This window comes from Mytilus galloprovincialis, chromosome 2, assembly GCF_965363235.1.
Source record: "Mytilus galloprovincialis chromosome 2, xbMytGall1.hap1.1, whole genome shotgun sequence".
NCBI lineage: Eukaryota > Metazoa > Mollusca > Bivalvia > Mytilida > Mytilidae > Mytilus > Mytilus galloprovincialis.
This window is the reverse complement of record NC_134839.1, coordinates 61,461,806-61,605,984: the sequence shown is the minus strand read 5'-3', so window position 1 is coordinate 61,605,984 and position 144,179 is coordinate 61,461,806. Positions and strand designations below refer to the sequence as shown.

Below are 144,179 nucleotides of genomic sequence, written 5' to 3'. Positions count from 1 at the left end.
TGTCATATTCTTGACTTGATACAATCATTTCCTCATGTAAAATATGTTGTATGAAACCTGGTTGTATAGCTAGCTAAACCTCTCAGATGTATGACAATCACATACAATTCAATTTGTAATATTGATAAATATGTGAGAAAAGTCGAAGATCTTGTGTCACGTGAAACAGATATTACACAAGGGTTAATCGAATCATGTTGGCGTTCGTAGTGTGTGTTTTTTCTAAAAGATGAGTCCACCTTTACCATTTAAAAACCCTCTACTAAATAGTATGTTTCTCTTATTTGTGTTAATTTTTTTTTCAATGGGATAGATATTTACAAAATTTGGAATTATTCTGGTAGAGGAGACTTCTTTATAGTAGAAAGTGAATCGAAAGAAATCACTTAATAAATTTCAAGTGTCCTCAGAACTAGTCTAGATGAATTATCAGACGAAGTGCTTCCATACTATATTATTTTGTCGAAGCCAAAGTATGAAATTTGCCTCGAACAAACAAATACACGATCCGAGTACAGATTAGCACAGTTGAATCTTAAGGATATGCTGAAAATTTGATTGAGATCAATCTCTCAATTTGATATCGGAAATGTCAAACTGAGATTGACTTATCAAAAGAGTGAAAATGGCAAACGCATTTTTCTACATTTAATGCTTGTGACAAGACAGGAATATGAGGTTTTTTTTTTCCTTTTGCCTGATGTGTTTGATTTTTGCTATTGCTATTTAACTTTCTACTATGAAACAAAGCAAAATAAAAATTATATAGTCTCTTGTATTCACCTCTGTAGGCTTAACGTTGTCCTTTGATTTTTCAATAACAAGTCTTGCTGTATTGTCTTTAAATCAATATCGACCTGAAATTACCATTTTGATTTAGTTAGATCTGAAGGGAAGCTTCAATTGAAACACATATCATTAGTTCATCGACTTTAAGTTCATTGTTGTTGACCGTCCACATCTTAATGAACTGACGAATCGTCATTTTCATGTACCACTTGTTTTTACTAAATCGACCTCTCCCGAGAGGTCAGGTAGCTACATATAAATATTATTTGTAAACATGTTCATCGATATAATGGTTTTCAAATTGCATACATGTACAACAACAATTGACATGCCTAAAATTGTACCTCAGACGAAAAAAAAATTTATGTATTTTTTGTTCATGAAAATGTATTTCAAGTGACAATTTTAATAAACCACAGCCTTTTACATTCTAATTTTTAAATGACCGCCAAAGTAGACAAAAATACAAACTTAAAAGACTTCTTCGTTCCTCACATGATAAGACAGATATTGTTTTTCTTATGAAATTTTATGTTTGATTCTGTCGAATGTGTTTCTTTGGGATTGTTGAGTACTTTGTCATTTTTTCTTCTGTTCTCAAGTTTGAAAAAGGGATACTCGTATCGTTTGACTGCACTTTCATTACAGATGTTTCTTTTCTGTGATAGATTACTGTTCATCTTAAAATTGTTTCCCTGGTTTATTTTTGTATTGTTGTGGTATCTTGTATTATTCCCTGATAACTTTTACTCATATTTAATGCACTACATTCTTTTATAACGGATTGTTTTAAATTCCCTCTTGATTAAAATAAGGAGATGTTGTATGATTGCCATAGCACAACTATCCAACACAGTTCAATGAAGAGGATGAAACCAATTATAGACACCTTATAATTAATCTGTTTCATAGAAATAGACACGGCAATCACCTTTTGTCGATCTCTGTAGATTTTTTTATTTCTTTTAATTCACACTCTTTTTTTTTATACTTTTGCAATCCATTTCAATATGTGTGCATCGACTTTTTCGGCCAGAATTTCTTTATGTGTAGTTTGTGATTGATTTTTGGTTATTTCTTGTTCTCAGTTTTAACCGTTACGTTTCCATGTTCATTTTCTCCAATATCTAATGTTTTCCCCCACTATCATCTTGTTTTATTTCTATATTTTTAATTTAATTATAATAGCTCATAAAAATTTAATAACTTTTATTTACTAAAACGAATTGCTACAAATAGTTTAGCTCTAATTGTTTAATTATAGAATGATTGGTCGTTTCTTTTAATAGGTGTTTATAACTAAAATTTGAAAATAGCCTATTTGTTTCTAAATAGGGGGTTAATAAAAGGTAATGGTATTAACCTTCAAATGTCGTCTGAGACACAAAACAAGTTTTACATATGTATGTTCAGATGCATATTGCTGCCTGAATGTTCAAGAAAAACAAAAATATTTGATCCTACATGTCAATCACCTTCTGGTAAATGCGTTTTATTCGAATATCATAAAATTTGATTTTGATTGGAAAAATATAGTCATTAATATTACCGCAAGACATATGTTTTATTTCAATAATGACAGTGCAAAAGTTGTAAGTTTTGCAGTAAAGTGCAATTATTTATTTATCAGCTGTACGTCTTAACGTTGGTATTTTATGACTGTGAAATAACATGAAATAGTACGTAAAATTGCTTTTATTCGTAAAAGACGTTACGGTAGTTGATCTCGTGTCTCTCATTGATTAAATGGCGCTGATGGACATGAAGGCGTTTCATTGCTGCAGTGTTGTTTTTTTTTTTTTCAATGCCGCCTTATATTGTCTTTAAAATCGTCCAAATGTACAAATTGCTGATAAACTATGATAATATAGATTGCAGACAACATATTGGTCTAAAACGTTTTGTAGAAAAAGTACATCGTTATCATAAAGCCAAGGTATAGTAAATTTGTTTTTGCTGTTTGTTCCTTTATTCTAGTCTTCAATATCTTTGCTTCACAAGGCTGTTCCTGTAAGATCGCTCTGTAATATAACCAAATAAAAGTTTCAAAAAGTAATCATAAATCAATTGATATTAAACGTGTTAACCTATTTATCGATAGCCAGGACTTCTCAAGTTTTGACAGAGGGTTTTGCTATTTGTCGTGTAGTAATTTCACCTCATGACTTTGTGTCGCGAACACATTAATGTGACTTTTACCTTTCAACTTATTACACACTGTAAAGTAACATGATCATTTCCGGGTCGTAAATTTTATCTTTTTACAAAAGTTTTTATTTTTTTGGCACGTGAGTACATCACCAAACACTATATGCCGTGACACATTGAACGTGACCTATGGTCGCAAAATAGAATTGTAATAACTAATTCTTCGTTAAAGCTATAAACAATTTTAATTTGTTAAGAAACGCACCAATTAACATCCAATGAAAAGAAGATCATTCAATTCAGTGTGTACTCTTGTTACTCGGCTAGTGCTTTCTTGATTAAAACATTAAGTTGCTTATCGTCGCTGGGCTTCCGAAATGTCGTATTTTACTTTTTTTGGCTAAAACTAGTTATGCACACAAATCGTCTTGGCGAAAGCCAATCTTTGATACTCCAAAATGCCATACCGTTAGACCAATCAAAACATTTGAAAAAAAATTGTGACAGAATAGACAATATCAATTGCTTGTAAAGTTGCATCCAAAATGTTGTATGTGAACTTGAAAAGTGTTGTATAATGGTTTTGGGAATTTAATTACTTGTACATTTCTTTATTTCTGTTGAAATAACTTAAAGTTTTAATGTAAACCACAAACGTCGTAGTTTTTATTTAACTGACATTTACAAAGATATTCAGGTTCACTTACGACATTTTAAAAGCATGCATTTCAACCAAATTTTCAAAGCCTGTTTGTGAGATAGTTATTGTTTGGAAAAATTTGAAATCTACAACATTTTGGAAGCCGAGCGACGCTATATTTCTGTAGTCTTATCTAATCGATGCATTTTATGCTTATCTGGTGTTAATGCCGATTTTTTAAAATTTGATTTGGGCTGACAATTGATCACATTTTTAAATGAAAGCATGTATCTCTGAGTAAACCAGATATTAAATAGAGTGCAATAGTGATAAAAACATATTTGGTTATAGTCACAGAAAGACATCACTATTACAATTTTATATATATGCATATCGACTCTGCGTTTAGTGTCTTTAGCTACGGATTTTGCAAAATTGCATAATTGTGCATGTTTATATGACCTGAACATTTGAATTAAAAAAAAAAACTATTTATAACTACTGAATCCCTATAAATCAATGACATTGCTTTTGCCTTTAAATGTCGTTGGAGGGACTTATTTGTTTTTAATAATGTTTTGATTTATTAGATGCGTTTTGTTTGAAATGAACTTATAACTTGATTAATTTATTTATATATGATACATATGTAACTACCCTCTTCCGTCCGCTAGCGTGACCTTTTCTGATTGGGGGCGTACATATGTATATGTGACATAATTTATCGAAAGAAAGGTTAAAAACGCCATTATCATTATTTGTGTTATTGTGAAATATTCATATACTGTCATTCTGAGAAATGATTAATCCAAAGAAAAGATTCGTCTCTTCCTAAAACAAAATATTTCCATATGCATTTGCCTTTCTTTTTAATAAAAGTGAATTGAACTATATTTTTTTTTAAAGTTTTGAATAGAGAATATCTATGTAAAAATTGTGTATATGTTTTAATAATATTCCACGCAGAGAGGGATTTCGACTTTATGTACTCCCATATATATTAGGATTATGAAGAATCCTCACTTTATCCAGATTACCTCTACCATAGAAAGTCCCATGGTAGTTAACAAATATTTTTTTATTTCTTTTGTCATAGATGTAACAGATTTGAAAAGCGGTTTGTGAAAAACTTTGCACAAGCTATAGTCTTTAGTTTCACTCAAGAAATTTAAGTTTGTTTAAAATAACATTGACCTATATATGTTTTGAAACCGGTCTTTTAAGTTTAAATTCTACAGGAACGTAAAACTCCAATATAATTGTTCCAGGTGTCGTTTAAGTATTTTCTTTTTAATTGCTTGAATATCTATTCGAGTTGTCAATGTTTTTTTCCTTCGTCTAACAACTTGTTAAAGCGCTTATAACCTTTAATATAATGCATGCTTTAAATTTGACTAAATCTTCTTTTTTGACAATTCTAATCTCAAATGCAAAGATTGTTACCATTATACGTCATAACTTACATCAATTTGATTATTTTTCGTCTATGGAAATATTATATAACTTTGAATATTTACAAAGAGATATCCACCTTTCTTAAAGTTGACAACTTAAATGATATACTCCCTGAATGAGTTTACAATTTGAATCGATCAAGTACATTTATGTGTATCTCATTTCTTTCTTTGCAATTGTTCTTCTCTCGTCGTGCTTCAGGGTTAGGTTTGTAGTATAACAATTCAATGTTTGGTGTAACGCGTCTTCTGATTAGCTGAAAGCATGTTGTCATTCAGGTGTGACTACGTCGTCATCAACGTTTTTTTTTTTTTGATGATTTATGCCGGTTTTAAATGAAAATTAGAATTAAATAATCAGGGAAGACTCTAATATTGTTTCTGTCTAGTCGAAATAACATAACACATCTAGTGCACACTTTGAAATATTAACTGTGCACTTAATTTTTTATGTTATTTCTTCGTAGACAGAAAAAATATAACTATCATTCCTTAAAGAGAGATTGTTGTAAAGCAGATTCAATATCCCGAATTAACTTTTTCCAATGATTTCATGACATTTCTTTAAGTTTTGCGAATGGATAATTTGATACGCCAGACGCGTGTTTTTTTTTCTACATATTCCTTGTTTGTTGCGATAGAAACAAAGCAGTTGGAAAGTCATATAAAATACAATTGAAGAGTATTAAATCCGAACATTCAAAGAAAAGTTAACCCAAATACGGGTAGGGCAATGTATGCCTTGGGAATAAACATCTGAGTGTACCAGTACTTCAACTATTTTATCAACAGTGAATATAACAGATCATTTGTTATAACCAAAACACTGATGATGACAAAATGATAAGGTATAAGAGAGTACTGCAACATTGAGCTTTCTAAGTTATTATTTACGATAAATTTAGCCCACATCAGTTAACATATTAGATTAAAAAAAACTATGTTTTACATAAAAAATTAAATGAAACAAAATACAAAATCTGAACTTTTCATACAGATATCTGTTAACATAGTTCTTAGGAACTTTAAATACGAAAAATTACACTATAAACAATCTATCTGAAATACTAGTAACATATATTCGGAGCACACAATATTAACCGGCTTGCAGGTTAAAGGTTAAGGTTCTAATTTTAATCACTAATCTAAAAGTAACGGCATATCATGAATTTGTTTACTTCGAATATTTTAACTTAAAATAACGTTGTATGACATTATCTTTCGTTTTTTTAGATTTTTAATAATTCAGTGTAAATAAATCAGACGGACAAAAAGTATATTTGACACATTAACAAAATGTAAAATAGATCCGAACGATAACATTTCGCATTAAAACACATAAGTCAAAAAATAAACTGAAAACGCCATGACTAAATTAAAACAACAGTGGTATACCGCTATTAAAGTCACCAATCGATTAAGCGTAAACAAATCCGGGACACAAACCATAATTGAAGGATGTAATGACTAGCCAAACCTTCCCCTTATAAAGATATGTTAAAATTTCCACTAATATGACAACATTACGTTACAGGAATATAGTATAAATAAACAAGAACACTCAGGACAGAAAAATATATAAATAAATAATATAATAGTACATTACAACATGTAAACCACAGAATAACGAAAAAAATCAATTTCATTTGCAACAATACACCAATAAATCACAACAGAATTATGAACTCTGCGTCACACGAATTTATCAACGCCACAAAACGTTGACGTCACAAGTAAATTTCTAAATAGAATATAACATTTGTATAGCAAAAAAAGTCTTATTTAATGTATGTTCTAACCATTGCAAGAATATTAATATAGAATTGTGTTAGTAAAGGTGTGATTATATCTATTTTCTAACGATGTTATTCTGAATTAAAACAGTGTAAAACAAATAAATCCTGTACATGCATATAGTTGCTGTAAACTAAAAATCATACAAATCAACTAGCTGATTAATTGTCCTAATGTTTACATACAAATAGAAAACAAATCTTACCACAAACGATAAGACATAACACAGAATTCATCCAGACTAACAATAGAAGCATCATATCTGATACATGAATGTTAGATGTATAAATACAGAGAAATAAAAATGAAAAAAAAATCCTGATAAACAAGAATACACAAAACACAACATATAAAACTAAGGACAAATCAACAAAGGTGATTTCTTGGAGGGTAGGCAGATTGTGCTGCACATTTGACACTCGTCATTTTGCTCATGTAAGAACAAAGCCTGTGATAAGTCAATTTCGAAAGGTCAAATTCGGAGAAAAGGGACGGGATTGTTGTAACGAAAAGTGTAACAGATATACCATAACGGTCAACCAAACAATGTCGAATACAATATGAAGAAGGGATGATTTCAAACTCACCACTTTAAATTATTGATGTGATAGCTTCCTTATGAGCAGCATCCCTATCAGATAATCGAATATAGCAAATCAATTGAATCTGTTTGGTTGAAAGTGACAGAAACTTTTACTATATACTAGTTTTTTAATGTGTATATGTTCTACCTTATGTAAGTGTCCCTTTGACATGTACACAGCTTTAATATATTTACCCTTTATTATGTCAGAATAGGAACGATTCCTGCAAAAGTTCCTTCAGGGTAATATTTTGTCATTTGGAACTTAAATTATAAATGAACTTATATTTCATGACATTGTGGTCGACTTGAACTCGTCTGACTCGACTTAAAAACAGATGTAGCAGTATATTACAAATTCTTAATTGTAAATTACATAACATATTGGCTACACTAGTTTATCGATGTTCAAATCTCATCAATCAACTGCGGATCGTATAAACTCAAATGGAGTGAGAATAAAGATGGTATATATCGAAATATTAATTTCGAATTCAAAAATTCTAAATCAATCATCCCACAGGTTTCTCAACTTTTTATCAAGTATTTGTTGTATTGTTTAATACTATGTTGTTTGACCTCTGTGCAAAAAAAAGCTTTTCGTGATTCAACTCATTAAGTTTTTACATTGGGAATACAGGGCGATGAACAGAAGTTCAATAATCTGAAGTTTTGTTATTTATAATTAACAGGGAAACATCAAAGAACATCATGATATCTAACAAATGCATACATATTAATTATCAGTGAACTGTGTACATAGTTCAAAATGTTATAGTTTTCTTATACCTTAATTGTACAAATACTTAGATCTCTTTGAGATATAACGATTGTTAGACCAATTCATACATCTGCAACCTGCATATTTAAAATGAGGCTATACATGCCAATGCATTTTTTAACATCACAATAATATGGTTAAAAAGCTGTTTTTAAACGTATGACATCAAATATGAGTGCAAATCAAAAAGTTCGATAAACCTTTTCTAACCTATTTGCCCTACCAATAGTCAGTTTCAAGGTGTTGAGAAAATAGAGGCATTTTACATTTAACGAGATTCCATGGCAACAGAGAAAATGAGAATGGAAAATGGCATAAATTCAGCAGTTTTCTTCGTTTTCATGGATAGGTATATGATACTGACGTCATAAGATAAAACATCTTGTCTAATTCATTTAAGATTCTTTATATTATTCACTTCCAAAGAGTGTGTGCTAATAAATAATTGTTCTCAATATAACTTTATTTTCTTGGGCATCTGCAAAAGAAATATAACATCAGCTATGTCTTTTGATAAAAACTCGCAATTTCTGATTATATCTAGAAATACGGAATCAGTTGTCCACAACTAGTTTAATACTATTAATCCAGAAATCATTACCTGCATTTATTATTGCGATTTTGTCATTTTAGACCTAAATCCGATTTTAATTTTTACAATATTGAGAAAAATCCTGTTTAATTCATATAAAATATTTTAAAATGCGAGTTTAAATTATTGCGTTTACAACTCTGTCGAATTTGTCGCAATAATAAAAACCTCGCAATATTTTCTGAAGTTACAGTCTCTAACTGTTGGATTAGATCGATGATTTGTAATTCATATATAAATTAAAAACCAATTGTTCAGAGAACAATTGAAGGTCTTTCCACCACTAACAATATATTTTGATATGAAAACATTTATATTCAGTTAAAAAGTCAATTCCTATGGCTTTATGATGTAAAAATATGAATTTAGGGCAAAGGTCAAAATATAGAACGTATAATTTGATTATGACCTTGACCTCAATTTCAAGGTCGTAAACCAAGGTCCTCAAATCAAAAGACCCAGGTCTGTAATATGTATGGATAATGATTTACATCACTATACGAATTATTCTAAATATAAAAGTGGAGAAAAATCCCATTTACGGTCAACGTACCTTCGCAATCAATTTTTTTGTGTTACGACATGTCGCAACTAACAATTTGATAAAAATAATTTGTCGATATCTTTTAAGATTTTTGAAAAGAAGTGAAAATAAAGCTGAAATCAAAATTTAGAATATGACCTTGACCTTTGACCTTGACCAAATTTTCATTTTTTTGGACCAAGGATCTCAAATTAAAAGACCCTAGGTCTTTATCACTTATGGTTTACCAGTTAGAAACGCATATCACCTATATCAAATACATAAGGGGGAATAACTCTCATATGGAGTCTCTGGATAGCTTCGGTCAAAATTAAAATCCTAATCCTGAAGATGTAACGAGCAATTTGGTAAAAATAATTTTGTCGTAATCTTTTACGGTTGCAAAGGAGTAGTGGCCACAAGAAAAACAGTGTTTGGGGAGATAACTCTTACAACGTAAAGTATTTGGTTACGCTGTTGTCAATTTTTAAAGCGTATTAACTATAAGATATCATATTCCAAATATCTAAGCGACAACTTTTGAAACAGCCTATCCCCAAAACAGGGACTTCGATACTGGTTTTCCTTAGTCCACGGCCGACACTCGGCCAACCGAGAGATTGGTCTGTTCATCTATATTGAGTATGCGGCTATATCGGCGGTTGGTCTGTTAATCGGGTTGGCTTATGTCAGGTGTTATCGAGAACACCATTGAAGGTTCAGCATGTTTCATTGTATAACTTTTTAAATATATTTTTATCCTAAAAATTATTCATGTCTAACAAAACTATTCAATATTCTGAATCCAGTGGTGTAATTATTATTTTTCTAGCTACGATCTATAAAACGAAAAGGCGGGTTACTCATCAATAAATTTATACACATTTTACACACACAAAATGTACACAAAATGACACGTTGGTTGAATTTACTTGCATGCAATATTTTGAACATCGAAAAAAGACAGGCATAATGTTTGTTACCCATATTGATATCACTGTGTGAAAAATCTACACTAAAATCCGTATTTTGGTGACATAAATCAATCTTTATTTAAAACCTGGTCTGTTAATGGGTCGGATATATAACACCCGGTCTGTTAATTGGTCTGTTAAGAGATATGAATGGCAATACAAGTATAATTTTATTGCTTTATGGGGTGTTATCGGATCAAATGGGTAGGCTCAAGACAAGCGGCTAAAATATACGGAAACAACACATGAGCAATGAAACATAAAATATACGAAAACAACACATGAACAATGAACAATTTAGACAATGGAAATTGAAAATTGATAAAAATGGTTTCAAAAAGTGTAATTAAAGTAATATTAATTTCATCCAAGAATGGTCTCATATATCATGTGGATTCTGTTTAATTGTCATGAATGACACCCATTTGTCATCTACATTGGTAACTAGTATATAAATCAGAGACAAACGTCGTAATGTAACTAAACATCAGTAAGTAAAATATATTGGGATAGAGAAAGAATAGTGAGTAAGATAAATAAAATGTAGAGAAAAGTGACATAACAATTTAAAGAATACAGAAATAAACAACACCCCCAATCCAGACCCTCATGGTATACAGAATATAGAATAATAGATAAGGACAGTAGAGAGTGATTCATTGCTAAAAAAGAGGGACAAAATGATAATTGTTTAAGAATACAGACATGAAACACCCCTGGGTGTTGAAACAGTAACGGATTGCGATGTACTCATATTGGTGACAAATGCTAGAAGTTTACATGCGGACAACTGCAGTTCTCCTCTGCACTAATGTAGAAAGGAACCAAATGGAATAAAAAGAATTAAAACTTAAGATAACCAAATGTAGCTGCATTCGCTCCTTTCTATTTACTTCTTTGGAATGATTTGTAAACAACATATGATTAAGTAATAGAAGAAAAAAAAAAACAATTTGATGATGCTGACAAATAAGGGTTTAACGTCCAGTGACAAATATCATGTTCATATGAGAACGACAACACGTTATATGTGCCCTGTGTTGTATAAGAAAGACACTTTCAGTTGGATTTGAGAACGTGCTACTTTGAACAGACACAAAAATTAAGGCTGATTGAAAACGTTAATAATAAATTCATGCATATTCCAGCGGCCAATCCATATCACGTTATATTGAAGTGACACATCCTTCAATAAAATGCAAAGCAAGTCAAAATAAAAATTACTAGAAGGATACTGTTGTACCGTATTGTATTTTTTTTTTACCCAAGAACATCTCATTCTTAACTTTTTCAATGGGAAAAATATATAAAAGTAGCAAAACTATTGTCTTGGCTAAATAACTCTTAACTGACACAATTTCAATTGTCCAACCCATTAACAGACTTTATTCCAATAATTTTCACTAAAACATGGTATTATTCACATTTTATTACAGTTATGAAATATTTACTAATGTAAATTTATTTTTTAGAACCAAAGTACTACTTTGTGTCCTTTAAATGATATCTAAAATTGTTTGTTTCGCCTTTTATTAAAAATATTGCTATGCGTATAAGCATAAATACTATATACTTGCGCGACGCTTTTTTGTTTTACGGAAAACTGCCCAGACTAAGAAATGTTTTTACAGGTGGAAAATGTTCTATGATAGATAACATTTTGTCAGACATTTTTCTTTTTTTGATTTGGTTCTTATAATATGCCAAAAATCTGTATATTTAATAGAGTTTAACATTGAATTGTGCGTTTTACTCTTAACAGACGTATAACCAACCCGATTAACAGACCAATCGTCCATATAACCTCATACTAAATATAGATTAACCGGCCAATCTCTCGGTTAGCCGAGTGTCGGCCGTGTAGTCAGGTCTGTACTTTCAGGAATTTATGAAAACTTGATTTCACTGCTGGTGTTCTATTGACTAAATGTATTTACAATTTTTTTTACATATTATCTTCATCGTGTTAAAGTAGGCCATATGAAAAACAATATTTAAGTAGCATTTGCATCACGATCAAATATAGACATCATATACTTCAAGCATAGCACTTTCCTAACAGGTTTCACCAGTACGAGACATTCTTAATCGTATGATCAGGGTTTATACAGGGCTAACACCACTGTTAACCAACAATGTTGAAGCTGCGACTTAATTTGTCTCCGCTCAACGATTTCAACCCATGCTTCTATAACAGTGTGGCAACCTCGTTTGCACAATTGAAAGTGACCAAGTTCCTTCGGCCAAAGTTTTATTAAAGATACAGGTAAATACGAAAAAGAAAAGAAAAAAAAAGAAAATTAACATCTTCATTTAGAAATGTAATTATTGATGTTACAAATCTTGCAAAATTGTTCATTACAATTATAGTAATTCATCAGTCTAGGAAAGGAAAAGGAACTATTTCAAATACGTTCTACGATTTAATAGGTCATCGAATGGCTTTCAATAATTGGGAAATACAATACATTTCCATATGTTAATTATCATACTATAAATACATGATATATGTCAAAGTTACAATGAATAGTTATGTATGCCGATATCTGAAATAACCCTAGAAAACCTACATTTGAAAACTTAATATAAAGTTGATGTAACGAAAATATAACTGTTTAGATATGACTTTTGATTTTTTTTTTAAAGTGAGCTGATTATAATCGAATGGTTGAAAATATATATAAATATCTTGTCGACAAAATTTGTCAAAAATAAATGACAGTAAACATAATTTGTGGTTTAGATTGACAGCATGATGAAATTTTTATCTTTAAAAAAAACTAAATAAAATCAAAATTCAAATTAACTACTTAAATTTTTCTTTTATGATATAGAATAAATTACGGTTACTAGTAATTGATAAACGCATGAATTTCACCTTGATCTGTCGAGAGCAAAAAGTCAAATAAAATCTTGTTATATTTTCTTAACTTTATATTTTGTAATGCTTTTTACTGCGAAAGTAGGGTCATATACCTGGATTGTACTTTTTTTCAAATACTGTACATGTTTAGAGGTCATTTTCATTATCATGTTTATATCAAAATAACACATAAAATTTCAAATATGTAATGTTATTTTGTAAATATTTACTATTGTTGTTTTCTTTAACGTCTAATAGCAAATATTTCGTGTATATCGAGAACAAAATAAACGATAAATAGAAAAAAGTAATCTTCTACATAGGTAGAAATATATGGAATAAGGAATAGATGAGCAGGTAAAATACATGTTGATAAAACTAGCCGTATGTCATACATTTAAAAAAACGAAAGCAACATTTATATTTGTATAAAAAAGGATATCATTAATATAGGTAACTGGTTCAAAATAACCAATACTAGTATTTAACACTTCATCTTAATGACCACGCTCAGGTGTGTTGGCCGGATGATTATGTATGATCATTTGATCAAATAAGAAAACTTTTATTTGAAACGAAATTGTGTGATAGAGATTCCAATACTCATAAATGTCGACAGTGTTGAAAGGGTCATTAAAAGCACTATATTATTAACATCAAAAGAGTGTTTTTTTTTGCACTCCAAAAATGATTAATACCATTATTAGAAAAAAACGTTACCAATTTATCTGCAATAGATATGCATGTCGACGATAAATATCTCTTAGGGCTTATAAACCAAAAAAAGTCCAAACTGTATAGCGAAAGCCGTGCAAGGAATCAAAGCTTCAGATGAGGGAAACATATGCCTAAATTTTCAATAAAGTTCTAAATTATTTTACAATAATTTTTAGGTTTTCCATGACAATACCTGCTTTTTAATAGTGACATTCATGACAGTCTTTATAAGTAATCAGGAAACTGGTTAAAATGGGAAAAAAATGAGTTTGGAACACTTACTACACGCCGGAATGAAACGATAGTTGATGTATTGTTTTTTTATATTTTGTAGCCAATTGATAGAAAATTCTTTCAACTGATCAGGGGTGGCACTAAGCTGAGATATACAAAAGAAATCATTGTTTACTGTTTAACTCACTGTGAAGCGTACTTTTGGTCTTGAATATAAAAGAATTAATTCCAATTTAATTCTCAAAACCTTCAGTGTAGTATGTATTTAAATAAACTCATCATAGATACCAGTATTAAATTTTGTATTTACGCCAGGCGAGCGTTTCGTCTACAAAAGAATCGTCATTGAGGATCGAATCCAAAAAAGTTAAAAAGGCCAAATAAAGTACGAAGTTAAAGAACATTGAGAACCAAAATTGCTTAAAGTTTTGCCAAATACAGCTAAGGTTGTCTATACCCGAGGTAGAAAAGCCTTAGTATATCAAAAATTCAAAAGTTTTGTAAACAGTAAATTTATAAATATGATCATATCAATATTAATTCATGTCAGTACAGAAGTGCTGACTACTGGAATGGTGATACCCCCAGGGAATTGAAACTCCACCCGCAATGGCATCGACCAAGTGGTTGTAAATAAACTCATTATAGATACCGGGATTAAATTTTGTATTTATGCCAGACACTATATCATATCACAACCATTGTGTTGTCTGCTTTTAGCAAAAACCACGTTCTTAGTACCCTAATTACCTTCCGATTTTAATTTTCCTCGGAGTTTGGTACTTTTGTTTTATTTTGTTTCTTTATAAAGAAACATTGACGTATCATCAACCTGCTTCATTTCTAAACAATTCCTTTATTGAACTAAGAATAAGGAAAGTTTTTATCTAATATCTCCTGTTTAAACATTATTTTACGATAGGATGAATAACTATTTGTTATCCCACTGGCGTATTATCCGAATTAATTTTAAATGATTGGGGACATCAATCCTTTTCTTTATAAAGAAAGCATTTTCGTAAGCTGGCCAATAAATAACGTGTAGAAAATGTGAAACAATTTTACATATAAATGAAAATGACTTTTTGAACATTTTTGTATTCACTGCATCATAAAGAGTGTAAACTTACAAGTGTCGTATGTGTATAAAGATAGCAGAAAAGTAAACGGTCATTTTACACATTTTCATTTAATTGTGAATATCAAAATGTAAGTACATGTACTTCAGTTAAGTGTGTATGTAGGTTCTGGTTCTCTGTTAGAAAGAGCCCATCATTATCCCTATGGCGCAGGCAATATTACCGTTCTACTTATATGTCGCCGATTCAAGGACAAAATATGTTATATTCGTATGAGTAGGTCTAGTGTGTCAGATATAAACTCTACTGCATTTTTTAATACAAAATTATATAAATAAATCGTTTTCATCGTATACAGACCGTAATAATTAATAATTCAAACTTTGAATATATCTTCATGCAAAGAAGTCATTTTTATTGGACAATATATGTATGTCATTTCAAATATGGGGAAATAGGGAAACAACATTTCCTGATGCTTTTTGGGAGGTAAATTATCTCAAGAAGGATTCCATGCCTAATTTTGTTTGTATTTCTTTGAAGATAAAAACCAAATCTTCAGATTAAGAAAGCAAATTAGGATGAATACTTAAAAACACATTATGTATAAGTAATGACAGTTAAAGATTTCAAATAATATCTGATGTAAAAGATTGAAAATAATTTTAATAACTTTATTACTATAAGCTTTTGGTTGAATTTAAAGTTAAATGTTAGTATGTTTCTCATTTGTGACCTTATTTTCAGATACAAAAGTACCACTTTGTTAGGTAATTTTGAAAATTCGTTTATTTTCTAAGGTTTATTGCTGTGCGGGTTTGTATAAATACAGAATCAGTCACATGTGGGCTAAAAAATAAGACCACTTGTTGACGGAAACTGACAATTATTCTGGACTGTAAACCATTATTGTAACTATTCTTTAAGAGTTCTTTATTTGGTCTGCTACAGGGACAATTTCTACTCTTATTAAATAAAGGCAACTGTAGTATACCGCTTCTCAAAAGTCATAAATCTATAATACTAAAATTACGAGGTCCAATTTATCAGTCGGCATCAGGTAAAAACGACATATCAATGAATTCAATTTTATATATAGCTAATATAGGACAATTGTGTAGATTAAAAATTACACCACTCCAGACCCTTTTGTTTTCCACATAATTAATATTGCCAATAATTAACCAGTTCCGGGTCGAATCCGGTACCGATACCAATAGTATATTCACCTGTTACCTATTACCTTATCTGTACGTTCCGCATCTAACAGGCACACCACCAAATGGTGTATTTGATTTTACTATATACACGGGTCATAATCACAAAGTCGACACAACTAAATTCAATCATTGTCAAATTGTTCCATATATTCACCTGTTACCTATTACCTTATCTGTACGTTCCGCATCTAACAGGCGCACCACCAAATGATGTATTTGATTTTACTATATACACGGGTCATAATCACAAAGTCGACACAACTAAATTCAATCATTGTCAAATTGTTCCCTATTGTATTTTTTTAATTAGTAAGACTTTCTAAGATAACAATACAAATACTAAAAATTTGGACTAAGGCGTATAGGATACAGTTTTCAATTTGCTAGCGGGCATGACGTAAAACAGCGAATCAAAGATTTGAACTTTATTGGACAATGCTGTTGATTAAAAAATACTCAATTCCAGGACCTGAATATTACCAATAATTGAAAAGTTCCAGGTCGACGGGTTCAAAAAGAAAGATTTGAAAGCAGAGAAAACTGTGTATCTTATAATCGGCACGACTTTATCAGATGACAATACCAATACTAAAATAAGGCTTACGCATAGTTATATACTTTAATTCAGTTACGGACCCGCGATATCACGGGTGTGTTCTAGTAGATTGAAAGAAAACACATCCAGGTTAAAAACTAAAACCGAGGGAAACACATAAACTATACACTCGTTTTATGGCTAGCACAAATTTCCTGTCCTTTTTCGTTAACAATAAGTGTGCAATATACTGGTAACTTTTATTTTTGAGATGATTATAACTGTTTCTCCTTGACAACATCTCTGTACGTTTCTGCAATCATTTGCTTTGACAAGTAATTGATATTCTTATGGGTACTAGGTGTGTCCCTTTATTTGCACATGCGTAGTATCAGTCAGGACTTACAGTTTATGGTTTAACTCGTTGATAATCAGTCTAAGTTATCATCGTTCTTGTAAATTACACTAGAAAGGTTTACTGGGATTACCAATAATTACGTGTGTCTCTCATTTATACAAGAACATCGCCAAAGGAAGGGTGTCGTCCGTCATGCTTCGACGTTGCATTAATATGCAGTCGCGTTAAAACCTGACATAGTCACTTTTCTTGTTGCAAAATAAAGTTCAAACTGTTCATTCCGTTTTTTATAGACTTATATATATATATATTCGAGAAAAATGTGTACGTATCAAATAACAGGTAAAGTTACATTTTAGGTTAAAATGCATATATCGTCAATCAAGCCAGAATACAATACTCTACAGAACAAATGAGATTAGTTAATTAGGAAATAATTGAAATTTTACCAATAAAAACCACCTCAGTAATAAATGGGAAAAAACAACAACAAAAAGCAGTGTTTCAGCGGGACCACAACAGATGTGTTCAAGACTCGAACGGTATATAGTTTTATGAACGTCGAGGTTGCTAATTTATTGGTTTGAGGTCGTATGGTAACCTCTGAAAGTCCTTTTTGGTTAAGTTGATGTTTTTTTGTCATTAGCTTTTACCCCTCAATACTATTTATTCCTATGCTAGTTTGGTCTTTTTTTAATTTGCGGTCTACATTATATTTTTCCAGATATTTTAAAAGTAAAATGCTGCAATCGGAGATGAAGATGGGAGTAAATTGGTTATCAAAGGTACCAGGATTATAATTTAATACGCCAGACGCGCGTCTCGTCTACATAAGACTCATCAGTGACGCTCAGATCAAAATAGATATATTAGAGTAAAAGGAAATAATATCGGCGATTGGAAAATAAAATATTATATTTACCTTCTTTTTGTGTTATTTTACTTTTAAAGTGCTCTGTATATTCTTCTTAAAACGCTCGTATTCAAATATTTTATTTTAACTGTAGTGTCTTGCTATTTTAGCACTTGTTCGCTTATGCATATTGAAAACATTTTATTTGCATTGTTCTTGTGTCTGTAAAACAATCGCGAACATTTTTGCCATAAAAAATTCTGGTTCCTTCAAACATCGCCTACAAATAATACAAAAAAAATATGTTCTTAAAATGCAGTATGTGTAAATCTCACTTTTGTGTGGGTAATTTATGTTATAAAATGTTGATATTTACGTTTCAGTACATTAGAAGATATGATAAGTCCTCTTATTTGCCTCATGAGTTCTAAAGTCGAAATATTCTATAAATTTTCCTAATAAAATCCTTTGGATGTTCATTAGACATATTTCTGTCAGATATCAATATTCATGCTTTTGATTTTTGTCTCATGCTTGCATTAAGGTTTACAATTATTACCAAAAAATGCTTAAACTGTCAGACTTTGAGAGTTAATATTATGATATCACCCAATGCAAGAAGCATGAAAAACAGAAAAGCAAAAAAAGATGTTTTGCTTCAACATAACTTATTCAAAGATGTGAATCTATGTATGATATCGATTTGGGTGTGGCTTCGGTTCATATTTAGTTTGCATGACAACTATTTTAAAATGAACATTTTAGGGCAATAATGTCAACTTCCATAGCATCAAACTTTACATCGCTGCGCTTATTAAGAGAGCAGATTTTACCGTCATAATCATTTATCAATTGAATTTTCAAAATTTCGAAAGGCTTGAAGAACTAAAAAAAAAAAATTTAGGGAATATGTTATGGCTTTTATCATACCTCCTCTTAAAATTTCGCTTCAAGCCATTGCTAAAATATAAATAATGAATTTTGCTATAGACTTAGTGCAGACTTTCAAACACGTCATCAAAGATTTCATTTCTTTTTTTTTAATCGTTGCATGTACCCCACGAAGAAAATTATTAATATCGATTCTTGACTTTGACTAAACGATTCTTTTTTCTTCAAAGGTTTTATAATTATAATTTCTGATTATTTAATTTCAGTTACGAAGTGAGCTTATGATAGAAAGTGTAACAATGTCTACTGGACTCGTTTTAAAATATTTGTTTTTTTTTATATCCTATATTATAGATTAACTTCCCGATATGGAACTTGTACTTAAAAGTTTATAATATGATATCATCCAATGCAAGGAGCAGGAGAAGTGCCAAAAAAAGATGTTTTGTAACAAGATCATATCTTATTCAAAGATGTAAATGTATGTAAGATATCGATTTGGATGAGACTTTGGCTCATATCAAGTTTGTACGAAAAGTATGTTAAAATTTTAGGGCAATTATGTCAACTTCATTGGCATCAATCTTTAAATATGTGCTGTTATTAAGAGAGCACGTTTTACCGTCATAATCATTTATCAATTGAATTGTCAACATTTTTGAAAGGCTTGAAGAACTAAAAAAAAACAATTTTAGGGAACATGTTATGGTTTTTATCACACCTCCTCTTAAAATTTCGCTTCCAGCCATTGCTAAAATATAAATCATGAATTTTGCTATAGACTTAGTAAAGTCTTTCAAACACGCCATCGGAGATTTCATTTCTTTTTAATCGTAGCATGTACCCCACGAAGAAAATCAATAATATCAATTCTTGACTTTGAATAGACGATTAATGTTTTTACAGGTTTTATAATTATAATTCCTGATTATTTAATTTCATTTACGAAAGTGAACTTATGATAGAAAGTGCTACAATGTCTACTGGACTCGTTTTAAAATATTTTTTTGTCTCCTTTATTGTAGATTAACTCCCCGATAAGGAATTTGTAAAATAAATATTATAGTTATCATTAACGAATTAGAAAAAAAAACCGCTTAGGAACCAAATAGTAATTTAATATTTAGAAAAGTTCAAAACTAGTAATAACAAACTTTTTAAACTTTTATAGGACATAATTATTATCGCTTATGTAAAATGTCGTACTAAAATTATAACAGAGATTGTCAATTTCTTAATTTCATAATCGCTACTATAAGTTAGATACATTTTATCGGTTTCAATAACGTAATATTATAAAAATATGTGTTCGGTGTTACTCTTAGAAAATTCTCCATCAAATAAAATTGTACTTAAGTGTCCACTAACGTACAATATATAAATAATCTTCATGTAAGTATGGAAAGGATTTTGGTATAAAATCGTGATTCAGCACTTATATAATATTTTTAAAAAATCAAAAGTATTCGATAAAAGATAAGCCGACAACGGACTACTAACAGAATTTTCGGGTAGCAATTGTGAAATTATATTTTTTCTGGTCATGAGTAACAAAGTTTAAACATAAGGTATATTGTATAATACCACTATTTTTTCGATACACGGAAGTCGATATCAATTCCAAATTAACTTGCATTTATAAATTAAAACTTTTGATAGGTTCTTAATTATCAATTTCAGACTAAAAGCATTACTATACCATTGATAGTGTACATTGAATTTATACATTATTTCTATAGAGGGGGAAGGGGTGGCAATTTAGAGCTTTGTTATTGAATATACATCTGTCTATTCATAAAAACCGGTTTTTTTTTAGTTATATGTATGTTGTGTACAAGTTGTAATGTTGTACTAATGATACAAATGATAATTTGAACAGATTTTTTTGTACCAGGTATCAGTGTGTTATGAACTGCTTAACACAAATAGTTGATGCAGCATTCAGTCTTTTGTTTCGCATATTTCTGTCATAATTTCACAACTACATGACACAGACTAATACTGAGCATGGCTACAAAAACATTATAAGACCACAAAAAGACTTTTGATGGATATTGATATTGTATAAGGAGAAAAATAAAATTATAATTTAAACCATTTAGATATCCCCATTTCCAGTTTTAGGACAAGGGGAAAAGCAGTAAATGATAGGATGAAGTATATAAATTGAAATTTAAAGCATTAAACAGGTACATTTAAGAAGATAAATCTGTATCTTCTGGTGCAAGAAGGTGTGTGTCAAAAATCTTATAACTTGTACAAAAAACCTGTACAAATTATAATGTGTACAAACTTACATCTTGTACACAACATATATAACAAATGTCTTTTCAATATTATTTAAAAGCCAGGAGATGTGGTATGATTGCCAATGAGACAAAAAATATCCGCTACAGTTCAAATGAAGTGGATGTAAGCAATTAAAGATAATCGTGTGGCCTTCGACAATGAAAAAACCCATGACGTAAAGACGGTTATCAAAGGCACTGACATGAAAAATATGAAACAATTCAATTGAGAAGGCTAACTTATCACTAAACTATTTACGACTATCGCGAAACTACAGGCTTCTTATTTCGGACATGCACATATAGAATGTAGCGAGGATAAACTAGTTTGCTGGCGCTTAACCCTCTCCATAACCTGGGACAGTGATGAACCAGGACAAGAAAGGCACAAACCATAAAATCAGTTGCAAAGGGATAAACTCTTCAGATCGATACAAAGCAGAAAAAATAATTACTGTAAATTCAGAAATTATTGCGAGCGCGAGTAGAGTAATAATAAGAATCCTCATTATGATATCGGAAGCAGATTTTCCTGCAATTGCAATAAATAATCTCGCATTTTTTCTTTTTTTTTTAAATCGCAGAAAAAAGAAGTATGTTTGCTGTCTCATTGTGGTATAGTTACCCCTACATAACCTTCTATTGGTAAAAGCTGCATGTATATAAATGTGATTTATCTGAATGCGGAAATCCTTAAATATTACACATTATTTTAAAAAGTACATCTGTCCCATTTTTACAGGAAATTATAATTTTAAAAAAATGCATCAATTTTTAATTATGAAAATTATCATTATTTTATTAGTCAATTACACCTGGTTGTGATACTTGCAGGTGGTTTTAAAAAATTAATGTGCATTTATAAATATAATTTTAGTAAGATTTTCACATAAATTATGGAACCTTTAAATTGACTCAAAATTATATCTTCAGCGTAATGCACGATTCAAATTTAAATTATTGACACTAAAATATCGATGATAAATTAAAAAAAAATATATAAATTTTCATTATACATGATACTTAATAATCGTATCGTTCAACATAAATAACTTAAGGTGGTACCCAACACTTGAACTAAAATTAATTTGGCTCGTTTAATTTTCTTAAAATTTTGACAAAGTATTTACCTTGACCCTTGACAAAAATATAAAAAAATTTGAACCAACCGTTTAATCAGAAAAATTACACTGGTTGTATAGCAGTTTGACAAAAACTTATTTTGATCATTGAGAAGCTTAATAATCCCTTAACAACACAACGTCATTAAAACGTTCTGCTGATTTTACAGAGTTATCTCCCTGTAGTGTTAGGTACCACCTTAAATAAATGTTACCAGAAAGCTCTTTTACTGAAATATGAATATTTCGTTTCGAAATTCATTTCTTTATATAATGTATTAATTGGTGTGTGTTTTTTTTTTATATATATATCCGTTTTTGTACATCTCGATTATTTAAAAGTATGAATACGTTCATGGCTTTCAAATGTTTGGTTTTGAGTGAAGGTAAATAAAAAAAGCGCTTCGTACCAATTTTAATAAAGTGTAATATTTTGCGGATGGAATATTCGTTTTCAACTGGCCATTTATTTCGGGGCAATGCCTCTCAAAAAAATATTTTAATTTTTTAGCACAACATTTTCATGCATTGTACTGTATTTTGTTGGACATAATATTCCTTTTCATCATGTCTTCGGAAGAGTTATTTGTTCCTTCTAATACAATGCTATAAGCAGGCCAGAATATTCATTTCCAAATTGAAAACTGTAAATTGTAGATTTTATATAATTTTTCTCCATGTTTATACATGAAATATTTGTCACTGGACGTTTTATTTAAAGAAAAGTCGTTAGCAGTTAATTAATTCAATTTTGTGATAAGTTTTTAGTACAGAAAAAAATCTGAAATAAAAATAAGTTTTGTTTTAAAATGAAAAGAAGCGAATCTACTTAAATCCAAAAATACAAGTTTTTATTATGATGAAATAATATATTATCCAAAACGAAAGTGTGTAGGACAATTTTTTTACACCAACGGATAAATTAAATATGAATCTATTGCGTCTCAAATGGACTTGCCAAATCATGTAGTATGGCTAATATTTTGTATTTTTAATAAGATGATTTTAAGACAATTGAAGAAGGTAAAATAATGAAATAGGAGAGTTCATCAATTTTCTATAGCTGTTTTATCTATTTTCGGTTATTTCAAAATATAAGAATAGATTTTTGTCACACTGAACTGACAATGAACTTAAAGATTGTAAAAAATGTACCGATTTCCCTTCCTAGTATTAAGACTTATACACTTACTTGACTTTAAATCTAATGACATTTACAACGTTAAAACAAATAATGAGAATCTACTTAGCTAAACGATTTAAAACTTTTATACGGATAGTCGTTATGCAATCGATCGAAAAAGTGTTTTGCCAAAATTTGAAGATTATAAGCAGATTATAAGCAGGAGCTTGTACTAATATTATCTATGATAAAGTTTTAAATCATTACAAGTTTGGACGTCTCACCTACACATGCTGTCAACACTCATCAAAGTTAACAAAACATAAGACGCACGTTTAGTGCACACCAGACTCATCAGTGCTGCTCGTTTCAAAAATCGAATGAAGTTTAGCAACTTCTAAAAAATTTTAAATAACGAGATGTGTTATGATTACCAGGGATGCAATTATTAATTAGAAATCAGGACATATTTCACTTTAAGTGCTTATGATAGATCCTTGATATTTGTTTACTTTTAAACAGCGGTAAAATACTGTTGCCTTTTTATAATTCTATTCTCCATGATTACATATGCAATTTTTGTCAATGGATGTTGTATTAAAAAGAAAGTCGTCAACAGTTAATCAAAGTCAATTTGTGATTAGACTTTTCACTCAGAAAAGAATCTGAATAGAAATGTAGTTTCTTTTTAAAATGAAAAGAAGCGAATCTTCTGTAATAAAAATAAAAAGTTTTAAGTAAATGAACTATTTTATTATACAAAACGAAAGTGTGTATGACAATTCTTATACAGCAACAGACAAAGTAAATATGTAATTGTTGCTATTTGAGAGACGTCTTTAATGCAAGCATTTTGTCTCTGTCCGTGACTGCAACGTTTGAAACATAATGCAGCACCAAACAGTAAATACTTTAAAGCTACATCAGCATCATGCATACAATTTTGTAAGGTTATGTTCCCGCTGCTATGTTCCAGTGAATTTACTGATTAAAGGTCTTCACAATTGACCTCTGATAAAGTATTACGTTTTAAAGCTTAGGCAAATGTGATACAGGCCTTTCGAAAGTTTGATATTTTACATTGTTCCGAGGTTAGCTTTTCTAAATTGAGAAGGAGGGCTCATGAATGAGATTATATATAGTAAGCCAATGATCTATCATGGTTTGCTGCTACACATGAAAAGAATAGAAGACTCTTACTATTAAGTCTTTTTGATTTTTGAAATCTTTCAACGTTTAGTTTTCCGGTAAGGCGAGTTTATTAATTTTTATAAAATCATGTTATACCCTTGATATTCGTTATGTTTTGCCAGCATCTTGTTGCTTCATTTTAATCAGAAAAAACGGTTAATTCCTAAGTTTCATGCAATGAAATATGTATTTTACTGTACTTAGTTTCTAATTAAGTGTATTTATAGAGAAGCATTCATAACTTGTTTGGATTCGAGCGTCACTGATGAGTCTTTTGTAGACGAAACGGGAGTCGGCGTATATACTAAATTTAGTCCTGGTATCTATGATGAGTTTATTCATACTAGTGCAATGACATATCGTATGTTGAAACCATTTTATTTATTTTTTAGATATTTTAGAATTATTCTACATTTATTTCTGATATTATAATTTATCTAATAACATGTATTTTCATCTATTAATGTAGAGATGAGAGATCTATTTGATAAAGACAGTTTTAAAATGACATTGTCTTGAATTTGTTTTAACAACTTTGTAGTGTCTTGGGGGAATTTTGAATCGGAAAATTTATAGTTCCAAGTTGTTTGAAAACTACAAATATAAAAATATACAAAGTTTATTGACAAGTAAAAGTAAACACCTATAACAAAGAATGGGGATTCTTTTGTCTGTTTGCTTGTTAAAAAAAAACAAATATCACACAAGGAAGATCCGTTTTCCCAATACAAACTACGAAATGGGTCTGGTTTACAAGCCACCTTGGTTTTAATATCTTGCTATATGAATAAGATGATTGTTCTTTTTGTAGGTAAAGTATTTTCATTGAAAATAATAGAATCACACAACGAACTTCGGACTTTATTGTTTGAATGTACATGGGTGTGTAGATTTATGAGAAAACAAATATTTCTTTTACTGATTTTCGCATTTTTGAAACATTTTATTAGTGTTTAACCAATTTATTGGGATTAAGCCAAGTTTTATTGCTTTTCTTCCATGTATTTTGTTTTTTTAAAAATAAACGAGTTAAAAATGAAAATTGAGTTTATTTTGCAATATTCCAAATAAAAATTATTTATTATACTCAGAACTCTAAGCTTTGGTAGGATTTGAACCCCCTTGATTAACCCGCATACATGTATAACACAATTACCACAATAGTGGTTGTTGAAAAAGAATATGGTCACTTTTTGTCGCCCTTCAAACGACAGTTAAATCCTTTGCTAATTTGGATCACCGTTTGACTGTGAGCGATGTACAATAAATACGCAGTCATGTCCCGTCAGAATGGTGACGTTAAATCAGAAGCCTCCTAAAAGACCTTGCAACAACTCTTTGGGGGTTGGTAGGTGGTCAGTTGCAATGCAAAATACATGTCCTTATCCAATAGACCCCGCCCTTTGTCTGGTCGTTGTCAGCCGAGTTGCATTTGTTAATAAAACTTAGTAATCTTTTAACTGGATAATTTTGTGGAAGCAATAAGATTTTTGAACATTCAGTTCAAATGCAGATAAGGAATCAATAGTGAAACTAAAAGGATTAATAAAAAGTCACAATTAGAATAGAAAGCATATCCGTATCAGAAATAGATGTCCACCTAATTAAAGGCGTATAAGCTATCAAGAGAAGTATACGTTCTGCCGGAACAACTATGATAAAGTATTATAGACTGTTTAATGTACACCTTATTCGTTCAGCCTAATCAGCAATTGAATTGAAATCACATACACATTTAAAATATTAACCACTTCCTTAGATATAAATGACTTGGAATATCAAACAGCCAATAGTTATTGGGAATAAGTTTACGCATGCTGGCCTTTTGAAAACTTCACATCTTTATCAAAAGATCATTCAAGGAAAGGCAAAACCAATTTTTTTCCTACTTTTCCGGCTTAGAAAAATAATTTGTCAGATTAGATTATTAAAATTTAATGTAATCTCGCCACTGGCATATGGAAAAATACAAAGTAACTACATAGTTATAAAATTATAATAGTCGCTGTTTTAGTGTCCCGGGGCAAAAAGAAAAGTCGGGATACTTTATCAGTTCGTCCGTTCAAGTACCCGGCAAAACGTTTATATGTCCGACTTATTTTTATCGATTCAAAGGTAAACAACGTTTCTATATGTAGATCAGTTGTTTATATAGCTGCTGAAGATGCTTGATGTTTTGACTTTCTTCATTTTCTAAAAAAAATACTGGTTCTTGAACACATATTTTGTTGTTGTAAGTTTTGCTTATAAACACAGTGTTTGTCTGACAAAAACTTCTCTAAAAAGTAAAATCACAAAAAATACTGAACTTAGAGGAAAATCAATTCGGAAAGTCCATAATCACATGGCAAAATCAAATAACAAAACGCATCAAAAACGAATGGACAGTTAGAACTGTCATATAACACTTTAATACATTTTTTGTAGAATACTTGTACATATATAGTGTTCTGGAGATGGATATATGTTAAGATCATGATTCTAATAAGTTGAGCACTTCTTGAACTGAGTCATATTTTTGAAGAAAGGAGAAAGTTAAGATTTGAGCAAATGATTTGACCTCCGAAAGTTCAAGGAACAAGAAGGGCCATTTGTTGGTCCCCACTTCAAATGAATTGAAGCATTAAAGATAATACAAATACAGTAGAGTTTTTAAGTTTGCCTCAAATGGTCTTATGAACATATTTATTTGAGGTGATTTTGTTCTTCTTAGAAACAAAAAATAAATTATACCTGTGTGTTAATTCACTAAATATGATGCAACTTGTGACTACAACCAAGTTTTGTTAATCGAATTAATGCATTCAAAGTCTGATCAAAATTGCACCTTTTCAAAATTGTATGGAGGAACATCACACGAAGGTACCAAGATCTAATTCTCAAAGAGTTGCACATTGTAAGATGATGTAGATAGTATTCCTAAATCGGTCAATTATCTTTTATTTTTGTAAATATTGTATCCTTATTCATTATGAATTAATTAATACTCTTGTTTTCGTTTTATTACTTATTTCGGTTTTCCTTGAAATGCTTTTAAATATTAATATCCGATATTTGAGGTTGTGTATTCTCGCTTTTAAAGTGAGTCTTTTTTTTTCAAAATGTTTACTATATTTTACGATCAGCAACAAAAACTGTTTTTTTTTTTTTTTAGATTTCGTCTATATTAGATTTGAATGAAGACCTTGAGGATTTATTTGTTTGTGGATTTTATCATTTAATCTAGTTATGTTATACATCCATGATGTATTTGACTGCTGGATCCCAATTATTGTCACGTTAGCCGTAATGTCGGTACGGTTTGCTTATACTATTTTTTCAATATAACGGAACTATGGTTTGAACATCTTTAAATTCATCATCCACATGCAGGGTTTATAGTTAGATAATAATAGAATCTTTTTTACTTGATAACCTTTTTTTTTATTATAGTTAACAAACTAGGAAGTGTTTAGAACAAAGAAATCCATATTAAGAACTTTTTCAAAAGCAATCCATTTATTTACCAAGAAATTCTTTTGACGCGGACATGCAGACTCTGTTTTAATGTATAAGCACTTTTTCAACTCTCGAATATTTAAACCTCAACAGGACATTGAACCTGAAACACAAGTAGAGTGATATAAACTGATGAAAGGTATCGAAATTATATTTAAGGTCAAGGTACAGTACATGAGTTGTGTCACAAAGTTTAGTAAAAGATGACATACGGCAAGGAAACGTTGGACCTGAACCTGAACATCTAAAACATAATGCATTTATCTCCTTTTTTTACTGAAATTATTGAATGTATGACTTTTGAACACAAGTATACTACTGTTGCCTTATTTATTTTCAAAACAGTTATTTTTGTATAGAAAACTCATAAGATCGTCAAAAAGGTTGCTAAATTTATCTTATACACATAAACTTATTGATACATAGGTTTAAAAGGAGCCTAGCAATAACTTTTATTTCGCAATCCTCAGTTTTTTTGTTTTAGTTTTAGTTTCTATCAAATTTGACAACAGATGAGCTCATTGCTTTCTTTGCTGATCGTCTTTTCACCCGTCCATTAAACATTTCATGAAAATGGGGTTCGTCTTTTATCAAGATCAGTTCCGAAAATGCCTATACCATGAGTCCCAGATATTTTCTATCCGTTTCATTGGTTGATCCTCTTGAGTGTTAGATTTTGTCAAGTTTTATGAGCTTCCCCCTTTTGAATTTACCTTGGAATTTACATTGAGGTCTATTTTTATTGATAACTTTTTTTAATCTAGTCGTCAGGAATTCAGGTCATGGCATTTTTATCTGAAACTTTAAGTAGCATACGCGATAATACTAACTACTTCTATTAAATCTGTTCTTTAATACCGCAGTCCCACTGCGCTACGATCTCACAGAGATGTTATAACGACCTCACTACGACCATCACGTTCTCACTGCAACCCAACTACGCTTTTACCACGACTATATCACGTTTATACCACGCTGTTCAAAATCACAGTACGATTCTAGCACGCCCATGCCGTCCTCGTCACGCTCTTCTTACGACCTGGCTTCGTTCATACTACGACCATCATGCTCTTCATCATTGTCACATAAAATGTATAAAACTCTCCAGGTTTTGTTTGTTTGTATGTAATTTGAACCTCTTGTCCCTTTTCTCTAACGGCTCGACCTAAGGCCGTTAGTTTTTTTCTCGTTTGAATTGTTTTAAATTGTCATTTCGGGGCCTTTTATTGCTGACTATGCAGTATGGGCTATGTTCATTGTTGAAGGCCATACGGTGACCTATAGTTGTTAATTTCTGTGTCATTTTTGGTCTCTTGTGGGTAGTTGTCTCCTTAGCAATCATACCACATCTTCTTTTTTATATTGACACATTTGTGTCATCCCTGATATCGTTCACTTACACATCGTCATTTGAGCATGATGGACCAGCAATAGGTTTGCGATTCAGGTTGGATTGGTCGGTCCGACATCTCTGCTGGATCAGGATTCATTACTATCAAAGCTCCCTCTGTCTCTACCACCCTACCACCACTCCCAAGTGTTCTTTTATATTTTGGTGGCAAGACATGTCGTTTCCGAGAAATCTACGTATTAATCAGAAATAGAAAGAATGGAATAGTGTTGATATGGAACACGATGTTGACGCTATTGATGTGAACGTAGTAAGATTGCAGTGAAGTAGTGTAATCGTGGACAGAATGTGCTATAATCGCAGTAGAAGCGTGGTAAGATCGTGTTGCAATTTGATAGTTCGTGGTATGGTCGTAGTGAAAACGTGATGAGCGTAGAAAGATCTTGATAAGCGTAGTGAGGTCGCATAATAAGCGCGATGAGAACGTGGTATAATCGTTGCGGGGTCGTTGTAGAAGCGTAATGAGGACGTAGTAGCATCGTGGAGGCAACGAAAATATACATTTTCATGCCGCTTATACCGCGACCTCACCACGATCTGCATTTATTTTAGATCGTGGTGAGCTTGGTGCGATCGTGGTCTAGAGGGACTGGGGCTTACTTCGATGATCTTGCAATTTTAAATTCTTACTGGGGCCTAGCAAATTCTGTCGATTGCAGTTAAATTCTACGAAAAGACTTAAAATTGTGTTCTTTCAGCTGCGCTATCTCAACGACAACCCTATCACCTTCCTGTAAAAACGAGCTCAATTTGTAACTGTGTCTTTCATTTCTTTGTTCATGTTAGCGGTTCAATGTCATCATGTTGGTAGTTGAACAGTGTAGACTTCATATTGTGTATTTTACTTTTACATATGGTCTACATAGGTAAAACCTTATTAAAATACCAGCTTATAATTTTGTATGCTAGATTTGCGTTTCAGCTACAAACTAGTCATCATTGACGTTTGAATGAAAACAGTTAAAGGATTTTCGTATGTATTAAACTGGTTTCTACCCCACAAGGTGTGCCTTTATAGCACCAAGCTTTCTGGACAATGTATTACTACACTGTAGCAATTGTATGAGTTTGTCATTGTATGTGCGTCAATTTTCTTCAAGTAGGATGTGGGGATTGTTGTGGTTGTGTTTTATACTGTCCATTTAAACACGGTTTCCTTTTTGTTCATTAACCAAAAATATTTTCATACACATGCTATATTTTCTTTTTTGAAATCTTAAATTTACAAAATAAAAAAAATAACACATATTTGATGATCCACAAGCAAAAACAATTAAAAACATGTTACTTTTGATCTTAATTAATTTTGAAATTCCATTTCAATATATTTAAACACAGATTCTGAACAGATTGAGTTTATGATAAATCCAATGAGTGGTCGTATCGGGGATATTTCAGTCAGAGTATTTTTAACTTCAAATTGAATGCAGTGGCTTTTTTCACAACAACAAAAAAAGAGCAAAAATACTCGTACACATTTCATGAGCATACAATTTACATGGATGTCAACCTGAAACTGCATAAATTATTTTACTTGTGACTTTGATTGATAAAGCCGTCACATAACTTCAAAATGTTCAGATGTTTTTGCAGTTTTCCATTGGTTGGATTCCAAAAACATCATAAAACATACCTGTTGCATAGTTAGGAGAAACTTATAATGATTTGGCTATTTCTAAAACTTTTAAAATTATTGCCACGACACCGAATTTTTAGTATTATAGTTTATTTCTGTCTAGGGTATTCTGGTACTGATGCTCCCCTAAATCTTGATGTATTTGCCTTTCCCAGCATTTGATCTTCTACCATCTGAAGGTTCGTACATTGTTTGTTTTTGTTGATGGAGTATTATTTGCCGAAAGAACATCTTCCCTGTCCCTTCAGTATTTGAAATATTTAAAATGATATGTACATACTGTATATTTTAGTTATTGAATTAAAGAATGGTACTTAAACTAAAGTAGGAACTCAATTGGTTATGGACTTTGATTCAACAAGGCTGCAAGCATTTTGTGGATTTTTAAAGCAAATATATACTATTCTGTACAAATATAAAAAAGAAGATGTGATATGATTGCCAATGAGACAACTATCCACAAAAGACCAAAATGACACAGACATTAACAACTATAGGTCACCTTCAACAATGAGCAAAGCCCATACCGCATAGTGAGCTATAAAAAGCCCCATAAGACAATGTAAACAATTCAAACGAGAAAACTAACGGCCTTATTTATGTAAAAAAAATGAACAAAAAAACAAATATTTAACAAATAAACAAACGACAACCACTGAATTACAGGCTCCTGACTTGGGACAGGCACATACATAAATAATGTGGCGGGGTTAAACATGTTAGCGGGATCCCAACCCTCCCCCTAACCTGGGACAGTGGTATAACAGTACAACACAAGAACGAACTATAAAAATCAGTTGAAAAATGCTTAAATCATCAGATGGACAAAAATACAAGTTGACGTGGCCCGGTACTTATACATCCCGACACAAAAAAAAACCCTTTTTTTTCATAAATTCACATGTAGGTACAGGCATCTCAATCTGTGATCATTAGATCAACCTTCTCTTACATGTAGCTTCTGTTTTTGTCTTCTCTATGGTCGGGTTGCTGTCTCTTTGACACATTCCCCATTTCCATTTAACAATTTTATTATGTATTGAAATATAACAGAGTATATATATTAACTGACAGTGCTTCGTAAGCTTTTGAAGACTGGCTGATTTACTTTGTATTAATGTATGTAAAAAATGTTATATCAGGTTGCACTATAAAAAAATATATATAGTTGTAGAGTTGTCACTGACTCAGACGTACTTATAAGTATAATTATTTTCTGTGACTGTATCTTGCATGAATTTGTAGGATCCTTTACTATAGACAATTGAGCTGATCTGTAACAATAACATCTCTATGCCTTATATATCATGTACTGTAGTACGACGCTAGATTACAACTGACGAGGAAAGGTAAAACACGACCACCGAAAGCTTTATTTTTGTGAAGCCAATGTGGTCGTGTGGTCTAGCGGGACGGCTGCAGTGCAGGCGATTAGGTGTCACGATATCTCAGTAGCATGGGTTCGAATCCCGGCGAGGGAAGAACAAAAATTTGCGAAATAAATTTACAGATCTAACATTGTTGGGTTGAAGTTTAGACGAGTTGTATATATATATGTGTATTTCACAAATATGATTCATAATTTAAATAATATCAATCTATGTATCTGTACATTTGATTTTTAAAATTTGTTCTTGTTATGATATTACTTACAGATATAGATCGAAGGTTATAGTTTTCGTTATGTTAATCATGTAACGTCTCGACAAGTATAAAAATCTTGTTTTACAACAAATGTACAAGATCGTGATTTTTTTTCATTTCACATCAATTTTATACTTGTAAACTACTTTCTAAGAAATAATCAAACTTAAAACAAAAAATGTTCATGATGACACATGATATGTAACTAAAATAAGAAATGATAATTATATTCCCCTCATAAGTTCAGTTGTCTTATTAATCACCAATAACTTTTTCATCAAGAGACCTAAATTATAAAACTAGGTTTTTCGGTAATTATATTTTTGTTTTATATGTTTGAGATTTTTATTTTGAATTTTTGTTAAGGGGCTTTCCGTCATGAAATTTTTTTTTTGTGTTTTTGTTATTTTAGGTTTTGCACTGCGACATAAATAATGGTAAAATTATTCCGTGAATTCATTCCAGTAGTTTCATGATTGCGATGGATAAAACTAATGCTTTCAACTATTTACGTCATCGCTGGCGTAGTCATGACCATCGCCAGCAAACGATACCGATACCTCATGGTGTTTCGGCTCCTTAGCTGTGATGCATTCTTCAAGAACATCCGAGTTCATATTTGTTGTTGTTTTTCTGCTGCTTTTAAATTTCAAGTTTCCTGTCTAATGTTTAATGGATTCGTCTTTGACTTTGTCTTCGTTTTGATATATGAGTTTTGATTTGTCTGTGATATCCTTCTCTTTTATATACCATAAATGGAATCCAAGCAATGTACGATAAGAAATTGGTAAAACATATTTGCTCTGTTTTCAGTTTTCTATACAGTGTTTTGTGGACCCGATCATTGTTGTCGTTTTTCGTGTGTGACTTATTTTGCTATGGGGTTATCAGTTTTTCTTCTTCTAGTGAATATTGGTATCGTCGGCCATTTTTTTTAAATACACATACTGCATATTCAAAACGTAGGTGAAATAAATTTAGAACTCATTTAAGTTATTTTTCTCTTGAAATTATAGGGTCATTCTATTATCGTATTGCACTTTTAACAGGTAATCGTAATCAAATTTAAAAATATTACGTGCAAAATATAACGCTGTAGAAAACGTTTCTGCAAAACGGGTCTTCTTTTTATTAGCTTACCTGGCCCAAAGGGCCAAGTGAGCTTTTCTCATCACTTGTCGTCAGTCGTCCGTCGTCGTCGTCGTCGTCTTTCGGCGTTAACTTTTACAAAAATCTTCTCCTCTGAAACTTCTGGGCCAAATTTAACCAAACTTGGCCACAATCATCGTTGGGGTATCTACTTTTATAAATGTGTGTGGTGACCCAGCCAGCCAACCAAGATGGCCGCCATGGCTAAAAATAGAACATATGGATAAAATGTAGATTTTGGCTTATAACTCTGAAACCAAAGCATTTAGAGCAAATCTGACTAGATTAAATTGTTTATCAAGTCAAGATCTATCTGCCCTGACATTTTCAGATGAATTGGACAACGGTTGTTGGGTTATTGCCCCTTAATTTGTAATTTTTAAGGACATTTTGCCGTTTTTGGTTATTATCTTGAATATTATTATAGATAGAGATAAAATGTAAACATCAACAATGTTCAGCAAAGTAAGATCTACAAAAAGGTCAACATGACCAAAATGGTCAGTTGACTCCTTAAGGAGTTATTGCCCTTTATAGTCAATTTTTAACAATTTTCATAAATTGTGTAAATTATTGTAAATTTTAACAAAATATTTTCCCCTGTAACTAATGGGCCAAGTTCATTATAGATAGAGAATCAGATAATTGTAAGTAGTAAGAATGTTCAAATCATACAGATACATGTATTACATCGTAGTGACTAAGCTATTTTAAACAATCGACTTCCGGTAGGAAAACTGCCATACCTCGTGCGGGGTTCAACTCACAACTCGGTGTGACATGATAGTAAAACAGTAGATCGATCCTATAAAGATTGAACATAAGAAAACTTTCTACCAGAGACCAAATAATGTTAAAGTAAACATCTATAGGTCGTTGTACGGCCTTCATAAATGAGCAAAACCCATACTGTATAGCAAGCTATAAATTTTTGTTGACGAAATTGTAAGATAATAATGTAATTGTTTATCACTGCAGTGTCAGACAAACAGAAACACATCCCTAAATTAAAATATCTTTCATTCAGCTACATCTGGCTTCGCTTAGCACACTCTATGAAAGTTGCAAGATGTGCAGGAACGGTTTACCCTTCCGGAGAACCTGAGTTCATCCTCTGTTTGTTTTTGTGGGGTTCGTGTTGCTCAGTCTTTAGTTTTCCATGCAGTTTTTTGTTGACTTTTTCATTTTTCATCATTTGTGGGTATTTTTGTCATTGTTTTTTAGTTCGACTTATGAATGTCCCCTTGGTATCGTCTACCTCTTTATAACTGCATATGGAACAGATTTTAAACTAAGTGTAATAAACTAAGAATTTGTTTTGTTTCTATCTTAAACTGCTACAAGACAGATTGTAGAAGCAAGAAGTACATGTATTGTAATTAAAATCTGATTACTTTGTCATTGAATGTTTGAAAACTCATCACATTCATCATGTGTTTAAATCAAAATCACGTGACGATTTAAATTTTAAAAAAAAAGGAGTTGCGTCATTCGGTGTCTTCCTCAAATGCCAACATTTTATATGTTATCTATTCCTGGAACGCCAAAGTTACAGCAAAAAATGATTTTCAACAACTTTACAAACATGAATGTGATTTAGCTACCTGGAATATACCTTTCTGTTTAATTAGTATAATTGTTTTGATAAGCATGCACTTTTGTTGTGATAACTACTTGCACCTATTCCTCGAACGCCAACATAATTTTACAGGTAAATTGTCGGTAGATCAAAGGATGTTGGCATTCAAGGAATAAACCCGTCATTCTTATAATCGTACTGCACTTTAAACAGGTTTGTCGTCGTAAGCGAAGAGTCAATCAAATTCAAAAATATTACTTGCAATGTATAATGCTTTGAAACATATCTGCATTGTTATATATGTTGCATGGGAAGTATAAAAGTTCTGAGACTTTCCAGAGAGACGCACTTTATTTTCTGTCAACTGGTACGCGTGTTTAAATTAAAAGTATTGCATTAATCATACATGTATGTTGTTATATTTTTTTTATGTCGTACATCTTATATTTTCTTAATTAATCATAAACTTATTAAAGGTGACCGAACACATCATGTTGTTGTTTACTACATGTAATGATACATGTGAGTGTGCTGCTAATGGATTTTGATTGGGTGGTGAGGTAATGATAGTACTATTATCAGATATAAGCCATCTTTACTCGTCGATTGGAGGAATTATGACTTCAGTACAGTTTATTCATTATAATAGTATATTGTTATAAATGTTTAACTTGAGTGTTGTAAAATATTAGACCATAGGCTACAAAAGACTCATCATCAGTGACGGTCGAATCTAAAAGAGTTAAAAAGACCAAATATTAAAAGGAATGTATGAAGTTGAGAAGCGTTGAGGACCAAAAATTCCTAAAAGTTTTTCCAAATAAAAATGTTTCTTATCTTTAGGTAGATTCGTTTCAGTTTTCAGTTTTCAACAAATAAGAACATTTTAATTGATATTTTATAGTGTGCCTTACTATGTTGTGATGTTACACTATTGTTTCAAATAAGGGTACCATTAAAACGTTTAAACCCGCTGCAGTTGTTTGCACCTGTCCTAAGTCAGGTATCTGATGTTCAGTAGTTGTCGTTTGTTGATGTGGTTTATAAGTGTTTTTCGTTTTTCGTTTCTTATTTTATATATAATATATATATATAACTCGTCTAAACATCAACCCAACAATGTTAGATCTGTTAATTTTCTTTCGCAATTTTTTTTTCTTCCCTCTGATTCGAACCCATGCTAATAAGATATCGTGACACCAAATCGCCTTCACTGTAGCCGGCGCGTTAGACCTCACGACCACCCTGGGCTTCAAAATGAAGCTTTCGGTGGCCGGGTGTTACCTTTCCACGTCAGTTTTAATCTAGCGTCGTACTACAGTACATGATATATAAGGCATGCAGATGTTATTTTTACAGATCAGCTAAATTATCTATAGTAAAGGATATATATATATATATAGACTATATACTGACTCAGACGTACTTATAAATATAATTATTTTCTGTGACTGTATCTTACATTAATTTGTAGGATCCTTTACTATAGATAATTTAGCTGATCTGTAACAATAACATCTTCATGCCTTATATATCATGTACTGCAGTACGCCGCTAGATTAAAACTGACGTGGAAAGGTAACACACGGCCAGCGAGCCCAGGTGGTCGTGTGGTCTAGCGGGACGGCTGCAGTGCAGGCGATTTGGTGTCAAGATATCACAGTAGCATGGGTTCGAATCCCGGCGAGGGAAGAACCAAAAAATTTGCGAAAGCAAATTTACAGATCTAACATTGTTGGGTTGATGTTTAGACGAGTTATATATAAAGATATATATATTATGGATGGATGGATGGATGTTCTGTGTTGTAGACCGTATTTTGACCTAATGGTTTTCTTTTATAAATTGAGACTTGGACAGAGAGTTGTCTCATTGGCACTCATACCACATCTTCTAATATCCATAATTTGGTTGATTGGTTGATTTTGGCTGCTTTTTACAATGACAAATATGTCATGTATACCGGTATTCATAACAAGAACAAATAAACAGTAAAATGAATAAATACAATAGGCTGGTTCTGTAGTAAAGGCATTATGAGATAACTAGATGAAGGTTTCGGAAAATTTCTACTGTCAATGGAAACTGAGTTATAAATTTCATAGGGACAGAAAAATTGACTTGCAACATTCCACATACGGACCCCTCAATGAGTTGTTACAAGGGTTCTTAATTTGCAGAGAGCGTTGCACACTTTCTTAATTCGACATCGAATTTACATGTAATATACTCATTCTAACCCGACGTGGCTGCGTACTCGTACATCCCGCACAGTTAAACTAACACCCCACTTTGGCAAGAATTTCACAGACATGTAGTATACATAATTCTGCTCCCTTGTCATCCTTAGGGATTAAATAATTTAAAAGAGGCTACCTATCGCAAAACTAAGAATAATGAAGTTTTGATGAAAACAAGTCGTGTTGTTTTGAACTTTTACATACACAAAAGTTCAATGTTTCTTATACCAATTCGTTTTCTTGTATTACATACGATTGCAAAAATAATTATGAATATGGATGTTTTATTTATGTCAAATTTATATTATTTATGACTATTTTTGGGAACTTTTAAACTGCTATAAAAATGGCCATATAAAAAAAATATGTTCATGGCCATACGTACAGTTGCGAATAACATGCGAATGCCTACGATATATGTATTAATTCGACCTTGAATGAGGGGGGGGGGGGGCAATTGGGGGTTTGTTAACATGTTAACAAAACCTCAATTTTGGCAAAAACAGTTAGCAACAAATGCAAAAATGCTGATAACAGTTAACACAGTCGGTTGGAAATAGTTAACAGTTTAAATGTATTTCAGATAACAGTTAACAACACCTTGAAAAAGGCAAAAAACATGTTAACATAAAAAGGTAATGCCGCCCCCTCTTAAATCATTTCTATGTAATACAGAAAGGTTGGGTCTCTTCGTTTGTGCATGTCCAATATGCTCAATAAAATTAACCTGCTATATATGCTACTAAAAGAATGTAAAGTTCTCTTTCTGATAAGTGATATACCTTCTAAATACATATTACATAACAAAAATTAAAACATGTGGTATGTGCCTATGACACAACTCTAAACAAGAGACCAAATAACACAGAAATTAACAACTATAGGTAACCGTACGGTCTTCAGCATTAAACAAAGCCCCTTCCGCATTGTCAGCTTTATAAGGTCCTGAAATGATAAATGTAAAACAAATATGTAACAGCAACAAACGTCAACCACTGAATTACAGGCTCTTTAGGACAGGCACATACATATAGAATGTGCCGGAATAAAACATGTTACCGGGATTCAAAACCTCCCTTACCCGGGACAGTGATGTTACACTACAGCATAAGAACGAACTATACATATCAGTTGAAAAAAGGTTAGTCCAGCCCTGGCCTCAGTGACTCTTTTTTTTTTTTTTTTTTTTTTTTTGTTGTCACTGAGGCCAGGGCTGGACTAGAAAAAAGGTATACTCATCTAACGAATACACAGAGTGGACGTGGCCGGGTACTTGTACATCCCAACAATTCGGACATAAGTAGAGAAACGGGAGTACTCGCAGTTACTGACATCTATTCAAAATATATTTACAATTGCTTTCTACTAAATACCTATGTTTTCGTCCTTAAACTTGAAAAAGCGCATGTCGTTGCAGTTAGGGAATCTATGCAGTCACGTTTCGCAGACTTTGTGTCGTTAGGTACATGTATAACAAAGGTTTGTTTAACTATTACTCAACCTTGGGTTGTATCTCTAACATCACAACAGAGACATATGATATTCTGATCACAACATTTCTATAACTTGAATGCTTAGTGTTACTTTTTATATATATATATATACACATCCAATTTCTTGTATCAAAATTGCATTGACATCTAGATTATGAGTCATTTTAAATTCTATAGAATATATAATTAGAACACGAATGGCCATGGATAAAATGCGGCAATGAACCAGTAACCAACAAAAATAACAAAAATGCATCTAGGCATTGAGATCTAAAAAATATAACATGTTTAACCCCTCCACATGTTTGCGCCTGTCCCAAGTCAGGAGCCTCTGGCCTTTGCTAGTCTTGGATGATTTTTAATTTTAGTTTCTTGTGTATAATTTGGAATTAAGTATGACGTCCATTATCACTGAACTAGTATATATATTTGTTTAGGGGACAACCGAAAGACGCCTCCGGATGCGGGAGTTTCTCGTTGCATTGAAGATCCATTTGTGGCTTTCGGCGGTTGTCTGCTCTATGGTCGGGTTGTTGACTTTTTGACACATTCCCCATTTCCATTCTCAATTTTATCCCTTATACAGTAGTGAAAAAATGCATCTTTATACTTAAACTTTAATACTAACTAAGAGAATTCTGTATAATATGCTCATTTGTTTTTATTAGTTATTAGAAGATGTGGTATGTGTGCCAATAAGTCAACGATCCATCCAATACATAAGCAATAATAGGTCGTCGTACGGTCTTCTACAATGAGAAAACCCCATACTGATTAGCTGGCTATATGTGAATTGAATACGTAGAAACTCTTCATACACGAAACTAGGAAGTTTGAAAATCTATAATACATTACATTGATTAAATTTAAGTACTGTTTTAAATGTATGCACTACATGCATGTATTTATGCTATTTGTTTTATACTTTTATGACAATTTATACCTTGAATTTGAAATCCATAAAATCTTTAACATTGACTTTGCACTGCATAACTTTATTTCTTCATTTCAACGTAGGTGGATGATTGACTATTACTGACATCTGTTTTTTCAAGTTTAACGAATTCAGAGAAATGTATGATGTTTCATCTTATAGTCTTCCTGGTTCATAAGTTTAAAATACCGAAAGAAACTAATAATCTGCTTATACGGTCGTTAGAAGAAAATAAAAAAAAATCGCCATTTAAGCAAATTTAAAAATTACATACAAACACACCTGTTCAAAAATTATCAAAATATAATATCATCACTTTAAAAGTCTAAATTATTCAATAAGTTTTCTTTAAAATACTGGCCATGAAATTACCAGAATTGGGATTTTTAATATGATCTAATGTTTTTAAAAAATTATAAACCTGAAACCGTAATTTTGGACCGAGCGCACCTTGCGTACTTGTGTTATATATTAACAACGTTGTCCGTCTCGGAGAATATTTTTCTTTTCAACATTGACATAAAGCTAAAATACAAGTAACTGGCTTTTATCTTGAAAAAAATTCATATACATGCCATGGATTGATAAATCTGATAAGAGTAAAACTCTTTAGAATTTATACCATTGTAAACTTTCCATTTCTATCAAAAAGTCAACATAAAATAACCAACACAGTAAGACACAAACTTTAAACATCAACAATATCCATAATAATTTTTATATAGTTGAAACCATTAATCGACTCTTTTTGCTCACTTGCAAAGATGTTTTTTTTTCAAATTTTAGCGTTTTAGCATACTAATATTATCTTAAATTAGATATTGGAAGAATTGGTATGAGTGCCAATGAGACAACTCTCCATCCAAGTAACAATTTTTAAAAGTTAATCATTATAGGTCAAGGTACGGCCTTCAAGGTACGGCCTTCAGCACGGAGCTTTGGCTCACACCGAACAGCAAGCTATAAAGAGTCCCACAAATTACTAGTGTAAAACCATTCAAACGGGAAAACCATATAAAAACGATATACGAGAAACACTTATGAACCACAAAAACAGACGACAACCAATGAACATCAGATTCCTGACTTAGATTTGCAGCTGGCGGGATTAAACGTTTTAATGGTATCAAACCTTCTCCCTTTTCTGAAACAATAGTTAAAATCACAACATAGAAAGACACACTATAAGATATCAATTGGAATGACTTAACTCAATCGAAAAACGTAGTAACACAAATACAAACAATGAAAGAACAAATACATAGTTAATAAAAATAAGGGATGATTAAAGTAAAAGTATAAAACCGCTGTGAAATTTTAAACAATTTTATAAAAACATCAATAGACGTTTCTTTTGTTAGCTATTCTGACATCGGACCCGGACTTATTTTGAACTGAGTTTTACTGTGCGTATTGGAGTGTGTTTGTTTTTCTACATTAGCTAGAGATATAGGAGGAGCGGTTGAGATCGTAAAAAAACATGTTTAACCCCGCCGCATTTCTGCGCCTGTCCCAAGTTAAGAGTCTCTGGCCTTTGTTAGTCTTGTATGATTTAAAATTTTAGTTTTCTTGTGTGTATTTCGGAGTTTAGTATGACGTCCATTGAAGACCAATTGGTGGCCTTCTGCGTTTGTCTGCTCTTTGGTCGGTTTGTTATTTCTTTGACTTATTTCCCATTTCCATTCTTAATTTTATAGAAAAACAATAACCAGCAACTCTATAAACAGAAATATAAGGCTTACAAACGTTCCAATTATGACTGAAACCACTTAATGACTTTGTATGGGTGTGAGTTTCCCTGTATTATCTTGAATACAATGATAGCCATGATAGACACTGGCAGAAACTATGGACAGCAAAAGATCAACACAGCAATACAAAATCTCTTTTAAAAGTGTTGACGTGACTTAACAAGCCTCTCATCGGTAAAATTAGTTGTATTTCTTTATTCTTATTCGATTCCGGTACAAAAAAATGCATAACCATTATGAATTAAGTTTACCTTAAATACATAAACAGATTAGTTTTAATCTTTAAATTCTTAATTTTAATTTTTACAAATTTTTAAGTAAGAATAACCTTTAGCTAAATTTGCTCTGGATTCGGGATGGTTGATTCTTTAGCAGATTAGAGAATGTCTTCAATTGGCTCTTGCATTTCCCGTCATGTTATTATCTAATTTTCTATATTTCCGTTTAGCTCGTTTAGGATGTCCATGAAATTTGTTTTTTACGAATAGGCGTAAACTATGTCAACATATACTTGAAAATGATCAAAATATTAGATAAGATCTACAATCCGTATATGTTAGTATCCTGAATTTAAAGGTTTACTAGTAAATTAATATATAATAATTTGCTATTTAATATCAAAATGGTTTAATCCGCTCTTCACAAGTCTCAAAAACCTGCAACTGAACATGACCATGGAAAGTATTTAGGAATAAATCTAGTTAGCTTGCTTTGACCTAATCTTGACCTAACTTGAAAGCACCAGTAAAATGTATTGCGTCATTTGTAGTGTGTGGTACCATGATTGTTTTGCCGAAAATATTTAGTGTTTTTTAATATCTTAAAAATTCTTCAATCAGAAATTTTTCTTTGACGTGCAAACTCAATAATTTTGCCTTGATTGATGATCGATTTCTGTTCCAAGCAAACAACAAAGAAAATTGTCTGGGTCCTCTTTCGTTCACAACAATCAGAGGCAAAATTGAATGTACCATTGTGAGATCGATACATAGCGCTGTGCAAGCAAAGGGGCTTAAAAGGGCAACTAAAATATTATCAGATGCTCAAAATATTTGAAAAGCACAAAAACACAAAACTTCGCAATTGTCCTTTTAAAATGAAGAAGGATTATACCGGCTAACGCCTTCCAACGAAATAGCATATCTTGTGAGCTAGCATATTTGTCGCTGGACGATAAGAAACCATTCTTATTTTATTGATATATTCGGGAAAATGCAAAACCGTTACATAAGTTTTTAACCACGAAGGAACGCTGATTAGAACAATATCAATGAGGCCCCTCATGGGGGGGTCCTAGTAATCACATAATCACCATTTTTTTGCCAATATAATCACATAATCATTAAATATTTGCTTATCTTTAGTAATCAAATAATCATAAACTAAAAATACAGTCCTAGGTAATCAAATAATCATGAAATATTTGGCTTAATAATCAAATAATCATTAAAAAAACGGCCAAGTAATCACATAATCAAAAACCCCATGAGGGCCCTCATCAATTCAATATAATCCATGAGCCCTTTAAGTGAAGGAATAGTTTTGAAATGTATAAGAAATTAAACTACATATTAGAACACTTTAGTCTTTCCATGTACCATTTATTAAGTTAAATTCCTTCACAAGGAAAGGTTGAATTTCATATTTGCTTATATGCTATTAATATTTTTCTAAATACGATATATTGGTAGACGATTAGATATGCAAAGCCCAACAAAAAAGTTATCCTTTCTTATGTCGGGTGCCTATTAGATAGATGGTAGGACATAAAAGTTAAATATCCCCAATTTCAACACTGCAATTGAAGAACTTATTACAATTTTCTTATGGATTTATAATTAAACGTAGTAAATTGAAAATGAAATTCAAACTACAAAAATAATCTGTTATTTATTTATTATCAACAAATATCCAATCAGAATCGTTAATATTCAACGGATGAAAAATGTTTCCTCTTCAACATTATACAGTAAATTGCCATTATAACTATCTACAAGTCATAAACATAGTCATTAACTAAGTTTTACCTTTGTTCACCTTTTACAGGTAAAATTATTTCCGTAGTATACGATCCCTGTCAATACTTATGTCACTTTAATCAAGATGGAGTCGAACCCGGATTCATGGAGATAGAAACATTCCCGATTCCGGAACCTAATTATGCGCTGCAGAACAAAGGCATTGCAGAGTTTAAAAATCATTTAAAAATAACATCTCTAACTGACGTCGGTTAAAAATAAGGAAACACAGAAGAAGGCTGACAGGTAAGTCTACATGACATTGTTTAATTAATTAATAGATAGTAATACATGTATAATTAACTCAGTATGTTCACTTTTTTGAAATTTTAATGAAATTATTTATAACAAGGGAAAAGGCAATATATATACATGTAGACGCAACATATTTGTAAATTTGTAAACGGTTCAGAATGTTATAGTTTTATGAAATTGATTCAGCCTTGCAACCTTAGTTACATGTTATTCAAGCGATTGTTTACCTTCGATATTCTCTTATAAGATGTTCATATCACTAAAATAAGCAAATGATTATTTCAATTTTCGCTCAAGTGGGTAATCTTGCGCTAAAATGGGTATTACTTAGGCGCTAAAACGTCCGATTTGTTTCGCTAAAATGTCCTTTCAATACGCTTAAATGTCCTCCGCCAGTTCATATAATTTATTCTTCATTATTTTGTTGTTATAAATACCTTATGTGGTGGTAACTACACGAAATACACTCTATAGTTTGATATATGATAATAAATCCATTTTTGTGTGTTGTTTTCACCGTTATATCACATATTTAACTGAACTTTATGTAATTAGGTTGGCGCATATTTTTTTTTTAACTATTTTAGGTTTCCAAATTAATGCTTTTAAGTTTTTTTTCATATGCCAAAATTTCACCGTGATTGAAATCATGTTTCGTTCGTCATAAACGTAATATATTACATGTAACACCATGTTAATATGATAGCTCAAGATTTAAGGTTAATGTATCCCTCTCATAACGCACATACAATTTTATTAAGTACTTAAATATCAAAATACAGTCAAACGCCGGAAAATAAAACTTCTGCAATGTTTGAGAAATCATTCACAAAAAATATAAAAAAGGCTATTGATGGTCACTCATCTGTTTAATAAGTAAATAAATAGAAACAATGACCATGTACTGGACATTGGCCTTGGGTGACAATGATAATGTCATATAATATAGTAATAATGTAGTCATTATAATACTTTACTGTAACAAATTGTACTTGGCATTCACAAAACATCGCTATTAATAAATCATTTATTTAGAAAAAAAGGTGAGAAAAACTTCACTTTGAACATTTTTTCAACCTTAATATTCCTTGTTAATTGTTTGTAAAACTGACGGATCTACCATGTATTTGGAAGAGAAAGTGCAGAAAGTAATAAATGCATTGTTTGCAAAACATTATAGAAAACTGTTTTCCGATTCTTCTCAATTTTCACAAAAAACTCGGAAAGAGTTCGATTTGCAAAATATGAAATGTTTCCGAAATATTCACATATTTATTTAATCCAATATCAAATGGCAAAAGGTGCAAATCCCGTCAAACTGCTATTATAATTGTTTGGTCACTATCATAACTTGTAGGATAGGGGAAATTTCGATTGAAAACGAGTATCTTGCATTTTTATTATGTTTTTTTAACATGCACGCCTTTTCAGGTTTCAATACTTCATCTACTACTATTTTTCAAATGTAAGGTCAAGTTACGATTTTACTCTAATAAAAAATATAAATCATTGTATTAAATTTCAAAAGAAGACATTATTTATTGTATCATATGGACGATTGGCTGAGGTGTACATGTATAGATCATGCATTTGTATAATCTTTCAAGGCAAATTTAAGCTTTTTATTCTTACAAATTAATCTCCAACTTTTGGATGATATCAACAACCGTCGTTTACATATTAAATAAAAAATTATAGCTTTCATCAACTATTGATTTTAAGATTACCAAAAGACGGGTATCAGTTCCGTTTTGTTTTCATTACTGTATTTATTTATTTCGTTTTAAAGATCTAGCTATTTCTCACTCGAATGAACTTTTAATTCAAATTGACATATTATATCTAAACCAATATAAATGCTTGGTTATGATTTGGACCATTTTCATTGGACGCTTAAAAAGTTATGATAAGAGTAAAATAAATATTAATTCGAAAAATTAGACAAAAGCATGTCTCGAATCGAAAACGATCTTTTTCAATGTTAACAATTAAGGGTATATAGGTTATGCCCGTACACTCTTACACGGAAAAGATAGATCATCATTCTTGTTTTCTTGGTTTTCTTGTGGATGTCAAAAACTAAATAAACAATAAAGCACAACACAACACAACACAACATTGACGTAACCAACACATATTTTAACAACAATAGTAATATAAATATTTATTCATAAAAACAGAAAAGGATTGGCTTTACAATGTTTTAGATAAGATGATGTTCAACTATGAAGAAGACTTGTCATATATATTATTTTTTTAACATGCCTCAATACCTGGTCTCAAGCCATTTGAAGTAACACGGATCTACTGTTTTCAGTTTCAATTTGTCTATTGTGACATTCAATTCCATATTCCGATTTTAATTCGTAAATCACTAATTCATGTCAATTTTAAGGGCTCTTTATATTCATGTTAGATTGTAGACAGACACATTTTTATTGTAGTCAACTTGTAGTTACAACTTATAACACATTAAAACTTGAACTTGAACATATACTAGATAAAATACAGATAAATTAGAAAAAAAAAAGAATCACTAAATGGAAAGATGTTAGAGAGACGTATAACTTATCAAGATTTCTCTCATTTGTAATTTGGTGGCGTTAAGGTTTGCGTCATACGTACGTATGAATAAAAGAAGTGGGGTTAAATGTCAATGAGACAACAACGAAACAAAACAAATGAAAAAACTCAGAAACATTAGCTTTGTCTTAAATTTATATTTATATACAATTTATTATGGAATAAAGGGTTCTTAACAATAAACGTAACGTGTATGATATAGTTGTTAAATTAAACATGTAGTAATGTATTTATGGAGTCAACTTTGTATTAAAAATATCCTAATGACACTAAAAAATAAAATAAATGAACGATTTATGATTGAGCGTGACGACATATACATATGGTTTGTATTTTCGGCTATGTTTTTTGTAATTTCTTCTGTATTAACTGTCGCATCTAAATTCAAAGTTTAGGAAGTATGTAAGTTCATTTTATTACAAGTTGGGCATGATACGTACAAATTAACACAGTAAACATTAGCTCTGTAGAAGTAGATTAATATTTTTAACATCAAAGATTAATTTACTAAATTTTAAGATTGATTTTTTAGTGTTTACTTGCTAAATTGTAGTACTCATCTTCGTCGTAACATATTTTCAGTTATGATCTACTTTATAGTACTCATTAATTGAAAATGAACAGTTTAGTGTGACGTATATTTTCACTGTATATATATATTTTAGTACACGTCTCCGGATGCGGGATTTTTCGCTGTGTTGAAGACCCATTGTTGACTGTTCTCTGCTCTTTGGTCGGGTTGCAGTCTCTTACACAGTCCCGATTTTCATTCCTAAGATTATTGATTGAAAATTTTGGATGAACATTATAAAAGCATATACCATCAATCATATAAGTACATATGTACACTTAGTATATATATCTTTAAAAATTAACCAGTCCATGTCAGAATTTCCATCATAAAAACTGTCTGTATACTCAGATTTGATTTTTGAGTCACCTCTGAAAAGACGAAGCATGTTATTTCGACTCAGGTGGACAGTGGTCTCATTGGCCACTATCTCTCCTTATCTTAATTCAGTGAAACTACGTACTTTTGACCACAAATGTTTTGACTTGAAATGAGGTGGTGTGATCTTTGACATGAATTTAGCAACGATTGGGTGTTCGTTGGAAACAGGTTCAATGTTTGGTACCATTAAAACGTTTAAACCCGCTTCAATTGTTTGCACAATAGTTGTCGTTTGTTGATGTGTTTCATAATTGTTTCTCGCTTCCCGTTTTGTATATAGATTAGACCGTTGGTTTTCCCGTTTGGTTGTTCACTTGTAATTTTTGGGAGCCTTTCATAGCTTGCTGTTCGATGTGAGCCAAGGCTCCGTGTTGAAGACTGTACTTTAACCTATAATGGTTTACTTTTATAAATTGTGACTTGGATGGAGAGTTGTCTCATTTGCACTCATACAACATCTTCTTTTATCTATCAGTTGAATTTGGAGTGGGGGAGGGGACAAAAGAACCCGACTCTATTATAAGTGCAAAAATACAAAAGCAAACTTGTTTAACGTTTTTAATAACTCTAAAGATCGTTTGATATTATAGCAAATGATTTTATTTACATTTTCATGTAGTTCAATTGTTAAAGAAATCAGTTTATTTCCAATTAATTAAGATTATGAATTACCATATACACTAAAAATAATAGAGATCAATAGAGATTTTGATCACGGATCTTCTTGGTTTTTTTTTATATGCCAAGTGAATCACGTTCACCATAAGTCATGACACCATTTGACCCCTTTGATCTATCTAACAAGTTCATTTACAACCTTCATATGATTTTTATGACAAATTACTTATATGAAAGACAGCTGATTATATTGTTTTCAATTAAGGGGCTATGTGAGGGTAAGCATGGAAAGGTCATGGTCATGATCGTTGCTGTGTGTATATCTTTTATTTATTTTCCGAAAACAAAGCAAAGATTTGTCTTTGTTTGATATTTGAGTTTTGCAAATCAGTCAAGTTTTATGTACGTAACTAAAAGAAAAAGGGGGTCTAGGTTTCTTTGTTATGGTTGTTTTCAACTATATATTTTGTTGACTATTTCATTACCTCGTTTCCAGTTTCGTGCATCTTTAAATTTAAATTTATCAAAATCTTTCAATAAGATTATAACACATTATAAACATATTCTACACACATTTTTAACATTTCTACCGCATACTACATGATTTTCCATATCTAAATTGACAGGCGTGTTAACCACTTATTGTAAATTAATTGCTGAGAGTAATTAATTCCTTTGATAGATTGGTCGATCCAAAAAAAGAGGCGGTTAACCAGCCTTTTTTTTTTTATCGCGCTTTGAAAAAAAAAATAAAACACAGATTTAAAAAATGCAATTATCTTAACAAATTAGGTCATGAATACTGACGGAGAGTAATCTGGCCTTTTTGAAAACTTTTAAACATGCCTTTATGAGAGTTTTATTTCAAGTTATCTTATCGAATTATATTTTTTGATAATATATCCTTTTAATAATTTATTTGTCCAAGATTAAAGCGACATTATCTAAGATCTTGCCAGTTTTAATTGGGAAAAATGTACAGTGTTTGGATTTCAACGATTCACACGTACAACTTTTTAATCATTCCTTATAGACCGTCAGTTTGGTTCAATTATGTCCAAATAGCCCTTTGAACTACGCTGATACATTATTGTCTTGCAATATATTAATTCAGCCTCATTTGAATCAGTAAACATGCGATCTAAAAGGAAACATCTGTGATGCGGAGCAGGATCTGTTTACCCTTCTGGAATCATCCCCAGTTTTTTGTGGGGTTCGTGTTGCTTAATCTTTAATTTTCTATGTTGTGTTTTGTTTACTATTGTTTGTCTGTTGGTCTTTTTCTTTTAGCCATGCCGTTGTCAGTTTAATTTTGACTTATGAGTTTGAATGTCCCTCTGGTATCTTTCGCATCTCTTTTACTGAAATAGTTTTTCTGCATCTAAATGTTAAAGCAAATTGTAGCCTTTTTACGACTTAAAACTATGAGGGAGCACTTTAATTCAGATTTTTTCCATATCTCTATCGATGATCAATACATTTCTGATATTTTGTCATCACGCGGAAAACCACATTCAAACTGAATGAGCTGACACATAGTGATAGAACCCATTTGGTACTTTAGTGCAAATATAAAATATGAGTAACTAAAAATCTTAATCAAATAAATTATAATTATCTGCAAATAAAATGGAATGGGTTTACCGATGGAATTTTAAATATCTAGCACTGAATCGTATTAACCTATAATTATAAAATTAATGATAATTAGAATGTTCAATTATTCGAAACACAGATTTTCTATAAGTTTCAGAACAGTTTGTCATATTTGTAATGCCAGAATTAATTAAAATCAAACGTCTGGTGACTTTTTGTATATGTAATCGATCTTATCGATCTAGTAGTTCGGGTTATGAAGTATAAATAATTCAAAATACATGTTTACTCTGTACAAGAAGCACTCTTATTAGAACGCTTTGAACTCATCAGAATACTGTCATTTTCTGACATAACATATAAAAGCCATGCACCAAATTGCTTATGCAAGATACCGAACGTGCGAGGACTTTATAGCCAGTCAAGGTCGTTAAAAACTCCCATCACCTTTATCAGTGCTTGTCTAATATTAGTCCACATTTTTCACATTTTCAGCAACATGCGCATGTCTTTCCAGTGCCACTCGGCATCAGCTCCCGCGTTCGTGCGATTTGAATTGCTTCAAGATTTTTAATCATGATATGTATCATTTGTTGTGTTAAATCGAGTTCATGAGTGATCACAACTAGCTCAATTTAGAACTCAGCTGACGATATATTGAATTCCTCTTGAAACACTTTATCCGCATCTTCCATTGATACCTAAACTTCATAAGTGTCCTTACAAACATCGGTTCTGATATTGCTGCATGGGTCTTCAAAGTGACACACGAAACCTCTTCCTAAATTATTAGCATCAAAGCCGGGCTTTAAAGTTATTGTGGAACTACCTATTCTAGAGGTTACGTGAATCAGATCTGGATAATAAAAAAAATCCAAAGGTCTTTTAGAGTACACCCAATATCAGAATCTTTCATCTTGTAATATAGTATTAAAATATTTGACTTTTCTACACTATACGCAAGTAATCCCAATTCCAAACTGAAAGACAAACGGAAAGAGTTTGTCCTGATTTGTTTCATAATTTTAAGTAAGAATTTCCAACGTAGATACAAGTATCTTGTCTAAGATTATAAATATCGCTTTGCGATAAAAAACCGCCAAAAAACACCGATTCAAATAAAAAATTAAAAAATTCTCTGAAAATGACAATATCAAGATGCTTGATTTTTTTTATTGACAACATATTTGTTACGGTTGGAGGAAGTGTTTTTCAACAAACAATCGACATTCTTGTCCATTTGTTCCTCTATTCACACGAGACTGACTTCATACAGGAAATTATTAAGACAAATGAAAAGATGTTAGCAGTATCCTTTACTTTCCGCTATATAGATGATGTTCTCTCACTGAATAATTCACAATTTGAGGACTATGTAGAAAACATCTATCCAATCGAACGTGAGATAAAGGATACATTAGATACAGTTAAGTCTGCATCATATCTTGATTTACATCTATAAACTGACAATGAGATTCGCTTGAACACAAATCTTTGACAAAAGAGATGATTTAAGCTTCCCAATTGTGAACTTTCCAGTTCTATGTAGCAACATACCAGCTGCACCTGCATACGTTATATATCTGCATATCTCCCAGTCGAAACGATATTACAAAACTTGCATTTCCTAGATAGACAGATGTTGCTTACCAGGAAGCTATTAAACCGTGAATGATTATTCTAACATTCAAATTATTGCAGTTATACTTATTAATTTGTTCTTCAAACCGTCGGCTCAAAGGCCAAAAAAATATGACAAGCTGTTGTATGACACATTACATGTATTTCAAACAGACACCTTCCGTTCTGTTTTTTTTTATTATTGATTCAGACACCTTCCGTTCCTTTTTGGTTCTCGTTGCTCTTTTTGATCTGCGACAAAAACACCAATTAGTCTGTATTTTAAACGGAAACTGTAAACGTATCGATATACACACATACTTAAGTAATTACATTTATGTTTTAAATAATACCACCAATTATAGTTAACTTGCGATCACTTTTGAAATGATAACTTAACAAAATTATATCTGCACAATGTTTTAACAATAAGCTATGACCGTGACCTACATATGTTTGCGAAGCAGCACTTAAACCTTTCAGCAGGTGCTCAATTATTGACAAAAGTAGCAACAATACACTCAGACGTCACTACATGGTCACAGTTGTTAGTAATCCAAAGGTTGGTACCACTCCCATACTTCGTCTCTATCCACAAGTATAGAAGACTCAATAAATTGTATGAATAACAAAGACGTTCACTTGGTACATGTAAAACGGACTTTCATGTTATTTGTGTCCAGACCCTGTTATCCGAGCCAGTTGAGGAAGTTGATTAGCTGTTTTTCATTTAAAAAAAAAACAGAAATAAAATACAAAGTTAAAACAGGAAGATGAATACAATAATACACTTTCAAAGATAAATAAACATGAGAAATAATTTCTACTTTTCCAAAAAAAAAAAAAGATTTAATGCTAAAGTCGGACCGCTCGAAAGATATTCGTCTTGGTCCTCTCCCTCAAGGGATGTCCGTTTTGTGATATAAATACGCAGCCATATCGGTTGGAATGAGTACATCGAATCTGATGTCTCATATATGCCATTTCCTCTGCACTTTGAAGAACTATGACACCATTTTTTAATGGCGATTAAGTGGTTTGCTGTAAGACGGATAAAATATTCTGTCTCGATAAAAAAAAAAAAAAAAAAAAAATCCCATTGCAGTCAAAGTTTCTGTCCCCTTCCTCCCAGTCGACCACTAAGTTGCAGAACGGGTCTATCGAATTTATTGTTATTTTTCTCGTCCTGAATACGCAAACATCAATTGATCTATAAATCTGTAGGAAAAGATGTAAACACATTCTTATAACACATAGTAAAAAAAGGTATAAAGATTTAAGATATTAAGATTTAAAAGTTTCTTTCTGAGAGATTATAACTATACTGATATATATGATAGTACATGATAAATGTTATAAAATTATTATTATTAAAGTATTCATTTTTATAACAGGCGATATAAAGTGGTATAAGTAACTACTTCTAAATTGAGTCAGGTGGGACATAAGATGAAGTATTGTTTACCTAGACTATTGGCACTATTGTCCTTATACTGGGGTAAGTGTATAAACTATACGTAGGTTTGAAAGATTAAACGGAATGTACTTTTTTTTAAAGTTTGATTGAAAGTAAATTTTAAAAAAATGAAGTTTTGAAATAATTTTCAAGTAAATATATTACTTTATAAGAACCACATCTATCTGTTTTACGACATATGCTGAATAATGAAGATTTATTGTCATTTGTTTTAGATATGAATTACCCATAGTTTTTGCTACTTGTTATAAAGCAGATAGACATATAGTGCATATGTCTCGTTTTTGTATGTACATTTTTTTTGTAAATTGCAGTAAATTGTGAAGATTCCTCAATTCAAAGATTTGATGGTTGGTATAACAATCTAGCATTCCCAAGGTGGGGAACGGCAGGTATGTAATTATAGTGTATACTTTGTTGATTGTCATTGTTAGTTCGTCTAAACATCAACCCAACAATGTTAGATCTGTTGCTTTCGTTGCTTTCGCAAATGTTTTGTCCTTCCCTCGCCGGTATTCGAACTCATGCTACTGAGATATCGTGTCACAAAATCGCATGCACTGTATCCGACGCGATAGACAACTCGACCACCTTGGCTTCATATATTATATATAACTACAAATGGAAGTTTTTAACGACCTTGACTGGCTATACAGCCCTTGCACGGTCGGCTATTTTAGTGTATTTTATTTTTATTTTAGTACAGTAGTGTTATATTGGGATACGATTGAACTAGAATGATGTAAATATTTTCAATTAATTCCCAAGTATAAAATATTGTATCGAAGTTATGAATAAAGATTGAATGTTTTCCGTAACGTTAGCATATATTTTGAGGTGTGTAAACCAATCTATAATTTTTAAAATTGATAAATACGTAGAAGGTTATCAGTTTAGAGGAACATACCAGACTGATAACATTGCATCCGTGTTTTTGTATTTTGCTGACATCATAGAAATTTTTTGAGTGTCTGTTTTCAAAATTATTTTTACGTGCACTTACTGGTACACCTACATGTAAATAAAGTTCTTGACTTCAAATTATCTCAAAAAGACAGCTAAACATGGGCTGTCACGTAATTTGAACTTTCCAGAGATATTTCATCGCAAATCACCACTTGTATAGTGCACTTCAAGTACTTTACATATAATCATAACGGTATCCCCATAGTACTTAATTCTCTTTGAACAAAGGGTCAACTACGAGGTCATTTATAAAGGGGTGGTAGTTATACACAAAGGTATGACTAAGCTGTATCTCTCCGTGCAAAATATTTTAAGTGTTCATTAAGTTCGTTGACTTTAAGAGCATGTTCTTTAAAGTGGGAAATCCCTGCAAAAGTACTAGAATAATTACGCTACTGTATCAATTTCAAAGGTTTTTGGTACGGAAATGAACTAGATAGAGAGAAAAATAAACACCGTTCACACGTTCCTGTGTACTAACAAAAATAATCGTCATGCTAAGAAAGATAACTCTAACTCTTTATATTTCAAAGGCAGAGTGTAAATACATGTAAATAGAAAAACAATTTGACAGAATCTTTTTAAATGTTTAAAAAAATTGATAGAATCATAACAACTTATATAATTATAAATATATATGCGTGTGGAATACATGTATTATTGATACTCCTACAATTTCTAAATTCAATCATTGTTTAACCTATGATTAATACAAAACCACAAAAGAAGACATTACTTACAGTTGCAAAACTTGTGTCTGATGCATTTGTCATTCTGAATAATAACATAATAATATTAAAACTAAAACCACAATATGATGAAGTAATTGTAAATAAGACTATATTTAACCAATCAACACAAGTTTAACCAAATAAACATCAATAAGATGGAGATCATGAACTCTTATAGTTATTCTGTTTATAGTTACGCTATTACATTAGTAAAGAATATGATCGAATATGTTAGCTGTATAACATCAGCCTATCGTGTAAATGAGAAGCGATAGGCAAATTGGACAGGGCAGAATAAGCTCTTAGAAAAGTTACGTTTTTCATTAGAAAGTCGTTTTACTTGCTCAACAAGGCTTTTAACATGTTTCATTTATAATTATGATTGATTATTTTATTGTTTACCGTCTTGTTCTTTAGTTCTGTATTGGCCTTTTCCCTGAAAAGAATAGGATGTTCTGCTAACGCCATTTTCATTTCAATTTTAAATAATTACATTTAATGTATGTTTCATTAGAATCCACAATTTTGATTGGCTGCCAACAACGGATCATACTTTAACAAGGCTATGACTGCACGTGCTATCCGTGAAAATGTGCAAAAGGTGTATTTAAAAAAAAAACTGTAACGAAAAGGCTAAATATTACTCCTTCATTTCATGGTTGTAGCTTTAAAATGAAACAATAATAAGTAACTGATTCTTTTTATGATTTTTATAGCTTTGAATGAAATTATTAGATTTAAATGATTCTTATTCATAATGTAACAAAATTGTAAAAGGGTTGAAGGCGCGCACATCTTTAATATGAATCACTTTACCGTTTAATTTACAAAATGTGCTTTTGTCAACGCTTTTGAAATCCAACAAAATAACAAAAAGAAGCATTCAATTTTAACACTTTTTGTCTGAGACGATCTGAGAGAACACAGATTAAAATTTAATTTGAACTTGAACTTGGCATACATCAAACATATTTTAATAAAATAAAATACACAATGTATATCAAACTTTGATTTAATTAACTACAACATTAATTGCTTATCTTTCGTTCTTTTGTGGTCGGTTCAATTAGAAAAAAATATCTTACATTTAAAAAAAAGACTACAGAAATATTCGTGCGATACTAAACAATTTCAAGTGACAATCTGTATAATAAAGTATCATAAAAGGTTATTTAACTGACGGAAGTTGTGCATAATTATCCAGAAAGACTTAGTTTCATATGACCTCGTGCACGTGTATTTCAATATGTATAGATTCAGAATGTCAAACTCCCATAATGGGTGGTACATTTTATGGATCGTATACAGTATGTGCATCAAATGTGTCTTTACGTACTAGTAGGTGGACGTTAAAATTGTGTCCTGCCTCCACTTACACAAAAGTATTCTTTTTGTAAAGGAAGTCCATTCTGCGAAAATATTCTCATTAGTGGCTGATCAACGGGGTTTGAGTCCGGTTGCAACCCGCCTTTTGAGTGGGTTTATACTGTTGGAACCCGTCCCCTTTATCCTTTGTTGAAACCCTCCTTTTAAAAATGACTCGATCTGCTTCTGCTCATTATGAATATAAAGATGACATATAGCTCTTTGACTGTCTCGGTTCTGGTACATCATTGTCTTTCAAATGCTCGACTTTATGCATTCCTGTTGCATGAATGTAAATTCAGAAGAGCTATTGGATGCATGAAATTTAGAGGACTTGATTTGTTTTCATTAGAAGTCTTTGTGTGTGTTTTATGTAGTGTGTTGATGTTAACATTGTGTTAGATATTGTCAGATGAAAATACATAATTAAGAGGGTGTGTCAATTTCCCATTAAGATTTCTTACTCACAAAAGGTTCTCCAAATCTGGTATTTAAATATTTCAAAACGGAGTAACGTTGTTGAAAGTGATAACACAATCAAAAGGTTTCTCTGACGGTGCGACATTTTGAAGACAATATTACAGGTTTCTCTGACGGTGCGACATTTTGAAGACAATATTACAAGTTTTTAGAGACTTCATACAGATAATACCTTTAACCGAGATGAAGTAATCAACATATAAATTCCAACGAAAGCAGTGGCGTAGCCAGGGTTGAAATGATGTGGATGTTTCGCCGAGCGGAGCGAGGCGAAAATTTTTTTGGACCTTTTTATGCAGAAATTTTTTTTTTATTTAGGCACATGTACTCCCTCATGCAAAATCCGACATTAGTTAGATTTTTGTTTAAATTCAAAATACCCACCAATTCATATATTTATATTTTTAACCAAATTTTATTGTTTCCTCGAAACTACCATCATTCAATTCATAAATATTTGAAGTAAAGTTTCCGCACCCAATCATATATTTGACATATCAAAAACGGACCCCATTACAGCGGCACTTCTGTATAATTTAGGAACTTCGGAATATAGGAACTGAAGTGACTTCTCTTTCCAGGAATTTCAGTCTACAACCTTGGGTTTTTGATTTTTGATTACTGAGCTAAACGCGTTGCAGGAGACATAAAAATACCAGGCGTCCGATCGTCTGGTCTTGTTAGCACTTTCATGTGTACAATCCTTGTTAGATTAAGTGAAACTCATATCTTAAGCAATGTCTTTGACAATTTAGAAAATAAGTCGTAATCAAATATTTTTAACCAGTTATGACCCTTTGAAATATAAATTGTAATGGAAAGCTTTTATTTCTCTTAAGATATTGAAAAGAAAAAAGAAAAAGAAAAAAAGTGCTTTTTTAGTTATGCCTTGTTCCTTGCCCTTTGATAGATAAAATATGACATATAATGTGCATTGAAAATAAAATTAGTATTTGAACCTAGATAGAAACTGGAATTCATAAGCATCGGACTTATCACGATCTATTACAAATTGATTTTATTTGTATCACGTCGTTTACCATGTCGCAAGAAACGATATCATGATATGGTGTTTTATTTGTTAGTTGCTTTAGTCAAATTAGAAGCCATCACTCCACTAGGTTCATGATTTTAGATGAAACATGTCCACGGGTCTGCGTATCAGTCCTTTCCGCTTGCCTTAGCCGATGACGTAGACCTTTCTACGAACAAAAGTTAACTTGGAACACTATTCTGCGATTCAACTATCTTGTTTACATAAACTAAATGATCCTAAATGAAAGACCAGGCATACTGCTTCGAAAATGACTGGACGTTATCCTCATATCCTCAGACTTGTTACATTTGGATACTTCCGAGTTAAACTGCTGCTATTTTTATTTTATTTTTGTCAAAATGATGTGGATGCTTGAGCATCCGAGCATACATGCAAGCTACGCCACTGGAAAGATTATTTCTATGTAGGAATTTTGATATTTTGATAAATGTTAAGCCTGGTACATTTATAATTTTTCAACCAGCCACTGGGTTGGTACCACATCTGATGGTTGTTTCGTTCCATATTATTTCATCAGCCAAGCAGTCAGCATATTCAGACGAGTAATGACATGATATAGAATGAAATTCAAAACAGTGTGGCTGTGGCCATTGATTGACACATTAAATTCATCCATTGACTGGGACAATTTACGTGAACGTTTGTCTGTAACGACCACTGTTCACGACGTACCTACGATAGACATTTAAACTGTGGGGTCACCAAGGTTTCTTAACGCCTTTAATTATAAAATAATTCGAAAAATTAATCAGGAATAACCTTTATGTTTTGATTTATATAATTTATATAAATCAAAACATCGTGTTATTTCTGATTATTTTTTTCGAATTACTTTATTAAGGTGTTGAGAACCTTTGGTGACCCCATAGTGTAAGTGTCTTTAAAAAGTACACAGTGAGCAATGGTCGTTACATACAAACGTTCACTTAAATTGTCCCAGTCAATGGATGAATTTAATGTGTCAATCAATAGCCACAGCCACACTGTTTTGAATTTCATTCTATCGTTGACGTTCAGTTATTTCCTTTTTTTTGCTTAAAAATGTTGAAATGTTCATTCGAAACTTATCTTATTTCGTGTTTTTCATTTCAGGTGAAAAATTGGTTCATAACATATCTTCTGTTTATGAAGATTATACATATCAACCGACTGGTTCCGGACGACCTAGTGCCAGACTAGTGAGTAATGCACTGTTCAGACAGAACACAAGTATAGATTCAGGAGGATCATATAACAACAGGACAGCGTTATTTGCTTTCTTTGGTAGGTTTGAACTAAAACATACGACCAGATTAACTTTGAAACTCACAATATGTAAATTATTTGAGAATTAATATAGGATTGATTATGTTGCACAAATAAATTAATTTCAGTAGGATGACGGGGTTTAGTTTAGTATTCAGAAATGTAAAATGCATATTAAATAAAAGGCAAATGCTATGAAAATTTAAATGCAAGTATTTCATGTTTTACTTAATATTTTATTTATGATGGGTGGTTCTTGTCTGCATATGCCTTTGTCTTAATCGTCTCTTCTCTTTCTGTTCATATGTTTTAAAGACGATATTAGCATGCATAAAAATGAAGAGAAAGCAGTTAATCATTAATTGATAGTCTATATTGAACATTAAGCCTATAAATCACAAGCATATCTTTGCTTACAAATTTATAAATATACTTGACCTTCATTTTAACGGAATTAAATTAATTTATAGTTGGTGTTCGTTTTTGGCACCTGACAATTTCTCATAAATGTTTATGAGTTGCCTGAAACCAAAAGGTTAGTGTAAGCTAAAAGTATAAAACGAAAATATATTTACTAATAGTATCTTCTTCGTTTTAAGAAATACTTTGAAAATGTATTTGAAGATTACATAGTTTCGCCATCTCAAAAATCTTCCCCATTACATCGTGCACATCGTCATTGTACATAATACAAACGTTATACCCTTCCGGGCACCTGAGATCACCCCTAGTTTTTGGTGGGGTTCGTGTTGCTTATTCTGTAGTTTTCTATGTTGTGTCATGTGTACTTTTGTTTGTCTGTTTGTCTTTTTCATTTTTAGTCATGGAGTTGTTAATTTTTTTTACAAAAAATGAGTACACAGAAAATGTTTGTTTTGACGTTCAATATGTTTTGGCTTTACAAACTATAATATTGCTAAGAAAAAAGCAGATTAATGTTTTTTCTTTCTTCGAAGCAAGTGTTATGCGGAAATTAGTATCATACACCAATCTTTCAATCAGTTTTCGAGCTGGATAATCTTTTAAAACATTACCATATATAAACGCGTTCTATATAGTTTCAAAAAATCTAGCATGGAAATTAAAGAGGAGTTTTAATATTACACAAGAAGAACCTATATTATCCCAACCTGTCTGCATTGTTTCCAGACTAAACAAACAAAAACCAGAAACCCCCGTTTGATAGAATCAAATACTAATAGTCATACTTTACATAAATATATGCCAGGATCACAAAGATAAAAAAGAAAAGTAAACACCTCACGGGAAATATTTTGAACTTTATATAAAGCACTCCTAAAAATTCGGATGAAGCAAGAGACATTCATCCTTATAGTTTCATGATATATACGTGCAGTCATTGTATTGCTTTATGTAAATTTTTCAAGTCACGTCTACTTATATACCATCGAAATATTTATACAGTTTTGACATTGATTGTTTTTCGAGTGTTTTTGCATGAAATGTATGTTGTCAAAAAAGTATTAATTATACCTAAATGTTGAAAAAACTGCATACGAAAATGGAATGATGAGTAAATTCCTTGCATTAAAAATGAATATAATTATGCAATAAATCATAATTGCCCTAGCTATCATATCAATCAGAATAGTAATTTTGATTGTGTATTTTGTACATGTAATGACCTCACAAAATAGTTTGTAGGTTGCGATTATATAATTTTCTTTGACAAATAGTTAAGAAGCATATAAATGATGGTAAATGTATCAAAAAGAAATTGTTGCATTCAAAATCTGCTATTGATCGTATTTGTTTAAGTAACGTGAAGATGGAACTGTTCTACTAATATTCTAAATGAGAAACAACTAAATAAAGTAAAAAAAACTCTGCCAAAAAGGTGGTTAGGTCAACCAAGATAGAACGGAGGGAGGGAAACTAAGACGGCCAATGATATCAATTACAAGTACACAGGCAAAATTTGCTCACACGAATTTCACATGAATCTCACATGAAATTCACATGAAAAATTTCACATGAGATTCACCTCAATCGAGCTTATACATGAAACTCACGTGAAAATTTTCATGTGAATTTCACGTAAATTGAGATTCACATGAATCTGATGTGAAATTTTTCACATGAATTTCACGTGAAATTTACAACAGTTTTTCAGTTTAATATTTTTCATGATTTTGATTAAATTTGAAAATTTAGATGTTATTTGAAATACTCTTATTTTAAAAATTAATGTGAATTTCACATGAAAAAAAATTACTTGATTTTCATGTGAAATTCACATGATTTTCACATGAGATTCACATGAAACTCACAAAAACTGATTTCACGTGAGTTTCACGGTATAAGCTCGTTTGAGGTGAAAATTCACGTGAAATTGATGTGAGTGAAATTTGCCTGTGTAGAGTCAAGGAATTTGCTTCACTTATGAACTCCTCTTTGGAGTAGAGAGATAGGAACAGATTTGATGATTCGACAGAGCACTGCGTATTTATGATCTATCGCGCACAGCCGAACGGAAAGCAACGCAGTATAAGGCTTACTGTCGATTAATGAAACGCCACTTAACCATGTTAACTATATTCCAATTGACTATGTCTTCCTTGGCACTGCTACAATAGTTTATTGGTATATGAACAACGATCCTGATTTGATTTTAATATTTTCAACAACAAAAAAATGTTTATGCATTAAGCATGTGAAGATCGCAAGGAATGTCAACGGATTCATAAATTGGTTAATAAAAAAGGCGTATAAGATTATCATATATGTATATCGTTCATACAATTATTAAAGTACATTACCAGCAGTATATATATATATAGTCGTATTGTCTAGCCTATACATTATTCTTACACAATATACATAAGCCATCAATTTTCCTAGATTTTAAAACAGATGTACTTGATACAGAAAACTATAGATTATCAACCGTTTATAAAATTTCATAAAGTAATACATCAGTGTCCTTATTAACTCACAAGCAAACGATTTAACTTTTCCGCCATATTTCATTAATGATATATATGTATTTTCTGGAACAAGCATGAAGTATTTGCTACTGGACGTTGAGCAAACAAAAATAATTGAATTCCGCTCTTGGTAAATGCTTTTATCAGTATTACCAGACGTATTAACGGTGGGAGGAAACTAAGACTGCAAAGGATGTCGTTTACAAGTAAAGAGTCAAGGAATTTGCTCCACTTATGAACTCCTCTTTGGAGTAGAGAGATAGGGACAGATTTGATGATTCGACAGAGCACTGCGTACAAATGTATTTATGACGCACATCCAAACTGAAAGCAACGCAGTTAGTATAAGGCTTACTGTCGGTTGATGAAAAGCCAGTTAACTATATTTCTATTGACACACGTCTTCCTTGGCGCTGCTACAATAAATCAGTGTCCTGATTAACCTCAAAAGCAAAAGATTTAACTTTTCCTCCATATTACATTAATATATATATGTATTTTCTGAAACACGCATGTAATATTTGCTACTGGACGTTAAGCAAACAACAATAATTTAATTCCGCTCTTGAATTGGTAAATGCTGTTGAGAGTATTACCAGACGTATCAAAGCTTCAGTGGACTAAAATACTGACAATTGCATTGATTTTGGCATAGAAACATGTCAAGCACTATATATATATATATATAATATGTCTTTTCCGTTTCAAAGTTCACGTGTTGAAATGCTTCCTTCGTGTCTAACTTATCCCTTGATAAAAAACAGATAGCACCTGATATATTAAATATTGTTTAAATATAAAATGAATATTGCAGCTATGAATTATTTTCAGGACAACTTGTATCGTTCGAAGTTTCCGATACAGACGACACAACATGTCCTATTGAACTGCTGGAAATACCAGTCCCTAAATGTGATCCAGATTTTGATGCCCAATGTACTGGTACGAGAAAGATGCCATATGAGAGAATAAAGTATGACAAACACACAGGACAATCTCCTAACACGCCACGACAGCAGGTTAGTTTAAAACATGATCTATCCAAACGTTCCTCTAAATGAAAATCTTGAGTTTACGTGCGGTTGTTTTTTGTTGCACTTCAGTGTTGCACCTGTCCGAATTTAGGAGCCTCTGACCTTTGTTAGTCTTGTATTATTTTTAATTTTAGTTTCTTGTGTATATATAATTTTGGAGTTTAGTGAGGCGTTCATGATCACTGAACTAGTATATATATTTGTGTAGGGGCCAGCTGAAGGACGCCTCCGGGTGCGGGAATTTCTCGCTTCATTGAAGACCTATAATTGTTGACCTTTTGTTGTTGTCTGCTCTATGGTCGGGTTGTTGTCCCTTTGACACATTCCCCATTTTCATTCTCAATCTTATTTTTTGTTTCGTTGTTTTCCTTTTATAGACTAGTTATATGTTTCTTCGCTTTTAGTTTGTAACACAGGCACTTTTTTTTAGACAAGTGCCTGTGGTTTGTTACCAGGATTTATTTTCTCTCAATCGATTTGTGACTTTCGAAAAGCGGTATACTACTGTTGCCTTTATCTATACATATATATTAGTAATACCTTTCACAGACAAGCGCAAAATTCCGAAGTAAAATTGAATTCTATTTTTGTTTTGGACACAAATTATGCAGATGAATGTAAGTAGCTGATAATCATGCAATGAAAACTCACCAAAGAAACCTGGCTTCAAATTTGGTGCGCCAAACGCGTGTTTTGTCTAAATTGGACTGGTTAATACATGTAGCTCATGATAATGGTAAGAAAATCAAATCAACACGAAATGAAAGAGCATTCCATGAATGCCTTGGGTAGAAAACCCAAAGTATTTCGAATAATTATAAATTAATGTATTAACGTTTTTTGTATTAACTGCAACATATACATATAAACCATATAATTGTATTAAAGATATATAAAGATATAAAAGATATAATATGTATAGATTATTACATGGCATTTTTCATATCAGACACTTTATCGGCCCAAGGTTATGATATCAGCCCAAGAGCCGCAGGCTCGAGGGCTAATATCATGAACGAGGGCCGATAAAGGGTCTGATATGAAAAATGACATGTAATTATCTTTTTATCATATACTTCAGCAGAAGAAATACAGACAAGAACTATTAAAATTTTATTTTGTTTGTCTTTGCGCTTTCAGATAATATTTACAGCCGACAACCAAAAAAAATCTTATCTTTAATTTTTTTATTGATATTACAAGCATTTTATTTATCTTGTCACAACAACTATCATGTTCTTCAATAATATTGTTACCTCATTTATGTCTTTCAAAACATTTTTAACTTAATTTATTTTTGCTCCTCAACCATTTTGTGAAAAGTCTTATCACTTGCCGTTTTCCGCGTTCTGTTGTCGTTTCAAACAAATTTCCGGAAATGCACGAAGTTGCATGTGATAAACGTCACGGAAATTAACGGAAAGGCATGTGATAACATTCCGGAAGCAGTCAATAAAGGTACCTTTATCAGCCCGCTATGGAGTTTCTTAAGAATCTGAACAATAAACCTAGTAATCCTTTCATAGCCTTTTGATATTTTCAAATGTTATTGAACTGTAAAATTTTAGTAATATTTTATACAAGTATATGATAAATATATGTCTCTGACTGCACCTTTAGGTTATTCACATCAATCCGAGTTGAATGCATACTAGTATTATTAATGACTACCTATATTTCAAAGCTTACTAATGATGAAGTATGTTTAAAAATAACGCAAGTCAAAACAGTTGACATAAAATAGATATCATTCACAAAAGTTTTTTAATCTTTTTGTTTGCATACGTAAATACATGCACATACGGTGTAACATCTTATCTTTTTAATATAATATATATATATATAAATTATAAATAATTGAAAACATTTTCGCGTTTAAGAACCTTTTACTGTTTTTTGTCTCTGGTAAACAGTTGTCTCTTTGACATTCAAGATACCAGATGTCCTTGTTTTTATACCAAGTAAAGGAAATGACACGCTTTTGGGATGTGTGATATGGATAGCTAAAAAGTGGGAATATTGTTTTAAAGTAAGTGGGATCTGGGGGAAAGAAGGGGGAAAAGTGGACAGTATGGGTAAAACGGGTTTTGGAAAATGAGCACCAACGCACCCCTTAAGTGTTATGGTAATTGTTGTGTTAGACGTAGGGGAATGTTTTGAAGTCGTTGAATACTTGACTCATACTTGAATAATCTGGAATTTGCAATCCGAGTATCAACTAGCACTAGCTACTCTGTTATAACATTATAAATAGCGAAGAAAAATTAGAGGAAAGTAAACTAAATCAGAAATTAAGGTCAAACTCATACTATCGTTATCTTTTCCATTTATTGGATATTTTAATAAAGGCAGTGGCTATTTGACCGGCACCGGCAAAATAGCAAATTTGCTATTTAGCCGGCACTGATTAAATTGTATCTCAATAATCTCACTGGCATTAAAATGTAAGAATAATAATTAAATATCATTTTTTTTATTCAAAACCTTTTGTTAATGTTGCTCATATAAACACTTAAACTTCTTATCTAAAAATAAAAAAAAAAACTATGTTGCATACACATGGAAAATTTGAAAAAAAATAAACATATGGTGAATCTTTTAAGAATAGGAGTGAAGTAATAAGATAAATTTAAAAGCAAAAAATACAAATATGATAATAGTCACTTTGTAGCTACACTATATTCTGGAAACTAGTATACTCTTTTCATTTACGGAAACAGCATTGTGATTGTGTTGCCGATGCAATGGCAGAACGGTCTTAGTCCCCAGTACCATAAGAAGACATGAGAAATACAATTATAATCAAGCGATTATCTGGCTTGGTCATTTGAACATAAACCGTGAAAAAATAAAAATTTCATCAGACACATTTTTTTTTTTTTCAGATAAGAAAGGAAAGGAAATGGTCCTTGATTTTTATAATTATATTTGAGAATTAAAAGTTGAAAAAAAAAGATTAAAACATAAAAATGTAATTGTATTTATTTTTGTATTTTCTCATTTAAAAAATACCATGTACGTTACCGTGACAGACGCTGTTCCTTATTAATCTAGGTCAACCCAATACACATTAGAAATTTTTTTTTCTCTAATTATTTTTTCTTCAAATTTATTTATCATATATTGAGTTTCAAAAGTTGATTTTTAACTACTGAAAATATGATTTTTGTGAGGTCATGTAGAGCCCATGAAATTGTGAAAATGCAATATTTTTCACGATTAACACCAAGCAAGCAACTATTAATATTGTCTTTCATGTCTGTTTTATGATGTATTTTTGCACAACACTATTTTATCACTGGCAGGATATTTAAACCATAGATTTTACACAGATTTGAAAATCAACTTTTTTATAAATATTTTAGAAAAAAAACATATTTAATAATGTATTTACAAATGTGTTTTCATGCTTTTAATTGATATTATAAAGTTATAAATTATTTATTTATGAAAATCTTTTATTTTTGATTGTACTGTACTTTTATTAATGCTTGATATTGTGATAAAATTATTTTAAATTATTATTAAGCTGTTTTATACTCTACTAATCACATCAATGAACAGTTTTATTCAGTGCCGGATAAATAGCAAATTTGCTATTTTGCCGGTGCCGGTCAAATAGCAAATTTGCTATTTTGCCGGTGCCGGTCAAATAGCCACTGCCTTTAATAAAATCCTAGATAGTGTAATTAATCTGGGAAACTAACGGTACATATATTATGTACCAGATATAATGAACCTTCAGCCATTCTAAAATAAAATTTAGTAAAATATTGATTTTTTTTTTCATTTCCTTTCTACCTTTTCTATTCTGTTATATTTAATCATCTGTATGCATTGCTTATTTTGGACGTTTTAAAATTTACATGGTTCTGTCTCCGGTTTCTAACTTTGTTGTATGATGTTGTTTGGCTTTCCGTCTAATGAACCGCGTGCTCTAGCTTACACAAGTTCTTCTACTTAAATCACCGTTTTGGAATTTAGAACAGCTATTAATTTTCTATGTATAAATCGGAATTTTGATATATATATATATATATATAAGACATATAACAAAAGACGCACACGATATTAGATTTGTTTACACTATCTTCTTTCGTTTTGTGGTCATTAGCCATATTCGTTTCCGTTCAATCCAACTCTTATCCGGTATTTATAGCATACTTTAACGCGGGAAACTGTATATTTAAAAAAAAATGACAAGGCTTCCACCACTTGCGTATTGGAATATCAACAGTTCGTTTTGTATGTCTTATTATGTGTTGGTGATCGTATAAAATCTTTTTGAGTGACTATTGGTCCATATACCTACATAATTTAAATTATTGTGTGACATGCAACTTCACAAGCACAGAAACTGTCCGACGAAAAATCACTTTAGTCTTTAGTACCAGAGTGTGGAACTCCCATTAACAGAAACAAGTGCCTGTGTCACAAGTTCACAACCCCCTTTTTTATTCTTGTGTATGTGTAGTCCAAATACTTATGAGGTCTTGGACATGTTGGAAGGCTATTTTAAAAATTGTTTGGACTCCTTCCTGCGATGTAAGGTGTCAAAGAAAAAATATGATAGCCTTTCAAGACGTCATAATTATTTGGACTAGTATCTGTGTATATTTGCTGTACTTAAGCTTTATATTACAAAAAAAAACAAAGCCAATCTACTACAATACTAGATCCACTGTATTGATTCCTTCAGACAAATTCAATGTAATGAAGACCACTATGACTTTTCATTCTATGTCAAACCATTAAAAAATGAAACAAATTACCCTCTGACATTACTTTACTTAAAGGCACAGGCTGCGATTACGTTGAATGTTACAATGATAAAATAAATGCAGTACTAGTAATTGTTACATTAATTGGACACTAATTTGCTGCAATGCTACATGTAGGTTGGTATAAGAACCGATCAATTACAAACTCAACAATAATATTTAGGTCTACTGTGACTTCATGTAATTATTGTTCATGCTGTTAGGCCAACTAAAATTAATTAGTAGATTTTCATCCAAATTTTTTTTTTAAATGGGGCGGGTGGGAGGATTTTATTTTTTAAATTTTATTTCATATGAAACCTTCTTGTCACGTGTTATTCATATATGCAAGTGTAATAATAAGCTTATATCATGAAAATACATCCATAAGGTATCGTGTGTAAGACAATAACAATCAAAACCAATGAGTAACCAAAGACTCATGAAACCAAAAGACATTTACATCAACAGTTACAAATAATAAGTAGGAAACAACAACTCCATTAAAAACCAGGTGTGAAATCAGGTGCTCTGGAAGGGTAAGCATTTCCTGCACTGTATACGGCACCCATCATGTTATTTCTTTGTTCAGTTCGGTAATGATGGAAGGTTGTTATGAATGAGGAAGAATATCACTGAGATATGATTTCTGACACACTTTTGTAATGATGGCCAATCAGCTCATGATGGCGACCATAAAATTGCTTGGCGATGACCTTAATTTGATTGATTCTTAGTCCTATCTTATCAACTTTTGAGAAAGCAGTATCCCTCGTTCGACAAAATCAATGTACGTTGAGCTTAAGCTCTAAAGTAATGTATCAATTGAGACACATATACTCCATATGCTGGTGCCGCTTTTTCAAATTCGTAAATATATCTCTCTGATTTATAGCAACCACTATTCTACATGTAATTGCCGCTTTAGAAACCTATTTTATAGTAAACATCAGAAATGTGGAGAAATGCTCTTTTCAGTTGGACTACCTACATCAAATGTATTTTGCTTTCTAAGCAATGTTTTGTTGTCCTTATAAAATGAAGCAAGTGCTTTGGTATGCAACACGAGTACGATAAGTACAGAATAAAATGAAAACTCAAACAGTGTTGAAATAATAGGGTTGGTCCTTTTAAATATGCAAGATGCAAATATAATTAATACAATGTAGAACATAAAGTTGTTTAATGACTCTATCGTGGGTATTGGCACAGAGGATGTTTGCTGTTTTTCTACAAAATAATCGAAAGGCATGGCTAAAGTTAAATCTAAGAGTTTGCTAGAAATTAATAACTTAAAAATGCGTATGTTTGTTGATTTTCTGAACTCAATATACGGTCTGACACCAATCTAAAAAGTTCATGCTTATGTCAAATTCTTTATTCCAGTCAAATGTGTTCCACGATTTTTACGCTTTTGGGTTTCATTCACAGTCCAAATTTCTTGACACAAAGTCATTGCATAAATAAAACAAATCCAAGGTGTTTTACTCACAAACATTTGTGTTATTTCTGACATACGGCGATTTGCGTTCTTGGACACAGCGTATTACTCGTAACCCGAATATTTCACGCCCTTCTCGAAATCAATCTCTATTCTCGGTAAATGATGTTGTCATCATAGATCAGCAGAATATATCGACTTAATCATTCAGTAAGAATACTCTAAGAAATACCATAACCGAAATTTGAAACAGGAAGTTTTACATGAAACGAAATTATTGACGGTTACCGGTAACGGAAATGAACGAAATCCGGAAATCGTAATTTTTTCAAAAATAAAAAAAATCGGGGCGGGAAGATTTCAGAGGGGCGGGCGGGGATGAAAATCTATCAATTAATTTTAATTGGCCTTACGATATATAACTTTTATCATTTTAAAACTATTTGTTAGTCTTCATGTTTATTGTTATTGTTACGATATATAACTTTTATCGTTTTAAAACTATTTGTTAGTCTTCATGTTTATTGTTATTGTTACGATATATAACTTTTATCGTTTTAAAACTATTTGTTAGTCTTCATGTTTATTGTTATTGTTACGATATATAACTTTTATCATTTTAAAACTATTTCTTGGTCTGCATACACATAATTTGATTGTATTAAAAATGCTAGGAGTGTTGATTATAAAACTTCTTCACATATACAGGTTAATAGTGCTACTAGTTTTATCGATGGAAGTTTTGTCTATGGGCCAAGTATTGTGCGGACCAATTTTCTGCGACAAGATAGGACTGGACACTTGGCATCTGGAGATAGTTGGGGAAAATATCCAGAGCCAAATGTTGATAGACTACCATACATGATGTATCCCAGTATTGATGGGAAAATGAGTAATGTTGATAAACTGTGGAGTAAGTATACACCTTATTGCTATATATTTGTGCCATTACTGGACATCACATAGGTTCCTGTAATATTTTGACGTCATAATACAAAATATTTGGCGCAACAATGGAAAAGTGATTGTTGTATGACGTCTATAGTTCAAGCGGTACAGATTCTCGGGTCAGCGGGGATTAGAAATAAGGTGTATTGTGCATACTAATTCTGGTATACAGGAATTTTATGTTTAAATTGAATATCTGTTCCCCTAAAGCAACAGAAAGACCAAAGAATCAAGGAAAAATCAATTGCACAAATTGTGATTAGTATTATTACTTCTGTCCAGGCTGTCTATCCATACAGTCAGGGGTACTACTTGTACAAGTGTATTTTATTTACTTGAAGAAGTAAAAAAAAATATACACATATAAGTAAATAAATATTGTTTGAATAATCTCCCCTTAATTTTCTAAAAAATTTACTTGTGTAGGTAAATTTTTCTTACAATTCCACAAAAATCCTCAAGTTTTGAGATGTAAAATCATGCCTTTAATGATTGTTCCCAGGTTTGCTCAAATTTTTTCATTAAAATTCAATGTTTCATCTCATTAATTCATCAAAGAAACTGATTGAACAAAGATCTTGTATATTTGCACAAGGCAATCAAAAATTGCTCCTTTGGGGCTTGTAAATGAGCAGTGTTATGAAGATAACAGACAAATTGGGATTTTCATTGTCCATGAAATTACACTTAAATGAATAGTAAAGACATTTGTAAAGGGTAAACAATTTAAAATTCTATTAGAGCAAAGAAATCTGAAGAATTCAAGAAAAGAAGAAAGGATGATTTTTTTACTTATACAAGTAAAAAATTCTGAATGCCTAAGGGACATAACTAAGCCAATTTTTTTTTTACCTATACAAGTAAATAAAATTCACTTGTATAAGTATCCTACAAATTTACTTATATGTGTATATTTTTTTTTACTTCTTCAAGTAAATAAAATACACTTGTACAAGTCGTACCCCTGACTGCCATATATACAAAGGTATACTGTACTATTTTTGCACGTTTTGTTGCCAATGCACATATTGAGTTGATACTAACATAGAGAGTTTATATGATGATAGATATTAGAATATTGGGAAAATTGTTTTAGTGCTAGTGTTGAGGGTCTGGTATAATTCAAAATGGCATTGTACAAGTCATGTTTTATGGGATATGACATTAAAATTAAGTAGCTTATACTCATGGCATTTTTGAAGTGTGACTTAAAAATAAACAAGTTATATTTGTGAGACTTATGAAATTGTTTATGATCTGGCAATAAAAGTAAGCAAGTTTTACTCATGATACTCAAGGTATTGCTGTTTTGAGTTGGACATGAATTCTCATAATCTCATGGCATTGTCGACATTAAAATTTATTTTAAGTACATTCAGAGAATTGTTTTCAATGTTACGTCTTCAGTTCCCTCTATGATAATTATATAATGAATATGTTTTTACTCATGATTGTTTATAAAATTAACAGTTCATATATATATGTGAATTTTAGAGATGGGAGACAACCATGTCCATGAGAATCCAGCTATATTGTCATTAGGAATCCTGTTCTTCAGATATCACAATTATCTTGCCACCAAGCTGCACCGAGAGCATACAAACTGGCATTACAGAAAGGTTTTCTACAATACAAGGAGGAAAGTCATTGCTTCACTACAGGTATCTTAGAAATTCATAGGTGAAGAGATAGTTATCCAGCAATTTCATTAAGATTCATTCCTGAATTCATTCCTGAATTATATATATAAAAATTGTAAAATTTTATGCTAATTTTCCATTAATATAAATTCGCACAATGACTTGAAAGATATATATCCTCACCAGTAAATTTGATCCTATAGGAATATTGGAAACAACAAGGCCAAAAAAAAATATGTCTGTTTCCTGCTGCCAAGGCAAAAAAATCAGGGTCGGTAGGTCAGGATTTTTTTTTTAATTATTTTTGCACTCCCTGTCAGATTTGCAAATGGTTAAATGTCATGTTTGGTTAGGGTCCTGTACCCTAAAATCATTTAATCTCTTTAAAGAAGCTTTAATTGAATAATCCTCCCAGTGCCAACATTTTTTAAACCTTTTAAAATTGTAGCACATTTGTGCTGGGAGCAGCCATTTTGATTGTTTGGGTATAGTAAAATACGGATCTGGATCGTACCGGAAACAATTTTTTCTGGACCGGAAATGATTTTTTTCCGGAATTGAATAAAAAGATCTAGGGTCGGGGGCTTTGAATCAGGGTCGGTCGGGAAACAGGAAACAGACATATATTTTTTTTTGGCCTAATCAGAAACATACTGTGATATTATACATAGTGCATTACATCACTTACATCATGTACATGCTTGCTTGTGAATATTTGAGATGAGATTTGATTTAAAAAATCTAATACATGTAGTAGGGAAAATATCTAAACAAAATTATCAAGATTGTTTAACAATGGACAACAAGCTTAAGGCAATAAGTTACTGTAGTGTGATTTCAGGAAATGTTGCAGTTAGCACACCAATAATGTTTTTAAACTTTAAAATGCAAGTTTTATTAATTTCATGCTGTTATGGAAACCTATTCTGTCACAATTTTTCCAAAAGCAATTGTATTATTTTATTCCTTTTCCAGAAAATAATAATGTATGATTGGCTTCCTGATCTTCTTGGAGTAGGTATCAAGCCATACACAGGTAAGTTTTAATTCAGAGATATTATCTTAGTTGAAATTAAATGTTAAATAAGAAAGTCAAATACTTCTCTGACCTAATATATAGTATTAGCAATTTTAAATTACATTAAATATATGTAAAAGATTCCAACTTTTATATTGATAGTCAACGCTCACATGATGTTTAGAAATGTTGTTTTATTTTCAAATGCTATACAAAATGACTGTACAAAATCTCTATAGTGGGTCTCATTGGGGTCTAAGCGTGACACGTGAAAGTCAAATTATTGTGTCATGAAAACGGAAAATGAGGTCTTGCGGGACCCGGGAAATGACCAAAAAAATGAGAATTGCTAACGTACATGTGTAAGCGGGATACGGGAATCTGACAAAACAGTAAGTGGGATCAGGGATCGGAACCCCCAATGAGACCCCCTCTATAGCTATGACAACTTTACAATGATGCATATATATATTTCAAATGAAAACAAAAACCTTCATCAAAAATTTAATATTGTTTTTTTTTGTGCTTCCATGCTTCATTCAAAATATGTCACTTCAAAGGTTTTACATCCCAATGAAACAGCAAAAAGAAGCATCAAGTTCTGTGATATAATTTTTATCTCTGAAACATATATATATGTGTGTTGCATTGTCTTCCCTTAAAAACCAATATAGCATCCTCAACTGAATATATTTTAAAAACACAAGAGGAAAATTGAATCAGATAAAATGATAGAGTAAATTAATCTTGTAAAAAAACCTGCAGATTTTCATTTATCAGGTAAAATGAAATGTAGCATCATGACAACTAGATACTTTAGAAGTTTGAACATTTATATAAGGTGTGATAGTGTTGGTCAATCCAGTGTTAAATTATGAGTTAGTTAATTTAGACTCTTATCTATCATTTATTTGATTATTTTCAGGATACAGGTCCTCTTTAGAGCCAGGAATATCATCAGTTTTTGATGCAGCAGCTATAAAGTATATTATGACTTTGGTACCATCAGCTATCACCAGGAGGTAACTTTATTTTTAATATCAAGGCCTAAATTAAAATTTCATTTGTTTGGAATTGCCGCCAAAATAATTTTATTTCCGTTTCTGAATTATTAAAAAAAATCAAACTTTTGCCAGAATTGGATCGTATCCACAAAGTCTGTTCCTGGCTTTAATTATTTAAAGTCTATCTTAAAAGTGCCTGCTGTACACAGTATGAGAAGCAAACTTTTAGATAACAGCCTAGAAAAAAGTCTGCCAAAGAAATGACAGAGAGGCCTGCAGTGGGAAGGATCTCCCTATGCTACAATGCATTTGATTAAGGGAGATTAAGATAAATGAAATTTGCAGCTATCCTTTGAAAGAAGCATTCTAAAAGACCTTTTGGATGACTTGAATTTGATCTTCATTGACCAGACACAGTTAATGTCTGAGAGATTCTGCATATCACTAATGACTTGATTTTAATTTTGATTTTAATGTCCCCTGCGTTATGTGTTGTAAGGAGTATTAAAATACCGGACATACTTGTGTCTGTCTGTCCTTTGGGTCTTGTAAGAGCTCTCATCAGTACAATTCTTGTCAGATTTTTATAAAACAAATATATTATAGATCAAAATCAGCGATAGCTCGGAATAGTTCTGTAATGGTTACTGAACAACTGCAACTGTTTAGGTAATATATAAAGATTGCATGAAATACAATCAAAACCCTATGACTTGATATCTATATCTTGCAAGGTTTATCACTACCTATGATATACACAAAATATAGTGCATGGAATTTATATTCTCACATTCCATACTTTTTATCAATGAACATTTTCCAGAAATTTGTCAATGAAATATATGATCAGATATTCATGTTACAAAATGACGTAATACTTGGCACAAAATTATATAATTTGTACAAGGTGCAGGAATCTAATCTATAATACTAAAATTACGAGGTCCAATTTGTCAGCAGTCATCACGTAAAAACGACGAATCAAAGAATTCAACATTATATACAACTAATATAGTACAAAGGTGTAGATTAAAAATTACACCACTCCAGGCCCTTTTGTTTTCCACGTAATTAATATTGCCAATAATTAGGAAGTTCCGGGTCGAGTCCGATACCGATACCAATAGTATAATCACCTGTCACCTATTACCTTATCTGTACGTTCCGCATCTGACAGGCGCACCACCAAACGGTGTATTCAGGATTAATATGCTATATACACGGGTCATAATCACAGGTTTGACACTACAAAATTGTCAAATTGTTACCTATTGTAGAATTTTAATCCATAAGACTTTCTAAGATAACAATACGAATACTAAAAATCTGGACTAAAAATAAGTTTCAATTTGTTAGCGGGCATGATGTAAAACAGCGAATCAAAGAATTCAACTTTATTTATAACTAATATAGGACAATGCTGTTGATTAAAAAATACTCCATTCCAGGACCTTTTGTTTTCCAAATAATTAATATTACCAATAATTGATAAGTTCCAGTTCGACGGGTTCAAACAGAAAGATTTGAAAGCAGAGAAAATTGTGTATCTTATAATCGGCATGACTTTATCAGATGACAGTACTAATACTAAGATAAGGCTTGCGCATAGTTATATACTTTAATTCAGTCACGGACTCGCGATATCACGGGTGTGTTCTAGTACTTTTCTAAAAATATCAATAATGTCTTAAATTGTTAAAGTTATCTTTAAAATTGGAGTTATCTTCCTTTGTCTATAATGGTAGTTTATCAACTACAAACAAAGCTTTATGGAAAGCAATATTAATTTGACTTCCCATTGATGAATTAAAGCAATCTTCACCCCTTCATTGCTTATAAGCACTTTGATTTATAAAGAGTTTTGTCCCTTGGAAATATTAAATTTATGGAAAATGGGAAATATAAAGTGTGCGCAACTCTGTTTTTTTATTTTTTTTTAGAATATCAACAATTTTTTATTTATTTTTAAGATTAACAATTCTTTTTGTATGTTAAGATTTAAAGTGTAAACGTTGAAAGTTTATGCAGTTATTACAATTAGAATGAGAATGATCATGTTGCACGTTTTACTTGTCGACTATAGGCTGTTTTGTTTGTTAGACAGTTTGTTACGACTAGCTAATGAACTAAATGTGCAACCATGAAATATAAAAACCTGGAAATATGATTAAAAGAAAGATTTGATTAAATATATGGAGCTGTATAAAAAAAATTTATATATTTATATTTCAGAAATAATAATTGTAAATCGATTAGTTGGGACAATCATAAAGCAACAAGGCTGTGTAATTCTTATTTCAATTCACAGGTAAGTCTATAATGAAAATAGTTTGTTCTTTAGCATTAACATGTTTTACATTAAGGTGTATTGTAACGTTCCGGGGTTTTCTTGTCAGGATATACACCCGTAGTTACTTTTGTGGGCCTCCGGTGAAGGAAGTAATAATAAAAATCATAATGGAAGTTCATAAATGGTATTATTTCTATTTAAACGATACTTCAAATACAGTGGTTCATGAAACAAAATACGTTAATAATATAATAAGCAATACAGCAAGGTGCGTTCATTACACCAAGTTTAATAAAACAATTGCTCGGTGCAAGAAGATCTACTTGGTGCACGGCATTCAAATACTCAGTGTACTCGGTGCAGCAAATTTACTTGGTGCACTGCATTCAACTTGAATACTCAGCGTACTCGGTGCATGCAAATCTACTTGGTGCACTGCATCTAAAAACTCTCACCAAGCAACTTTACTTGGTGCTGAAAATCTACTTGGTGCACTGCATTATCACCAAGTGCTCTTACTTGGTGCAGCAAATTCTAGAGAGACTGCTAACTACATGGAGGTTTTTGGAGAGAAGCTCAATGTAGGAACATGCGTTCCATATTTTATACAACGTGTGACGTAATACAAAAGTTATTCATAAACAAGAACAAGTAACGTTACATTTGGCGCTTATACTGAAACTAAGTGTAAACAAATACAAAATGAACAGTTACACATGTAAATAAAGTAGATATATAGATTTAAAGAAGTCAGTATATAATATAAGGTCAAAGTTAGCTATTTCTTTTGTAAAATACGAATCCGAACACAACAACGGACATCTGCGTGTATCGATCAAGTGTGGAACGGAGACAACAGTAAAAATATCAGCTTTCAAATCACCAGGGCGTAACACTACCCACCTACATTATAGAAAAAGGATTTGTTCTCAAATATGAGAGTATGTATGTCATGCAGATGTCATTTCATAATGTAGTATAAAACAAACACAAAAAGTCTCACTTCGTAAGTCTCATGGTGCATGTAAGATAAAACAATAATGTTTAATAAGAAACACTTCATAGAAATATAACAATCCATCATTCCATCATTCAGATATTTCCACTCTTCAGACCGTCTTCCTCTTCCTGTGCATCGTCTTCTGTAAAATGTTGATATGATTCGATAACATATATCCCTCTTGTGGTGAGATAAAAAGTTCTTTGTTGATATCAAAGTTCAATAAAATATTAAAACTGTACAAGTATCTTTAGTGATATTCATTACATGGTTGACTCGCCGCTTCAGGTCTAGTTAAAATCAGTTGATATGTACAATTATTGTTATGGTTTGCACTTAAACAAAATATATACTTAAATCAAGTCGCTGATATTACAATTTGGTATCCAAATAAACAACAGTATTCCACAGACAATATACCAGTCACAGGACTATACTGAAAAATCACCAATACTCCACAGATTTCCTCATCACAGGACGTACGGGTAACACCCTTAAAATATATAAGTCTTCCACAGACATTCTTTAGTCACAGGAACTGACTTCAAAAACAACATTAGCAACAGCATTTCACAGACAATATACCAGTCACAGGACCATACTGCTTCTAAAATATATGGTATATCACAGATACTCGATCACAGAAAATACACATACACAATCACCGGTACTCCACAGGTATTCATCGCAGGATGTACAAGTAAAACCCTTAAAATATATAAGTCTTCCACAGACATTCTTTCGTCACAGGAACCGACTTCAAAAACAACATTAACAACAGCATTTCACAGACATTTTCCGTCACAGGATAACTTACAAAATACAACAGCAAACCATTCTACTTATTCATGATAACATGAATATATCATCGACAAGAATTACTAACAAACCATTCATTGACTTGTATTTACTCCATGTAACTTACATCCGATACAATAGCATACAATTTGTCTGGTTCCATTGCCTCATTTTTTACTCATGGAGCTTGACTTATGCTATTATTTCCGCATCGGGTATAATTACACAGACATTTAATTATTTCTGCATACAGTGTGTTTTTATTGTATAGTGGTAGTTTGGACCACTACTAGTTCTTGCAAATTTTATTTCAACAGCATTACATCAACGAAAGGGAGACAACAACATTCAGCAAGCTTTTGTTTCTACTTTTCAGCATATTTCGGCATTACATTCGAGAATCAGATATTTAAAACATTTTAAAACATAAATATTAAAACACATTATACGAAAACAATATTTATAACTTTATAAGTTATTCTCTATAAGGACAAGTTTTTCTGACATGTCCCTTTTCACCAGAGCGAAAACATTTATTCTTTGACTCGACAGACATTCCAGCGACAGCATTATTTAAGCTATGATACCTTATTCTATCTGCTTGGTGAAAAGTATCAAATCTAATAGCTAAAATTTCAGCTTCATTTATATTTTTGGGCCTTGCTTCTCTTGTTCTAAGACGCATTTCAGGGTCATGTAATGCATCTATAAACCGGTCCAAAGCCAGTTTATCTGTTACAGAGGAAGGGGCACCAGGATAAGCACAGCGAGTCATTTTTTTAATATCTTGACTGAGGGCAGATAGAGATTCATTATCTTTTCTTACTCTAGTTTTTAACTGAGCTCGGAATATCTCAGACCTATGAACTGAACCAAATCTATTATGAAGGGCATCAACTAGGCTATCAAAATCTCGCCTTTTAAACTCGTTTAATTCCTTTAAAATAGCTCTAGCACCACCTTTCAAACTGCTAGCTAGACAAAGTGACATTGCACTATAGTCCCAACCATTAACTTCAGCTAAAATTTGAAATTGACTGAGATATTCTTCTATATCATCAGTACCATCATAAGGTTGTGGTTTCATATTTACTTTGTGTTTTTGTGTAACACCAGCATGATATAAACTAGGATGAGATTGCATACCCCTTGTATTTTGACTATTATTGTAATTTATATAACTGCATGTTTCAGAAATTGAAGGCATACAGCTTGTATTTTGGAGCAGTTTATGTTCTTGTACTGCATGTGTTTTCAAAATTTTTGCTTCTGGAACAATAATTTCTGATCTTTCAGATTGAATTTGATCAGATTTAGACTTTTGTTTATTAAACTCTTTTCTTAAATGAAATATTTCTTCTTTCAACTGTGTGATTTGATTTTGAAATCTGTCTTCCAACATAGAAAGATTTGCTGCATTTTGTTGTGTCACCATATAAAATGTATCACTGATTTGATTTGTGAGTAATTCAAATATGTCTCCTACTGGAGGTGAAATAGCTGGTAAACTATTAGATAGATTGTCCGCTTGAATTGATTCATAAGAACTCTGCGAATTTGTTCTCTCTGCATGATGTGTAATATTCTCCACTGTATCATCACTAGCAATTGATGATCTATCAGTTGGATTAAATTGAATAATATCAGACTGCAAGGAATCATCCATTTTAAAATGATTTTATTTTTCAAACTTCACCAGATAATTTTTTTTTTATAATTAAAAATTTAAGATCCCACTTCTGACACCAATGTAACGTTCTGGGGTTTTCTTGTCAGGATATACACCCGTAGTTACTTTTGTGGGCCTCCGGTGAAGGAAGTAATAATAAAAATCATACTGGAAGTTCATAAATGGTATTATTTCTATTTAAACGATACTTCAAATACAGTGGTTCATGAAACAAAATACGTTAATAATATAATAAGCAATACGGCAAGGTGCGTTCATTACACCAAGTTTAATAAAACAATTGCTCGGTGCAAGAAGATCTACTTGGTGCACGGCATTCAAATACTCAGCGTACTCGGTGCAGCAAATTTACTTGGTGCACTGCATTCAACTTGAATACTCAGCATACTCGGTGCATGCAAATCTACTTGGTGCACTGCATCTAAAAACTCTCACCAAGCAACTTTACTTGGTGCTGCAAATCTACTTGGTTCACTGCATTATCACCAAGTGCTCTTACTTGGTGCAGCAAATTCTAGAGAGACTGCTAACTACATGGAGGTTTTTGGAGAGAAGCTCAATGTAGGAACATGCGTTCCGTATTTTATACAACGTGTGACGTAATACAAAAGTTATTCATAAACAAGAACAAGTAACGTTACATTTGGCGCTTATACTGAAACTAAGTATAAACAAATACAAAATGAACAGTTACACATATAAATAAAGTAGATATATAGATTTAAAGAAGTCAGTATATAATATAAGGTCAAAGTTAACTATTTCTTTTGTAAAATACGAATCCGAACACAACAACGGACATCTGCTTGTATCGATCAAGTGTGGAACGGAGACAACAGTAAAAATATCAGCTTTCAAATCACCGGGGCGTAACAGTATTCCCAGCCCAGAATTATACTAAAGTACATATATTAATTTGTTTATTTCCTGTAGATCTAAATGTATGCATATTGATCATCTTAACTGCCAAAAATACACTTTTGTGTCACCAACTATATCAGCATAGAATATAGATTGGAAACAGGGAATGGGTCAAAGAAACAACAACCTTACCAAAGAATAGAAAACAGATCAAGGACAACCATTGGTCTTTAACACAGCCAGAAACACAGCTCATAGAGACAGGCTTCAGCTATACTTGTTCAGCGGAAATAGACATCTTCATACAGCATGTGAACGGGTTCCAGGCTTTGTCATGAAAACATATATATGTATGGCACCAAAGGCCATGTTGAAACTTTAGGAAATGGCTATGGAAACAATACTAAAGTTTCTCTAATATTTTCATTGTACAAAAAAATATTTGACACCCTACTATAGTAGTGATTTTCTAGTGCTTTTCCTGTTGGTCCTATATATGTTTCTTTTAATGAGGATTGGAAATTTAACTAAAACACTTAACTCTAAACATTCTAAAAAGATAAATGTTTTTCTTGTTTTCTTCCTAGTCACAAAGTTTCAGTACTAATATTTAACAAGGTATCCATAAGTATTATTGTTTTTACTTGTAGAACATATTGCTAAGTAGAGAGGATGGAGTGGAAGAAATAATAATGGGAATGGTATCAGAGTCAGCAGAGAAAGAAGATTTAAACATAGTTGAAGATATACAGAGTATGTATATTAGTTGGTGGCTTGACATGGGAAAGGCCTAAATACAATGAGAAAAAAATAGTCCTTTCGTGCCACTTAAACCTCATACCCTTCACCTACCTATACAATATTTATCTAGATCTGCAATAATCATTTCAGCAAACACAAATATCTGCATTTAAAAGTTCAGACGAGCTCTTAATGAATATAAATGCCAAAATACAATTTGATTATTGCTTGTTTAATGTCCAGTGGCAAATATTTCATGCATACTCAGGATAAAAACAATCTTAAAACAATTATTTCAATAAATATATTCAAAAAGGTAGTTCAAATGGAATGAAAAGCAGAATGTTTGGACTCACCAATCGAAAAAAAAGGCATTTAATAGGGGCAGTTTTTTGCCATGTTGCAAGGGTGCTTTAAGGTACAGAGAGCAAGGGGCATGGTATTTAAAGTCAGTTTTCCTCATTTTTACTGGACATAGCCACAAGATAATACATCCAATACAGCCATGTGGACACCCCACTTAGCAAAGGTTTAACTGCCAGGGATGACCATATTTCTATACCCTAATCAATCTAAGGAGTCTGAATGAAAGCAGAATATAAAACATTTTGTCACACACATTCACAATTACTGACTAACTGAGGTTTATAACAAAATATATCATGTATGTTAATTGTTTTCCTTATTTTTATAGGTAAATTTTATGGTCCACTTCACTTCTCACGACATGACTTTGTAGCCCAAACAATAATGAGAGGACGTGATTATGGTCTTCCAGACTACAATTCTGTAAGAAAGGCTGTAGGATTGAAACCTGTGTCAACCTGGGCAGAAATCAATGTAGAATTGAATAAAACCAATCCTGAGGTAAGACTGACATATTGATACATGAAAAAGTTTTGAAAAAATAGTTTGTATTGATATCAAAATGTAAAATTTTGCTAACTTAAAATTGACAATTTGAACACATAATGTTAATAAAAGATTACTAAAATCTGGAGTGCAGCATTCTATCCTGAGCAAGTGTTTAAACAATATGTGAGTTCAACATGTGACAATAATTGTGCTAGCTAAGGTAAATAAGATGAGAAAACATAGAAAGTGCACCTCCCATTATGAGGTCGTTAAAACAGTTTTTCCAAGTTCTTAATCTTTTAACTAATTTCCAAAATCTATTTACTGTGTTCATTAAGGATCATTGTTTGTTGTTAGGGTAACATTTTGCAAAACCCTGATTTTTGTATCCATTTCTGGTTTATTGGTGAATATTGATTAGTCACTGATCCAGTTCCTCTCTTGCTTGCCTAGAATTATGTAGCCTTGGTATTTTGCAGCACACCAGGCATTATTCTTATTACCTTTATTGTTTTCCCTCAGAAACATATATGCTTCATATTTAACAGCATATACATGACATTGATCTTATTTATGTGAAAATTATCTCTTACTTGAAACTATAAATATGAATTAAAAAATCTATACCTATGATGGAATATTGAATTTTAATTTTTAATAATGAAGATATATCTTTGTTTTATAGAATATATCCCATAATGCATTGTTTATATATTTCAGATATTTGTTACTGTAGAGAATATCTATAAAGAGTTGAAACATCTGGATGTATTTGTGGGAGGAATGTTGGAAACAACACCATCAGGACCAGGGGAACTTTTCAGAATTATCATCTTGGACCAGTTTTATAGAATAAGAGATGGAGACAGATTTTGGTTTGAAAATAAAAACAATGGGTACAGCGTTATTAAAATAAATCATTTCTCAATAAAAATAGCACACAGAAATTGTGTTCTGGAAAGATAAAAGTGAATTACTGTGGATTCATTATAATTCGTTGGATACCAATTTTCGTGGGTACAGGTGAACCACGAATTCAAATGTTCAACGAATATTATATTTTCAATAGGTTTTGTATAGAGAGATTGGCAAAACCACGAACTCAAATATCCAGGAATATGCAAGTTTTTAGTAATCCACGAAAATTGATACCCACAAAAAATAAATGAATCTACAGTAGATCTTTGCTTAAAAAATTGATTATCAGCTGAAATACTTTCATTTATTTATACTAAGATTTAAGAAGCCTTTACTAAAGGAAATTTGTTCATGAATGATATTTATTACTGTGGATTCATTTGTTGGATATTAATTTTCTTGGTTTTCGTTGGTATAAGTGAACCACAAATTTAATTGTTCAACGAATCAAACATTTGCTATTGGGTTGTATATAAACTTTGACAAAACCAAGAAATCAAATGTCCACAAAAATGCTTGATTTTCTCTATCCATGAAAATTAATACACACGAAAATAAATGAAAACACAGTAGTAGGTTAACCAATTCTGAACAAGTGATCAAAGATTCAATTGTGGCCAATATTTAGGTTTAGTCTGTGGTTAAGGGTTTTTTTCAAATAAATATTAAATCTGTCAAATTTTCTTTGAATTTTACAATATTTAACCTATACCATGCTGGCTGCTTATTGTTTATACATATGCCTGATTATGTTATTTTTAAAAAAATGAATGGACTTCTAGGACAAACAAATTAACCAAATTAAAGGTAATTATTTAGATATTCATAGTGGGCATGCATTGAAATTTATATCGTACATATATGTATTACAGATTGTTTACAGAGGAACAAGTTGAACAAATAAAGAACATAACATTGTATGATATCATTGTAAATTCTACAAAGTTAGATACAGACCATATACAGAGAGATGTTTTCACTGTTTCTCAAGGTAATTGCCTTATGGTACTAAAATAACATACATTTGATGGTATTATTTTTCCTGAGAAAGGAAAGCAAGGGATTGATTGCATTGTAATTGTATGCAGTTGTATTAGAATTTGCATTTCTCATTTTTTGGCCAAGCACCTTTGTTCATGATTCATTAAGCTTAAAAGTATCCATAGATTTCCTTTAACGATTGCCATTTTGAAGTCAACACTTACATTAAAATAAGCTATCAAAGGTCGTGGTTTTCTTGGGGCACTCCAGCTTCCTCCACCAATAAAAACTGGCCGCCACAAAATAGACTAAATGCTGTGTCTAAAAGTGGTGTTAAAACACAAAATAATCAACAATCAAAAGAACATTCAGGGGGAGATAAACATCAAAAGTACAATAAGGGGAGATAAACCTCTGTGTGAGTAGTTTATTTATCAGAAGTTTACAATTCACCCAAAATAAAAAGATAAGAATTGTACAAGTCAGATTTTATTCCTCAGAAATGCCTTGTAAACCATTGAGGATCAGTACCAGTGAACTTGAACCTTGTGGAAGTCATCATGGCTATGATTATTTTGCTGGTAGTGAAGTAACATACATCATTATATGGACATGTTTTGGACTTATACCTCTAGGTAAGTATGTGTTAAATTGTAAAATTTGTGTAATGTTTAGATTTGTTTTTTTAATGACAAGTGCTTTCTTTATATTACTACTTAAAGCAATTAACTTTTATTTCCATAGACATTGAAACACTTTTGCATGGATGTTTTTCATATTCATAAAAATATGTAATGCAATGTATTCCATTAGAAAGAAAAGTTATTCAAGGATAATATTTTTGTTTGTTTCTGAAGTTTATTCAGAACATTTCTATTACTATAAATAGAGTTTGATAAACATGTAAAGATACTTGAAATAATACTTTATGATTGGTTATGCATTAATATTTAAAATCTGCCAAGCTTAAGGAGCCTATAGTAGTAATTCTTTTAGATTAGAGCATGATCAGTCTAATTCTTTTTTGAAATAAACGATCTGACATTTATCCTCAAGATTTATTTAAAGAAGAGAAAAACAAAATGTGATCAATTAGAATAATTTTTGATATAACTTTGTATTTCTGTTATTTCAGTTTGTATTCTCTGTGCATACATAGCAGCTAAATGTCGTCAGTGGAAACATAGTCGTCATGTTAAACGTCAGCAACATCACATTGGCAACCAACAAAGGAATAATGATTTATCTACTAATAAAGGTAGGTATAAAAAAGAAACTGCAGTTAAACATAGAGTTATTTCATTATTTTACATTTTCCTGAAATCAACAATTTTGTGCAATAACCAGTGATAGGTACGGTCACCATCAATTTAAACAAAGACTGCTGCAGAGTAAGAAAATAAATGTTTGAGAAATGTATGCTATGGATCAATCCAACAATAGATTTATGAAGGTGTCAAAAGAGCATTAATAATGTTTTCCATCAAATACATTTGCATGGAATATTAGTTTTATCATCAATTTCTTAAATTTTTTAGAATACATCAAAATCTATCAAAATTGATTACATGGTAATTGACTGCCTGTTAAACAGCTGGTACAAAAATTCTCGAAAATGTTACAAAAAAAAAAAGAATCTGATTATAGCATGAGTATATATGTCTTTTATAGAGAGTGAATTTCAGTATCAAGCAGAGGAATGGTTAGGTGCAAAAGAAGATTCCCGTCTAGTATCGGTTCAACTGAAATTGAAATGTCAGCTTAATGTCCTAAGTGCAAGGGGAACACGTCTGAGGACCATAAATATGGATTTCATAGAAGAGGTTCAAATCTGGATCAGTAATAACAAAGGACAGAAGACCATCGTTGTGAAAATGCCAAAGGAATATGACATGGTAAATAAATTATTGTGAAAATATTTATTTTTTGGGGAAGACGGCTTCAAGCCGTCAATCCCCAATGGGGTTGACCAGAGTGACATTCCCTCACATCATTCATTTTGTTTTTATAGTGTGGATAACCCCCCAACAAATCTTACTAAGAATGATGAGATGGGGAGACACAAATGAATAAATTGACTTTAAACACTTTTTTATACATTTCCCTTCTGTTTCTCTCGAAATTATCGTATATCGAGCTCTCCTTTACACTATTTACGTTTCTTTTACAATCCGGAAAAATCAGTATGACGAGATATTCTAAATATATCCAACCTACATTATATTTTATAGTGACGTCATTGTTGGAATGCCACACTACGCATAAGCAGGGATATCCTTCACTGGTTATTTAAATCATTCTCAAAGATTGTGCACTTATTAAAAAATAGTATTTGTTGAATTTAAACATAATGATGTTTGCTGTAGATGATTCAAACATCAACATGCAATACTTTAATTTGTAGGTCAACAACTTTCAAAGTAAACAGGAAGTCCGAGGGGCTACATGAGATCGGGGAGAGAAACGATCTTTTCTATTTTTTTCTGTAAAACTCTGTTTTGAGAATCTTCCTCCAATTCAGGAGCACCTCAATTTATGAGCTAATTATCCACTAAAATAAACACTTAAAATGTGACATTTAGTATATGATAAGTAGTCTTTCATTAAAACAAAATTTTGTGTACCAACATAATCATTGTAATAGTTACAAAAAAATTACAAATGTTGCATTTTGTAGTTTAAACCTATTTATTCATGAAATTTTACAAATATTTCAAAATGTAGGATTTGGAAACAAGCTTCACACAGTTTACATCAATCATATTGTTATTTTTATTAGTACCTGTATCCCTGTGATGAGAGATATAACTGGGAACTTTATCAATGGAAATTTAAAACTGAATAGATTTTTCAGTCCTAACTTTCTTAAGAAAAAAAATAAAAATTTTAAGAGTACTGTCACAAAAAATGGAAAAAGATTTCAAAAATAATTGTAGTTGTTGTTAAATGACAGAATTCAACTAGTTGAATTTTAGATAATTAACTATCAACTTTAATTGAATGTTTAGATTTAGAAGATGCAGATCTCTTCCATTGGTCTAAATTGACTCACAAACTAAAGAAACAAAATTACATTAAACAACAATTGATTCCAATAGTGTCAACCTTCCACATGTTCTAGCTGTTCTTTTTTTCATTCTTTATATGAAGACTAACAAAAGATACCCCCCCCCCCCCCCAACCCCAACCCCCACCCCAAAAAAATTAAATAGAAACCAGGGCCGTCTTTCCCCTCAGAGCTATTCAGCTCTTTGATTCATTGATGTGAACAAAATATGTACTGGAATTCGATTTCATGGTTAAAATTGTCACTTTTACTTTAATAGAAATATAGAATTGAAAAAAATTATACAGTTAAACCTGTGGAATGAAAATATACAGAATTTTCTCTTACTGATTTGACTGTTAACTGAACTTCTGTGTAATCAGAACAAACATCTCATTACAGTGTTCACTTTTGACAGGTTTTACTTTATTAAATCTGGGATTAATATTCATTGAGGGACGTGAAGTGGGGTATCTATACGGAAGAACATGAAATAAAATTGCCATTTCATGATAAATGAACAATTAAAAATTTCTTGCACATTGATTTTTTTACCGATTTCACAAAACAAGGTGAATAACGAACCTTTTTCAAGGCTGCACATGAAATAAAAATGGCAAAACATGTTGCATGAAAAATAAAGCATTTCTTCACAAAAGTATATGAGTATAGACTATTTCAATTGATTCTGGTGAACAAAATAGAGTAAAATTGTAGTCACTTAGCAGTAATTGAAATTAGTTACAACTTTTGGTTAAAATTCTTCTTTTGAAGATCCTAGTTTTTCCAAATTACAACATGCGATCGTCTTTCTTGACAAGTCTGACTTCCACTCTGAAGAGGTATGGTAAGAAGTATACAATTATGGAGATGAGGCTAAAAACAATATATGACCAAGCTGTCACCCAAAGAAAAAGAAACATGCAGTTAGAAAAATTCTTCAAATCTGTATTTTCAGAGGTAAGTTAATAGAAGTCTAGATATAACAAGATATACTTTATATTTTCATGTCACAAACTTTAGTAAACTCTACATAAGTGCACCAACACCTTTTTGCTTAACAAGTTGAAAGAGTAGTCAGAGTTGATACTGAAGTATGCTGCGGTTTTCAAAACCTTCTATATACAAACTATTATATTTACTTCAACTTTTTAGAGAGTAATTGAAATATGCTTCTTTTTGATTTTGAAAATATTCAGACATCTTTCCAGAGTTATGAGACTTTAGTTATCAGATCTAATGCATTTTTTAAATGTTAAAACAAATTTCAGAATGCTTTGATGAATTTGCATCAAATATTTTTTTTGTGAATTTGTGAACAAGTATAAAGTTCCCTGTCGAAATTTGTTATCTAGAGTTATGGCACTTTTATTAATCAATTTCAGACCATTTTTATACACTCAAGGATATCTTCTTCTTAGTTCTGATATATAATATATTTGTAGGCTGATATATAATATATTTGGAGGCTGATATATTATATATTTGTAGGGTTGATATATAATATATTTGTAGGCATTTGATATGGATTATGATCCAAACTTAGAGAATCATGGAGTAGAGACAGCACAAGTTAAAGAAATGTTATCAATTGAACTCACTAAGGTATAATTATAAATATAAAAAGTTTGGCTGAAATCTTGAAAAGAAAAAAGAAGTACACGGTTATTCTTGATAAAAGAATAACTGAAGGATATCATTTTAAAAACATAATCAAACACTGTCAGAATTAAGAACTGCTGTTTTTGTCACCAATTATAAAGATAATACAGATTATTTTGAAACCAAGAAGATTGAAAAAGTTAGAGTTTGAGATCCAAATTCTAGAAAAGTTGAGAAGATGTATTGGTTTGAAAAATACCATAAAAATATAATGTATGACCAGAGGTAGGGATGGAAAGCCTGCTTGGAAAGCAAATACTTCATTTACTTTCTTAGTTTCTAATTGTGGTTTGTGCTCACATTTTTGCAGAATTAGTTTTTTGAATAAATTTCATCTTTTGAGTAATTCATTTGCCTTCTAGTCTCACACATTAAAAAAATGAAAAGACTTGTTTAAATTACTCTGAACAACACAACTCTCTACCTTATTTAACAAACAGTATACATTTTCAACTGGTAACTAGTTCAAATTGTCAACCTTTCATACATTAGTTGATTCTGATTGTCAATTAAGAAAAGATGTGGGGAAATCAAACCACACAAATAACCTAAATGACATTTGTAGGTCAACATACAATACTGTGGATTCATTAAGGTACGACATCAAAAGTTCAATGTAGGATGAAAAACTTATTTCACATAGTTTTTCACTGACACCCCCATCCCCCTCTTAACTTAATTTGGGAAAAATTGATTTACCAATAGGGATATATATGGGTCATTTTCAAAAAATGTCGAATTTTGAAATTGAAAAAATTATTAAAAGTTACTTATTCAAACAACCCTCTACATAAGCAAATCAAAACAAACCATACTTTATGAACAACATATTAAAAGATGCAATCTTAATGATGTCATACAAGAATATCTTGAAACATTTTTTGATCGGTGGTACAATATTTTGTCTATCCTGTTACCATTTTCAAAAGAAATTTTGGGTTATTAAGAAAAGGTTTAGATAAAATGTTAAGCTTGTTTTACCTTACCAATTAGATGGTTTTCAAGAGAATAAACTTCTATATATATTCATTCTGTAAAATAAAAGATTATTTGCCAATTTTCTAGGTTGTACTGAAAAATGGCTCTAAAAATTGGTTTTCAAAGGTTGTAAAAATTACCACCAGTAATGCAAGTCTAAGATAGCAATTTATATTGTTCGGCCTTTTTTCACCCTTTCAAATAAACCCAACATCAAGTAAATCCCTCATAAATTAATTTTACTTTTCTCTATTTCGTTGGTAACAGGAACGTACGTTTCTGATATATCACTATATAAAAGTCTATCCTGTTACCTTTTTGTCTATTCTGTTACCGATATCAGTATTGCACCTGCAAATGCTTATTTGGGAAGATTAAGACGTTATAACCTTAAGATGAGTTCAAACAATGAAATATTTCATTCGTTTTCCACCTACTTGTTAAGATAAAAAATTTAACGACGTTTTTGTCTATAATTGTCTATCCTGTTACTGTAACCATAGCAACCGTAGTAACAGGATAGACATAACAGGATAGACAAATTTCTTCGTTTTTTTATTGCTGTTGTGAAATAACTACTCCCTTTGGTGAAGTGATTATGGTTTTCTATTGTGAATTTGGTTTCCAACACGTTATTGCACTTTTTACAACCATACTGTTAATGTAATTAATCAAAATGGTTGGTAACAGCATAGACATGAAAAAAAGTACGCTCTATTTTTTTCACTAAATATTTTTGAAATCAACACTGACTGATTCAATATTCATAGAGAGAATAATTTAACGACTGATTTAAGTAGCGGTAACAGGATAGACATGAACCTCCTGTACGCTGATTGAATTTAGTTTGTAGATAATCTGTTGCATACAATGATAAAGAAGCTACGATTTTTCGTTAGAATTATAATTAACGTTCTTAAAAAGTCCCTTTTGCAGATATCAAGGCGATCAGAAAATCGGAAAAAAATCGTTTGAAATGTGTTTTTCTGACAATGTACGCACACAAATACCCCCAAAATCGGATTTAAATGCAGTTTAATCTTATCAAAATAGATGTAAGGTGTGTTTATTATTAATGTTCTGAATCACAAATCCGACAAGCTTTCATTTAAACCATTACAACTGAAATTTCCATTAGAAATAAAAATTTTAGTATGGGTGTACTGAAAATTCGACATTTTTTGAAAATGACCCATAGGCCACGGTTTTTTAATTTCTTGGTTTACGGATTTTCCCCATGAAAAAGTCGGGTCGGTCGGTCGGGAAAAAAAAGAAAAAAAAATATCTTTCAAGACAGAAAAAAAAATGCAAAATAAATATACATTTCACCATTCTAACAAAATGTTTTTTATGCTATTTTGTCATCATTTCAAATTTTAGTTCGATGAAATATTCTTGCTCAGCTGTCATAAATATCGCATGACATTGTCTAATGATTTGCCGTAAAAAAGGGGGGTGTTCACAGACAAAGACGAAATTAAATCGTCTTTTCACAAACAAGAAAAACAAATTCGCGTAGCTCTTAATCAATTCCAGAAAACTTGGTGAGTAATGATCTTCAAAAACGAACACTGATAAAGAAAAATATGTAAAAAACGTCGTACGAAAATAAGTTTCAACACACGTGTCAAAAACGTAATAGACTCGTCCACGGAAAAAACGAGAATATCGGGTTTATAATCTAGTGTCATGCATTCCCGTTTTTTATCCAAATGGACGATATTTTTTTTTATTATCCATGAAACAAGAAAATTCTAAATGACTTGTTGATATTCAGAACTTTTACTTCCAAGGTGCTTTCCACCTGTCCACATTTGGACAAGTCTATTTCTATGAGATTATGCATCTTACAGACTGATGACAAATAAGGGAAACGAACTTATTGTGTAATGGGTTTTAAACACAGATTTCGTTCCGCAAAATTATTTGCGTAAACGACATTTCAAGGTCAGTTATAATTGATTTGTCTATTTTTAGAAACGTAAACTGGAAGTTTTATTTTTTCACAACAGAGAGTGTTATCAATTTTGTTAGTGATTCATGCATTTCATTTCATAAAAAAAGAATCATTTAATTATTTTTCAGGGATAATGTATTTGTTTGGGTCGGCGGCAATAAAAAAGCATGAAAAGTCAATTTTATTTTTATTCTAGGAATCGGCAAAATCGGGTCGGCGGATCCGTAAACCAACAAATTAAAAAATCCTGGCCATATGTAGAAATCGATTTTAGATATACAAAACTTGCAGAATTTTAAACACCCCCCCCCCCCCCCCACACACACACACACACCCTAACTCACAAACTATTTGATTTAAGTTTTTTATCCTACATCGATCTTTTGATGTCGTCCCTAATATTTGTTAGATACCAATTTTCGTGGATTTCATGGGTACAGGGGAACCACGAATATAAATATTCAACCAATTGTAAAATTTCTAAACGAATGGATGCATTCTTTACCAAAACCACGAAAATAAAGATATGCATGAATATGCAAGTTTTTCTCAAGCCACAAAAATTAAATATAAAGATATCCAAGACAACTTCTGGTTGCTAAGTTATGTCTGAATTATAACAAAACAGCTGTCATGGATGTAGACTAGATTCCTGAATGCATGTTTGCTTTACAGGGAGAATTTGCTCATGCTTTGGCATGTACACTTGGTTTAGAGTTTGAAGAAAACATGCTGATTACATTTATTTGTTTTACAGGAGGAATTTGCTCATGCTTTGGCATGTACACTTGGTTTAGAGTTTGAAGAAAACATGCTGATTACATTTATTTGTTTTACAGGAAGAATTTGCTCATGCTTTGGCATGTAAACCAGATTCAGAGTTTGTAGAAAACATGTTTAGTTTGTTGGACTCTGATAGAAATGGGTACATCTCCTTTAGAGATTTCCTCAATGCTGTTGTCTTGTTTTCTAAAGGTAAGATTTTTTTCTTTTGCATCCTATTAGCTACTTTTCAAATACTTTAAGGATCCAATTGAAAATTGCTGATTGATTTATCACTAAATTTTTAAAAAGATTTGAAAGTGTTGCATCAGTGTAAAAAAATAATATCCTATGTATGTGAAATACTTGTAAGTTAAAAAATCCTGTAATTTTCTTTTGAGTCATGCTGATGGAATTTTGTTTATAAACCATATTTCATAATTCATGCAAATATTTGATGAAAAAAGTGGGACAAGAAATACTGTTGGTATTGCATTATAAACAGTCCCAATTTATAATGTGTATTTAAGGAACAGTCCATTATTGCTTTTCTTTGTCTTGATGTGCATTCAAAATTTATTAAACAATTGCATACTTTATATTAAGATTAGAATAATTTATAGAATGGCTTGTTCCATTTTCGTTGGTCGCAATAACCAAAGCAAATAATTTTGTGGTTACATACAAGGCAGATGTTTTAAATAAATAGATGTAGCATAAAAACTAATGAGGTCTTTCTATAATATGTAATATTTATTATCGCTATTTTACAAAATTTCCCTTTGATCTAATTGTCTGATAATTTTCTTTCTCAGCGAATTTGAGTGATATGAAAATTATTGCTAGAAACTAAGGGAGCATGTGCCATTGTTAATGAAATTAACAATAAAATTAACAACGTTGTATAGGTTAAATAGAGATAAACAGATATTTATTGGTCATCTCAACTCGACTGCTTTTCTCACTTTCGCTGTACCGGCTCATATGAGAAAATCAATCTCTTTGAGATGATCAACGATAATCTATAATTATTTATTTCCCCAACAATATGCAGGCAAACTTCCTGAAATTCTATAATAAAGTGCAAACATTACCAACAATAAATGCTCTCTTTGTTTCACAACATTACAGGGAAAAAAGGACAATATTCCATGTTCTAAAGTTTGATAATGTTACTGACTATGTCTACACCAATGTGTTGCTAATGATTGAAATCATTTTAAAAAAAAACCATCTAATGTTAAAAGTCATATAATTTATAATTTATTTCCAGGAACTTGCCAGGAGAAACTACATTTGTTGTTTAGAATGTTTGATATGGATGGAAAAGGATGCCTGCAAAAGGAAGAGTTATCTAGAATGTTTGGGTTAGTTCATACTTTTATTTTTGTCAATGTTTGTATTTTTAACAGAAGATATTCAAGATAGGAATCTCTGTAATCAAATTACACAAAAGTTGCAAAAAAATATTTCTGCAGTACTTCACTCTTGCTATAAACTGGAAAAATGATATAATATTCACGGCCATAATATAAAAAAAACAATCAAGGGAAAACATAGCTTCAAAAGAAGTATGAAGTATTTATGGGATAAATCCCTTAGTGCCAAAAATGCTTTCTTTTGCGCCACAACTTTTTTCTCTCCAATGTTACGTTTGCGCCACCTGTTTTAAAATGTCATGGTATCATTTGCGCCAAAAATAAATGATACGATTGCGCCAATTAGAAGAAATACGACTTCCGTTCTCTTTTATTCAGACTTGGAACCAGTAGTTTACACGGAAAATGTTGCTGCATGGGTCAGGGTTGGCAAAAACCCGGGTTTTATGAGTATTGCCCAGCCCAGTGGGAAATACTGGGAAAACCCGGGTTTTACTGGGTTTTACTGGGTTTTAGTGGGTAATACTGGGCAATACTGGGTAATATGAAATATTTGTCTGAATTTTAAAGAGGATTCAGTGATAAAAACAAATGCAATACATTTAATAAGATAGTTATACCCTATTTTGTTTGTTTAGCATTTGTCTAGATTGGCAAACTGTAAATAGAAAGCAAGTAAATCATTTCTTTTCAAATGAATATAGCTCCTATTAAGAACTAACAATTACATGTATTAAAGAAACATCACATTTAAATAATGTATATGTACTGTCACTAATTAATAAGTAATTATTCAGATTAGAACACAGATTTGTTTATGTAACAATAATCAGTCCTTTCAATTTTAAAAGTGTTAATGGCATGACCCTGTAAGGTGTTTATTTAGCAATATGAATGTATAACAATTATAATTAACAATTCACTTAAACACTGCAATAAAATGCTTTTTCAAAGTTTGGAATATTGAAACAATACTTGGTAATTAAAAGGTATCTTTAAACGTGCAAATCTTGTATTCTGCCTACCTATAAAATTAATAGACATGATAGAGAAGAGAATGAAATTGAATTTTCTAGAAATGACTGTCAATGGTTATCTGTATACAAAGTATATATTTAGCTGTTATACTATGAAACTATAATAAGTTTTTACTATTTTGTGTTAAAATAAGCTTAAAAAATCATATTGCCCAGTAATGCCCACTTTTACCCATTTCTGGGAGTATTGCCCAGCCCGGGAAAACCCAGGTTTTTCCGCCCAGGAATTCCCGGGTGGGTAATACTTTGCCAACCCTGGCATGGGTACTTCCCAATTTGATGTATGTAGAAGCTTGAAACTTCACTTTATTGTCTGAAAAAACAAACATTGAAGGATGAAATGCATAAAACAGTTCATAATAATTCCAGTAGAATGCTTCTGCTCCATTACTAGTACGTCTTGTGGTAGATAGAGTTTCAACCAATACAGACGGTGGGAACAAAGCACGGTGTCATCAACATATGCTGCTAAAGCGTTATCAACAAAAGCTTCTATTTTCTTCACTTATGGCATATTTTGTATTAAATATTCAGCAAAGCAATAAGTTTTCTTCTTTTTCTGTACATGGACTGTCTAATGCATTTCAAGTCATTTCTCTCCAGATGCTCATCTTCATGGTGAATTGTCTCCGAAACATATGATACTTTTTCAGCCAAAAATAAGAATAAATATTAATCATTAATATGTGTATGATAGATATGTGTACATGTAAATTGGCGCAAATGAGTTCCAAATATTGGCGCAATTGATACATTTGAAAAACAAAATTTGGCGCAAATGATACCCCTGAAAAACAGTAATTGGCGCAAAAGGACTGCTGCCGTAAGATATTGCTGAAATTTGTATTGAAAATGAGGAAGAAAACCAGAGAGTTGTAAAAAAAGTAATGAATCATATGTAACTGAAGTAATTTGACAAAGCTGAATTTTTTAACCATTATAATTCTATAGAAGTCTGCAGTTATTACCATTACAAGTTGCCATTAAAATTGATATAGATTTTTTTATGGTAAAAAACTTGTGAAATATCTTTTAACTTGCATAATTCTCAAAAATTTCTACATTAAAAATCCACTTAACATTCATACTTCTTCAGTGAAAAGTACTTTTATTTTTGTAAATTACATTTTGTATTCGATGATTATAGTTCTTTGTTGGAAATGGCAAATAATAACATCAGTAAACCAGATTTAGAGAGTTTGGTGGAGTCCATGTGCTCAGAGAATGGACTAAATGACCAATCATCTTACAATTTTGAGGATTTCTGCCAGTTGTTATCTCCACAGATGGATAAAATCTGGAATGCTGGATTAGAGTGGAAAGGTAATCAAGGGGGTTATAAATTTAACTTGATGTATGTAAGTACTTCTTAAATATTTGCTCCACAGTGTTATATTTCCTGTTTTCCACAGTTTATTCACATTTTTGCAGTGTTATTTTTCTTAAATGTGATATACGTAAATTTGATAAGTCAGATGAAATAGGCACATTAGAAGTCATATGACTGATATGCATACATAAACTCCTAAAATCATTATATATCTGTGTCATTTTCTTTCTTTTTTATAAAATATTATCTTCTTCGTCTGATACAAGATTGATAGGGAAAAAAAATAATTTTGGGTGTCTAAATGAGATTCTGCCATTGGATAATTTCAGAGACATTGCTCATCGACTTCCATTTTACTGAATACTTTTATACAATATATTCCTAATAACTAGTTGATTTTGATATCATAGGTGAACCACAAATGTGAATGTTCCAAAAAAATTATATTCAAAATAGGCTTCCAAGTACATTTTTTCTTCAATCTAAAAAATTGGTACCCACAAAAAAAAGTATTGAATTTACACTGTATTATTACATTTTCTCATCAACAACAATTCAAGGCTTTCTTAAAAATTTTCAAGCTTCATGAAAGCATTCTGTACTTTGAGATTTATTTTCGATATCAGTCACTAATCAACTTCCTGATAACTGAATAATGAGGGTATTCTAAGTGAGCAGTAACATTGCTCACTGTTCAACTTGCTTATTTTCTCTTTTTGTTGTTCGTTGTTACAAACTGGATTATACATGATTATTTTTTACAGGTAGAAAGAATTGTTACCCATCCAATGACAAGAAAAAAATGTAAGTAACTGGTCAATATTAGGGATTGCATGTATGTAGTATATGATAAACAGAAACATATTTAAGTATTAGATACTGTTATAATGCATTACTTTACTCTTATTTTAGATTAGGCCAAAAATAATATTTTTTTGTTGTTAACATTCTAACCCTAATTTGAGGTTGAAAACTATCATATTCTTATTTTAGATGGTATAGAAATTTTGCATGGAAATTAAAAGACAAGTAGGGCACTAAATTCAATACACTTTGGTGACTTCTGAATGTTTAAAGGCTTTATTTAAACAGTTGTACCATCAATATATTGTCATATATGGATGTAAAGAACATGTGACTATAAACATGTTAAATTTTCTTAATAATATTTTTTTTACATACTTGCTTGAACAGTTGCTATGAAATGATAAACAGTGAATCACATTTTTATGATATTTTCATATAATTTCAACAACATGAAGAGAAATGGCCTTCAATTATTTGCTTTCAGAAATATGGAAATAATAATTATAATTTGATAATACATGTAGTAACTACTTATTTCCAGAGGGAAATCCCCTAAAGCATCACCAAAACCTAAGAAAGTTTCACCTAAAGCATCTCTGAATGAATTATCTAAACTTTCTCCCAATTCATCTCCAAATTCACCTTACCCAGACAAGTAAGTATAAAACTGCACAGCATTCCCATTCTTTAAAAATTTTGTTTTTCTATATTTTAAAAGTCTCTTCATTTCATTTTCATCTTTTTATTAGTTTTAGGTAATATTTTAGCGTGTAAGATTATTTTTGTTTCAGTTTATCTTAAATTTTGAATAATTTAAAACTGTTTGAACTAGTTTAAAAGGGTTTACTGTCAAAAAGCTCCACTCATCCTTAATTTTCATATTTTCTAATTTTAAAGAAAAATTGTTTCCTTAAAAAAATTACCATCTTTTTATTATACCCAATTTAAAAGTAAAATACTGTAAATTTGTATATATAGAAAGGCCTGATCTGAAAATAATTTTACAAAGTGAAGGAAATACTACTTTAAAAGTACCGGATATTATGTAAGTAGTAGCCCCTGTTTGCCAATAGATGATAAAAAAAAATTATATTCTGCATAAAGACATGCTTCCTTATAATTGAGAATACTGTGGATTCGTTTTATTTTGTGGATATTAATTTTCATGAAATGAGGAAAAAAAATGTAGTTTCGTAGATATTTGATTCCTTGTTTTGCCAAAAATCTATATAATAACATGAAATACATGAAAATTTGTCTCCCATGAAAAATAATGAATCCTCAGTAAAAAAAAAATCAATTTCATATTTTTGCATGTAGATTTAGATATTGTATGTATATTATCAGATAAAAGTTTTTATAGTTTTAGAATAAATTGGTCTCAAGATTTTATCATTTTATCTAATTAATAGATTTAGAATTGGAATTCATTTTATTATATCCCCGCTTTAAAAAAGGGGGGTATACTGTTTTACCTCTGTCTGTCCTTCCGTCAGTCCGTCAGTCAGTCTGTCCGTCCGTCCCATGAATATTTTTCGTCGCATTTTTCTCAGGAACTACAATACAAGGATTTCTGAAATTTGGTTTCAGGGTTTATCTAAGTCAGCTATACCGTGTGATGCGTTTTCAGATTGATCACTCGACAACTTCCTGTTTACCGAACACTTGTATGATTTTACACATGATAGCCAAGTTGAAAATTTTCGTCACATTTTTCTCAGGAACTACAATACAAGGATTTCTGAAATTTGGTTTCAGGATTTATATAAGTCAGCTATACCGTGTGATGCGTTTTCAGATTCATCACTCGACAACTTCCTGTTTACCGAACACTTGCATATTTTTACACTATTAATATTATCCACTTGCGGCGGGGGTATCATCAGTGAGCAGTAGCTCGCAGTTTCACTTGTTGAGACTGTGTACATGGTAGCCTCAGCTATTGAAATCTACACTTCTTTGATTTTATACTGCAACTAGTTGTGTTTATTTCCTAAATATAGTAACACAGCTATATTTTGTGCAATGTCAATTTCATCATAGAACACTTTTCACACAGTCAGGGGTTCATTAAGGGATGAAAATATGTTTGAAATTTGTGATGCAATTTAAATAGCTATAAATTTATTTATTTAATTTGCAGTATAAAAATAATATAAGGTCAATGTCAGAAAAATATCACTTTTTTGTACTCTGTGCAAAACAGGAGAAGGGCTCAGTAGAACCTCACCCTTCCCCAGTTTCTCAGCCTCATACAAAAAGTTGATATTTTTCTGACATTGACCTAATATTGTATATATCTGTATTCATTGTACTTCATATGAGGGCTATTCCAGAAAAAAATGTAAAGGGGGGGGTTGAAAGGCACATTAAATTAATAATACATGGGTGATGGGTATCAGAGCAACTTTTCACACTATAATGCACTATAATTCTCAAATACAATTGTCTGGGTGGCGGGTGCTGACAAAAAGTGCCTTCCAACCCCCCCATACATTTTTTTCTGGAATAGCCCTGACCAAAAATATAGGTACTATTTTAGCAGGTGTTGAAATCATTGTATTATCTGCACACTCTTTGTGATTTTAATAGCTAAACAATTTGTAGTTACATTATATACAAAGCTAAGACACAAGGCTTTCTTGAATTCTTAAATAGTTATCCATTTAATGACCAGGTGACTAATGATGTCAACAACAAGTATTTTATTTTCATAGATCACTCAAAACATATATGATTGTTGTTTCGAACTTTGCATGATATAACAGAATTCATTAGAAAAAAATCCAAATTAATATATCTTCAATTTAAAATGTTGATAGTTGTCAGACATGTAACGTCAGACTCTTTATGTTTTTATTCTCTATATGTATTTATGAATTTCCATTGGTATTTTACATTTTATCTTTGCACGTTGTGAATCTTACTATAATAATATTGGTTAAATAACTAGATAACAATTCAAATGTTAACAAAAGTGAGGATTATGATTTTTTTTTCTATCAATGATGCAGTGGAAAATTCATATGACAACACATTCCCAATGCTGTTTTAAGATGGAAAATGTATATTAATTATCATGATAAGTGTTTGCTTTCATTTCAGTAAAAAAAGATTTTGGTAATTGTTAAAATATATGAACTCTGCTTTATTTTACTTGTTAAACACGCTTGAACAACATCATTTCCATACTTTTATTCTGAATATCTCTGCCTTTCAGCAATGGATGTTTATAATCCTTTAGAAAAAAGACTGGTTTTCAGACATTTTGTAAACTCTTTTTTTTTCTGCACAAAACTATTTTCATGAAACATCTGATCAAGTTTATTAATGGGTATAAATATAATGTCTACAAACCAGTCTTAAGCTAGTATAAGTTCGTTGGGACCAGTGAAATCAGTTTGTGGCAAGATCCATTGCCAGTTTAATTGCCAAGGACCAGTAAAACTTAAAGATCAAACATCCTATCAGTTTTAATACAGTTAATTGTGGTAATATATATGCAAATGTATACAAAATAACGAAATGTGAAACGATTTCCAATAAGACAATTGTCCACAAGAGTTTAAATGATGTGGATAGATGTCTCATTATACAAATGCATTTAAGAGGAGGGTGGAATATTGAGATGCGTAAAACTGTTCGTCCAAAGTTTGGCTTCCAAATTAAAAAGTACTGCTTGACCAAATCTTTAAGAATTTTAAAGCAATATGTAACAGATCATGAAATAAGGTCAAGTTTGTGTTTGATGGATTTGAGATTTACCATTCAAGAGTTTTTCCCCTTTGTTACCTTATAAGATGATTTTAAGTTTCCAGATACTAATGAAAATGCTGATGATCAAAGTTTTTTTGTTTTGTTTCAGATTTTATTTGAACTTACAAATTAACAAACAAAATTATTACCCCAAGTGTTTTTATTTCCTACCAAATCCAAAAACTTTATTGGTTATTTTAGATTGGAATTTGCTGTTATAAAATTTTTGAAATAATTTTCAAGAATATATCTCCCTCCTGAAAGCTCTGATTCCTTGTCTAGATTTTGCTATACTACAGGTCCTCTTTGTTAAAAACAAGCCCGTCCAATGTTTTAAAGAGGTTGAGAATTTTCAAATATTTAGACCTCAGGCATAACTGAAGAGACATTCATAAGAGAAATGCGAATCTCTTACATAAAAATTGGTACATTACCCATTAAACTTGGCTAGAATGTTTGATCTTTTAGGTCCAAGAAATATTGAGCTTGAAACAGATGTGATCGAATGGTTGAACTTAACATGTGAATTTATTATCAATAACAGACACAAATATTATTAATAAATAACTTGAATATCTATTAATTTATATATGGAATGCGATTTTAATGCATGAAATAATATAATATGGATTTATTTATTTTCATGGGTACCAATTTTTCGTGGATAACGGAAAACTTGCATGTCAGTGGATATTTAATTTCATGGTTTTGCTTAAGTTTGTGTACTTTCCTATAAAAAAATATGTCAGTCCTTGAACATTAAATTTCATGGTTAACTTGTACCCACAAAATCCACGAAAATTGGTATCTAACGAATAATAATGAGTCCACAGAATATGTCAATATAAATACCTGTATTGGAGACCAAATGTTCATTAAAATTTATAGTACAATTATTTTCAGAGCTCTAGTATATCTTTTTGATATGAAAATCTTTTTTAAATGTTTGTTTGGTTATCACAGCCAAAAGAATGAAGAAACTACTATTTATTACTGAAAAATAAGTCAACACTACAAATCTGACTGGGGCTTTGTTATATGAAGAATGCATTCTGCTTGCTCTTTTTCTAAATATAATACAAATGTAAATTACTTATGTGCAAAATTTTGGACTTCAGAAGTTAATGAAATTTTGAAAGTAAAATTAAAAGATGAAAGACCAATGAGCATTATAAAGTTTAAATGTATTTTTTTTTTTTTTATGATACTGATGTTTTTGCATATGTGGCGTAGCAATATACTTTTATTTGAAATATCTTTTGGTTAAAAAAAGATTTCCAACACATATCGGTACGCTTTAATTAACTTTTTGTCTAAATTTGCTGTCTGAGGGCTAATTAGGCTAGAAATGATTGACTAAAGCTGCTTGTTTGTATAGATAGTATATAACAAGCTAAGAGTGGTCTCAGCAAAAACTTGCCTTTTGAAATGTATATATTTAATACAATTTTCCATTTTCTTAGGAGTATTGATATTGGAAGACGAAAGTCAAGCACACTCAACATTGAAAATCGTAGAAAATCAAGTATTCAGCCTTCAACATGCAGTGATGATAGCAGATCAAATAGTCTTAAGTCCAGTAACTTGAGTGATGCCAAGTTTGTAGCTGTCAGGGAAAAATATTCACCGCTAAAGTCAAAGCTGAAAACAGTAGCACACTTTATTGAAAACAACAGACAACATATCTTCTTTCTTGTTCTGTTTTTTGGGATATGTCTTGGATTGTTTACAGAAAGGTTTTACTGTAAGTATGAGTATAATAAGTCTCATAAATCAAAGATTGTTTACAGAAAGGTTTTACTGTAAGTATGAGTATACCAAGTTGAAGAAATCAGAGATTTTTACAGAAATGTGCAACTATGCATGATTAAAATTTGATGGTGTGCCTCTGTAATCAAAATGGTGCAGTCCTATATACAGTCTGAGGTTGCTCTGATGTCTTATGGACTTTTAGAAGACTTTTTGGTGATATCATAGCACAGTCCATATAGTATTCATGTAATATTGCAATTCCTTGTTTGACTTATGAGATTTTTTTTCTCAGTTGTGTTACCATGTTTATTGATTATTTTGCATTGTTTCCCTGAAAATTACATTATTGTAGCAATTAATCCATTGTGTTCAACATTTTTGCCACTGGCCTTTTTCAGTTTCTTTATTTTCCATTTTAACCTATAGGCGAGTGACTTTAACCATGAAATTAAATTTTTAATGCACCTACCTAACACACGGCTAAATAATATATCATTTAAAAGCTACAAATCTGTACTATCTGTTTTGCCCGGTCGTAAAAAAATCGTACGGTGCAATTTCCGTCAAATCAAGATCAAAGGCCAAGGACGAATAAGGGCATATTGTCTAAGATTTCAGCTTGATTGCATAATATGACTTTTATATACTTAATTCACATATGCAAACAATTTAAACTTTTAGCAGAGAGATTAACAGTCATTAATCAAATGCATTTTTATATATTTAAAGCGTGTTTTTGATAGACAGCACATGTTTCCTGAAATTCGAGTAAAAGTTAATAAAATGTGCAAAAACACAAATTTTTCTCTCTGATGCAACTGCTAATCACTTTAAACTAAGTAAAACCCTGTAATGACTATCAAAGAAGTTTTTGACATCATAAATTTCCTAAAATTATGCTTACTTCTAATCAAACAGCAAATCAAAACAACTCATACAGTTGCCCCAAATACCGCCATCTGCGAAAAACAGCTTTTAAGCATTTCTTGCAATTTAAACATTGTATGTGGTCAAAATAAGATTTAATAAACAAATTCTTAAGAATCTGAAAAATTCAAAGTAAAAAAATATGTGCGCGAATCATACTGTTGCTTGAAACAAAGGGGGCGAAACTAAGAGATTGCAATCTGCATTGAAACTACCCGACTGAAATGAACATCTTTCGACTTTTCTAATTGTTTGATTTGTAGCTTCATTATAAATATTGATGTAGTGAAAAACCCTTTTGTTTATTTAATGTGAACCATAAAAAAAGAAATTGACAATCTAGAAAAAAATAAATAGAAAATTAATTGATGAAAATTGAAATTTCAAAGAATTAAAAAACCAGGAAACAAATTATACAACTTTACTTCTTGATTGATTAAATTACGTTGTTCATTGTTTAAATGCATTAATTCAGCAAATAAGAATAATTTTGAAGTAAAAAATCCATTAATACGCAACGATTCTAGTTACAACTAGACTTCCTGAATAGCTTGAATGACTAGTCCATTTTTCATACGAGGATGAATTCATGCAAGAGTTTCTGATGACGACTGGAAAGAAGCACCATTATCTTGAAACTTCACTTTCAACTATATAGATGATGTCATCTAACTGAATAGTGCCAAATTTGTGACAATGTTGGACTCATAATTTCCATTGAAATTGAAAAAAAAAAGACTCAACAGATATAGTTTACTCTATCACGTATCTTGAAAACGACGATGAGGGTTGGATGAGAACAAGTTTAACGACAATAGAGATGAGCATAAATCAACCAATAAAAACACTCCTTACTACCAAATTATAAATTAGTCATTTCTATGTAGCAACATTATAGCAACGCCTGCATATCTCAACTACTAAAGGAGGAGACCGATTTCATTGAGCCTCAACTCCCCTGAGACAATAACAAGTCGGAAATATTTATGATATGTCATATAAATGTAGGGTTTTGTATTTCCTCAATTTGTCTTTGCATGCCGCGAAATTAAATGAAAATATTTATCTAATTAAAACACTTGCCCAATTGTAACGCGATTTCGCGGCATCTTCTTGTGGAGTATATTTCTCCAAGTTGATACAATTTTCCAGAGCTTGCATGTATGTTCACGATTTATTTTCGTGATAGTGCGTAACTGCTCACAATGAAGATGTTAAATAAAGGCAACTATAGTATACCGCTATTCAATAGTCATCAATCGATTTACTAGAAACTGAAACAAATCCGGGTCACAAACCAAAACCGAGGAAAACGCATCAACTATATATATACAAGAGGAACACAACGATATAACAGAAACACTGAACTGCTACAAAAACAAACGCCGACATACAAAGAAACAGATTATTCGATACCGACTGCCATATGCCTGACTTTGTACAGGACATTTGAAGAAAAGTGATGGTTTGAACATGGTTTTAAACCAGAGTTCAAATGCAAAGTTGGAATCATCCCTTTGAAAATTTTATGGACGCCACTACGAGTTGGTTGACAATTATAAAATATTTGTTTTGCCAGATGACGACTGATAAGTTCCAATCGACGTTACCAAAATACCGTCATATCTGCCTTGAATGACACCTACCCACTAAGGCTTGGCACCGAGTTAGGAATTAAATGAGCCACAAGACGGGTGTCACATGTGGAACATGATCTGCTTACCCGTTAGGAGTCCCTGAATTCACCCCAAATATTTTTTGGGGTTTTTTGTTACCCAATCTGTAGTTTTATATGTTGTGTTTTGTATACTGTTGCTTTGTCGTGTTCGTTTTTTTTGGTCGTTTTGTCAGTTCGTTTTCAATTATGAGTTTGATGTCCCTTTGATATATTTCGTCACTATTCAAGTAGTCAAAGGTTTTAAAATTGTAGATCATTGTAGCTAAATGTATCATAATAACGATTTTGTTCTATATATATATATACATCACCGTGAGCAAATTAAGTTATTTTCGAGAATATTTGTCTTATTGCGTTATTCTTATTCACTTTACTTTCAGGCGATTTTCATTACTGCAATTTAATGTCTTTAAAGTAAATTAATACCAAAAGGACAATCAACATCATAAACCATGAATCAGATAAACTTAATTAAAACCATGAACAAAATAAAATTAAAGTCTAAGAGACGAACAACAGTTCACAATATACAGCACACCATGAAAACGATCACTGCCTAAAACAGCGAATGATCTTATGAGGTCAGGAAGGGTATTCAAGTTTTTCATTTTTTATTTCACAACTGCTTATAGTATTTTACATACACAATGACCTGCATTTGTATTTTAAAAGTTTATGTTGAAAATACTCAAAGCATCTTTTATTCAAATAATTAAAGCGATTAAACTTCTAAACACACTTAATATTACTAACACGATTTTAGACTAAATAAGAAGCAGCAGCATTATATTTTGTTCGTTTACATCCCGCTTTAGACAACCAAGTGTTTCTAAGCAAGGTTGCTTTTTTCAATGTTACCTACGATTTAGTCGCAAAGTCATGTTTGCATTTAAACACGATTACAAAAAGTTAATACGTTTGACTTCGTAAAAAACAAATTTTTACCTCAATTAGCTCGTATATATTCTTTTCGAAATTGAAATACCCCTATTTTTATCATGGAAAATCATTCTCCTCCCTGATATTGACAATAAGCGATGTGCTATCTTAACATAGAATAACAAAAAGATCGCTATTTGCAGATGGCAGATTTTTGGGCAACTGCAAACACTTCAATAGAAGGCTGTTCTATGAACAATAATTAATAATTGCATCTTAAAATTCAAAACAAATATTCCCTGACCTAAGACATATACATTTATCAATTTTTTAGCATACAAATATCGATTCCCTAAGATATATTTTGCTTTTGGAACAATTTTTCATTTTTTTTAAGATTTGCGATAAATTTCAATTTTCGGGAAATATTGCGCATCTAACCTCTATTTTTTTGTTTGATTTGGAAATAATGTATCATGTTCCATAAAATTCATATGATCTTTTGAAAAAATTTATGGTACAAGAATTAGAAAACTGCTTTTTTTTTAGTAATCGCAAAAATTGGAATGTTTATTCATGACCTTTGACCTTGATTTAACAGAAAATGCACCGTACGATTTTTTTACAACCGGGCGAAACAGAAAGTACAGATTATTAGCTTTCGAATGATATATAATACAGCCGTGTGTTAGGTGGGTGCATTAAAGTCGTTAACTAAGCGTCTTTTTGAAATAAGTCACTCGCCTACTATATATAGCTACAAAATGATGGAAGATTAATTCAAATAACAGATTTTTGATTGTAATGCAGCCCTAACGATTTTTATTACAAAGAAAATTAATAAATGTAATAAATAGATGGTGTGAACATAAATATTTTACATTGAAATACAAAATTAATATACTCGTTTTACATTACAGATTACACAGTTGAAAGAGAACACAGTGGATTAAGGGCCTTAATGAGTTATGGTATAAGCACCACCAGAGGAGCTGCGGCAGCCATGAGTTTTACTTTCTCATTGCTATTACTTACAATGTGTAGGAACATGATCACATGGTTACGTGGAACATTCCTGAATCTTTACATTCCCTTCGATTCTCATGTTGCATTCCATAAAGTTGTTGCATGGTCAGCTTTATTTTTTACTGGTAAGGACATTTAGAATTTTGCAGAAGAGTTGTTTATAGCTGTAAAAAAAGGAGACAAAGTAAAAAAAAACTTTTGGATTTTGCTGCAGGATTTAACTTGCAAGTACATTGTAAACTTAAAAACAAAACAACCCCCTTCAATGCATTTCATATTGAATTAAGTCATCAAATGAAGGATCCTTATTTGAACTGTAATTGGCCACAAATCTTTTTTTTTTTGTCTTTAAAAAATATGGGAACTCCCTGCCTGTTACTGATCATTACCAAAAAAAACATGGAATAGCAGCAAACTTAGAAATAAAAAACCTATATTGATTGGTCTCTGTAATTTAGAATCTATTTGAACATGTTTTAAGTGAAATGGTTGTATAATGCTAAATTTTATGTAGCACATAAAATCACAATTAAAAAAATTAATAGCACATTCACTTTCTGTTTTATAATGTTTATTGCTAAGTGCTTTGTTGCATATGAGGTGGACGTGGTAGATTTTGCAAGGATAGAAACATGAAATTGTTTTGAAGTTGTCTAAAGGGTCATTTGAAATGCTTTCATTATGGTATTCTAAAAGTTCTAGCCTTTGAAAAACCAATCTAAATTGTCAAAGTAAAATCATTGGTTTACTTTGTTTATCAGTCAAGTAATTACTGGTCCCTTTAAAATGAAATCATCATTGGTCAGAAGACAGAAACTATATTAACGCCTGCTTTTGCAACAAAAAAACTGCAATTTTTAAGTGTAAAATTGTTGTATAATAATGCAAAATAATTTTAAAACAATATTGTAGTAGAAACATACATATCCTAATGTTTGTATTTTTATGCCCCACCTACAATAGTAGAGGGACATTATGTTTTCTGTCTGTGTGTCTGTCCGTCTGTTCTTTCATTAGTCTGTCCGTTTGTTCTTCTGTCTGTCCCGCTTCAGGTTCAAGTTTTGGTCAAGGTAGTTTTTGTTGAAGTTGAAGTCTGATCAACTTGAAACTTAGTGCACATGTTTTTTATGATATGATCTTTCCAATTTTAATGCAAAATTAGAGTTTTTACCCCAATTTCACGATCCACTAAACATAAAAAATGATAGTGGGAGTGGGGCATCTGTGTACTGGGGACACATTCTTGTTTTGTATTGAAAGTATGGGGAGAAAATAGAAATACAATCATGTGACAATGCTAATTTTTAAATTTTCTATTTAAGGATTACATGTGATAGGATATAGTATTAACTTCTACCAACTAGCCACACAACCAACAAAACATTTATGTGTATTTGACTCGATTGTTCTCAGGTATGTATGTTTAAATTGGTGCCAAAAGTTTTTTTTTGTTTTTGTTTGCTTTACAAATTGTATTTACAAAAGCCTGCAATTCCTATCATTCTGAAGGATAGATTAATTGTATGCATAGAAAGAGGAAACTGATATCAAAAGTGAAGTACCTGAACTAAACAGACTCCATAAATAATGTAATTTAACAAAATGAAAGTGATGTCTTTTATGCCCCACCTATGATAGTAGAGGGGCATTATGTTTTCTGGTCTGTGGGTCTGTTTGTTCGTTCGTACGTCCGTTCGTCCTGCTTTTTGTTAAAGTTTTTGGTCAAGGTAGTTTTTGATTAAGTTTAGGTCCAATCAATTTGAAACTTAGTACACATGTTCCCTATGATATGATCTTTCTAATTTTAATGCCAAATTAGAGTTTTTACCCCAATTTCACCGTCCACTGAACATAGAAAATGATAGTGTGAGTGGGGCATCCGTGTACTTGGGACACATTCTTGTTTTTATTTATAATGAATTGCCTTTTGAAGTGTGTTGTTCAGCCATGAATGAACTGTTCCTTTTATAAATGTTCATATAAAGTATTAAATAGGACTATATTTCATTGTTTATCTTTTTGATGATAGAAACTGATAAAGGGTATGTTACACCTTGGAAAACATAAAAAATAGTAATAATATTTTTTATACCCCACGCAACGAAGTTGCGGAGGGTATAATGTTTTTGACCCGTCCGTCCGTCCGTCCGTCTGTCTGTCAGTCCGTCCGTCCGTCAGTCCGTCCGTCCGTCAGTCCTGTTTCTTGTCATCGCAACTCCTCTCAAACCACACAACAGAATTTCACGAAACCTTTTCAGATAATAAGGACATACTATGTAGTTGTGCATATCGACGGGAAATTGCAATTCAATTTTTTTTCTAGGAGTTACGCCCCTTTGAACTTATTTACTTTAATGTACTACTGCAACAGTTTGTCATCGCAACTCCTCTCAAACCACACTACAGAATTTCACGAAACCTTTTCAGATAATAAGGACAAACTATGTAGTTGTGCATATCGACGGGAAATTGCGATTCAATTTTTTTTCTAGGAGTTACGCCCCTTTGAACTTATTTACTTAATGTACTACTGCAACAGTTTGTCATCGCAACTCCTCTCAAACCACACAACAGAATTTCACGAAACCTTTTCAGATAATAAGGACATACTATGTAGTTGTGCATATCGACGGGAAATTGCAATTCAATTTTTTTTCTAGGAGTTACGCCCCTTTGAACTTATTTACTTTAATGTACTACTGCAACAGTTTGTCATCGCAACTCCTCTCAAACCACACTACAGAATTTCACGAAACCTTTTCAGATAATAAGGACAAACTATGTAGTTGTGCATATCGACGGGAAATTGCGATTCAATTTTTTTTCTAGGAGTTACGCCCCTTTGAACTTATTTACTTTAATGTACTACTGCAACAGTTTGTCATCGCAACTCCTCTCAAACCACACAACAGAATTTCACGAAACCTTTTCAGATAATAAGGACATACTATGTAGTTGTTCATATCGACGGGAAATTGCGATTCAATTTTTTTTCTAGGAGTTACACCCCTTTGAACTTATTTACTTTAATGTATTACTGCAACAGTTTGTCATCGCAACTCCTCTCAAACTACACAACAGAATTTCACGAAACCTTTTCAGATAATAAGGACATACTATGTAGTTGTGCATATCGACGGGAAATTGCGATTCAATTTTTTTTCTAGGAGTTACGCCCCTTTGAACTTATTTCCTTTAATGTACTACTGCAACAGTTTGTCATCGCAACTCCTCTCAAACCACACAACAGAATTTCATGAAACTTTGTAGATAATAAGGACATACTATGTAGATGTGCATATCAACAGGAAATTACGGTTCAATTTTTTTTCTAGGAGTTATGCCCCTTTGAACTTATTTGCCTCAATGTACTTCTGCAACAGTTTGTCATCTCTCATCAACTCCTCTGAAAACACACAACAGAATTTCATGAAATTTTGTAGATAATAAGGACATACTATGTATATTGACAGGAAATTATTATTCAATATTTTTTCTTATACAATTTTTTTTTCTTATACTTATTTAATTTCTCCAATGACAATGTGGGGACGTGGGGTATGTGAGCGTGCTCACTAAGGTTCTTTAATTTTATATATTTCAGAACTGAAGCTTTGCCAGGTTTTGAGTTTTGGTTCTTTGGAAATATGACTGGTAAGTTATGTAATTGAAGTAAGCCCATCTAGATATATATATTGAGTTAAAATACATTGCATTTCATACACTGAAAATAAAAATGTTTTGACCAGGCCCTCTGTCATGCTAGATTAAGTATTACTTTTATCCAAAATTTGTTTCAAATTTCTCTAACTTTAGTTTGCCTCAACCAAATGTTATGAAAAGTTTACATAATTATGCTTAATAACCATACAATACTGATTAATTTCAAATTTGGGGTGAGGTCACTTTTAAAGTTCTCTAAGTTATGTTTCTTTATTATGTTAATTGCAAGTGGGGGCATCATCTGGTGTCCCATAGACACATTCTCCACTTATTTTATCAGTTATAACATGTATATTTAGATATTTTATGCATTTTGACAATAGGTGAGAGTATTGAGATTTTCTTAGTTGGAAACGCATCTTAAATAGAACTTCAATCCCTGCCTTCAAAGGGAATGTGTACCAACTATTGATTTTAAGACACATGCTTGACAGGATTAACATTAAAGTTTATTAGATACTGTGGCAACTGATAATTTTGACCAATTTTACTTTATTATAGGTTGTACTGGTGTTTTGCTTGTGGTGGTTATCTGTATCATCTATGTGTTTGCTACACAGACAGCCAGACAATATATATTTAATGGTTTTTGGCTGACACACAAACTCATTGTCATCATGTATGTTTTGACTATTCTGCATGGTGCATCAGTGATTGTACAGAAGCCAATGTTCTTTGTTTACTTCATTGTACCCGCCATTCTTTTTGCGATGGATAAAATGATTAGCTTGAGTAGGAAGAAAACAGAAATAGCAGTACTTGGAGCAGAAAAGTTACCATCAGGTAAGAAAGCTACCAATGTTAAAATAATCTTAGTTAAAAAGCATATTTTTGGAAAGGGATGTTCCATTGAAACATGCATGGTATCCAGACAAGATGCTTTCAAATAGGGATTACCACCTTTAAAGGTGATTTTAGAATTTTAAACATTTTCAATGTACAAAGTAAAATCACAAAAATACTGATCTCTGAGGAAAATTCAAAGCAGAAAGTCCCAAATCAAAAGCTCAAACACATGAAACAAATGGATAACAACTGTCATATTCCTGACTTTGTGCAGGCATTTTCTTAAGTACAAAAGGTGGATTAAACCTGGTTTAAAAAGGTATTTGTCTCCCAGCCATAACTGACACTTGAGAGTGCCATAAATCTTTTTATGGAATAGCCCTTAGTAGATATAATTATATGCAAAAGCATTATTAAGTTGTTGTTTTTTGTGTCTTTGATTTTTGATACATGAAGTAAATGAATTACCAAGTGTGTTTATTTATATTTACAGTTTAATGATCAAATTGTTCATGTTTCACTGTAGGAATCTCAAACTGAAAGAAGTCAGTAATACTACATACATTTCACTGATTTGGTTGAAACATTGAGATTTTCTATGCTTTTTCATCAACAAAAAATCTAGTAATTTGGCAATAGTGAAGAGTTCCTTTTAAGGAGTATTCTACAATAAATATTTATACTTTGCAGACATCACTTTCCTTCAATTCAAACGACCATCTAAATTTGAATACAAATCTGGTCAGTGGGTGAGGATTGCCTGTCTGTCACATGGCAGAAATGAATTCCATCCATTTACCATAACGTCTGCTCCTCATGAGGATACTCTGTCTCTACACATCAGAGCTCTGGGTCCATGGACCTGGAATATCAGGAATCTGTTTGATCCTGAAAGTCTCAAAGATGGACCATATCCAAAGGTAAATAAAATATTGAATTACTTCAAAGGTGTTTTATATTATAGTATATTCATGAAGATAAGATGTTTAAAGTGAACTTACTATTGTAGTAGTAAATTGAAGGCAAGATTGTGTCTTACCTTTTTTTGCACCTCTTATATTTTAACTGACTTTGTAAATTGTTTCTACACATCACCTATTGGTAGGAATATATTTGAATTAATTATTTTACAAGTAATGGCAACAATACCTAACTATAGTACATTTTTTGTATAAAACTGGTCAAAAAAATTTTTTTTGGACATTTTGATAAGAAAATAAATAAAGAAATTTAAAAGGCATGAAAACATAATATGCAGGTGTAATACCACCAAATCATGGTACGTCACATCCGGTTGTATAAGAAAATAGGTTGAAAAAAAATATTCCCATGAATTTGACAGTTGAAGGTTATTAGTCCTACATTTTATTGCAGTAAAACATTTTCTGTGTCATAAACATATGTTTTGGGTATTTCAGTGTACCATTTTTATTTAGCTCACCTGGCCCAAAGGGCCAAGTGAGCTTTTCTCATCACTTTGCGTCCGTTGTTCGTCCGTCGTCGTCCATCTTTTACAAAAATCTTCTTCTCTGAAACTACTGGACCAAATTAAACCAAACCTGGACGCAATCATCATTAGGGTATCTAGTTTAAAAATGTGCCCGATGACCCTGCCCGTGAACCAAGATGGCAGACATGGCTAAAAATAGTACATAGGGTAAAATGCAGTTTTTGGCTCATATCTCTGAAACCAAAGCATTTAGAGCCAATCTGACAAGGATACAGTTGTTCATTATGTCAATATCTATCTGCCCCTGAAATTTTAAGACCGATCAGGCAATTGTTGTTGGGTTGCTGCCCTTGAATTGGTAATTTTAAGGAAATTTTGCCATTTTGGGTAATTATCTTGAATATTATTATAGATAGAGATAAACTGTAAACATCATTATATACAGCAAAGTAAGATCTACAAATAAGTCGACATGACCAAAATGGACAATTGACCCCTTAAGGAGTTATTGCCCTTCTTAGTCAATTTTTAACATTTTTCATAAATTTTGTAAATTTTTATGCCCCACCTACAATAGTAGAGGGGCATTATGTTTTCTGGTCTGTTCGTCCGTTCGTCTGGATTCAGGTTAAAGTTTTTTGTCAAGGTAGTTTTTGATGAAGTTGAAGTCCAATCAACTTTAAACTTAGTACACATGTTCCCCATGATATGATCTTTCTAATTTTAGTGTCAAATTAAAGTTTTAACCCCAATTTCACGGTCCACTGAACATAGAAAATGATAGTGCGAAGTTCAGGTTAAAGTTTTGGTTAAAGTTTTTGGTCAAGGTAGTTTTTGATGAAGTTGAAGTCACATCAACTTAAAACTTAGTACACATGTTCCCTCTGATATGATCTTTTTAATTTTAATTCCAAATTAAAGTTTTGACCCCAATTTCACGGTCCACTGAACATGGAAAATGATAGTGCGAGTGGGGCATCCGTGTACTATGGACACATTCTTGTTATCTTGTGATGTAACTTGATATTTCTTTAACTGGGCTCTTGGTCATAAAACTTTACTCAGGACTCTCCGTACAAAATTTATACTTGATTCACCAAATTCAGTATTTTGGTTTGTTGAATTCTGTGTCTTGAGTACTATAATTGTACTCCAAATTTTTATGACAACAAGGACCTAATGTTCTGTTGATTGTTTTACTAAATAATTTTGTCAGGAAAATACTCTGGTATTACTGAAAACTAAATGTGTTCTTATTCATGTCTCATAATAAATTTTTGTATTTCGTTGCAGCTATTTTTGGATGGTCCCTATGGAGCTGGACAACAGGACTGGTACCAGTATGAAGTGTCTGTATTAGTAGGAGCAGGTATTGGGGTTACCCCATATGCATCCATTTTGAAGGATTTTGTTCACATGGCACAAATGCGTAGTACATACAAAATGAAGTGTCAGAAGGTAAAAATTTTATGAAAAATATGTGAAATCTATATATATTTTATTTTTATATAAATAAAGAGGTGCCAAACCAATGCCTTTGTGCTCCTGAAAGTGGATACTAGTATATATGCAGGGTTGTCAAGATAAAAAAAAAAATACTGCTAAATTGACAATAACACTTAAAAAACCTCCATCTTTTATTGGATGACATGTTTTACTGATTAAAAATCCCATACAATTACCCCAAAAATTCCTTAACATAAGCCTAATATTTTAAACATGAATTTTCGAAAATGTCTCAATACCTTCCATATTTTTTTTTCAATGGCTTTTAAAAAAATAAAATCGATTTGAAAAATAACCATTCGCATCCTCTTTCATGCCATCTTAATGGTCATAAAATAAAGAAAGGCAAAAAAGTAGTAAAGATAATAGTATATTAATGATAGAGGTTTTACTGCCATTAATCCTTAACCTTATTTATATATACATTAAAAGATTTTATCTTAACTGATATTCAATATAATTGAACTGTACCAGACAAGTCGTTATTTATGTTCAATTAACTGCCTGATTTAATTTTATTTTAATTACTGAAATGTTATTGTAAATTTTCAAATTCCCAAGAAACTCGCCTTACTTTTTTTTCTCTTGGAAAAAGCTTTTAACTTTGAACCTCAACTCAAAGAGCACATTGTATTGTAAAAATATACCAACAAGAAAATTGCAAGATACTTTGTGTGGAATTGGAAAATGTTTCCACAAGTCTAAGGACTTTAACACTCCATTGAAAAAACATACATTTATTGAGAAATATTCCAGTAATCGATGGACAAGTTCCTGAAACAATATATTGTCGCTGGGTTTCTAAAATGTTGTAAATTACAAAATTTTCAAGAAAAAAATATCTCACAAACAGGCTTTGAAAATTTTGACAAAATGCATGTTTCAAAATTAGTATGGCGTTCATTATCACTGGACTAGTATATATTTGTTTAGGGGCCAGCTGAAGGACGCCTCCGGGTGCGGGAATTTCTCACTACATTGAAGACCTGTTGGTGACCCTCTGCTGTTGTTTTTTATTTGGTCGGGTTGTTGTCTCTTTGACACATTCCCCATTTCCATTCTCAATTTTATTCAAAAATGTTGTATGTAAACTATAACGTTTTTGTAAATAGCAGTGAAATAAAAACTTTGACATTTCTTGATTATCCAAGAACTTAAATTATTTGCACAGAAATAAAGAAATGTACAATAATTGTTTTCCCAAAGCCATTCTGCAATGATTTTCAAGTTTTCATACAACATTTTGGAAGCAAACTTTACAAACAACTGACATTGGCAATTTTGTAATATGTCTTATTTCACACATTTTGATCGGTCTAACTGTATGCTATTTTGTATACCAAAGAATTCCTCCCGCTCAGACCATTGGTGTCAAAAAGTATTTTTAGCCAAAAAAGTTATATACGACATTTTAGATGCCCAGCGACAAATTATATATGTTATGCAGATAATTATTATTACCCATTTAACATCACCAAGATAATTGAAAGCATTTTTTTTAGCAGACAAAATGATAAATTTCACATTTTTGTCCATAGATTATAAATAATCATAAATGCACATAGAAGTTTCTAATTTTACAGTGTTGTCTTGTAATGTATTTAAGTAAACCTATAAAACATTTAATTCCCATATTATATGATGCAATACCAACCATTTACAATATATAGTCCACTAATAAATAAATAAAACATTTACTATATTTGCAGTTATACTTTATATGGGTAACAGGCAGTCAGAGACATTTTGAATGGTTGTTGGACATCATCAGAGAAGTAGAAGAAGTTGACCAGAAGGGCATTGTCTCTATTGATATATTTATCACCCAGTTCTTCCAGAACTTTGATCTCAGAACGTGTATGCTGGTAATTATGATTTATAAATTTATTAATGCAGAATTTGTTCTCTTCACTCATTGTAGATCATATTCTTTCCTATACATTTAACTTGGATGGAGAGTTGTTTCATATATATCTATAAACTAAGATAAACGGAAAATATATTTTGATATTTATTTTGTATCACTTCAGGAAAAGTATTTATGGTTTTGTAAATTAGAGCTCTTGAAGCTTATAAAAAAACAATACTTATTAATTTTAGATTTAAGTTCATTACTAGATACATTTTGTAATAATTACAAGTGTGGACACATATGAATGTGGGTAGTATGTTTGGATGTTTGACAGTGTCTTATGACAAAAGGAGTTCTATGTTTTTCCTATATGGTGTTATTAGTTGTGTTGCACGATGACAAACAATCTGAGCATTAGGAGTGTTGTTTATTTATTATTTAGTTTTTATGTTCAAGACGGGCATGGAAGAGACATTAATTGCATTAGTTACCAAATGATTATGATAGAATATGTTCCACATCTTTGATTTTGGATACATTTTGTAGCTAGGAGAGCAACACATAATACATTTTTCTAGGTTCATTTTTTCATGTTTTTTTTTTTCTAAATGGGAGATGATATCTAGATTTGAGAACATGATATAAGGAGCCTGTAATTCAGTGGTTGTCGTTTGTTTATGTGTTACATATTCGTTTTCATTTATTTTTTGTACATAAATAAGGCCGTTAGTCTTCTCGTTTAGATTGTTTTACATTGTCATTTCAGGGCCTTTTATAGATGATTATGCGGAATTGGCTTTGCTCATTGTTGATGGCCTTACGGTGACCTGTAGTTGTTAATTTCTGTGTCATTTTGGTCTCTTGTGGAGAATTATCTCATTGGCAATCATACCACATCTTTTAATACGCCCGTCGTCTTTTAGACGGGACGTATTATGGTATACCTTTGTCCGTCCGTCCGTCTGTCCGTCCACACTTTGGACAATAACTCAAAAACACTTTCACCAATTTCCATGAAACTTAAGTGAATTGTGTATATCTATTGACGTAAGCTCCCTTTCGTTTTTTTTTTTAATTTCAAATTTTAAGTTTTGGATTTATGGGGCTTTATTCATAAAAAAGGGGGGATTTTTAACACTTCGGACAATAACCCAAAAAGGCTTTCACCAATGTCCATGAAACTTTAGTGAATTGTTTACATCTATTGATGTAAGCTCCCTTTCAATTTTTATAAATTTCAGATTTTAAGTTTTGGATTTATGGGGCTTTATTCATAAAAAAAAGGGTGATTTTCAACACTTCAGACAATAACTCAAAAAGGCTTTCACCAATGTCCATGAAACTTTGATGAATTGTTTATATCTATTGATGTAAGCTCCCTTTCAATTTATATAAATTTCAGATTTTAAGTTTTGGATTTATGGGGCTTTATTCATAAAAAAAAGGGGGATTTTCAACACTTCGGACAATAACTCAAAAAGGCTTTCACCAATGTCCATGAAACTTTGGTGAATTGTTTATATCTATTGATGTAAGCTCCCTTTCAATTTTTATAAATTTCAGATTTTACATTTCCGTGTTATGAATTTTTATGCTTAAAAAAGGGGGGATTTTCCAATTTTGGGACAATAACTAACACTTTCACAAAATTTTATGCAACTTTGATAAATTGTTTATATCTATTGACATAAGCTCCCTTTCCATTTTTATAAATTTTAGATTTTACGTTTTCTTAAGTAATGAATTTTTATACTTAAAAAAGGGGGATTTTATGAAACTTTGGTGAATATATTAATGTAACATCCCTTTTGATTTGTATATATATTTCTAATTGATCATATAAGTTCATTTAAAGCATAAAAGACAAGTTAAAAGAGCAACGGGCGTATCATGCGCTAAAGTGCAGCCCTTTATTTTATATGTATTTGCTTACTATTTGTATGGTTCTATTTATATTACTTTGTGGAGGATCGTCAGTAACATTAGTAAAAAAAATTGTTAAAAGGTCGAATTGTTCCTCAGATTAGAATACATTTATTGGTTTTTAGTAATGACAATGCCTGACAAGATGCTAGGGGCTAGATGAGCTAGGAAGTAAACTTCTGTGCTGATTTTTAACAATTCTTTGATAATATTTCCTCCAAAGCTGGTCGAAGCAAAAAAAAATTGACAAATATGAAAATGATTTCACCAAAAGAACTTTTTTGAGCATGCTTCAAAGACTCAAAACTGCTCAAAAAGTAATCTAATAGAATTTCAAGCATGTCAAGTGGATATTATCAACATCTACTTAATTAGTCTTAATATGTCTAAATATCTAAAAAGTTATAGTATTCAAAAGGTATTGCAAAATTATTCTCTTTTCATTTTTGTTTGTTATATAGATACAAATATAAGTGATACATGTACCACAAATACAGTATTTGTTGTGGTATGAAAGTGTAGTTATTAACATTTAATGTTACAATGTTAATTCACACAAATTTATTAGAAATAAACAATTGAATGAAAAATGTTGAACATGTACAATGAAACATACAGTTGGGTGCAGACCAAGCGTTACATGTAAACGGGCCTAAAAAGTGAACGCGGCGTTTACTCGCGTGCACTTCATGTAAACGTCACGTTAACTCTGCGTTAACTCCGCGCGTCTTCTAATCTTGTAAAGAGTAAACGGGCGTTTACTTTCGCGTTTACTTCGCGTTAACGCGAAAAAGGCGTGTCTTCTATCTCTAAAAAAAAAGTAAACGCCCGTTTTGTAGTAAACGCGCGTTAACGCAGATTGTCCTCGTATCCTGGATACACTGACCTAATATATCACATGATAAGGTACATTAAAATATCCATCTGTCCATTTTCGATCAACATATTGGCAATTGCATTTAATGAAATGAGACCTCTTTAATTAATTTATTGAAAATTAATCATTGCATATAAGAACAAAATGGAAATTCTTCCTGGAACTGTAAAACCTACAAGACTTTCAGTTTACATTCGTGAGAGGATATTAAGTTTTGGAATATTTAATTTTGGCATATTTATTTTTAAATATGCCGGTTTAACTGTGAGTCGATATTTGTACATGTAAATTTTGAACAGAAAAAATAGAAAATCCGCTGTTGAAAGTTTTTGGAACTGACTATTTTTGCAATTAATAAATGTTTATATTTCTAATAAAAAGTGTTTTTTAATGTTAGGGTTCAAAACCCATATACGTAAAATATTAAGTCATTTTAACAACATAAATAAATGTACAAATGCACACGGCGATTATTTTATAATATACACAATTAGTTAACGCGAAAAGTAAACGCCTGTTAACTTTCAAGTGCGCATAAAAATACAATTGAGAAATCTGTAGTAAACGCCCGTTTACTTTTACGTGCACGTAAAATTAAACTTGTGAAATCTGAAGTAAACGGACATTTACTACTGACTAAACGGACACATAGTAAACGCGCGTTTACTCGAGTAGACATTAGACATTTCCGTTTTGACCGCGTTAACGAAAATGAAGTAAACGGGCGTTTACTAGTAAACGCGAAATTTATAGTTAACTAATGAAAAATGTGCACGCCGCGTTAACTTGCGTTTACTTTATGTAATGCTTGGTCTGCACCCAACTGTAGTTTTAGAAATCAATTAGGCCAGATAGGCCTTATAATTTTTTTTAAACATAATCGAATGACCATTTACACTCAGGACCAAGTCATCAGTAGGCAGTAGAGATGTATTAAAACAACCTAGCATCATATTGCTGGTAGCGGGAGTAGCATTGTCGGGTAAATTTGTTCTTTTTATAAAATTTGGTCAAAGGACATATAATGTTTGGTTCAAATCGATATATGCTTTTTATCTCCCTATTACTTACATTGAAGAAAGAGGTGATACTTCTTACTTTGACAAATCCTTGTACATGAGAGTTGTCTGTTAAATCTTTATTTCACAAAGAATGAATTGCATAACAATGAACTGAGCTCAAAGCAAAGTACTTTAATAATAGACTTAGACAAAGAGCTAAATCCAGTGATATACTTTGTACTGCAGGTTCTTCATGAACATCCATTGACCAAAACCATATCTCAATAAAATGCCATACTACATGGTTGGATCAAAAGTCCTGAAAAAGACATGTTTTTTTTATCGTATTTTAAGTATGCACAGGTTAAAACTTTCTTGTGGTATAATCATTCAGTATCTAGCAACTATCAATTTGCTTCATGCTCAAATTGATATAGGTTGAGCGCTCCTCTGTTACTGTTGTGCCTTTAAAATACACCTATACTGCACGTACGAACTAGTATGCTAGAGGAAAAATGATGATTTTTCAGTGTTATTTTCAACCCTTTTCAGATGCATAAAGCATTATATTTAGGACTATTTGGAAATGCCCTTAAATTGTATGAAGATCAAGAATAACTGTATTTACCAATTTCATTCACAAATTATTTCTAGAACGGGTTTGTTGTGACGCCTCCGGGTGTGGGAGCTTCTCGCTGCATTGAAGACCCATTGTTGGCCTTCAGCTGTTGTCTCCTCTATGGTCGGGTTGTAATGGGTCTTTCCCACATAAGCAATTTCACACAGCAAAATATAATGAACATGTTTACTTTTATATAAAGTTTCTTTAATAAGGAAGTTTATTAGTAAATTGAGTTGTTTTCCCATCACTTAAGTAATTACATGTAACGAACTAACATAGGTCCAAGTAATGTGCAGTGGCTGATCCAGGGGAGGGTTTTCAGTTGGAACCGCCCCTTTTTTGGGGTGATTAATGCATTTGAATGGGCACATGGTTGGACCCCCCCTTTTCACAAAATGGCTGGATCCGCCCCTGACGTGTTTCAGTTTAGATTAGAGTAACTGAGACAGATCCATCCATTTTTTAAAAGGGGGACCTCACCCAGGATAAGCAGAGGCGGATTTAGTAATTTTTCAAAAAGGGGGACCGGACCTAATGTAAATTGAGTTTTTTCGCATCACTCACTAAATAACATAGGTCCGAGTAGTGTGTAGTGGTGGGTGGATCCAGCAGGAGGGTTCCCGGTTGGAATCGCCCCTTTTGTGGGGTGATCAATGCATTTGAATGGGGACATGGTTGGACCCCCCTTTCAAAATAGCTATAGATCTGCCACTGACTTGACTAGCTGAGACAGATCCAGCCATTTTTAAAAGGGGATCCTAACCCAGGATAAAGGGTCAGTTCCAACTGATATCCCTATTCAAATTAATTGATCGTCAACAAAAAAGGGAGGTTCAACCTCCGGAATCCCCCCTCCCCTAGATCCGCCACTGACCAGAGACTTAATGTGTACAAACCTGACGTAAAATTATGTACTATTGAATAATAAATAATATCACATTACCTCCAAAAATCAATAACTGTTACAGTACATTTCACATGTTTCAATAATCCAAAAACGATGTTTATGTAAGAAGTTCCCGCGCAAATGTCATGTGTTACCGAAACGGGAAACACACAAAAGAATTGTAGGTGCATGATGTCATTCGCATTCCGATTAATTTACACAGTTCAATAAAATACATATGTTAACATTATCTATATTGGTTTTGAATTAAGTTACTAGATCAGAAAAATGATTTGTTTCTCGCAGACAACACAAAATAATATACATATTAACTCGACACTTAATCTATACATCCCTACAACAAAATGGGACGACCAAACAGATTTCCTAATTTTGATAAAGGTGAAATATGTAGAATAAGAATTGTGCACTCTGGAATATGATCATAAATAAAGCCCTATATAAAGTGTAAACCAAAAAAAAAAAATGTATGAAATAATTGTTTATTACATCTGCTTGCATAATAATATTGAAGTTGAAACTAACAACGATCACGTGTATCCTGTCAACCCCTGAAAAACATAATATTGTCTTCTTGACTACTTCCGCAAACCGTGGTCTGGTAAAATGATATATTGTTATAGTGTATGTTAAATATTTTTACAAAGACCACCCATTTATTGATTTGTTGTATGACATTACCATAAAAAAATGAAGAAAAAAAGAACATACACTGAAGTTATAAGTTATGTCATCCACATAATTGTGTGAACTGAACAATACATAACCTGGTTCATGACATGATTGTGTGAACTGAACAATACATAACCTGGTTCATGACATGATTGTGTGAACTGAACAATACAAAACCTGGTTCATGACATGATTGTGTGAACTGAACAATACATAACCTGGTTCATGACATGATTGTGTGAACTGACCAATACATAACATGGTTCATGACATAATTGTGTGAACTGAACAATACATAACCTGGTTCATGACATGATTGTGTGAACTGAACAATACATAACCTGGTTCATGACATGATTGTGTGAACTGAACAATACATAACCTGGTTCATGACATGATTGTGTGGACTAAACAATACATAACCTGGTTCATATAGAAACTTTGAATTCTTACACTATTTCTGTGAAATAATGTCAGCTGAAATTTTTACATATTGCTGTTTATATTGAATTCTGTTTCTGTATTTAAATTTTCTCAAAGATCTCTTCTACAGTCTTCTTTATTGTCAATGTGATTAAGATAGCTGAACCAGCTTGTGATGGATGATTTAGTTTACATTTATGATCATTTATTGTTACTGAACCAACATTATTATTGACTTTTCAGTATATTTGTGAGGAGCACTTCCAGAAGTTGTCAGGTGGTCGTAGTCTGTTTACTGGATTGAAAGCTACCACTCATTTTGGCAGACCACAACTCAGTTCTATGTTTCAAGCAGTACATAAAACACATCCTATGGTAATATTTTTGTAGTTTAATGTCATGTGAAAATACATAAAATTGAGAATGGAAAAAGGGAATGTGTCAAAGAGACAACAAACCGTCCATAGAACAGACAACAGCAGAAGGTCACCAACATGTCTTCAATGCAGCGAGAAATTCCCGCACCCAGAGGCGTCCTTCAGCTTGTCCCTAAACAAATATATATACTAGCTCAGTGATAAACTAAACTCCAAATTGTACACAAGAAACTAAAATTAAAAATAATACAAAACTAACAAAGGCCAGAGGCTCCTGACTTGGGACAGGCGCAAAAATGTGGCTGGGTTAAACATGTTTATGAGATATCAATCCTCCCCTATACCTCTAGCCAATGTAGAAAAGTAAACGCATAACAATACACACATTTAAAATCCAGTTCAAGAGAAGTCCGAGTCTGATGTCAAAAGATGTAACCAAAGAAAATAAACAAAATGACAATAATACATAAATAACAACAGACTACTAGCAGTTAACTGACATGCCAGCTCCAGACTTCAATTAAACTGATTGAAAGATTATGTCTTCATCATGTGAATATCAGGCACAATCCTTCCCGTTAGGGGTTTAGTATCATACCATCATAAAATATATGAAAAGAACCTAACCCGTGTCATGCCAACAACTGTTTTTAAATAAATGTGTATAGTTCCGATGCATAGACCCTATAAGTGAATCAATATTAACACCAAAATATGCAATCTTTCAAATCTGACTGGATTGTTTTTTTAGAAAACATTATTGCATAACTAAAATTTTCTTTCTTTAAATTTTAATTGCAACAAAGTCATCTAGTTTTGCTTTATAATTTTGTTTTTGTATAAAGACAATTCCAACCAGATTGTTAAAAAAAAACTTAAAATTTCTAAATGTTTTAAAGAAACAATAATTAATTTTACCCATCTCTGAACACCTAATTTCTTACCTTTGTGATTTCAAAATGAAAGTTGCATCTTGGAATAAACTTTAAAGATGATTGCATTTAGATAATATAGAAAAATTGATTTTAAATATGAACAAATCTTGAGGAAGAAAAAAAATGTCAACGATCAATTTGAGAGAGAAATTGTCTGTAATTTTTGAAATATTAAGTAATCTTATTTACCAAGGAAATGTTTCATGATGGGAAAACACTTGACCCAATAAGTGACAAATCTGATGATTATTTAAAAAAATCTGCTACATTAAAACCTCTTCATTTGAAACATAAGATAAAACTAAATCTAGATTTTCATATGAAGTCATTTTATCTGCAAATTCAAAAATGAAAAAAAATAAAAGGAATCAAAGGATGGTGGATGGCTGATCAAAATCCAGGAGCTAATGAAGATGAAATTATTATTTAGAGAACAGTCTCGTATTATCCCACATATTTTAAGAATATTAGGTTCAACTCCTTGCCCTTCAATCTTTGACTCTTTATATTAAAATTGACTTTCTCATTAAGGCTATATTATCTTGCTCATGCTGAAAAAGTTTCAGGATAGACTCTTTTCTTATATTTGATATGTAATAGAGTTTTATTTAGTAATTAAAATATGAAAATTCTTGCTCTGGACTAAACGTTACTGCTAGGTTTATTGTTCAACATAATTTTCATCTCCTGTTTTTTTTGTAGGTACGTAAAGTTGGTGTTTTCAGTTGTGGGCCACCAGGGTTGACAAAAAGTGTGGAAGTTGCAACAAAAGATGCCAGCAATACTACAAAGGCTTTGTTTGAACACCACTTTGAGAACTTTTAATTTGGAATATATGTGGAGGTTTAGCTTAGAACCTATTTGGTTGTATATTAAGTTTTTATGATATTCTCATGAACATTTGCCGAAAAAAAAATTGTTTATTTTGTTATGAGGGGAAGCTTGCCTATAGACACAGTTTATTTTATCTATACCTCATATAAACATCTTCATGAAGTTAAATAATATTTTTGATATATGTTATAAGGAAGCTAACTTTTAAATTATTTTTTATAAGGATATTGTCTAATAGATTAAAACTATTAAATACATGGTTAATGCAAATTATTGTTGAATTAAATTAAATTATATATTAATTGTTCAATGCCATATGAAAGTTTTTTGTCGAAATTCAATTTAACAATGTTAAATTTGGCTCATATTCAAAGTATTTTGAGATTATGCCAAATAACCATAAACTTGATTGGAATTTTTTTTTAAATGACAAATTCCGGTTGGTGATACCAAAATCATGTCAGCTACACTTCACCACTGTGTAGTCTTTTTCAAATGAGTGTTATTGTTAATTCTACAAATTTCATCTCAAAGTGATAGTTACACAAGTACTAGTCCAACAGCTGACGACCAAGATACACACATATTTATATCTAACACAAAATATATTCTGAAGTACATACAATAGTTAAAAATAAATAAATTGTTTGAAAATCAGGAATGATATCAAGAGGAAAATTGATGGTTTTTTTTTTTTTTTTATTAATCGTGAAATTGGATTGAATCTGAAAGGCATTAACAACAAATGAATTAGTGTCTTCTAGAACATAAAAATAATACTTTATAAACAAACCATTGTCTTTCAAAATATATATGTATGCTGCATCTCATGATAGTGCCAAAAATGATTCAAAGTAGATAATTATTTTTTAAGATATAAAAAATGGTGCTCATAAATTTGATTAGAACAAAAATGACAAAAAGTTAATGAAATACTTGAAGGACATGAATTTATTTCTTAATTTTGCGAAAAAAAATTATCTGATGCACTTAACATGATTTTGAGTTCAAAAGCAAATATGATGGGAATCTCTTGTTCAGAATGTAATATCAATATTGCTGTTCATAACAATCTGTTATCTGTATTTTAAAACTTTTTTTCATATTAAGATTTTCAAGTCTAAAGTTTTTGTCTTGTTGTTATGGAGAAAATATACAGATAGAGAGACTTAAAAACATACAGGCTTTTTTTTATTATTTTTTTGTAACAGGTTAGAAATACAGGATCTCATTTTTCATCATTCTAATTTATTTTGAAGGCTGTTTTTAAAAGTGCCAAAATAGAGAATATTCTATTATAAATTCTATATATTATACCCAAAAACATTTCAGTGCTATGATTAAAGGTTGTTGAAAAGTTCAGTAATTCTTTATCAAAACCTTGTTGATAAAGGTATATCAAAATATTATATACACCATAAAATGGAAGTTTTGTTTTGAATAAAAATGTACATTCTGTTTAGTTCTTATGATTCAGTTTTCTGGCATAGAGAAATGCAATTGTTTCATGTAATATGCAAACTACTTAGTAGGCTGTTATGAGACCAATCAATTCATATGCATTCAATTAATATAAACACATTTATGAATACTTAAATCACTTCAGGAGGACTTTCTGAACTCCCTTATGGTCCCGATTCACAGCCAATGCTTAGCAACTGATTTACATGAAGCCATCGAATTTGAAATGAAAAATAGTCTTGAATTTTAGATATAGAATAATAAATTGCTGTAATATTTCTTAGTTTGAGCTAACTTGATCAAAAAGGCTTCTGCAATCACTTACTGTCTGTAAGCATCATCCCACCCTGTGAATATCATGGCTACAAGCAGAATCTTTGATTTGTTTGTTTTGGTTCTGATTGAGATTGTGACACGGTTTAACAGCTGTACTACTATTTTGACAATTTTACCTATTATGTCTGTTTTGTACATGCATGGTTGTAAATATAATGGAATTTGATGCGATTGTTAAACAAGTGAGAGGTTTAGTGCTATAAAACCAGGTTCAATGCACCATTTTCTACATTTGAAAACCTGTACCAAGTCAGGAATATGACAGTTGCTGTCCATTCGATTGATGTGTTTTATCATTTCATTTTACCATCTGATCAGGGACTTTCCATTTTGAATTCAGTATTTTTGTGATTTTACTTTTTATCAGTTTCCGAAAACCTTTTATTAAACTTCTCAGAAATGTTTTGAATTCTTTGGAATTAATAATTTGGTGACACTCTACAACAAATCTTGCATATCTATAATAATTCTTAAAATAAAAAACCCAGGATATTGGGTATCCGTCATGAAACAAAACAGTAAATGCACAGCAAGAAAAAACACAAAAAAAGCAAAGGAACAGTGTTTTTATTGATGTTTTTGGGAAAAAAAAATCTGCCAGTATGACAGAAGGGGTACACAATTAGTTCTCATTGGACTAGCAAGTTTCATTTGAAATATCAATCTATTATACTCAAAATATGTCATCCATAAAAATGTCTACAATTTCAAGGAGACCATCTTTGATGTATTTGGTGGTGCAATCAGTGTTTTTCTGATTGCAAACAATAAAGTGTATCTACGATTTTTAGTAGATGAAAGGTACTTTTTCTGGACAACATGTAGATGATCTTTCAATAAGGAATATATGACCCGAAATCTTCACCTTACTAGAGGTAATAATATTTAAACTATTGACCTCAATAGTATGCAAGATGATGTCTTCTAGCGGTTCGACCATTTTGAATTTACTTGTTCTATGTATTCCAAAATGGAAAACAAAAAGGGTTATTTTATTACAAAATATGTTGTAAATAAATGATAACTGGCATTAGTTATTATATTTTTGAATTATGTCTGGCATATTTGCAGTAGGGCTTAAATATTTTTTAAGTAGAGCAACACTGCATATAGATTAAAACTCGCCTCATTTTGTGATCTTATCATACATACTTAAATAAAAGCAACAGCTTAAACCAAAAAAGATATTTTTATGAACAGATTTTAGGTTGCACTTTGTAAATACAGCTGTTTCTCAAACCACACCTCTTTTGGGGAGATTTAGAATATTCATAGAAAATTAATTTTGTTTACATACTGGTTTCAAGTTATGCTCTCTGTGTTCCATCTCATGGAAACATAACTTTGGAATGTTACCAGTAAATATACATGTGCATATTGTTTACATTGGAATCTGTGGTAACCCTTCATTTGAGATAGGGGTAGTTAAGAAAATTAGTGTTACTTTAAACTCTGAAAATTTCAGGGCATATAAACGTTGAAAATATGCTGCACAGCCCTATATTTTGACCTTTGAAAAAAATTGTAGTGCATTTGAACTCAATTCTAGGATAAGATTTTTTTCAAAACTTCATAGTAAAAGTGGTACAGTTTATCCGTAAAAGGAGTTCCTATGGGAAATTGCATTGTCAATATTTACCGAGATGCAACCTATAATGTGTTTCAAATACCTTTTTTTGAGCGTGACTAACTGTTAATCGTTTTCTATTCTGTTCAAAAACTCTGTAAACGGTCATTTTAGATCAAGTATGTCGATTTCAACATGTTTGCGAGACATCATTACTGATCTAATTGTACTAAAAGCATCTTTACCAGTTCATATATCAATAAAATCAATATATTTTGAAAGGCTCAAGTTATTTGACTAATAATGCAATTTAAGGGACAGAATTATGGCTCTGATAATACCTCCTTCTTTAACTGTTTTGGTTCAAAATAAAACAAATATCATACAGAAGTCCTACATCATGTTTTTTTCACCACCATACCTCAAAGAAAACTAAAATGTGGTCTGATTTTCACACAGCTCTGACAATCTGTCTACTAGTGATTTTTATTTATTTTTATTTCTACTCTGAGTAATCCACAATCAAATGGTGTACATTTTGTTTATATGAGGATGCATTTAAGGGTCGTATAATAACTTTCAGCGAAAAGTTATCGCTCTCGTCTATATTTTAGGCATCATTGATTCGTATTGAGCATAATGTTCAAGTCCATTTCTCAGATACTTTATGATCACAATGTCTGTACTTTTGTCTGACACTGTAGTTGAATTCCATTTTGTTAACTGTTTTCCGATTATATAAGATTAATTAAGCCAGTTTGACGTTTTTTGTAATTGTATATTACAACTGTTTCACGTTCAATCGTCGCCTTGATTGTTGAGAACTATGCCCTTTTCCAAACAACTGTTCATGACATATCAACAATATTTTATGTATGGATTCATTGCAATGAGTTAATGTCACATTTCATTCATTTTCATTTTTATTTTCATTAACCTCCCAAATAATTTTAATATCACGGTAGTTGAGTAATTTTTGCCAATTTGCTGGCGTTTGTTTATTTACGAAACAAAAAATTTAAAAAAAAACTTTTCTGTCTTTTTTGACATGATCTCCATATTTCTAGCAATTGGAAAGAAGGCTTTGTCAGTTATATGTCATATACATCTTTTAGACCTTAAGGCTTTTCAAACTAAATGAGTTTTTGAACAGATACATAATAGTGTTTGAGGGAAATAATCCTGATTTCAGATATTTTTACGATTTTTTGGCTGGTTTGTTTCAGGTCCTTTGTTTAACAGCTGACAACACATAATGGCTTGCTTGGTTTTTTTTTAAGCTTTTGGCTGGGTAAAGAAAGTTTTTGAACGATGAAATTTAATAAGTTTGTTTGATTATAGAATATATTTCTATAGAATGTATTTGGTTTTTTTTTTTGCTATCCAATAAGTAATTTATGAAAACATTAACTCTTTAATTTATGAAAACATTAACTCTTCTACAAGATATTGAAAGACATGGAGATATGTCATCTTACATTTATTATGGAATCTCATTTAAATAAAAATGGAGAAGATTCATGACATTTAGAGTCGTTAAAAGTAAATATCTAGTAGTTTTTAAAAAATGTTCTTAAAATCCAGTTAATTAAAGATCACGACGGTATTTACAACATTTCAGATTAATATAGACTTTGTACGACAAGATGATATATATCATTCATAAAGACAACTGATCTGGGATTCGTTCTTTAGCCATGTCAATTGATCAATGAGATGTTGTGAATAAACTCATCAAAGATACCAGGACTAAATTTTGTATATACGCCAGACGCGCGTTTCGTCTACAAAAGACTCATCAGTGACGCTCAAATCCAAAAAAGTTAAAAAGGTGTAACCAGTTCATCAGTTTTTAATTTAGACTTTTTAATCATACTGAATTAATCTCCATATGTAATTGGGTCAACTCAATATATAACTCAACAGAAGTAATTAAAAGTCAACAACTGTTGAGAAAATTTATAGAAGAGAAAATATACTAATTCAAAACACAGAATTCATACAAATGCAAAAATCAACAAATCGACGTCCCACTGACTAAACAGAAAGTGGTATATTAAGTGAAAATATTGTGCATTGAAATAGATATTAAGCAACAATATTCATTTCCAACTAGTTCATTTTAATCAACATTTGAAATGAAGATTTTTTTATACATACTAGTGTTTGAATATAAAATTGATGAAACTGTATAAACTAAAATAGACCAAAGTATTGAAACCTATCGATAAGTGTAAAGCTATAAAGTAATTAACTGTTGTCGTCTGACCCTAGTAAACTGCTACGTGTTCCAATTAAAGTAATTTTCCAAGAAACATTTTTTAAAACATCGTTCATTTATTAGCTGAAAGTAATTTTTGACACTATAAACCGTTCAACTGAGTACATCGGATTAGACAACATAGTAATTTCCCAATCATCAAATAAAAAACGATTGAAAATTGGATTCTTTCTTAAGTAATATATCTCGTTATAAACTAGAGTTCACTCAATGTCGCAGAAATATCGGAAGTTTGTCTTTTGACGAATTGAGCTCGTATCCATGTTCCAAAGCAATCAATGACTATTTGTGACAATTTATTGCATCTCTGTGGAAGAATCATTAAGGTTACTAAAAAGTTAGAATAGAAACCTGCTCCCAGAAATTGCTTTGATCTTACATTATATGATGATTCTGGCAGATAAAATTATTTGATAACTTATATCAGGTAAGTAAATTCATTTAAAATATTATTTTTTAATATTTATAAAGAAAATAATATCGTATATTTTGAAATTATTTAAACTTATATTCAATTCCTCAATTGAAATTAAAATGCTTATAATTTCCTAGGAACAAAATATCCTGGAATGTTGGGATTTTTCGTTTTCTTTTCTCTGTTCTATGGTTTTGCTATAAAAATTTAGAACTTATTAAAAAGGAACTAGGGCTTAAACTGCCTTAGGCTAAGTTAACCTCAAATGGAATTGGCTATTGTTTCGGGTCTCTTTTGCTCTTCAAACGTTTTGGTTCTAATACATTCTTGGCTTTCAAATATTCGGTTTTGAGCGTTTCTGATGTAAGTAAATTCAGCATAGAGCTTCGGAATCATGGGATTTAAAAGTGTTGTTTTCGTTTTTTCATTTACGTTTTTTCTTCATTTATCCCTTTTATGTGCTTTTTGTTTCTTTTATTGAGGCCAAGGGGTCATTTTTACTTATTTATTAACCAAATTATTAATTGCAAAATGAATTAACGCTATTTTTCATTATCATTTCTTTTCTTAAATAAAACATTTAAAATACTTGACAAAGTAGCACTTAAGATAAAATATTGTCGCTTCAGTTCATGCAAATGATACTCACAATAAATGACGAATAAATAACTCCTTTAAAATAATCACTAGCCAATTTACTACGTGTCTGTTACTGCAAGCATCTCTTCCTGGAATTGGACAGATAGCGTAATAGACCAGACTCCCGTCAAAACATATTAGACAACTTTGACAGATTTTGTTAACAATTTTGTCTGCGAATTGACATTCTGATTTCTGATAATACTTTTGTTAACTGAACGAAAATAAAACACAAACCACTAACTTGTCTTCGATTTGAAAAGGGTACAACAATGTATAAAATGTTTTTTTAAACATGTTAATTGAATGAGAAACGCGATTAGGACATTCACACTTTCTGACAACTTTATAGTTTCACAAAAGGGAGGTATTTAATATAGAATGGTTTTAAAATAACAATACAACATTCGTATTCACTATTTCTTGATAATATGAAGAGTGTTGCATTTTTTGTGCATAATTGATGTATGATATTTGTATAACAGAGTATATATAGATAGTGTGCTTATCCTGGCATTGTTATATTTTTTTAGAAAGAATTGAAAGCAAGTGACGTGTAAATTTTTAGCAAGTAGCGCTTTATGCAAAATGTGAAGGTATCTTGCGTTCACTTTATCTAACAAAATAGAAGCATTCACTTCTATAGTATTTGTCGTATAAAACTAGTCAGTGCTTTCTGAATTTGTTTTGTCGATGTAAAAAAAAAAGGTTTGTTTTTTGTTACATGGAATTTGCAGCAAATATTGGAATTCAAATCTTGCACACAAAAAGAAAATCTAAAACTCTTTTAGGTATTGATAAAAAAGGCACTTTATATTTGTAAATTTTTACGTGGTTTGTGATACATTCATAGCATGAGACACCTGCCCTTTTGGAGTTAAAATGATTTCTCTAAGTTTTCGTTTTATTACCTTAAATAAATCGCTTTAATTTATATTTGTTATTTGAACATCGATATGTTACTGTTGTATCTGGTGCATACTTGAGAAATAGAATAAGCTTGAATTCATATATCTATAATGAGTTTATTTATATCCAATACAACAATGGAATTATTATTTAAGGAATGACTGTAATATTTTTTCTGTCTATGAAGAAATAACATGAAAAATTTGGTGCACACTGAATAACGCGTAAGTGTGAACCACATATTAAAAGTTTTATGTTATTTCGAATAGACAGAAAAAATATTACAGTCATTTCTTATAATTTAATTCTAAATTCCATTTTAAACCGTAGAAAACCATGAAAAAACGTTGATGACGTCACGGTCACATGACTAAATTATGTCTATGGGCTCATAACAAAATAACGTCAGCCAATCAGAAGACGCGTTACATCCAAAATTAAATTATTTAAAGATGTTTTAAAAAATAAATTGACTACTCATGATGGTCTCAATCGGTGGGACATGACTTACCCTTTTCTTGGGTATTTGATATGATGGATACTTAAATGAAATTTTGGTGAAATAAAAATAAAAACATGCATATAATGCTTACGTTATTAGAAACAAATATATCGATTTTGTAAAATGATGATAAATAAATAGGAAATTGATCAAAACATAAAGTCAAAGACATGCAATATTAAAACAAATATGCCAAAAATTCTGTAATAGTCGACAAAACTAAATTATTATTATCATTATTATTATACAGTATTTATAACAGCGAATTATATAATATTAAAATTACCCTAAGCGCTTTACAATATATTTCCATAAACATATATAAGTATTAACAATAAAATATAAAAGCCCATGTTTAAAACTTTTAAAACAAAAAGATTTGAAAAATTAGCATTGATAAAACAATACAATTTATATAAAATGGGCATGCTAAATTAAGGAGATATTGAATCGGTACCAATAAAAGTAAGTTAAAACTTCAAAATATTTGCTAAAAAAAATCTAAAATAACCAATAAAAGTATACTAAGTTAAAAATTCGAAAAAAAGTAGTAGCTTAAAAATTCAAAAATTACAATGATGTAGAAATATTTTAAGAACCATTAAAAGCATGTCTGAATAAATGAGTTTTCAAATTTTTCTTAAAAACGTTCACACAATGGATGTTTCGTAGATCACTTGGTAGATCATTCCACAGAACGGCTGCTGCTTTGTCGAATCTTCTGTCCCCATATGTTTTATTCTTAAATGAATAACATAGGACGCAGAGATGTTGTTGAAGAATGCCAGCAGCCAAGAAAAAAGTGTAGAATGCCTAAATTGACTAATAAGTTCAGTTGCCAGAAAAATATTTGCAAGATCTGCAACAAGTTCAAGATTTATTTTGCTGGTGCCAAATGTGATTGCGAATTAATTGTCAAATATGATGTAACATGTGTTTACAAGTTCAGTTGAAAATAATGAAGTTGGTGTGAAAAATAAACTGAAGATAGTAAATAGAAACTCATCGAAAATAACTTGTTATTTTGTACGCTCGAATCGAAGTTAAAGATCATTTAGGGCCAAACATTCTGTAAGGTTTGCCAAATATATCTAGGGTAATTAATTACTGGGTAAGAAAATCCTAAACTTTAAAAAATTGGTAAACAGTTAACTTATTTATATGACAGTACCAATGCATGATAAGTCATAACACAGAATTGCTGACTATATAGTTGGTGATACTCTTGGGGATGAAACTTCCGCCAGTAGTGACATCGATCTAGTAGCTGTAAAAGTTACTCGTCAAAGACTCCATCTTATACCATCTCATAATATTGTGAGCTAGACGGGGGTTTTGTCATCAAAACAATCAACACTGATGTTCAAATCGGAAAAGTTTAATAGCCAAATAAAATACGAAGAGTATTAAGGGACGAAATCTCCAAAAGGTTTTGCCAAATACAGGTCAGGTAACCCATACCTGTGATAGAAAATCCTTATCGTTTCAAATTTTGTAAATGATTAACATAAAGATATGACAATATCAATTACAATTCATATCAACATAATAAGTGCTGGTCATACTCTCTGGGATAAAACATCCATCAGCAGTGACATTGACCAAGTGGATGAAAAAGGAATTCATAAAAAATACCATCTTAAAATTTTGTACGCCAGACGGGCGTTTTGTCTACTAATAACTCATCAGTGATGCTAAAATTAAAAAAAAGTAGGACAAATTAGGTACATAGTAGTTAAGTAATCCATTTCTGGGGTAAAAAATCATTAATTTTTCGATTACTTCAAAACCTTTAAATAGACTTATTAAGAAGGGATATATATACGATACTATTGTCAGGTCATTAAATATTGCATATTTTGGCGTTAATTTTGATTCAATTATAGGGTCTTTGCATCGGAACTAAACACATTTATTCAAAAACGATTTGTTGGCATGACACGGGTTATGTTCTTCTTATATATGTTATGATGGTATGATACTAAACCCCTAACGGGAAGGATTGTGCCTGATATTCATATGATGAAATCATAATCTTTCAATCAGTTTAATTGAAGTCTGGAGCTGGCATGTCAGTTAACTGCTAGTAGTCTGTTGTTATTTATGTATTATTGTCATTTTGTTTATTTTCTTTGGTTACATCTTCTGAGGGTTAAGATCTCATAAACATGTTTAACCCGACGCATTTTTGCGCCTGTCCCAAGTCAGAAGCCTCTGGCCTTTGTTAGTCTTGTATTATTTTAAGTTTAGTTTCTTGTGTACAATTTGGAAATTAGTATGGCGTTCATTATCACTGAACTAGTATGTATTTGTTTAGGGGCCAGCTGAAGGACGACTCCGGGTGCGGGAATTTCTCGCTACATTGAAGACCTGTTGGTGACCTTCTGCTGTTGTTTTTTCTTTGGTCGGGTTGTTGTCTCTTTGACACATTCCCCATTTCCACTCTCAATTGAAGTTGTGTCAACACAGAGTGCTGACTAGTTGGCTGGTCATATCCACTCGGAGACGTAACCTCTACCTGCAGTGGAATAAAGACAACATAAAATTTACCCGAACCATGAATGTAAATTTTTAAATGCTTTGAGATTTTAGTTTAGTTACGTGGAAGGCTAGTTTACGCGAATATTTTCTGCAAAAAGACAAACGCCCCACGCTATTTTTATATACGTTCTCGGTATTCGGATAGCGCAAACCACTTCTTACATATTTTCTTTTACAATGTGCGAGCTTTAGATAATCTAGTGTGATTTCTTGAACATCGTAACATTTTGTGATACCCTGTTGACCAAATATATTTTATTGATACATTTTTCTTACTTTCGACTACATGATTTTAAAAAAGTAATGGTATAAACTCATCATAGATACCAGGACTAAATTTTATATATACGCCAGACGCGCGTTACGTCTACAAAAGACTCATCAGTGACGCTCGAATCCAAAAAAGAAACATAATTCCTAAAAGTGTTGCCAAATACAGCTAAGGTAATATATGCCTGAGGTAGAAAAGCCTTAGTATTTCAAAAAAATCTAAATTTTGTAAACAGTTAATTTATAAATATAACAATATCAATGATAATTCATGTCAGCACAAAAAGTGCTGACTACTGGGCTTGTGATACCCTCGGGGAAATAAATCTCCTCCAGAAGTGGCATCACTAGTTCGATGGAAATAATAAAATGGTAACCGAGTTGTCATATAGACATACAACAATACTCTAAACTGATAGATTAAATGTATCCCTATATTTACTAGAAATGTAAATTGCATCAAAGATTAAAAATACCATCAAATCAAATTACTTCTAAGGACTAGTCAGAAAAAAACGATGTTATCTCATAGTTACTTGGAACATTTGAAAACTTTGTGGGTTGTATAGATCAATAATAATTCAACGTCTCGTTGCTTTGTGTAATGCACTAGCATTAAAGTGTAGACCAACATAATATTTGAAGTCTAAATTTTCCTAGTTGTTAAAATAATTTCTCAAAAAGGTAAATTGAGATGTTTGTTAAATGTTAATAGTTGTTGATTTTTTGGTTGTTGCACATGTAACACATTCTGTATGTTCAATTGAAGGGGGATTTCTGATGAGCATTGGATTATATAAAACCAACAAAAGAAAATTGTCTGAAAAGCGTTTGCTGATGCCAATAAAGTGTTTGGTTTGTACTTTATTCCTGAGGGCCCTCATGGGGTTTTTGATTATGTGATTACTTGGCCGTTTTTTTAATGATTATTTGATTATTAAGCCAAATATTTCATGATTATTTGATTACCTAGGACTGTATTTTTAGTTTATGATTATTTGATTACTAAAGATAAGCAAATATTTAATGATTATGTGATTATATTGGCAAAAAAATGGTGATTATGTGATTACTAGGACCCCCCCCCCCATGAGGGGCCTCATTCCTACTTTCCAGTCAGTTACAAATCATGAATTGAGTTGAATTTGTTTGCACCTTTTTATTCTTTATCATCTTTGATGAAGGCAAAATCTATTATATACAATGTTAACAGTAATGTTTGTTTTATAATTGCCTTCTGTGATATTGATAGATTGTTTTCAAAAGTAGGGTTAGATAGTTTACAATCTGTTAGGAAATTTTGAAAGTTTTCAACTGACAAAGAAAATAAGTTTTATTCCTGTCATATCGTCCGTCAGTTTTGATCTAGAGGTTTAGCGCTATAAAACCAGGTTAAATCCACCATTTTCTACATTTGAAAATGCCTGTACCAAGTCAGGAATATGACAGTTGTTGTCCATTCGTTTTTTATGTGTTTTGTCATTTGAATTTTGCCATGATTAGGGACTTGATTTTTGGAGTTCAGTATTTTTGTGATTTCACTTTTTACATGTCTCATTGTTAAAAGGGTTAATGCTGACTATTATTATAAATTTATACCAATTAATTTTCAAAACGCCATGATTTTGATTTTATTTCGTGAGATTTTGATTTTGTTTCAGTAAAATTTTGATTTCATTAAGTTTTGTACAAAAAGAAAGTTGTCAACATTTGGTGTTAGTTTTTGTGAAATTTTCAAAATACGACACGTAGCTCATCTACTGCTATTGTTTTGCTGTTATCAACCTATGTTTTTCAACATAAGGCTTGGAATGAATAGTAAAGGGTTCACTTTAAATTCTGAATTGTATCAAAATGTGTTGCAATAAGAATTATAATAATCTGAAGCTATACAAGATACATCAGGTACTTTGGTTATATCAATTTAACTGGACTCGGTACTTATACATCCCGTCATTTGGTTATTGTACTACGGTACATTTTAGTTTTCTTGTCTTTTTGTTTTGCTAATGTGATTTGTCAATATGCCTTTCTGTTTTTCGTTGTTAACATATTTGTTTGTTTTTATAGTGATAAAGATTATAACTCAATATTGACTGCTGTATTCCTATTTTTGACATGTTTACCTATTATGTCTGTTTGTTTTGTTCACACATCGTTGTCATTATAATGGAATTTTTTTTGCGATGCCATACAAGTGAGAGGTTTAGCTAGCTATAAATAAAATGCCTGTACCAAGTCTAAAATACGACAGTTGCTATCCATTCATTTGATGTGTTTGAACTTTTGTTTTTTTGCCATTTGCTAAAGGAACTTTCCGTTTAGAATTTTCCTCGGAGTTCGGTATTTTTGTTATTTATTTTTTTCGCCATTTTCAGAATACTTGAACAGATAAATAAAAGTTGCGGATATTAACACGGTTCAATCTCGAGTTCATAAAGAACTCAATTTTGGATTTAAATGATCAGTTATATTCAATATTTTGTCAAAAACTCTGATTTTGATACTAAGACAACATACTTGAAATCTCGTCTCTAAAAGAATATAAGAGACTTATAATATTTTTACCTGAGAGGGAGGGCTGGCAATTTTGAAATCATACATTTAGAATGTTCCTCACCTTTTTTTTTTTTATCCCCCTCTGTTATCAAAACATGCCAACATTTTAACATGGAAGACACTTACCTTCGACACACATGATATGTAGGATATACTTTACTTGGAAGATTTAAAATTCACAAATGTTTCATTAGAGATAACATTTACACGCACTTATAATTCATATAAAAAAATCGAACCCCATGTTCACTAAAAGAAAAAATAAACAGCTGCGCCATGAGCGCATGATACACCCGATGTCTTGTGTGGAAGTTTTATGCAATAATCATAAATAGTTTCTGAGAAAGTTTTAAGTAATTACCATTTATTGCTTTTGAGACACGGCGGGACATGTGACCCCCCCCCCCCCCCCCCACACACTTTTTTTTTTTACAAATATCACTAAAATAAAATTTTGAATCAAACCAAAAAGTATACAGATCTTTAGATTAATATATCAAAGAAGTGTGTAAAGTTTTAAGCAATAATCATAAATCGTTTTTGAGATACGGCACGACATGTAAAACCCCCCTCCCCCTTTTTTTACAAAATACTCAATAACTCAAAAATGAAATTTTGAATCATCACCAAAAAGTATACAGATCTATAGATTAATATAACAAAGAAGTGTGTAAAGTTTTAAGCAATAATCATAAATCGTTTTTGAGATACGGCGCGACATGTAAAAAACCCTCCCCCTTTTTTACAAAATACTCAAAAATGAAATTTGAATCATTACCAAAAAGTATACAGATATTAAGATTAATATAACTAAGAAGTGTGTAAAGTTTTAAGCAATAATCAAGAAACGTTTTGAGATACGGTGCGACATGTGAAAAAAAACACACCCCTGTTTTAGTTACAAAGTGCCGTAACTCAAAAAGTTTAAATCTTATTTTCACCAAAAAGTATACAGATCATTTGACCATCATAAAAAACAACTATATTAAGTTTCATGAAATTTAGATAAGTCGTTCCCAAGTTACGGTGCGACATGTTTACGCCGGATAGACAGACGGACAGACGGACGGACGGACGGACGGACGGACGAACACCGGACATTTGTATACCATAATACGTCCCGTCAAAATTTTGACGGTCGTATAAAAAATGGAAACACCTCTTCTTTTTGACTCGCACCATCCCTCCAGGTAAAAAATTAAAAGTCCCTAATCATACAATTGTTCGCTTCACAAGTAATGACCGACATCATAATTTCTGTTTAGTCCTGATTTTAGTGACGATCATAGTTTTTGTATAGGAACACGCAATTTCATTGATTGCAGCTTAACCTCTTGTTAAATCGCATATTTTGAACCATTGGAACACTTTTCAATTATTCCTATTTTCGTTGTTGTTGTTTCTTATTCTATACCATTCCCAAATAATTTCTCCTTTGAATACTTATACTTATTATTTCATGTTTATCTTTCGACTTACTAATAATTGGTTTCAAATCTACTTTTCTTAAAAAAATCAGCTGAATTTTGTGAACATGACAGCAAATTTGAAAGAACTGACACCTGAAACACACTACTTACACTGTTAATTCTCTTCAACGTCGCTTAAGGACAAACAAGTGTTTCTGAACTTCAGAAGACGTGGATATTAATAGCTGCATTGTTCGCGAGAACAAACAACGTTGTCCACTTGTAGAAATTGTTTTTAAGCAGATCTGTACCTCAACGCTTTCTTGAATGTCGTCTTAATCTAAAGATTGAGTGATGAATAGCAACAAGGGCGAACGAATGCATTAATATTCTAAACGGTTATTGATCAAATAATTGTTTCTCAAGGAGGAGAACTAAAATGATTTTGGTTTTAATGAAAATAGGTTAAACAATCGTTCGTAATTCTCTTTCGAGTGTCTGAAGATGAAATACAAAATTACATGAATGTGTTATTCGCTTATAGAAGCAATCCAGTACGATAAATTGCTTGACTCTGGGAATACGGAAACAAATCTTGTATTTAGATTCAAACAGATTGAGTTTTCAATTATTGAATCGTTCCGTTAGAGGATAATTTTTTCCGCATTTGACTACTAGTATAACGGGTATTCATTTGTTTTGAATAGCATATTTAGTATATAAGTTACTTTTATAGAGAAAAATATATGTTTAAGAAAATATCTTTCGACTGACTAACTTCATGAATTTATCATTTAAACATTCAAATCTAAGTTTAACCATATGTATGCTGCAACTCACACGAGTGTACGGTCGCGTACCACTGCTATCCTCTGTGTTGTGTTGGTGTCCATAACTCGCACGAGTGTAAGGTCGCGTACCACTGCTATCCTCTGTGTTGTGTTGGTGTCCCTCACACAAGTGTAAAGTCGCATACCACTGCTATCCTCTGTGTTGTGTTAGTGTCCATAACCAGTAATCTAAACTCTATACTACGCTCCCATTGATATAAATTCAACTTAATTTGAATCGGGGGTTGATTCCATGCAGTAAGTAAGTCAATATTTAGGCCTTGTATTGGATAAAAGTACATATCAAAAACGTGAATTTCATTTATGAATATTTACAGAAGAATCATCTATTGCATACAAATGATCATCATACTATTATGAAATATTTCATACCCCGATGTATATTTCTAACATTAAAATATCAATATTTTTTAAAAGTTTAAGCACCAATAGATCAGTTTAGACTCAAAACGGCAAGATCATGTGCTGAAAATATTTAATATTATGTAGAGGAGGTTAAAACAATTGTCTGATTCTTTTTTAGTTTGACTTATGTCCAGTGGTAAATATTTTATGCATGTTGTGGACAATAATTCTCATTATCAATTAATATATAAAGTATTTCCAGTAATAACGGTTGTCCGGGATAAGTTCTGGGATATTTGGAACGTCACTAGAAAAGCGAAGGTACATAGTAACAGACATTGAGCATAGCAACAGTCTACATATACGGGTGCATCAAATAGTCGATGCAAGGGTTCTTAAACGTGGAATTAGTGTGACTCTGTACACGAAGCGTCGGATTTAACAACTTCATTCTGATCAGACGCTGCTGTGAATTGAAAAGAATAGATAGCGTTTTGCACTATGTCCATGTATCTAAATAGGTGTCATAAATGTGTTCAACGAGAAAAAAAATGTATGAATGCGGTCAAAGGAATTATTGTTCGATAAACAAAAAGTCAAATGTAATAAAAGTATTGAGACATCAATTCTCAGTATTTAATAAACTAAATGTCGGTTTTGATGGTCATGTAATTAAGCCTTACTACACTCGATAAACCAAGTGTCGGTGTAATAATAATGTAATGCAGTTTCAGTCATCTATAATAAATCAAATGTCAATTTTGAGAATAATGTTATGGAGTCTCGGTGATCAATAAACTTGCTTGGTGTAATAATCAAGTCATTCAGCCACTGCGCTCGACCAAACAAATGCTGATTCCAAAAAAAATGTCATGCACCGAATGTTGAGTGTGATAATAATGTCAAGCACAGAATGTCGAGTGTGATAATAATGTCATTGAACAACTGTGATCAACCGATTTGATAGTATTTCTCTTCTAATTTTGCAATTCCTACAGGCCTGAAAATTCGGTCTGTTTTTGGCATTTTGTCGATATGAAAATCATCTGTTTTCCCTACTTTGATGTATCTTACATGGATTAACGATAGAAGATTTTATCGGTCAATATGAAAACAACTATTCTACATTTAAATAATAACGCATACATTAGATAAACGCAAACAACTTAGGACGATTAAGAGCTTGAAATATTACATATCTGTCATATGATGATGATTTTATGTTACCTTCTAGATGTATTTTAGTTGTTTTTGTCGTAGGATTGCTGCCTTTGGTTACATATAACCCACATCTTCTTTAACTCACATCCATATCTTCAAATTTAATTAAGCATAGTTATCTTGATAACTATTTGTTACAGACTACTCATTAGTACGATTGTCTTAATATATCTTAATATATGTATTCACTTGTTAACATATATTTTATCATGGAAGCATGATAATTTTTATCAGATTTGACATATTCAGTTTTGAATTGCAAAACAACAAATGTTAAATTCAAATTTCCCAGTCTTTAGTTATTCGTTGTAGTTGTTGCTGAACTGGTTCTAAAACCATGATTAATACGTATACTGTGTATATACAACCAGAATATATGCAAGTGCCAATATTAATGTATTTAGAGAGACAGTCATTCTTTCTTTGAATATATAGGTAGCAATACACAGAATGGTTAAAAAATATTCTTACTAAACAAATGTTTCGACAATCTATTATCCACCAGGATTTGACATGTTTATCTTTGAGAGTTCCTTGTGAAGGTAAAGCCAGAAAAACGCGTTGGACAATTGATATTGATAGTGTTTACTATTTTCATTTTGTTTACAGAAGTATATTTTTTTTTTATCTAAAGTTTCGTATTATATCTATAAATATGATTAACCTTTATAACTGCCATTTTCCCTTTTAACCATGATTTTCTTTAATGTCCAGTACAGTATATATAGAAGAGCACCTGGTTACAAAAATGAACATATTTGTGTTTCAGTGTTTTTTTTTTTGTACACAAAACCGGTCTTTTTTTTTTAACTCGTTTGACTTGTTTTACATTTGTAATCTTGGGTCTTTTTATAGCTTGGTATGCGGCATTGGTTTTGCTCATTGCTGAATGACGTACAGTGACATAAAATGTTAACTTTTATGTTATGTGGTTACTGGTGGAAAGTAGTATCATCTGCAAGCAAACCACATCTTCTTATTTATAATTACAGATTTTAAGCGATGTCAAAGCGACCGCACTGTATGGGCGATCCATAATTTAAATACACTTGTGTTAAGTGGTATTATATGGTATAAATAAGTAGCCATATTGAGACGGATTGTGATTGAATGTAGTGTAGACGAATGAGATTCATTTAAGCAAATGAGGATATGGCAGAAATACAAAATCTCAAATATACTACGGCAAACACTAGAAACTCGCTTTATGTTCTTGATCTAAGACATGCCCATTGACATGTTAAAATAGTTTTTGAATAACCACACATCTCTAACATGAATTATCTCCACCAACTCTTCGCCAAGTGAAAAACCCACATTAAACATGCACTTCATACATTGTGCATAGTAATACCAAAAGTTAAAAAGTAACTGATAAACTACGCAGTAGAGTATCCTACCGTAGTCTAAAATCGTTCATCTTGTCAGTTCGTTAGGTATTTGTGTTTGAACTTAACACACGGGGAAACTCCGTATTGACGTCACTACGCTACTTCCGGCGTAGAAAAACAATGTAGAATACGTTTTTTCTGCACTTTTGAATAAAAAACCATTTCTGAAGGTAAGTTTTCATTGTTGTTCTCAATTATTGCTAAAAAATGCCAAATTTCTAATGCCCGTTTCAATCCCGACTTCCGAATGTCTAAAAACATTCTAGAACTTCACAAAATCCCACTTCCGGCCTCCATTGCTTTGTGTACATTCCATTCAGCGTCATCAATCTTGTGGCAGGCAATACAGGTCAAGCAAATCGTATTTTTAGGAATTTTAAAATGACATGCTCCTTACGTCTTTCGCGATTTTCCCGCGAAAAAAAACCAACCAAAATGAAAGGAAAACTTATTGAAAAAACGATGCCCATGCCATAATTTTGTACAGGAATATAGAGTAGGTTAATGAAAAATAATTTACATTTCTTTTCATAGAATTTTCTTTTTATTCATTATAAAAAGATCGATATTCTGACCATCATGACTGTAGATAAATATTCATACAGAATTCCACTGATGTCAAAAGGGATGGCAAAAAAAGAG

The 144,179-nt window shown here is 31.4% G+C and overlaps 1 protein-coding gene across 2 annotated transcripts; it reads left to right on the top strand.

Annotated features, from left to right (window-relative positions):
- The first annotated feature begins 44,117 nt into the window (after positions 1-44,117).
- LOC143064041 (dual oxidase 1-like) lies at positions 44,118-126,298 on the top strand. Of its 2 annotated transcripts, XM_076236545.1 has the most exons (34): positions 44,118-44,350; positions 53,123-53,226; positions 53,520-53,597; positions 58,897-59,067; positions 62,829-63,016; positions 69,941-70,145; positions 71,675-71,841; positions 72,796-72,856; positions 73,764-73,860; positions 76,075-76,150; positions 81,132-81,234; positions 81,917-82,089; positions 82,798-82,973; positions 83,868-83,986; positions 84,477-84,611; positions 85,112-85,234; positions 85,648-85,871; positions 87,797-87,982; positions 88,538-88,627; positions 92,459-92,594; positions 93,655-93,748; positions 95,945-96,120; positions 96,892-96,931; positions 100,040-100,054; positions 102,154-102,434; positions 106,847-107,077; positions 108,275-108,365; positions 110,557-110,606; positions 111,177-111,458; positions 112,152-112,381; positions 114,205-114,369; positions 116,127-116,282; positions 122,938-123,069; positions 124,709-126,298. In XM_076236545.1, exons 2-34 carry the CDS (start codon positions 53,178-53,180, stop codon positions 124,829-124,831), a joined length of 4,623 nt encoding a protein of 1,540 aa, XP_076092660.1. In that variant the 5' UTR covers positions 44,118-44,350; positions 53,123-53,177; the 3' UTR covers positions 124,832-126,298. The 2 variants fall into 2 exon arrangements, with proteins under 2 accessions (XP_076092660.1, XP_076092661.1); XM_076236546.1 differs by lacking the exon at positions 100,040-100,054.
- The last annotated feature ends 17,881 nt before the right edge of the window (positions 126,299-144,179 follow it).

What these genes read in the sequence shown, in the direction of transcription:
- LOC143064041 (XM_076236545.1), top strand. Translation starts at nt 53,178, where the DNA reads ATGAAGTATTGTTTACCTAGACTATTGGCACTATTGTCCTTATACTGG. An exon ending in TGCTGGATTAGAGTGGAAAG is followed by an intron (nt 96,121 to 96,891) that starts GTAATCAAGGGG and finishes TATTTTTTACAG; the next exon opens with GTAGAAAGAATTGTTACCCA. An exon ending in ATCTCAGAACGTGTATGCTG is followed by an intron (nt 116,283 to 122,937) that starts GTAATTATGATT and finishes TTGACTTTTCAG; the next exon opens with TATATTTGTGAGGAGCACTT.